This window comes from Juglans regia, chromosome 10 (assembly GCF_001411555.2).
Source record: "Juglans regia cultivar Chandler chromosome 10, Walnut 2.0, whole genome shotgun sequence".
Lineage (NCBI taxonomy): Eukaryota > Viridiplantae > Streptophyta > Magnoliopsida > Fagales > Juglandaceae > Juglans > Juglans regia.
Window position 1 is genome coordinate 14,804,010 of NC_049910.1, and position 144,179 is coordinate 14,948,188.

The 144,179-nt window shown below is 36.7% G+C and overlaps 4 protein-coding genes and 1 non-coding gene across 5 annotated transcripts; all 5 read left to right on the forward strand.

Moving 5' to 3' along the window:
- Positions 1-11,056: 11,056 nt before the first annotated feature.
- On the forward strand, positions 11,057-19,898 carry LOC109004236 (callose synthase 12-like). The gene is made up of 2 exons (XM_018982720.2): positions 11,057-16,480; positions 19,465-19,898. Exon 1 carries the CDS (start codon positions 11,180-11,182, stop codon positions 16,472-16,474), a length of 5,295 nt encoding a protein of 1,764 aa, XP_018838265.2. The 5' UTR covers positions 11,057-11,179; the 3' UTR covers positions 16,475-16,480; positions 19,465-19,898.
- On the forward strand, positions 14,115-14,194 carry LOC118349747. The gene has a single exon (XR_004802666.1). It is a non-coding gene; the product is annotated as a small nucleolar RNA J33 (small nucleolar RNA).
- A 14,602-nt stretch (positions 19,899-34,500) lies between the features above and the next one.
- On the forward strand, positions 34,501-36,586 carry LOC118349646. The gene is made up of 4 exons (XM_035695151.1): positions 34,501-34,797; positions 34,984-35,125; positions 35,823-35,995; positions 36,125-36,586. The coding sequence occupies exons 1-4, from the start codon at positions 34,501-34,503 to the stop codon at positions 36,584-36,586; spliced, it is 1,074 nt and encodes a 357-aa protein (XP_035551044.1).
- A 5,244-nt stretch (positions 36,587-41,830) lies between these two features.
- LOC109004223 (two pore calcium channel protein 1B-like) lies at positions 41,831-102,962 on the forward strand. Its single transcript, XM_018982709.2, has 23 exons — positions 41,831-42,165; positions 43,252-43,395; positions 43,504-43,611; positions 45,157-45,252; positions 58,436-58,566; positions 67,811-67,871; positions 68,583-68,749; positions 71,554-71,659; positions 72,044-72,121; positions 80,379-80,440; positions 90,473-90,545; positions 92,927-92,992; positions 93,091-93,234; positions 95,301-95,358; positions 96,767-96,874; positions 97,097-97,160; positions 98,286-98,454; positions 98,934-98,998; positions 99,218-99,308; positions 100,175-100,261; positions 101,378-101,452; positions 102,427-102,464; positions 102,556-102,962. Exons 1-23 carry the CDS (start codon positions 42,049-42,051, stop codon positions 102,641-102,643), a joined length of 2,196 nt encoding a protein of 731 aa, XP_018838254.2. The 5' UTR covers positions 41,831-42,048; the 3' UTR covers positions 102,644-102,962.
- A 33,183-nt stretch (positions 102,963-136,145) lies between these two features.
- LOC109021846 (MLP-like protein 423) lies at positions 136,146-137,225 on the forward strand. The gene is made up of 2 exons (XM_019004577.2): positions 136,146-136,341; positions 136,809-137,225. Exons 1-2 carry the CDS (start codon positions 136,170-136,172, stop codon positions 137,090-137,092), a joined length of 456 nt encoding a protein of 151 aa, XP_018860122.2. The 5' UTR covers positions 136,146-136,169; the 3' UTR covers positions 137,093-137,225.
- Positions 137,226-144,179: the final 6,954 nt, after the last annotated feature.

Genomic DNA, 144,179 nt, shown 5'->3' on the forward strand with positions numbered 1-144,179 from the left:
GTGCACTCAAATTGCGTGTGGGTACATCAGACTTAGAGGGAATAAATGTCTCTGATTCAATAAATATAAAAAAATTTAGAGGGCATAAATGTTTCTACGTATAAAAGTCTCTAGTTTAGTGGACAATTCAGACTTTGTTTAGATAATGAGTTAATATCAATTAGTCTCGTCTAATCATTATAATTTTTTTAAATAAAATATAATAAATAATTTAATTTTTTATAATTTTAAATTTTAAATTATATTAAAAAATTATATTTTATTATTAACATTTTTTTTTTCATCACATCTCACATGAACCAAATCTAATGGCATAAGACTTTTAAGAGCAAGTAATTTTCCATCTCAATCGTAATAGATTTCTCATTACGTCATGAAGCCCGACCCAGAGAAGAAAGATTTTAGTTTGCACGTATGTGGAGTGTATTTCAGGGGCACCGTCCAAGTTGGAAATTGTCATTTCCATTATAATTCAACTTGACCAAATTAATAAAACTTGATTAAATTGAATATTTTCTTTTTGCATTTTTTTAAATAAAATGACTTTGACTTCTCTTCTAAAAGTCATTTTATTTAAAAAAATGCAAAAAGAAAATATTCAATTTAATCAAGTTGGATTATAAAATGGTATGCACTATGTCAATTTCCTTATAATAACTCTATCCCTACATCATTTTGTGGACTTGTTGTACTTGTTCATAGTTCTTATATTATTAAGGACAAGCTTGAGATTGACAATGAGATGAAATGAAAATTTTATAAATAGTAGTAGTAAGATAATTTGTAAATAGTAGTGAGATAATTTTGAATTAAAATTACAACAAGAATACTGGCTTGTATGGAAAAAGTTTTCATTTCAAAATTCTCATCACATCTTATCACATCTCCTTCTTAAATATCACTCAAACACAAATAAATTCAAACTAATCAGTATAATTTTTTCAAACTTTCAAATAAAAAATAAAAAAGAATTCAACTTTTTCAAATGCCTAAATAAAAATAATATTAAAAAACTATATATTATAACAATATTTTTAATTTTATAATATTTTTTATTCAATTTTTTCGCTCTCATTTTTCAAAACCCCATAAATTTCCCATTTGGATAGTGAAAATGTTACATCTCATATTATCATTTCAACTTTCTTAAATTCTCACACAAAATATAATAAACAATTCAAAATTTTCAAATCATAAAAATAATAATAATATTAAAAAATAATATTCTAACAATATTTTATTCAACTTTTAACTTTCATCTCAACTCGTTTGGATGTGAAAATTTAGAAAAATTGTAATGACGAAATGAAATTAGATGAAACAATTCTTGTATCCAAACCGGGTCATCAATCTCTCCTCTTAATTGATAACCTTTGGAAATTTCCTTAAAAAAAACCTTTGGAAATTTGATCTACTACCTTACTATACTTTTCTTTTGTTTATATAAAAAGAAATGATATTTACAATCTCTAGGTATGCAAGTTTTGCACATTTAAACAAAAAATTAAATATAAAATCTATATAAAAAAAAATTGATTATTTAATGGTAGATCCTACTATTTTATAAAAAGAGTATGCAAAATTTATATATTATAAAATGAAAAATTCTACTCATCATCCTTACTCTATACACCACACATAATTTTTTTATTTTTTTCTCTTATCAAATATATGATGTATGGATGATGAATAAAATAATTTAATTAATTTTTAAAAAAATAAAACTAAAAGGGATTTAAAAATAGATAAAAATAAAAATAGTGTGATGTGTGGTGTATAAAAATAATGAATAAAAAAAGTTATTATAAAATTGTATCTAGTATTATTGGTATGATAAAATGGGGTCATTGGAAAGTTGGAGCAGAAGAAAATATTAGGGTCATATTCATATAAATTAATATCTAATAAAGACCGTCGGGCCGTTACAACAACTTACAACCCGGGACCGTTTCCGGTCTTAGTAGGAGACCCACCACGTTCTCGTCGTATGTGAAATTGTGAATGATTCATTTTTGACCTTATTAACGAGGGATTTGAATTTTGAAGCTTTTCAAATTTATTCAAAAAATATCTTTCAAAACAAAAAAAAATTCAAAAACAAAAAAGCGCGTGTAGATTACGCTCCGATTGAGATGGATTTTAATTTCTTTGGAAAATGCCAACTTTCCTTTATTATTTATATATTTTATTTAAGAGAAATTTTATTTACAGTCTTAAAATAGAGACTGCATGTGCAGGCACATGCTTAAATAAGAGAAAATATTATTTTATGAGGGATAATTTTGTAATTTTACAAAATTTTAAAATTAAAATAGTCTAAGCCTGCACATACAGTCTCCAAATAGGGACTGTACCTAATATTGCTCTTTATTTAATAAATAAGAAAGTGACTATTAATAAATTTAAATATTTTTTATAAGATATATTTAAAATTAAAAAAAAAACTTTGTACTAACGATAAGCCCATCGATAAACACTGAGTGGTTGAGTATCACTATCCAATTTCTTTTTATGTAAATATCTTTTATATTTTAAAAAAATAAACACATTCTATAACGTTAAGTATACGTAAATAATATCAACCTTTATATTAAATAAAATTAAGAAAAATAATATTTATAATTATGGATTTCGTAAGTATAGTACAATTCTTAAAAAAAATGAATAATTACAAGACATATATATGAACAAAAATTAATATTTTAATAATAAATTTTTTTTTTTTAAATAATTACGTGACGTTTATAAATTTTACGACTGTACGTAATAATACTCTAAAATTAATTCACATATTATATTTATATATATATATATATTTTATTAACAATTTAGAATCAGATAAATATGGTTTATAGGTTTCAGTGATTTCACAGCTGTCTATTCTTTTTTTAAAATAGATTTCACAACTTTTCAGCTTTCTATGATATCCATAATAGAGTCTGAATATTAAATACGACACAATCCATACATTTTTTTTTATTAATGATCTGTACAAATATATCCGTTGTAAAACAGTAGATTCCACCGTGAAAAAATATTAAAAAGATCACTTTTTGTTAATAAGATCTACATTTTTATAAAATGTCTATTTTTATCTTAAAATTTGTATCTAATATTACACTTTTTTTAATAGGATCTATATTTTTAGGGTTGAGCTCGGAGTCGAAGTTGTCGTTTCCGACCTCCGAGTCGGAGCTAAATTTTTTTGCCGACTTCGATTGGAGGTCGGAACTCCGACCAACTACGACCTCCGATCAGAGTCCGACTATTTGTTTCTCTACGTTTCTTACAGATCAAGAATATGACGTTTGCCGACCGTTGGCTTAGGACGTTTCTTTTGTGTATATAAGATGTTGTGGAGACAAATTAAAATGCTTTTGGGGCGCCAGTACTACCATATATATCAAAATATTCAAAACTTTACTAGTAGCAAAAGAATAAAGAATCTGATACTAATAAAAGTTTTAAGCAACATGACTCAATTAACCAAAATCCTAATTGCAAAGAAGATAATTAATATTAGAGAATATGAAAAAGAAAAAGACAAAAATCAATGCGGCCTAAATAAGAGTATCACGTAGTGGGTCCTTGTTTCAGTCTTTGCTCGGATCGAGCACAATATACTATAACTACATAAATATAACTACATAAATATGATACCAAAGCCTAAGTCTAAATTTGTAAAAAAAAATACTGTAAAGATTAAAAAAATAAACCTTAAATACAATAGTTTAAAAACTAAAGAACATGTATGATGTAGCCATAAGTTATAATAGTCTCATTTATAACGTAATAACAATACTGACTTAACATTGAAATATAACTACATAAATATTAAATACAGATTTCACTCAAATGCTTTTTGATCCATTGGTCATGCCTAAAATGAAGATATAAATTTACAATCAATAAATGAAAAAAATTGATAATAAAAAATTGAACACAGTAAAAATAGAATTTGATTCTTACCAAGAAATGAGATTCTCTCAACTCCATCCTAACTCTCAAGGGGCATTCATCTCAGACTCTCAGTCATCGGCAATTATGTTAGGGTTCATAATTAGATCTATAAAATCATAAAAAATAGAAGTTAGAAACATTAAAAATAATTAAATAATCATTTAAAAGCATATAAACTTACCCGATTCAAGCCTATAACTCTCGGCATCAATGTTGACGGTATCTAGTCCAATGAGCGTTTCACTTATCCAATTATGTATGCAAACGAGGGCCTCCACGATTGATGGTGATAATGAACTCTGATAAGCATCCAACACGCGACCTCCAGTGCTAAATGTCAACTCTGAAGTAACCGTAGTGACATGAATGACTAGCACATCTTGGACTACAAGGGAAATGACTAGATACTTGGTGAAATTAACTTTCCATCAAGTTAATAACTGAAATACATCATTAGGTGTCTCGACAGCTTCCATAAAATATCATTCAACCTCAGATGTACAATGCATAATATTCCTTGCTGGCATGAGTTGATGATACTGATGTATAATATGATGGTCTCTAACCCCTACAGATGGGTCAGTATCACCTGAGGAAGCTGTCGACCCCGTCAACCTCGAATGTGAAGAGCTACCAGCTGCGGATGAAGGCTGACAACTATTGCTGTAGTGATTATATAGGTCATCAATATCACTTTTTAGAACTCTAATAAACTCTGCAGCCTTCACTACCCCGAGGACGAAATTTACCCAAAATTCTAGAACGGCCAACTTATATCGGGGGTCAAGGATTACACTCACAAATAGCAATCTATTTATCTTCTCAATATTCTCCCAATATTTATCATATTTGGTCTTCATCCTCATAGCCATAACATATAACAATCCACCAGAGTCAGTACAACTATTTTCCAAGTGGAAGTGAAGCTCTGAGAGCTCGCTGAAGAATAAGTTCGTAATCATATATTTGGATCCAGATAGCCGCATAGTTATGTCATAAAAAATTCTTAAAAATTTAACAAAGTAGCTCACGCTGGTCCAATCATGTGCGTCCGGCGCATCGAGCCCTTGTCCTGCTTTTTGGTACTTCTGTGTCATATCCAACATCATGTATGTAGAGTTCCATCGAGTCGGAACATCCAAGCACAACTACTAGAGCATTCAGTCTTAAGATATTCTGCTATTGCCTTAAACTTGGCAAGCCTTTGAGGGGAACCCCTCACATATCGTACAATGCTACGGACTCAGGTAATGGAATCATCAACCTCTTTTAACCCCTCAACAACTATTAGGTTGATGATATGAGCACAATATCAAACGTGAAAAAACTCGTGGGCCCGAATGACATCATCTCTCACAGTGGTATTCCGCTTAAACCAATCAATTGCTGTTTCATTGGTACTGGCATTATCAACTGTAATACACAGCACTTTTCGAATTCTCCAGTCTTTTAAACAATCATTCATTTTCACCCTAATGGATGCACCTTTATGATCCACAATATCTTTAAAGCAAATATTTTTTTTTATGCAAAATCTACTCATTGTCAATTTAGTGTGCTGTGATACACATGTAGCAGACGTTCTGTATGGACGTCCATATGTCAGTTGTAAACGACACTTGCTGGCCAGTGGTAATAAACATCTTTCTAATCTCCGCCTTATTTTTCGCATGCCTCTTCATACAATCTCACATCACCGTATACCTTGATGGAATGGAAAATCGTGGCTCAATAAAGTTTAGAAACTTTCAAAAGCCTATTTTCTCGACTGTGGTAAATAACATCTCATTAGTAATTATCATCTCTGCAAGCATGTCTCTCAATATCTTCTCACTGTATTGAGGGATGGCCAATTTTTTAGTCTGTGTACCGTCAGTGGATGTAGAAGTTTGGTAACTGAGGTTGGTCTGATCAGTGGCCGCCAATCCCTTAGCTATCTTATATCGTTGGCAACTATTTAGATGTGCTATTAACACACTGGTGCCTTACTTATTCGAATGACATCTACAAAGTTGTCCACAGTAATGACATATTGCTATCGAGTTCGCAATATCACCAGAAATTTTGGTAAAATGCTCCCATGTCCACGACCTCTTTTTAGAAGGCCGTGGTGGTTGATCTTGCTCAATGAGCATCTTCTCCTATTTGTTGAACATATTTTCATCCTTTATATCTATTAAGAGTGGGAGTCGACTACTCGCACAAGATGTGGCTGTCCTAGATGTGGCTCTAGGGGTGGAAGTACCCACCGGTGTAGGAGTTGTAGCATTGACATCCATCACATTTCCTTGTGGACGATCATCTCGACTAGGTATAGGATCCATATTACGATCAAATAAGTTGAAAAAATAAATTAGAGGCAAAAAATTAGTTTAAAAAATAACCATATCTATATAAGAAACAAGCTGTAACCTCTCCTATATATGCCATCAATTTTCATTCAAACACTAGCTTGCAGAAGTTGACATGATGGGTTTCAATTCAGATGTATTACCATATATGGTTAAAACAAATGCTAATGACTAAAGACATGTCAAGTAGGAAAGAACATGAAGGTTAAACCAGATAGAAGGAAGAAACTCACATACAAAATGAGAAACTCGTAAACTCATGCATATAATACACACAATAAGATAACCATAAACTCCAGGAAGCATCTAAATGTAACTGATCACATCCTAAACTTATTTTACAATATTTTATCTAAACAAGATGTAATTGACCATAGAGATTTTGAAATGCAAGATGCAATATGCGCGCTGATCTCAACCATATGTATATAAGAAACAAAATGTAACCTAGGTAGCTAGCTCACTGATTATTTTTAGGTATGACTTACATGATAGAATTAGCAATCATCCAATTATATTGGAACTGACAGTATTGAATAGTTTTTGACATAACCATGCAAAATACTTTAATGTTATTCTATGATGCAAGTCCTTTATGCATGTTTTTAATCTACTTTTTTTTTTCCTGTTTGAATAACATTAAAGCTGGCTAAACTAATTAATTATCACCATATTCACAAGCACATGAATGGCACACCATACATGCTAGCTAGCTAGCTAGCTATCTAGTCGCGCAGCTAAGCGACTAATAATTTAGTTGCTGGATGGGCTTGCTTCCTCTTAATTGCTTATGTTTGGTCAATTGTTGCATCACTGTGAAGTTGAATCTTTATTTATAGTTGTAGTTTTCGTTGTCTTTATCAACGTAGGGTGGTGCATAGATACAGTACCGGAACGCATCCGTGCTCAGTTTCTAAATATAGTACTCTGAATAGCCCGGAATGCATGCAGAACCTCAGCTTTCCTCTTGAAGATTATCATGTATAATTCAATCACGAAATGCTTTCTGGGCTATTCATGTAATGGTAGCTTTCACTGGATAGGTGCACATATTGGTAATCTCAGAGGTTCAATTTCTAGGTGCACATACGTGAGAAAGAGAATTAATTCAATAATGTCTTATGGTAAATTTTTGCTAAACATTTTATCAAACACATTGCATGCATGCTGATTTGCACAGTCCGAATGGCATCAACCATATTCAATTTTCATTTCCTTACAACAACACAAATCCACAAGACATAATTTCCAAAACAACAAATTCGAGACAACCCAACAACATGAAAAAAAAAACATAAAATTAAAGCAACCTTCAAGGCTCGAAATCGAAAACATACCAGAGTCAGAGATTACAGAGGCTGGTTTGAGAAGTGAAGGGGAACGTAGTGTTACGCACTATGGAGGTGCAAAGAGGAACAACGGCAACAGAGAGGCAACGAGGCAGCGAGAGATTCACCGTTCAGTGTGGATGCTGGTAGGGTTCTGTGGTTCAGAGAAGGGAAGAAGGAAGAAGGAAGAAAGGAAGGGGGGTCCTGCGCAATGTTTTGAATATCGTACCGGACGCTGTACCGGTCAAGGTACTGGAACGAAATATTTCGATACCGGTACCGTTTCGGGATAGCGTTTCGGAATAGTCGATATATAAATAAATTATATATAAAAATTATATTCCAAAATAATAGTATATATATAAATAAATTATATACAAATACATATATATATATAAATTATAAATAGTCTAGTCTGAATTAGAGGTTAAAAAATAAGCTTGTAGTTTGAAAAAAAAAAAATACTGTCGAAATATTGACCGGTACAGGCCGAAATTGAGGCCGGTACGGCCGGTATTTTGGCCGGTACAAAATAGATAATAGTACCTGTACCGGCCGGGCGGTTGGTATGAAAAATTTCGGCCGTACTAGCCGGTACGGTACGAAATTCAAAACTATGGTCCTGCGTTTTGGACCCCCGTGTGATGAAACGACGCCGTTCCACTGGAACAGCGTCGCTTAATTTTTTTAAAAAAATATCCAGATGTAAAACGACGTTGTTTTACATCTTGGCTTTTTTTAAAAATTCAGAGTTAAGAGTTCGGAGCTTCTTGAAGCTCCGATTCTAATTCTGACTCTGACTCCAACTCCGACTCCCTAATCGAAGCTATTCTGAACTCCGATTCTGAATTCTGACCACTCTGACTCCGTCGCACACCACACGTCATACTTGATTTTTTTTTAATTTTTTTAATATTTATTTTTGTTTTATTCTTTCTAAATCAAATTCTTTTATTCATCTTCTATATATTATATGTTTGATAAGAAAAAAAATAATATATGGTATATGATGTGAGGAGGATAATAAAATTTTTGTAGGAATCTTGACCGCGACATTTTTTGAAGCAACATAAATTATAAAACCTTCCAAGTATGCTAATCTACGCGTTTGACGTCATATACTCAAAAGAAATGGAAAACCGTCCAAAGATGTTGAAACAAAGTATTAATAATCTTACGTACGTTTTAAGAAACATTCAAGCGTTAAGAATAAGAACGGAGCAAACTTCGAGGAAAAAATATTAGGAAATTTCCCTCTTCCTTTCGTGTTGACTTTATGCCCATCTACATGGAGACGCTCGATATTTTTCAACGATAGGGTAAGGCTACTTTTTCGCCCAGTATTTATCGTTAGGATAATGCTGGAGCTCCCCAGAGCTCTAGTGTATTTTATTATGTGTATTTTTTAATTTTTTTTTTATATAGATATTTTTAATAATTTTTAATATTTTTAAAAATAAAAAAATTTATAATATTATTAAATAAGGATAATGCTAGAGCTCCCGCTGGGGGCTCCCGTTGGGAGCTCCCGCTGGAGCTCTAGTGTATTTTATCATGTATATTTTTTAATTCTTTTTTTATATAGATGTTTTTAATAATTTTAAATATTTTTAAAAAATAAAAAAATTTATAATATTATTAAATAATACTTGCTTAATCACGAAGTAAAATATAAAATATTTTTTTATGATTTTTTATTTTACTTCGTGATTAAGCAAGTATTTTTTTAATAATTTTTTTTTACTTCTTGATTAAGAAAGTGTTTTTAATGATGTTCTAAATTTATTTTATTTTTTAAAAAATATTAAATAAAAAATAACTTAAAAAAAAACACATACAATTATGCCTACGGCCCCCAGCGGGAGCCCCCAGCGGGGGCTGTAGCACGATCCATTAAATAATACTTGCTTAATCACGAAGTAAAATATAAATATTTTTTTATGATCTTTTATTTTACTTCGTGATTAAGCAAGTATTTTTTAATAACTTTTTTTTTTACTTCTTGATTAAGAAAGTATTTTTAATGATGTTCTAAATTTATTTTATTTTTTAAAAAATATTAAAAAATATTATATAAAAAACAACTTAAAAAAAAAACATATACAATACGCCTACAGCCCCCAGCGGGAGCTCCCAGCAGGAGCCCCCAGCGGGGCTATAGCACGATCCTTATTGAGGGATGTTAGAGTCACTGCTGATGGCTCCCGCTGGAAGCCATCGTTAGTTTTAATATGTGTTTTTTTATATATATTTTTTATAATTAATTTTATATAGATATTTTTAACAATTTTAAATATTTAAAAAAATAAAATAAATCTATAATATTATTAAAAAATACTTCTTTAATCATGAAGTAAAAAAAATTATTAAAAAAATACTTTCTTAATCACGAAGTAAAATAAAAAAATAATTTTTTTTACTTCATAATTAAGGAAGTATTTTTTAATAATATTATAATTTTATTTATTTATTTTTTAATATTTAAAATTATTAAAAACATCTATATAAAATTAATTGTAAAAAAAATACATAAAAAAACACATGATAGAGCCAGCGGTGACTCCCAGCAGGAGCCGGTGGCTCTATCATTTTCCTTATTTATTTATTCATATTTATTTAATATATTTAAATATTTTTTAAAAATAAAAAAATATATTAATAAACTTAAAATCATTTATTTAATCATTAAATAAAAACCAATAATCAATTAGGACGGTCAAACTAAATAGACAAAGAAATTTTTTCTTTCTACGATAATGTTTTAAAATTCTTTATTATATAACTTTTGAATTGACATCTTCCTTGTCTAAATTTTATTAAAAATAATATATTTTTAAAGAAAGACTGAGCCCAATTTAGATTAAAAATTTATTAAAATTCATTTTATATTATCTTCTTTTATCGTTATAATTTTATCAAACCAACACCTTAATAGTCTTTATTTGTCAATGCGACTACTTATTCTTGATTCTAGCCTGCCACGAATGACATTCTAGTATTCTACCAATTATGAGTGTGCGAAATTTACATATTTCAAAATTATAAATATATTTTTTTTAAATAAAAAGTATGCTTTGGAAAGGAACATGCAGGAAATATAATATGCAACGAGCTTTTCAGTATTTATAATAGTTGAAGTAAATTTATTGAATCTATTTCATTTCCACTCTAAATAGAAATTCGATCAAGAAGTTTAGAGAATATTTATCATTCGAGTTTTGCGTTATACTATCTATAGTTGTGATGCTCGAAGAAGATTGGAAGAGCCTCTTTTCAAAGAAAAAATATAATACATACATAATTATTTTTTATTTTTTTTACACAAATTTATTAATAAAATTGTTGTATTTATACTATGTTTCAATGAAACCATCTTTTTATTATTTGCTTGGATTATTTTTGCACCATTTATTTTCACTTGGTTCCACAACTAAACGCGCTGACGCGCCCATTGGCCTTTTCCTTGCTGCGCGTTCTCCACTCCGACTCTCTCTCTCTCTCTCTTCCAGAACCCACCCTTTCCGGATCTGACCCCATGCCATGAGTCTCCGGCAACGCCCATCTCGGGCCCATTCTGAATTCGAGCCCTACAATATCATCCCCATCCACAACCTCCTCGCCGACCACCCCTCCCTCCGGTTCCCGGAGGTCCGCGCCGTCACCACCGCGCTCCGAGCCGTTGGGGATCTCCGCAAGCCCCCTTACTCCCGATGGGAACCGCAAATGGACCTCCTCGACTGGCTGGCCATCTTCTTTGGCTTCCAGACGGACAACGTTCGGAACCAGCGCGAGCACCTGGTCCTCCATCTCGCCAACGCCCAGATGCGCCTTTCCCCTCCCCCCGACAACATCGACGCCCTCGACGCCGCCGTTTTGCGAAAGTTCCGCCGGAAACTCCTCCGCAACTATACCACCTGGTGCTCCTACCTCGGCAAGAAATCCAACATCTGGATCTCCGATCGCACTCAGGCCGCCTCCGAACACCGCCGCGAGCTCCTCTACGTCTCTCTCTACCTCCTCGTCTGGGGTGAGTCCGCCAATCTCCGCTTCGTCCCCGAATGTATTTGCTTTATTTTCCATAACATGGCCATGGAACTGAACAAGATTCTGGAGGGTTACATAGACGAGAACACGGGTCAACCGGTGATGCCCTCGATTTCGGGCGAGAACGCGTTCTTGAACTACGTTGTGAAACCGATTTACGAGACGATTAGGGCCGAGGTTGAGAGTAGTAAGAACGGAACTGCGCCGCACAGTGTGTGGCGCAACTACGATGATATCAACGAGTATTTTTGGAGTAAACGGTGTTTTCAGAAGCTCCAGTGGCCGATCAAGTTAGACAGTACTTTCTTCGTGACTACTGGTAGAGTGGGGAGACATGTGGGGAAGACCGGCTTCGTGGAGCAGAGGTCGTTTTGGAACTTGTTTAGGAGTTTCGATAGGTTATGGGTGATGCTGGTGTTGTTTTTGCAGGCGGCTATTATTGTTGCATGGGAGGGGAAGGATTATCCATGGCAGGCATGGAAGAGCAGGTATGTGCAGGTGCGTGTTTTGACTGTGTTTTTCACGTGGAGTGGGTTGAGGTTCTTGAAGTCCTTGTTGGACGCCGGGATGCAGTATAATTTGGTCTCAAGGGAGACATTGGGGCTTGGGGTGAGGATGGTGATGAAGAGCGTGGTTGCTGCCATATGGATTGTGGTTTTCGGGGTGTTTTATGGCAGGATATGGTCGCAGAAGAACGCTGATGGGAGGTGGTCCCCTGAGGCAGATAGAAGGGTGGTGACTTTTCTTGAGGTGGCGCTGGTTTTTGTGTTGCCGGAGCTTCTGGCAGTGGCACTGTTTATAATTCCGTGGATCAGGAATTTTCTTGAGGAGACAAACTGGAGGATCTTTTATATGTTGTCATGGTGGTTTCAGAGCAGGACTTTTGTGGGTCGTGGGTTGAGGGAGGGTCTCGTGGATAACATTAAGTACACGTTGTTCTGGGTTTTAGTGCTTGCTACGAAATTTTGTTTTAGTTACTTTTTGCAGATCAAACCGATGATTGCCCCATCAAAAGTAATGTTGAAACAAACAGATGTGCATTATCAATGGTATCAGCTGTTCAAAAATAGCAATAGATTAGCAGTTGGGCTATTGTGGCTTCCTGTTATTTTGATTTACCTCATGGATATTCAGATTTGGTACTCAATCTACTCGTCTTTTGTTGGGGCAGCAGTGGGGTTGTTTCAGCACATAGGCGAGATTCGAAATATTGAACAATTGAGGCTGAGGTTCCAGTTCTTTGCAAGTGCCATTCAATTCAATCTCATGCCAGAGGAGCAGCTGTTAAATTCAAGGGGGATGAGGAATAAGTTTAAGGATGCCATCCATCGGTTGAAACTGAGATATGGGCTTGGTCGACATAAGAAGCTTGAATCCAACCAGGTTGAGGCAAATAAGTTTGCTTTGATATGGAATGAAATCATTTCGATATTCAGGGAAGAAGATATCATCTCTGACCATGAGCATGAGCTGTTGGAGCTGCCCCAGAATTCTTGGAATGTCAGGGTCATCCGCTGGCCTTGTTTCCTTCTCTGTAATGAACTGCTGCTTGCACTCAGTCAGGCGAAAGAGTTAGTAGATGCTCCTGATAAGTGGATCTGGTATAAGATAAGCAAGAATGAGTACAGGCGTTGTGCTGTGATTGAAGTTTATGACTGTATCAGGCACTTGTTGCTTGAGATTATCAAAAGAAACACTGAAGAGCATTCCATTATGACCATATTCTTTCAAGAGATCGATCACTCTATTCAGATTGAGAGGTTTACTAAGACATTTAATATGACCGTACTACCCCAGCTCCATGCCCAGTTGATCAAACTTGTTCAGCTATTGAACAAGCCTAAGAAAGATCCTAGCCAGGTGGTGAATACACTGCAGGCCCTATATGAGATTGCTAAACGGGATCTTTTCAAGGAGAAGAAGAGCATTGAACAGCTGAGGGAGGATGGTTTGGCTCCCCGTAGTCCAGCTTCCACTCAGGGGCTGCTTTTTGAGAATGCTGTCAACTTGCCTGATCCCAATAACGAGACTTTCTATCGGCAGGTTCGGCGGTTGCACACAATTCTTACCTCTCGGGACTCGATGCACAATATCCCAGTAAATCTTGAGGCAAGACGCCGAATTGCCTTCTTCAGTAACTCCCTTTTCATGAACATGCCCCATGCACCCCAAGTTGAGAAAATGATGGCCTTCAGTGTTCTGACCCCTTATTACAGTGAAGAAGTACTCTTTGGTAAAGAACAACTTAGAACGGAGAACGAAGATGGGGTTTCTATCACGTACTATTTGCAGACAATCTATGCTGATGAGTGGACAAATTTTATAGAGAGGATGCGCCGAGAAGGAATGGTGAAAGAGGAAGAATTATGGACAACGAGGCTAAGAGATCTTAGGCTTTGGGCATCATACAGGGGTCAGACACTTGCCCGCACTGTAAGGGGAATGATGTATTACTATCGGGCCCTTAAGATGCTGGCATTTCTAGATTCTGCATCAGAGATGGACATCCGGGAAGGATCACGAGAACTTGGTTCAATGAGGCGAGATGCGTTGGATGGTTACAGCTCGGAAAGGTCACTTTCCTCCAGGAGTTTGGGTAGAACAAGCAGTTCAGTCAATTTGTTATTTAAAGGACACGAGTATGGGACTGCTTTGATGAAGTTCACTTACGTGGTTGCCTGCCAGATATATGGGACTCAAAAGGCAAAAAAAGATCCTCATGCTGATGAAATCTTGTCTCTTATGAAAGACAACGAGGCCCTTCGAGTTGCCTATGTCGATGAGGTTTCCACTGGGAGGGACGGGAAGGAGTACTACTCTGTCCTTGTGAAGTACGATCACCAATTGCAGAAGGAAGTGGAAATCTACCGGATAAAGTTGCCTGGTCCCTTAAAGCTTGGAGAGGGAAAGCCGGAGAATCAAAATCATGCCATCATCTTCACCCGTGGTGATGCTGTTCAGACTATTGATATGAATCAAGACAACTATTTTGAGGAGGCACTCAAAATGCGTAATCTATTGGAAGAATTCAGGCACAATTATGGCATCCGGAAGCCTACTATATTGGGAGTTAGGGAGCACATTTTTACTGGTTCTGTTTCATCACTTGCTTGGTTTATGTCAGCTCAGGAAACGAGTTTTGTCACTTTGGGACAGCGTGTTTTGGCAAACCCTTTGAAAGTTAGAATGCATTATGGCCATCCAGATGTTTTTGACAGGTTTTGGTTCTTGACTCGTGGTGGCATCAGTAAAGCTTCCAGAGTGATTAACATCAGTGAGGACATTTTTGCTGGCTTTAATTGCACGTTGCGTGGAGGCAATGTTACCCACCATGAATATATCCAGGTTGGCAAGGGAAGGGATGTGGGGTTGAATCAAGTATCCATGTTTGAGGCCAAGGTTGCTAGCGGAAATGGCGAGCAAGTTCTCAGCAGAGATGTCTACAGGTTGGGTCATAGGTTGGACTTCTTCAGGATGCTGTCATTCTTTTACACTACTGTGGGATTCTTTTTCAACACAATGATGGTGGTTCTTACTGTATATGCATTTCTATGGGGACGACTCTATCTGGCTCTTAGTGGTTTTGAGGATTCTGTTTTGGCAGATGACACAAAGAGCAATGCAGCACTTGTTACAGTCTTGAACCAGCAGTTTATCATCCAACTTGGTCTGTTCACTGCCCTTCCAATGATAGTGGAGAACTCTCTTGAGCATGGGTTCCTGAACGCTATTTGGGATTTCTTGACAATGCAGCTACAGCTGTCATCTGTTTTTTACACATTCTCTATGGGAACGCGTGCCCATTACTTTGGCCGGACTATTCTTCATGGTGGTGCAAAATATCGGGCCACTGGGCGTGGTTTTGTTGTGCAGCATAAAAGTTTTGCTGAGAATTATAGACTCTATGCTCGTAGCCATTTTGTGAAGGCCATTGAACTTGGACTGATACTGATAGTTTATGCGTCACACAGTCCTGTAGCTGGAAATTCGTTTGTTTACATAGCCATGACCATCACAAGTTGGTTCCTGGTTGTCTCATGGATTATGACCCCATTTGTTTTTAATCCTTCTGGATTTGATTGGTTGAAGACTGTTTATGATTTTGATGACTTTATGAACTGGATTTGGTACTATGGCAGCGTGTTTGCAAAATCTGAACAGAGCTGGGAAAGATGGTGGTATGAGGAGCAGGATCATCTTAGGACGACTGGCTTTTGGGGAAAGATACTGGAAATTATCTTAGACCTTCGATTTTTCTTTTTCCAGTACGGGATAGTATACCAGTTACATATTGCTGCTGGGAGTACCAGTATTGCTGTTTACTTGTTGTCTTGGATCTATGTGTTCGTGGCTTTTGGGATTTACGTGGTAATAGTATACGCTCGGGATAAATATGCAGCAAAAGAACATATTTACTATCGTCTAGTCCAGTTCCTTGTGATTATACTTGTGATACTTGTGACAATTGCCCTGCTGGAATTCACTGATTTCACATTTATTGATATTTTCACTAGTTTGTTGGCATTCGTCCCCACGGGGTGGGGCATGATATTGATTGCCCAAGTATTCCGGCCCCTTTTGCAGCACACTATACTTTGGGACTCTGTTGTTTCTGTGGCTCGACTATATGATATAATTTTTGGAGTCATTATCATGGTTCCTGTGGCATTACTGTCATGGTTGCCTGGTTTTCAGTCAATGCAGACGAGAATTCTTTTCAATGAAGCATTTAGTAGGGGCCTCCGCATTTTTCAGATTGTAACAGGCAAAAAATCTAAAGTTGATTCATGATTTGAGGTAATTACCTTTGTCTATTTGCTGGACGACTTTTTGAGATTTCCAATATTTTTTTTTTTAAACTTCTGCTTATTCATAAGACTTCAATTAACAATAGAATCTTGACAAGCTGCTAAGGTTAAGCTTCTGCATCATGCAGTTGAAAAATGTTCCATTCTTTCTTTTTTTCAAATTTTGAAAATGGGAGGCAGGTAATTACTTATCTAAAGAGTTGATTAGGTAGGTGCTCTTCTTTTATTGGTACGATGTATGACCATAAGTGCATCGTACACTTTATAAATTACCTATGCTGTGCTGTATCCGACACAGGTACCTATTCTGGTTGTATTATACATTTCATGTTAGAGTTGTCATTTACCTATTTAAATTCTAACCATGTCATATGGTATTGAATGGTCAACTTCCTCTTGAAAGTTTTGAGAACCGTTATTGCACTACAAGAAAAGTTCAGAAGTGGTTAGTCTTCAATGAATTAAAGTTCAGAAACGTTCATTTTTTTTTATACCTAAAAAACAAGGATACAAAAAATATTCAAATCTCTAACTGCGGCTAGAAGTTTGCATGTTCAGGCGCCTGTTATGATGTTTATTACCCATTATTCTATTATCTTATTCTATTTGTTTCTTTCTTTGGTAAAATCAATTTTATTTGGCATAAGCTATGTATCTTTTCTAGTTTGTTCTTTTTGTTGACTGGTATTTCTTAATCAATAAATTTGGTGTTAGTATAATGTAATGGGTTATTTTGGTGATCTGAAAGGATGAAACTGCAATGTCATGAACCCCTCTGCCGCTTGGTTAACTTTTTCATTCCAAATCTATGTTACTAAATTTGTAAGAGTGTCTAAGTTCGTAGATTCTTACAATGAGGTCATCATCTTCAAGGATGGTCAAAATAATAGTATGGGAATTGAGTACAGTTCAGATTCAGTGAGGAAATTTTATTTTTTGTTAAAGTACTTCAGCTTCCTTTTTTGTTTTTAAATCTTTTATAATTGTATAAATACCAGATTGCATAGCTTATTGGGTCTGATTACAAGGTTCTATTCCATTTTTCCAAAATGGTCAAACTTTAACTTTGTGTCTTCCTGCTATGTAATATAGGTCAGTTGCCAAATGGCTCATTAAATATGTGGTTCTCTCGTAGAATCATATCAATGTATGGTTCACTAATAAGAACAAGAAAAGTATATTTTGCTCAATAAAAGAAAAAAAAAAAAAAACGAGAGATCAAGAACAACATACCTAACAAAATACATGAAAAAAACATACCTAACAAAATTCCCAGCATGTGTGGATATAATGTGATTATTTCTATATTCGCATTGATATTTTCCGGTCAGTAGTGGATGAACACTTAAGTTTTTGTTGCTTTTGGTGTTCAGATGATTTCTCAGTTATTGCATATAGAAGTTCTCATCGAGTCTTATTATGTCTTTGAATATAGAAGTTCTTGCATATAGAATGTCTCAGTTGTTATCACTATGATCAGTAAACTAGCACGTTTAAGCATTGCTCTTGTATATGCCCTGAATACTTGGGCTCTTGCCTATTCCTATGATCAATAAAATTTTGTTTACCGATTAAAAAAGTCTCGGTTATGGTATTTTTTTCTTTGCATGCTCACTTGTTTGTTTTTCTTTTTTTGCCAAGTAAAATATCGTTATCAAAGAGCTTACGTATATGTTCTTTATGGGGCGTCAAAAACCTCATGATTGAAATGTCATAGAATGTTTTAATAGTTTTGTATACGAATAGAATCAAATTCGACTAGATACTCAACATAAGATAAGTAAGTGGAGAATCTAGAAATGAATGGAACAAGGGATTCTAGTAGGGTATTTTATTCTTCTTACCAGCCTTCAACACAATAACATAAGAAATAATTTTCCATAGTCCTTTCTTATATTGAAATAATAATGTAATGTCTTGTGTCAAAGATCCTATTTTATATTTAGTTTCAAATTTTATCCCATTTTGCAATATGCCATGGAATATCAGCTCCCTTCATGCATCCACAAGTGCTCTCTGTTGCCGCCCATTTTGCCACCTCATGTGCCTGGGATTTTGTTGTTCTAGGTATCTAATTGATCTGCCAATCAGTCTTGCTCCCGAGGATAGATCTGATGTACTTCATGCCTTTGGTCAGCCTCCCATTTTCATGTGGATTGTTCTCAGTAATTGAGTTGATCACTTCTATTGCATAACTTTCTATTTGAGTTTGGGACCTTAGATATAATCCATGATGGGAAATGATAGGGTTACTATCCTACTACTACCCATTTACTACACTTTTTGTATTTAATTTGTATTTAATTTTTTTTATTTTACTTAATGGTTAAGGAAGTGACTATTAGTAAAATTACATATGTTTTTAATTTTTTTTAATGATTAAGGATGTTAAAAAAATACTTAAAAGAAAATGATAAAAAAATAAAAAAATTTCAAATACATGTAAGTAGTAAATGGGTAGTAATGGGGTAGTAAACCCTATCACTACCCTTTCCACCCAAACATTTTGAATTACGCCCTTATGGTCCTGGCAAACTTGCAACCACAGAGTGATTCGACCTCACAGCAGCAACAAAATTCATTTTCCATGTCCCTTTTGTGACTTTTTCTCATTCCAAGCCATTGCCAAAGCACCCAGCTTCTTCTCGTTGTGTGCCACCATCTTTCAGTTGTACCAGATTGCATCCATAATGATGAGCCTGTTTTTCTTGTATCTTCATAAAATCGTCCTTAACTCTCTTAGTTTATAAGTTCCTGTGGAGTTTGATTTACTTATCAGTTGTGTTCTATATGGTCCGCATGTAAACCCCAACCAGAAGTATACTTTCCATGTTAACCTTTTTTTCTTTGAAAGAATGGCTAGGCTAACTTCAATTATATATATGATGTGTATTGTATGATTTCACGTTTTTATTTTTGTAAGCATAGAAAGTTTTCACCCGTTTCTGAGATTGTTGCCCCATGCTTTTGCAGGTCTGGTTTGTGAGGTGGTGTAGAGGAACGATAGAAGTTGAGGGGCAGGATCTTCGTGGAGGTTCTTTTGTGTACGTCTCTGTAGATTCCATTATGTTCCATTCCTGCAGCGGGGAGGTAAAGGACGATATATACTTTCTTATTCTTCATCAATGCTTGTGAAAAATGTTCTCATCTTTTACTCATATTTGGTAGGGGAGCTCTTAGTTATTGTGCTTTTACTTCCCACTTCTTCTTCAAAAGTTGAGAGCTCTTCGCATAGTGCATGCACTCTGCATAGTATAGAGCCTAGTTTGGTAGTTTGCTCAGGTTAGAATATTTGTTATTCTTTTGTCAGAAATTGAGCTTGTATACGTTTGTTCATACTTTTAAGCCTTGCTTTCTTGTTCCGGCTACAACACCAATCATGTTTATTCAGATCAGATTTTCTACAATTTTTTACCCAAATTTTATAATTCAGGTAGAGATAGACACAATATAGATCCGTTTAGAGCAGTAATCAAACCGAGGTCAAGATGAATTTAGAGCTGTCAGAGCTCGACTCAGCTCATCATGGTAGAGCTCGAGCCGTTTTTAGACTTTGCTCGAGTTTAGATGGCTTGGTTTAGCTCGGCAAGCCATCGACCAAAGTGCTTTAGTTGAGTCTTGAAATTTTTAACTTTTTAAATTAACTCGAGACATATAGTAATTAAAAAATAAATTAGGAAAAATTCATTATAATTAAGCAAGATGTTTACACCCAATTTTGAATAAAGAAATTATATCAGATTTCTAAGTTTTTAACTTAAATAATTACAAGTGGGAAGGAAATTTTAAAAAATAAAATTAATTAGTAACTTTGCCTCGCAAAAGGCAAGAAGATAATACAAAATATAGAATAAAAATAAATTGAAATATAATTTGATCAGCATTTAAAGTAAGAAAAAGGCATTGGACTTGGCTCAAGTGGTAAATGCCTTGGACATCCTTCTCCATGTCTAGATTTCTTTTGTACAAACAATCTCTAGGGCTATTGGATTAGTGATTTTTGTTCTTAAATTATTTGAGGTGCATTTACGGGAAACTTTTTATCGATAACTTATGCACTCCGAATTAGTTGGGATGTTGTTCTCGGAGAGCCTATGCCAATAAAAAAAAAAAATTAAGAAAAAATCCTTTATGAATTGGCTCAAGTGGTATTGGTGTTGGTGACATGTTTCCTAGGTTGATCCTTGTTGCAAACAATTTCTAGGGCCATTAGATTGGGAGAATTCTTTATTGAATTATCTGAAGTACATTTGCAAGAAATTGGTTGTTTAGGTTTTGTTTAATGGTTTTCAATTCCATTCCGTTCGGAATTTTCCATTCCGGTATAGTACTCAATACATTATATCTCTTTGTTTCATTTTCCAAATTTTGGCATGTTCTTGCCATGGCAATTTTGTAATTTCTACTAGTTTGGATAACATTTTTATAAATTTTAAATCTAGACTGTATTTAATTAATTCCAAAATGTAAAAGGTATTTATATCATTTTAATTTTTTTTGTAACTTTAAATATGTCTTCCCATTCTCTCTCTCTCTCTCTTTTTTTAAATATAATTATTTTTAATCATTTCTCTTTTTTTTTTCTTTCTTTTTTTTTTTAGCGTCTTAACTCAAATTTATGATTTTTTAATATTATGTTTTGACACTAATGTCTACTTTTTTTTTTTTTAATATTTTCAACATATATTCATTTTGTAAATCGTCAATTCTTCTCTATATACACATATACATGATGCATAGGAGTATAACCAGTCCGGTTTTGTCCAGTTTTGGACAAATTTTAGGATCGAACCGGTATAGATCGGTTTTACATTTTCAAGTAGGGGTGATACCCGCCCCCTACGGGGCGGGGCCACCCCTCCCCCACCACCCACCCCCGCATATGCGGGGGGGGATTTTTTTCCCCGAGACCCCGCCCCCGCATGGGCGGGGGCGGGGTCCCCCGTTCGCTGCCCGGGGTGCGGGGGTGGACCCCCACCCGTCTGCACCCCTGCACATGGTACTGGGCTTCCGGCCCAATACTTTTTTCTGGGCCCTAAATGGCCCAGAATCAGTTTTTGGGCCCCTTTGGGCCCATAATTCGTTTTGGGCCACGTTGGGCCCATTATTTATATTAAAAAAAATATAAATTTAAAAACAGAAAAGAAATATATTTTTTTTTGATAAGTAGATATTAAGTTTTAACTATTAAATAATTAAGTAATATTCATCACTAAGGCAGTAAGACACTATGCTACAAGCCTACAATAAATAGTTTACAATTATACAAATTAAGAGAACTAATAAACTATTACACTATTACAAACTCTTCTAAAAAAAATAAATATTACAAATTGTATAATTAACTATTGTAGCAACATTACAATAATTGTAAATTAAGAAAATTAATTTTGGGGGTGGAGCCGTAGTTGTGAGTTCACTGAGTTGTATCGAATGTCGATTGCTGTGAGACTGAAAATCAATAAGTTAAAAATAAAAGTTAATAAGTCAAAAAACCTGAAATATTAATAAGTTAAAAATAAAACAAATTAGAATTAAAAAGTTATAAAAATGAAACAAAATTTTAAATGCAAAAAACAATTAGGGAAGAAATTATGTAAACCATGGCAATGGTGAGTCCAATACAAAAGTCATACTGCATCGGAGGTAGCCGTAGACACCGTCTTATGTATCACTATAAGTATTAAATTTGAAATGAAATTAATGAATACCAATTAAATGAAAATAAATAAATGAAAATAAGAAATTAAAATAAATACCAGATCCAGACTGATCATCACCCTTCTTCTCGACGTCGGCCTCCTCATACTCAAGAACATCCGGAACATGAATTGGAGTTCCCTTGATCCAATTCTGCGTGCAAATCAAAGCCTCCACAGTGGCAGGAGCTAATGAACTCCGAAATGAATCTAATACACGTCCTCCAGTGCTAAAGGCCGACTCTGAGGCTACTGTGCTAACAAGGATGGCCAAAAGTGTGCGGGTTATCTCTCCAAGGATGGGATACTTCACAGCATTCACCTTCCACCAACTTAATATATCGAAATCTCGTGAAAATGGTAGCATCTCTGCTGCTAAGTATCTGTCTATCTCTGACTGAGCCTCTACAGAAGTCCGGAGGAAGGGGGCCTGCTCATACCTCTCACCCCACTCCAATCTACGCCTTTTCCCACTCTCGACTTCAGGAAACTGTGAGCCTGAGGCTGAGGGGGTAGATGTAGGTGCCGCAATATTACCACCCCGCAGGGTGGAAAACTCATAAAATAATCTAGTAAGGGTTTCCTGAACCCTTGCTGCAATAAGCTCCGCCCATACTTGCCCGTACGCAAGGCCCAATCCAAATATCATGCCATCCAACTTATACCTCGGGTCAAAGACGACAGCTACATATAACAAAATATTAGCCCTAGTTAAATCTCCCCAATACTTGTCGTACTTTGACCTCATAATCAATGCCATCTCCCGCAGCCTAATGTGACCACCCGCGACCATGTCATCTAATTCTTCTTTTACCCTACATATTTGCTGGCATACAACATTGGATGTAGGGTACAAAGTTCCAGATAGCCTCGTGGTGATATCGTAAAAAAGCCTCAAAAAGTCTACAAAAATAGTTACAACTTCCCAATCATCAGCTACGGGTTTCCCCAATCCCCCGTGATCATCAAAATATTTTACATATTGGATGTCTTCATCACTCAATAATGCAAATGCCAGCCTATATTCTTGGGCCGCCTCTAACATCAGAAATGTTGAGTTCCATCGTGTAGGCATATCAGTACAAAGACCCTTCTTAGATGTTAGACCTGTAGATCTCGCAGCAACCTTGAATTTCTCCAACCTTGAAGGAGAAGATCTCACCCATCTCACAGCAGTCCTAACTCGAGCAATCGAGTCATGAAGATCTCTCAAACCATCACTGACAATCAAATTCAGAATATGTGCTGCACATCTCACATGCAGACACTCACCACCCATAAGTGTCTTATTTGCCTCTCTAAGATAAGTTCTCAAATGTCCTAATGCAACATCGTTAGACGAGGCATTATCGACTGTGACTGTAACAACTCGGCTCAAACCCCACTCTTTTATTGAAGCCTCCAAGGCCTTCCCAACTGTCTCACCCTTATGATCGGTGATTTTACAAAATTTTATAATTTTCTTGTGTAATGTCCAATGGCAATCAATAAAATGCACAGTCAAAGACAAATAATTAAAATTTTGGATCGATGTCCAAGTGTCAGTGGTGAGACAAACAAATTGATCCGCCAATTGACCCCTCAACTTCTCATTTTCAATGTAAAAATGTTTTTTTACATCCTTTGCCACCGTGTGGCGGGAGGGAATATTAAACTTTGGTTCCAAGTAGTGAGAATACGCCTGGAACCCTTTCCCGTCTACAATTTGAAAAGGTAGCTCGTCCATTATGACCATACGAGCTAGATGTCTTCTACACTCATCGGGATCATACTTAGTATACCCCCTCAAACTTGCACCCCCACTAGTCCCATCCGCCATTTTTTGAAGTCCAACTTCTAGCCTAGATTGGCTTTTATCTTGTAATGATCTTAATATTGGACTTTTTTTGCATTGCTCTTCTAAGTGCACCTTTAATTGAGAGGTGCCATGTTTCCTATAGTGGCATCCATAAATTTTGCCACAATGGTTACACTTGGCTTGGGGGTTACTTGAGTCACCACCCTCTAATTTGGTGAAATGAGTCCAAACTATTGAAGCAGGTTTCTTGCTGGGCTTGGGGGCGGGGCAAGGTGCCGTAGGGCTAGGGGTAGGGGTATGAGTAGGAGGGGTAGGTGTAGGTGTAGGGGTAGGGGTGCCCTCGGCCTGAAAAGGAGAGCTCGCACTCGAATCTGCTGGAATATCCATGAACTAAAACAAACAAGAAATCTGAAATAATAGAAAATATAACAACTATATAATGAACATAAAAAAAAGTAGAATAACAAAAAGTATCACACTATCACTTTACATTCATATATATATATATTGTGTACTTTGGTTATAAAATGTAATAAAGTATATTAACAACAAATACACTATATGTTGTTAATAAAGTATATTAACAAATACACTATATGAGGCAAGAAAATATGGATGTTTCTTTTATTTAAGTAAGGTGGAAAAGTCCACATCCAACAAATTAAAAAATATTAACAAAGAAATGAGAAATAAAAAAATAATATTGAATTTTTGGACTCTTATCTTCTTCTTTTTTTCTTTTTCTTTTTATAAACATATCTTTTGGGATATTGAGATGTATGCTTAATTATATATAGGCAATATCTATATGTATGCTTTTTATAAACATATCTTTTGAAACAAGCTAGAAAGTCCCCAATATTCTTTATCCGACCTAAAGTATAAATTAGTTAAATCATGTACAGCAAAAATAAGCTTTTTAATTTCCTTGTTGAGAAACTTTCATAAAATAACATCTAAAATCAAATATTACCTTTATTTTTAATATTTTATTTTTATGCATCATATATGGGTAAGGAATAAATAAAGAAAGATATATAGGAATCATCTCACATAATTCAATATCTAAAACACTTGTCCTAAAGAGTCTTGCTAGTTATCAAATCTGTCCAAATCCTAAGCTTTTTTTCTGAAGCATATATGATGTATATATCAAAATGAATGAAAAAAAGAAAAAAAAAAGAAAAAAAAAGGGTAACGTTACTCGTTATCAGTGATCACACCAATTGATATCACACGTTTTTACTTTTTAGTAGTTTCATAATTCAATAATTTAAATATATCAATACAACTGTATTACTGAGAATCATTAAAATTAAAGATGAAGAATAGTATATTTTAATAATCCTAATATATATAATATATTAGTTAATTAGTTAATTATTAGTCATATTAATAATCCTAATATATATAATATATTAATATTATTTTAGAGACAGACTGTAAAATAAAATGATTTCTCATTCTGTAATTTAGGGTTTCGGATTTGAGCCCTAAATTAATTTAGGGGTTTCAATCTTTGAATCCCCTAAATTAATTTAGGGGATTCAAAGATTGAAACCCCTAAATTAATTTAGGGTTTCGGATTTGAGCCCTAAATTAATTTAGGGGTTCCAACCCAAATTAATTACACAATTAATTTCAATCCAAACCGAAATAATTACAGAAATGAGAAAACAAACACAATTCACATGCATTTCACGGACTCATTCAAATTTCAAACCAAAACACATGCACAATCTAAGCTCCACAGCACACAATTCACAAAAATCCCATCCTCCATCTCCGACAAACCCCATCCTTCCTCCAATCTCCATTAAAAATATAAATCACAACAAAATAAAATAGGATAGGGTTTGAGTTTCTTACCTTCGAGTTCGGGATTCGGATCTTTGGTGAGATACAGAGAAAGGGACCGGATGGCGGATGCGCACGGCGACGTTGAAGCCACCGCTGGTAGCTGGGTGCGGCGCCGGAAACTCAGACTCAGAGAGAGGGAGGGTTGAGCGGAGAGACAGAGATGAGAGAAGTGAGGGTCTGAGAGTGAGCGAGGCCGAGGGAGGGAATCGGGGGGGGGGGCTAATTAACCCAGGCATGAAACGACGTCGTTTCATGCCTGGGTTTTAAAAAAAAAAAACCTACGCATGAAACGACGTCGTTTCATGCGTATATATATATATTTTTTTATATATATAAAAACACTATCGCGGGCTGGCGGGTATATGACCTTGAAAGCCCTCCGCCACACGGACAAGGAAGGTGACTCTGACTATGCAGCCCGTGCACGTATAGGGGGCGAGGGGGCGGGGCCCCGCTGCCCACCCCTATTTTCAAGAACCAATACCGCACCGATTATCCTTTTAAATTGATATTTCCAATTTTATTAGTTCTGGTTCGATTCGGTCTTGTTTTTCGATTTTTAATATATATTAAATCTCTAATCTCTTATACTTATATATATATATTAATATATATAAAAATATTAGTAATACACTAATACTATTAGTATATAGTAATACTATTGGTATAGTACTATTACTATATGTTAGTGATAATATAGTAATTAATATACTAATGTATATTAGTATTATTAATGTATTTATCAAAAGGAATATGTTGAGAAGTTATTAGGCCATAAAATGTAATTAATATATATTTTATATTTAAAACATATGATCAAATAAATGTTCATATTTAAGATTAAAATTTTATGTTATAAATTATAATATAACATTATTTCATATATAATTATGATTTATTAAAATTATATATAATATAAAAATATTATACATAATATTAAAAATTAATTAAAAAATATAAATATGCGAATTGGTCCGATCTGGTCTTAGAAAACATAAAATGGAGACCGGACCAGTTATGACCGGTTTTAAAAAATGGAGAAGTCGGTCCTGGGCCGAACCAACCAGTGTGGGCCGGTTTTCCGATTCTCTGGTTTATTTTTACAGCCCTAATGATGCATACTTACATATATGTATTTATTTTATTAGTTATTAGTTTATATATACATATAAATACTATATATATAAAACAGTACACCAAAACGTACTGATGCTCTTTTATTAGTTAGAACTCTGTTCCAGTTGTGCGATACCAATAAAGAAATGTCTCATATTTAAATTTGTCACTTTAGGTCTTAAGTGGTAAAGGTTTTGGGTTTAAGGGTATGCTTCCCTCAAGTTTAAGGTTTAAATCTCCTTGGGTGAGGCTATTGGACTCTGGAATTTTTTTTCTTGAATTATTCGAGGTGGATTTACAGAAAACTCTTTGTCAAGAGCTTGTGCACTTTTAGAATTAGTTATGACTCTGTTCTTGGACACCCGGCGTGTAACGCCCGTATTTGTGGTGAGACTTTTTACAAAATATTTTTATAAAGGACAACGAAAATTACTGTCCGATTTAAAACTTTTCACTTACATACTTAGGGTGCGAGACTTCATGTTTATAAAATAAAATGTGCTTAGGATAAAAGAGGTTTACAGCAGAAAATATTAATTTTTACAATAAAAGGTCTCTCGTACGTTTAAAACTCGTGCCTAGACTTCCGTGCTCTTCTCCATGCGCCATGTCTGTCCTGATCATGCAGTTCCTGTAGGGGGAGGGATATGTATAAAAACTAAAATGAGTCGAAGACTCGTAAGCATTACTTCATACAGTTAAAATATAACAATATAGGTTTTCATTCATGCATTCGTCATTCGTACATACTATTATGTGCATGCATACGTGTCATACGTGCGTTCATTTGAAAACGTCACTGGACGGGTTTTTCTCTTTTAAGCATGGGCATCATTTTTGTAAAACGTTTCTCCCGTCAATACCTTCATTTCTTCAAGAGTTCGTGCATATGTGCATTCTTTTGAAAACTTCACTGGACGAGTTTTTCCTTTCAAAAGGCTTTCCTTTATTTAAAATGTGTTCCCTGTCAGTGCCTTCATTTCTTAAAGGTTCGTGTGTCGTACATGCATGCATACATCCATTCGTTCTTATCACTTTCATAGGTCAGTACACACTGTTACGCCCCGTGTGTTGGAGTTAGCGGTCTTCATTTGGATCCGGATTCCGCCCGTGGCCACGGGTTGTGAATCCTTTTCATAGGGGGCAGCACTGGGTGCACTTTCAGTACTACTTACCCGGCATTGCAATCTGCCCATTTATTAGTACCATTTTCATTCATTCATGTGGCCGTTACGTATCTTCATACATTTCATTGCTTTCATTTCTTTCTTGCTTTTCATTCATTCGTTCATGTCAGCTCTAGAGAGCTGAAGTTTTCATTCAGTTCGTTATTTCATTTAACAGTCATTTCATGAGAAAAAATTTCTTTTCATGAGAAAACATCGTTTGGGACGTAAGCTTGAAAATCGTCTTTTCCTTTTTCAGTTCATTTCAGTCCTATATTTTTTTTAACAGTTCGTTCATGGAAAACGTCAGCTTTCATGGCATCCATAAGCGTCACCTTGAACGTCATCAATCATGGCATCCACGAGCATCACCTCGTGACGCACATGTGAGCGTCGGTTCGTAGGAGTCATAAAAGCATCCGTTGTCATGCATTTTCATCAGTTTATGGATTTTCTTAGAAAATAAATACAATAGATATAACGTATAGTCATCCATTCACATGCGTACAATTAATAATTTTGTTGCGTAAAAAGGGGCTGCCAAGGGGGGGTCGTACATACTTATACCTTTGAACAATTGGCATTTTCTTTCTTAAAGCGTCTTTCGTAAGCATCTTAAAGGAAAAACGTTTCTTGTATCTTGGAAAACTCTAGAAGAGTATGAACGTAACACTTACCTGGACTCCATGCTATTTGCATGTCATGCAGTTCATTTATGTGCTTGTCAGATGGCAACCTACATGCATACACATACCTTAGCGTAATTTTCTATCTAATGCATAAGCAACTTAAACTAGAAATAGAGCTACATATCACTTAGAACACACTCCTTCTATCTCGTGCACTTATGTGCCATTTACTATGTTAAACCCTTTGGGGACCACTTAAGGTCACCACATCTTCCAACTCAAAGTCTTGTCTCGAGTGCTCATCCGCTAAAGTGAACCCATGATTCACCTTAGGATTAAGACACTAAGACATTCATCTTACTCCATTCCGACGCATGATTCCGACCGATAGGATCACGCATCCCAATCCTAGATAATACGCCCGTCACTACCTTCATGCATCTTAGTCCACACTAAATCCTCATTCCCATCCATACAAGCCACACGGCTCTAAGCCAACTCTGAGGCTTTAGCACCATGTAACTGTGCTAAGGACAGATTACCCATTACATATGGTGAATCCGTCTGTCACATGTGTCTCACCATATTATACATGTACCTAAGATTAACATATGACACGTTGATCACCTGCTTGTATAAACAAGCACCATACTCCGATATCAACTTTATCTTAACCCGGCTAGTGACTCTTCACGCTACCCGTTCCTTTTGACAGTTCATTCCAACACTTAACACGACAAGACTCCATTCACTATGCCTTATGTCACGTCATATAGCTCGAGATTGCTCCAAAGCTAGTGTGACCTTGTCGCATCACCTAACATCCCACTACATCATTCTTATATCAGCCCTTAACTCATCACGAGTACGGTTCCTCATGTACTCCTGTCACACTGTGACATCTCATCACGATCCTGCTGCACCATTCTTACACTCTAACACTTCACCCATCATAAGCATGACTGGCAATAACTATGTCACTTCGTGACATTGCCCAGTCATGCTTCCGCTGTGCACTCTTATACTTGTACTGCTACTTCACGCATACTCTTAGCCATAAGTCCATCACGGTGACACTTGCCACCTCAGACTATAGGCTACGCCATAACTACTTCGGGACACTGTTTCACAATTCCCGACACTACCCATCACATTCCACGCCCATCAATCACATAACCATCATTATCTCTACGACACGCCACATGGGGTGTCGCTGCCACGTGGAGTACACTCCACGTATACTCCCTTCATACATACTACGCCACATCACCACTATGGCATACTCGCCATATGGTACATCACTTCATCATATGGAGTACACTCCACGTGTACTCACTTTACATATGCTACATCACCATTATGGTATATCCGGCACATGGTGTATCACTCTGCCATACCCGTACATTCCACATGTGCTCCCTTCATACATATCACGCCACATCACCATTATGGCATACCCGCCATATGGTGCATCATTATACCACATGGAGTACACTCCACGTGTACTCCATTCACATGCATTATGCCACATCACCATTATGGCATATCCGCCACATGGTGCATCATCCCATCATACTGAATACATTCCACATGTACTCCCTTCATATACCATACCCTACACAGAGTACACTCAGTGTGTACTCTTTCCGTTCCACACTACGCCATGCGGGTATATTTTACATATATTCTTTTTGTCTCACATTACGCCACACACAAAGTACACTCAGCGTGTACTATTCCCATTTCATCTGCCACGTCACCAATACAACACATACTCCACAACCACACTACACGGCACAGTCTACAACACTACACAACGCACTTCCCAATTACACCCAACACTTCACATCCCACTACACGGCACAATACATCTACATCCAACACATATATGCCCAACACCTCACATACGCATCATATCATATCACATCACCACACTACACAGATATGCCCAACACTTCATCACACAACACCACATCACAATACCACACTCCACAATGCCAACATCATAGTCCACAACCTAGTCAACTAATCAATATCTAACATAATTAACGAGGGATACAGGGTTATACCATCGACGGGATAACCCGTGTGTTGCTCGTTGATTGTCACAGCTGATGATGTCGGAAGTGTCATACGTGGCGGCTAACCCATGTACGTTAACTGTTTAGGCGTTTGGATAGCTAGGTGTGGTCTTGGAAGGGCTCGTGGTGGCCTTGTGATGGTGGCAAGGAGCATAACACGACGAATCTAGCCGTGTACAGTGGCGGTCAGCCACACGTAGTGTCTATCCATCACATGCAGTGACTACCCACCACTCAAAGTGGTGGTTTGGACCTAGGGTTGGGCTGAGAGGTTGCTGGTGGAGCTCTTGGTGGCACTGGGGTGGCACCACGGTGGCTCACGGCGGAGGAAGGAGGAATGGTCGTGTAAGGGGGAGGGAAACCTGTGAGAGAGTGAGGGAGGGTGTGTGTGCATGGGTGGTAGATCGGGGCCGTGGATGGTCAGGATGGCTTGGTGGTGGCTTGAGGAGGCTGAAGGTGGCAGTCAATCACTGTGGGTGGCGGTGCACGGTGGTGGAGGGTGTAAAACCCGCGCATGGAGAAGGGGAAGCCCGTGCGTGGAGGAGGGGCTTCTAGCCATGGGTCACGTGGAGGAGGAAGGGGGAGGAAAGGGGAGGTCCATGGCAGTGCTTGGTGGTCGTGGGTACCGCGTACGGCGGTGCTAGAGGCAGCGCATGGTGAAGCCGTGCGTGGGTCTCTTGTGCGTGCGACGGGGAAGGTGGCTGCATGGGAGGGCCTGAGCTCGCTGGAGGGTGATGGCCGATGGAAGAGGAAGCTGCCGTGGAGGTGGTGGCGCTAGAGGATGGCGCATGGCGGTGCAGTGAGCACCAAACCCATTCGGACTGTGCATGGCCAGCAGAGAGAGAGAGGGAGCGTGGGAGAGAGAGACTAGCATGGGAGGACTCACCGGCGTGAGGTAGAGTTGGTGGTGCCGGCGGTGAGGTCTGGTGACGCACGGCGGCGCCGGACTGGGGCATGGAGCTTCGGGCGAAGGGAGAGGCTGCGTACTGCGTATGCTGGGGAGAGGGAGGAGAGAGAGAGCGCTACGGGAAATGAGGGAGAAAGAGAGGGGGTCTGGGTATTTAACCCAGTCATTTCATCTGGGGATCCACGTAACGATCTAACGATGGATCTCAAACACTGATTTAAAATGCATAAATATTAACTTAATTAAAAGCGCTTAGAGGAATTAAGGTAGAATATTATTTTAAACTAACTTTAGTTTATAAAATAATATTCTTCATCATTAATAAAATGATGAAGTCTCACTTAGCATATTGAAAATAATAAAACCATTTGATTAATAAAAACTTTCAACATAATTTAAATTTTATAATAACTTAAATAATTTTTTGATAAGTATAACTTAAATAATTGAAATCATTTTAATAATAATATTAAAATGATTTTTGACAATTATAATATTTTTGGAGCTCTTCAAGAATATTATGATTGTCGTATTTAAGATCAAATTTTAATTCAATAATATTAGAATTACTCTTTATAAATATTTCCAGCATATTTAAAACACTGGGCGTGCCCTAAAAGTCACACGATATCTTCAAACACGCCATCATGGTTCGACATGCATAACGTAGCTCGCAGTCGCTAGTGAGAAGGGCAGATGATCACATAATCTCTGTTTTCGGGATTTGCCTACATTATAAAGACAGAACGTACGTCAGAAAGAGAGAAGCGTACGTAAGAATGAAGGAGTAGGATATTACATAGCGTCAATAAAAAATAGGTTTTAAGATTTAAGGTAAAATACTAAAATAGTACTTGTGTTTTGCCTCTAAGACAAATTAGTCTCAAAAGTTGTAATCTTGAACTTTTTCCTTTTTATGCTATCGATTTCATCAAATTAATCTTTCTGCCACTATTTGTTAATCAGATTTTGAAAGCATAAAGTAAATTCTAATAAATACTTGACACGAGTGCATCGTATTTTATAAATAAAAATCACACAAATAATATAAAAATAAAAATAAAAAGTTGTTAATTTTTTTTTAACAAACCTTAAAACAAATATCAATTTAAATGAATAACTATGTTTTTCTTATGAGTTGTATTTTGGTTAAAAGAAAGTCATTTTTTGACACCTACATAGTTTTTAGAAGTTTACATTGAAATCAATCTTAAAAATGATATTCATTTTAACTTGCAAGTTTTTTTTTTTTTTAGATTTGGTGAGTGTTGATTTGGTGCTTTTAACAGTCGAGCAAGAAACTTTTTATTTGCATTGACTATATGTCGGATAGACTGATTACTCTAATTTCATTGTTAATTATTTAATGACGGGTTCTCATAACCCACAGGTAGCATTTAATGCAGTAGGGTCTACACATGTCTATCTCTGTTCAACCTATGGAAAGGGTTTGAATAAAAAACAATTATAGGAAAATTACAATCCGTTTGATCATCCAAAGCGACACTATTTTCTTTCATCTTTCTTTATGTCTTCTTTCAAGGGAACATAAACCCTGAACAAGTGATCTGGCGCTCTATTCAAACATAACTACAAAGCTTAGGTTTAATTTGTAACCATGATATATATACTTGGGGGACTGTTGCACGGAAATGAAATACACGTGAACAGTGTAAAAATTTATGACAACTCTCGATTACAACACTATGTAAGATGGTTTGATTTTGTCATTGACCCACGGCGCTGTTGTGGTTGACGTTGATGTGGTTCAATGACATCCCACAACAGTGTTACGAGTCTCTAATTGAAGACCCTTGGAGCCGCCGTGGGAATGTGGTTTGGTTTTATCAACCCACAACGCTATCATTGTAGGTGGACAAAGTCACATGGTAATGTAACGAGTCTAGGACTCAAACTCGCATCACTGTCGTGGGTTTCACAGATCCAATGACGTGGATCCCTCATTCTCACTTTGTTGTGCATCTCGTTTGGTTTGTTTGATTTGTTCCATGGCTTGATTTATGGATGGTTGGTTTGATCGGTTTGATTGGCCGAACCATCTGATTTATGTTGGATCGTCTAGTTTGATTCAGAGGAGGACATTTTCCTTTAATCTAACCATTATTTATAATAGAGGCATTTTAGTCCGATCTGATTAGTAGCAATGGTACTTTGAGTTAAATCCGAAATCAGTAAAAGGGTCCTTCTCTCTCTCTCTAGAGACTGAGTGAGGTTTTTGTATCTTTACTTGGGCAAGGGTGTAAGTCTCTTTTTGTGAGAGTTTATAGTTTTTGTGAGTGCTGAGTTACGTAAGTAGGGTGATGGAGGAAGAGGAGTTAGCTTGACGATGGGAGAACCTTAAACTGTCCTCAGAGGAAAGCGAAGTTTTTTTGGTTCTCCCTGCTGACATGAAAGATAGTTGTTTAAGTGGGAATTTTTGTGTGGTTGGGGGGGGTGATGGCGGAAAAGGAGATTAACAGTGAAGCCTTTCGGGTAACAATCTCCCAAGTATGGAGGTTGGAGGGGTGGGTGAAATTTAAGGATCTTGGGGAACTTCGTTTTTTCATAGAATTCCAATTTTTGTCCGTTAAGGAGAGAGTCCTTGGAGGGCGTCCGTGGGTTTTTGACAGAAATCTAGTCTCTCTTCAAGAGATTGATGAATCCATACCACTGAATGCAGTGCAATTCCAGTTCGAACCTTTCTGGGTGCAGTTTCATGGTCTACCTCTGGCAGCCATGACAGAAGACATTGGATGAAGCCTTGCCTCATCAATTGGCCATGTATTCGTGTTGAAGCTGATTCGGATGGTATGGCATGGGGAAAGTGCATGAGGGTCAGAGTCGCGGTGGATTTGTATAAACCTTTGCTACGAGGTAAATGGGTGCATTTGGAGGATCAGAAGTATTGGATCTCTTTGAAGTACGAGCGTTTACAGCATTTCTGTTTTCACTGTGGGATCCTATCTCATAAACTAAAGGGATGTCAGGGGCAGAGAAGTGTACCCCTGGGTGGTCATTCAAAACCTGCACAATTTGGCCCTTGGCTAAAGGTACAACTGATGAACTCCAAGTTATTTGAGACCTGTAAGTATGGTGGTGAAAATGGTGCAAACCACTAACAGAGGAGGTAGAAAGATGAGGTTCCTGGGAGTTGTGGTGATGAGACCAAAGATGGTAAATTTCCTGAGACATTGACAACACCTTTTGTGGGAGAATTCCCTGCTAGTGATATGCAGGCTGATATTCCCTTGAGTGATTTTAAAGGTCAAGGAGGGGAAGGGTTCACATTCCTTTTGGGAACAGAGCCATTGAACTCTGGTTTTGTAAGCATCTCTCAACGTGATGCACCTATTTGTGAAAAGGCCCAGGTCAAAGCAGGTTTTTTCGCTTCTAAACTACCATCTGTCAAAGTGGAAGTGTCCAAGCAAAGAGGAACCACGTGGAAACGTAGGGCTAGGGAAGAACATCTTCATGGACCATTGGTGCTGGATACTAAACCAAAGGAAAGGAGGAAAAGGCGAGTGTGTTCTCTTGGGGATGACGCTGAACTTGCTAAAAAAAAAAAGATATGTTAAAGGTATGGATGTTATCAACCTTGACACTGAGTTGGTGGAGGCTGCTGGGTATCTCTACCAACAACAATGATAAGCCTTAGCTGGAACTGTCGGGAGCTTGGAAACCCCTGTACAGTTAGTGAACTTCACTTGTTAGTGAAGACTAAGTGGCCCATTTTTGTTTTCTTAATGGAAACAAAGTGTTGTAGGCCTTAGCTGGAGGTTACTAAGATTAATGAGACCTAAGGTAGACAAGCCTTGGGTATGTTTTGGAGATTTCAATGAAATTTTGCATAATCATGAGAAGTGTGGAGCTGTTGTTAGGCCTTATCATCAGATGGAATCTTTTAGATCTTGTGTGGAGCAATGTGGCTTGAGTGACTTAGGTTATGAGGGCCCAAAATTTACTTGGTGTAATAATAGAGAAGGTGACCAAATCACAAAGGAAAGGATTGATCGAGCTTTTGGCAACATGCAATGCACAAATTTGTTTGAAAATTTTAGAGTTTGTACTTTGGCAGCTCAATCCTCAGACCACAGTCCTCTTGTAATGTCCTTGAGAGGTGGAGTCAGGAGATTGGCACATGAGGAAAGGGCCAGACAGAGAATTTTCAGGTTTGAAGCTAGTTGGAACTTACATGAGGAATGCAACAATATTATCCAAACGACTTGGCAGAACCAGCCACCTCAGCAGGTTTTTCTAAACTTGGTTCATAACAGTCTTGGCAAGTGCACAGTAACTCTTGATCATTAGAACAAGAATTCTCTAAGACATCAAAGGAAGGAGACTCAGGCAAAGCTTAACCAATTGTTCTCTTTGTAGAATTCAAATACTGGTTCAGATACAGTAGCAGTCAAGATGCTTCAGAAGGATATTGACAGATTACTTGAAGATGAGGATGTCAAATGCAAGCAAAGAGCTAAACAATTATGGTTGAAGGATGGAGATAGAAATTCAAAGTTCTTTCATAAGTGTGCCAACCAAAGAAGAAAGACTAATGAGATTAAAAACCTGGTTTGTGAGGATGGTAGGATGATTAATGATGATATTGGGATTTCTGAAGCCTTCATCAATCAGCATTATCAGGCTATTTTCTCTACAATGCACCCTAGCATATTTGATGAATGCCTGCGTAACACACAACCAAAAGTGACCGAGGATATGAATAATAACCTTTCAAGAAGCTTTACTACAGAGGAAGTAAAGGGAGCCCTTTTTCAGATGAATCCATTGGGTTCTCCAGGTCCAGATGGATTCTCAGCTGTGTTCTATCAAACTCACTAGGAGATAGTGGGTTGTGAGGTTACAAAGGCTGTTCTTGAGGTGCTCAACCATGGTGGGGATCTGACCCTCATAAATGATACCTTTATTGTGTTAATTCTTAAGTTAAGAAGCCCCAAAACAGTGATGGATTTTAGACCTATTGCTTTATGCAATGTAATCTACAAAATTGTCTTTAAAGTGCTGTCCAACAAGCTCAAGAAGGTTCTTTCTCAAATTATTTCTCCAACACAGAGTGCTTTTGTCCCTGGGAGAATGATCCTTGATAATGTAATGGTTGCTTTTGAAGCCTTGCATTCCATGACCACTAAAGGAAGAGGACAACAAGGTTATATGGCAATTAAACTGGATATGAGTAAGGCATATGATAGAGTGAAATGAATCTTTTTAAGAAAGGTTATGGAAAAGATGGGATTCAACGAGAGATGGATAATATTGATCATGAATTGTATATCTTCTGTTTCTTATTCCATTTTAGTGAATGGGAAGCCACAAGCGAGTTTTATTCCCTTAAGAGGTATCAGACAGGGGGATCCTCTATCCCCCTATTTGTTTATTCTTGTTGCTGAGGTTCTTAGTGGTCTGTTGAATCATGCTGAATCTATTAAAGACATTCATGGTTTTCCTATTCGTAGAGGCATATTAAGCATTAACCACCTCCTCTTTGCATATGACAATTTACTTTTTTGTAGAGCAAATGCAAGAGAATGGGCAACCATTAATAGAATCCTTCTACTATATGAAGATGCTTCAGGCCAGAAAATTAACAAGTTAAAGACTTCTATCTTTTTCAGTGCCAGTACAAGGAAGGCTACTAAAGATTATATCCTGGGCATTGCAGGGACTCGTGCTTCCTCTTGTTATGAGAGCTATCTGGGTTTACCACCTCTAATAGGTAGATCAAAGTATGCTGCCTTCAAAGGAATTTTGGACAGAATTAGAGGCAAAGTCAGTAAGTGGAAAACAAAGTTTCTCTCCGAGGCAGGCAAATAAATTTTGCTGAAAGCTATGATTCAAGCTCTTCCAACTTATTGCATGGGGGTCTTTAGATTGCCAAAGTCCTTAATAAGTGAAATAAATAGAATCATGCAGCAATTTTGGTAGAGCTATTGGATAATGAAAAGAAGATGCATTGGGTTTCTTGGGGACAGATGGGAAAAGCTAAAGGGGCAGGTGGTTTGGGCTTTAGAGACTTCGAGAGCTTTAACTTAGCATTGTTGGCTAAACAAGGCTAGAGGCTTATTCAATTCCTTGATTCATTGGCTGCTCAGGTTCTAAAACTGAAATATCATCCTTTTACATATTTTTTTCAAGTTAAATTGAGCTCTTGACCTTCCTTTATTTGGAGAAGTCTATATGCAGCCAGAGGAGGCTTGCTTGAGAAAGGATCATTATGGAGAGTAGGAAATGGTCAGGATATCAAAATATGGAACTGCAGGTGGTTGCCTCGTCTTTCAAGTTTTAAAATCCAATCTCCTATACAGATACTGCATGAAGAAGCCCCAGTTGCTGATTTGATTAATGGGGAGACCAAGCAATGGGATCGAGGTTTGGTGATCTCTATCCTGGGAACTGAAGTGGCCGACATAATTTTTAAAATCCCCATTAGTGCATTAGGTGCTAGTGACAAAATGATCTAGCTTGGAACAAAGGATGGAATGTTCATAGTGAAAAGTGCTTACCATAAGCAAAAGGAGTTGTTGGATACGGAAAAGGGCCAAACTTCTCAGGTAGTACAGAAAACTAAAGATTGGACATGTTGCTGGAATTATAAGATCCCAAATGCCACTAAAGTCTTCTTGTGGAGAGCATGTCTTGAGTCATTACCAACAAAATTGAATTTGTTCAAGAAAAAGATTGTAGATTCTCCTTTGTGCCCTATCTGCTGTAGGGAAGAGGAAACAACTACTCATGCTTTGTGGAGCTGCACTTCTGCCATGGATGTTTGGAGTCAGGGGCCAATCTCAAAAGAGTTCTTGTAGACTAACTAACTTTAAGGATTTAGTTGAGCACCTGCATTGCATTTCAAATCAGATTTTGATGGAGGAGTTCTCTGTCATTGCTCGAGGCATTTGGATAAGAAGGAATAAACTCGTTTTTGAAGACTCATTCTTTCACCCCACTAAGGTAGCTAAGGAGGCTCTAAAATCCTTGGAGGAATTCAAGTCAGTATAGCTTATATCTAGAAATAGTGGTCTAGGGCATCAAGCAGATTCTCATATTTGGATCCATCCACCTGAAGGGTACATAAAAATCAATTGGGATGCAGCTCTAAGTTCAACAAAAGACAGAATTGGGATTGGTTTGGTGGCTCGTGATCATGAGGGCTCCATTATGGCTTCTAAGAAACTGTCAACATCTGGGTTTATGGACCTTCTGTTAGCTAAACCACAAGGAGGTTATCAAGCTGCTAGGTGGGCTAGAGAGTTGGGACTAAACTCTGTGATCTTAGAAGGTGATTCTAAACAAATTGTCAGTGGACTCAATCAACATAGTAAGCGTTGGGATAGTGTGGGTATGATATTGTATGACACTAAAGTCTTATTATAAGAAGTAGATCAGTGGAAAGTAAGTTTTGTAAAGAGAAGTGGCAATTGTCTTGCTTATTGTCTAGCTAAGAGTTCTCTTGAGCTGGCTAAGGATGTGATTGAGATGGTTGAAAGACCATATGTGTAATCGTGTTTCCTCCTACCTTTTTTTATAAAGTTATGGAATGTTTTCTTCAAAAAAAAAAAAAAAAAAATCCGAAATCAGTGGTAGGGTCATTTTGGTCTGATGTGTACCAGAAGCAATTTAGTCCAACCAAAAAGTCTATATGTTCAGTTTCATTTTTCAACCTCTTTTAATGCTCTCTCAATTATTCAGAACTCCCAAGGGCCCCCTACTTCATCACATAGGCCCATATTGAGCTGTACTGATGGGCCCTGCCTCTTTCCTCAATTATCTCCTCAATTTTCGGTCGCTCTTATTTGTTTTGCAAGGAAAAATAAATAAATAAATAAATATTTGTGAAAATCCACAACTACCATTGACAAGAGGGTCATTTCATAAAGTCCCTAAAGTTTGCACCTTTATCTCTAGCCACTCACTCTGTCTTGCTCAAGCATTCCGGCCACGAGTTCAGATTCTCAAGCGTAGCCTCTATGCACCGTCCTGCTCTCTACTGCTAATTCCGCAATTTCTCCTTTCCTTTCCTTTCCTTCCCTTCCCTTCCCTTCAGGCTAATCATTTATGGACCATCTCAAAAATCACTCTTGCCACCACCATCTCTTCTCTTGATTATATTTATATTTATTTTGCTTTTCAATAGGAGGAGTTTGTCGGGATTAGAAAATTATTCTATCAATCATTTTAATCTGTCATTTTCATGTCATCCTCTAATATGATATTAAATAAATGAAAATTATTTATTATCTTTTATTTATCTTTCAATCAACTAATATTGCAGAAAATATGAGCTAATGATAATTAAAATTTTTATTGTTGAGATCCTTATCTATTCTGTCATGAGCGGTTTTACTCCCACCGCTAGGAGCTCCTGCTGGAGCTCTTGTTAGTATTTTTGAAATATGTTTTTTTTTTGTATTTTTTTATATATATTTTTATAATATATTTAAATATATTTTAAAAAATAAAAAAATAAAAAATATTTATTTAATTATTAAGTAAAAAAAATATTAATAAAAAAATAAAAAACTTACAGCAATAAAAATTAACGATAAAAACTAACGATAAGAGTGTATTTATTTTCTGTCATTTATGTGGACCTTCCTTGCAAATGATAATAAGTGCAAAAGAGGCCTTGGATGTGCCTTTTGCAAAGGGACCAGTTGAGCTGGGCTATCTTCATCCTGAATTATTACTGACAGTTTTCTTATACTTTACGTTGACGGAAAGAAAGATCAAAGAAAAAATTATAAATAAAATTATATTTAAAAAAAACAATGCTAATATGTTTCTTTATTTTATTTCTTTATTTTGATAGTTTATATATTTATATTTATTTTAAATTTCTTTTTTAATAATTAAAGAAATGATTATTAATGTATTGATATTCTTTTTATTTTTTAAAAATATTTATAAAAAAATATATAATTTATACTAGATTATACATAAAATAGACACATGCACGCGATAGATACTAACAAATCTTAAAAAAATTGAGATGATAGTAAAAGAGTTTATTTTTTCATATGAATGATAAATATTTTCTATTTTTTTTTAAAAAATTCACTGAAATTACAAATTTTAAAATTATATTAATAATTTCTCTTTGGATAAATGTCTTAAAAAATACTCTTTGAACTTCTTGCAATTCTCTACTAATATTGTAATAAAAAAATTAAACGAACTTGATAAGGACAAAAAAAAGAAGAAAAAAGGATATTTCTCTCAATGATAAACAGTTTAACTAACTCCGATGAAGTACCTACTCGTATTCTCTGGCCCATCTCATTATTATTATAATTATTATATTTATTTCTTCTGACTTTTCCGTAAAGAGCCAACAGTACAGACAGATCCATCAAAATCTCAGACGTTATATTTTATTGAAAATGATTTATACGATATTTATAAAAATATCTTGTAAAAATAATATTATTTTATAAAAATATCTTTATTTATAATAATATTATTTTTTTAATTTTCCAAAAACCATTACAACAAATATTAACTTGTTATTTTTTCCCTATTAGGATCCGTTGATTAAAAAAAAAAGCAATAACACTTTCATTAATAACTAATTAATATTTCTAAATTTTTTATTCTAACGTCTAATTTAAAATTAAAACATCTTGTTATTATTATTACTATTATCAAGTTCACTAGCTTTATGTCAAATTCCAATTTGTTTTTTGGTAAAAGACCGTTATTTTATATAATTAAAAGTTCTACATATTACACTTTTGTCATATTTTCTTATATGATGAGATGATATTGCCTATCAAATTTTAAATATTTATTTTATAAAAAATATATTAGATATGAAATTACTGTTTATACAAAAAATTTAAGTTGATAGAAATAGATAAATTTAATTATTTATATATTTATTCTAATATTATTATATTAGATGATCAAATAGTGATAAAAAGTGTCAAATTTATATAATAAGATAAAAATAAAGATAAAATGTGATATCTAAGATTATTTTTTATATAATGCATGAGTCTGACACTTGTATGCATGTGAAAATTGATAGTAATTTTTGATTTTGGCGTTCAATATCTGAAAATTTAAAGGAGAGTGCATGGAGTTGGCTTGAGGGCTACCTCATGGTAGTAGTCCGATTCGAAGTAATAACCGGTAGGCTCGGCTCTGAATACAATTCATTTCGTCAAAACTGTATGCGCCTGGCCACCACCTTCTTCCATCAACTCTCTCTCTCTGTATATGATTTTTCATTGAAAGCGTGAGTTGGTTTTAGTTTCTCTTCTTCCTGGTTTTCTCTTCCTCTCTCACAAATGGAGATGCCTTTTCTGGGCGGAGAAAGCGGTGGAACTGGGGTTCGTCGGCATAATCGGTCCAATGCTATAGCTTTTGGATCGCCTTATGAAAAGGCTGCGGCGCTGGTTGATCTGGTTGGTTACATTCATTGTTTCGTCTGCAATATTTTCATATAAGACATACTTCCTAAAAATGCTGATCCCTTCAAGTTTTATTTTTGTTCTTCTGGATGAGCTATATGTGTGTCAATGAAGAAGAGTTATATGTGTGTGTGTGTGTGTGTGTGTGTGAGAACTCATCATAAATGTGATTTTGAAATTTTAATTTGTAATAGAAGGTACAAATGGTGGCATATGTGATATGTTTGACATTTACTGCAGATAGATATATATATATATATATTTTTTTTCTTTTACAAATAATGCTAAGTGGTGGCATGTGTAACCTATTTGACATTTACTGCTGAGTGATACTTGTGTAATTTTTATTTCAAGTATGGGGTCTTTGAAGTCAGATCTTTCTACGAAGCCCTTCATCCCCATTCTAACATTTCTTTTTCTTGGAAGAGTATTTGGAGGAATAAGACTCTACAGAGAGTAGTTTTTTTTCGATGGCTGCTCTAGGAAATAATTTTAACGGATAATCTAATTAAGAGCCAGGTATTGGTGGTGGATCGGTATTGTATTTACAAAAGTAGAGGAGAATCTGTTGATCATCTGTTACTGCATTATGAATTAGCTAGTGCTCTGTGGAATTATATGTTGTATCTTTCTGGAGTAGATTGCTTGAAGAGTGGTACTGGACCTCCTTGTGTCTTCGAAAGGGAAATTTGGTAGTCACCCTTGCGAATTTTTGTGGAAATTGACCCTGTCTTGCTTAATGTGGTGTATTTGAAGAGAAACAAATAATTGGAACTTCTAAGATTGTGAGAAACCAGTGGAACTTTTGTTTCAGTACATAGTTTTCAGGATTTTCTTCTTCTTTTTCCTTTTATTGCTTAGGGGTATATCTTCTATGCTCACTGTGTACATGGGTTGGACCTTCTTGAATTTTGGTAAAATCTTACTTACAAAAAAAAAAAAAAAGAAAGAACAAGAAAAAGAACCCATCAACAAACTGACAGTTTGTGAGTTTTTCGTATTACTTCAATAGGAATTTTTATTCTCAATTTTCTTTCAAACAAATAATTAGTTTTTGTTGTTTAAAAATGTGTTGTGCAGGCTGAGGATGGTATTGGTTTACCCGAGCAAATTCTTGAACAATCAAACTTCCAGAATGCTGCAAAATTCTACTTCATGCTTATTCGACTTGATTTCATTTGGTTCCTCAATTATTTTGCATTGATAATCCTAAATTTCATAGAAGTTAGTACACTTTCTCTTCAATTTTGGTTGCTTGGTTAAGGCCTTAAGCAATGCACTTTCATAAACAGAAATTGTTTGTTTATTCTTAACTTGCCAATGTGTGTGCAGAAACCTTTGTGGTGTACCAACTATTCTACATATTCTTGCAACAACAGGGACTACTTTTATCTTGGGGAGCTGCCCTACTTAACTGGGGTGGAGTCTCTTGTATACGAGGTAAGAGTTAGATATTCAGAAAAAGTATATTCTGCCTACTTCTGTATGCATGCATGCATTTGTGCTTATCAAGAAGTGTTATGAATATATTCACTTCAAGTTTGAGTGCTGATGCACTCACACAAGATTTAAGATATCATGAAAGGTTGGGAGTGATGGTAAATTCTTCTGACCAAGTAAAACCTCACCAAGGGATAACCATTTTGAACCACCCTAGAAGAGTAAACCTGGGATGACAACCTCATCCACCATAACCGTGTATTTGATAATCTTGGAGAACTCCTAGTGTGAAGCTGAACCTAGAATGTCTGGGTCTACAGCTCATCTACCCTCTGACCACTTGGCTGCACTATGACGGGTGATGTGATGATAAAATGATTCTAACATTTATCCAACAAAGCCTTTTATGTCAGCATTTGTTCCTTCAAGTTGCTATCTTTATGTGCCAAGTGGGTAGGTTATAAGTCAACTTGATTGGGGTTTATTGTCTTTCGGATGTGTGATTTAGACCTAAAATTATCATCATGATTCAAGTATATTGTATAATTTAAGCAAAGTATGCTAGGCATAATATGAAAATATTAAATAGGTACTCCATGGTGAGTAAAATATTTCAACAATCCATTTTAATTAGCATTTCCAGAAAGAAAAAAAATTAATGATATATGGATTATTTTTGTTTTCCTGGATTGGAATGACATTTTAATATTTACTTAACATACTACTGAAGTAATGCCGAATGCTTCTCAAGAGTGGGCAGTAAGTTATGCAAATTTTAGAATTCGGCTGACAAAGCTATTATTTGGAGAAGCTTCTTCAATATTCACTGCATGATTGGATTCCACCACCGAATTAGTTAAATCGGCCGATCAGACTACTTCTAGCCGGCTCTAGCCAATTCAGGACTCTATTCCTCGTTTTTTGGATTGTGTTTCAAAGGCTATATTCATGAATTGCATTCATAGTGACGCTATTTAGATTCATATTATACTTTTGTTGAAGTTGGCCAATGAAGGCACATATTAAACTCGTTCATACATGTTTTCAAATGCTTAAATTGCATTTTTGTATTTTTAAAATATTTTTATAAGAATAAAATACCTGATTCAAAATATGTCTTGGATCATTCGATTCAATAAATCCGATTCCTGTTTCTTTAAGTTAGTCTTATTGGAAGAAGCCCTCAGTTTGTCTACTTTGCTCAGAACTCTTAAGTATGACCATGATGGAGGATTGGGTGTTGGGGGGGGGGGGTTCTGTGGTTACTTAAACTCACACGATAATAAGTTCTCCGTGGAAATGGGTATTGAATTGTGGTTTAGGTGATCATTTCTTAACTCTATGCTCTCCTGTTAGTGATAATTCAAGGGCGCCCTTATTGTCAAGTTTTATTTATTTATTGTAGTTGCTATGGTCAGAAATTTAATGATGCTAAGGTGGTACCCAAGTCTTGTGGGGATGCCTCAAAGTGCAGAGCTGTTTGCTTTTAGGGATTTTTAGATAGTTAGTCATTTCCAAGTTGCATAAGTTTCTGTTTTTATGCAGGGCATAGCTCTCATCATACTTGTGGCACATACTTTCTTTCCAATCTCATATGAAGGGCATCACCTTTATTGGAAAGATCCTCTAAATCGATTGAAGGTACTTCCCTCCAGATTCTTTCTTAAAGTTATTTTTTGACTAGCCAAAAAACAAAGTTATTTTCTGATTTTTATCTTATATAATTGCCAAGAAGCTATTCTTTTTTTTGTTAGGTAGCTAGAAACTCCTATCGATAGTTTGTGCTAGGGTTTCAAATTATTGACTCATTTAGCTAAGAAGTTTACCAAAGAAACTAAATCTTTTGATGGGCTTGACCTGTTTTGTTTTGAGGTCATATTCTCAATTATATTATCGCCACTTTTAATTCCATCTACTGTAGCCGATTTTTTTCTGTGCTTGATATTGCGTTCTTGTAATACCTTTAGTTTGAATCTGTAGAATTATAGAGAGATTTATGTTTAAGGATCTGTTAGCAATATTAGGGGCTAATATCTAGGAGATCTACAGCTAACAGATCAGTTTTTCTTATCCCATGATTTTAGGAGATTTGGTAGTCTGTTACCAAATCTGTAGATATAAGTTTCCTGTTTTATAGCTTTCAGTTTTAGGTAGTTTTGATTTCCTTTCTAGATTAACTGTAAATATCCCTAAAATAGATGAGCATTATCATCTATATAAAGAGGGGCCTGTAACCTTATTTTTGGAATAATGGAATCTTACTCTTTCCTTCCACAAACAAGATGGTATCAGAGCAATCTCTGAACCCTAATTCCCTCATATGACCAAATACGGGAAACATGATTCAAGAGCTACCGTTTTCCAAATCACCTCCAATTAGGAAGCCATGGCTTCTAACAATGATAGTAACCTCATGCCCATTACATGACACAAACTGAATGGGAACAACTATCTCCAATGGTCCCATTCCGTAATGATGTTCATATGCGGAAAGGGCAAAGATGATTATCTCACCGGAGATGCTGCCAAACCAAACAAGACGGATGAAAAGTTCAAAGTCTGGAATGCCGAGAATAATATGGTCATGTCATGGCTCATTAATTCCATGACAAATGACATTGGAGAAAACTTTCTTCTCTATGGAACAGCAAAGGAGATTTGGGATGCTGCCAAGGAAATATATTCTAACAATGAGAATACATCGGAATTATTCGAGGTGGAAAGTGTTCTTCATGACTTCCGCCAAGGAGAATTAACAGTGACTCAATACTTCAACACTCTCAATCGGTATTGGCAGCAGCTAGACTTATTTGAGGAGCACAATTGGAGCTGTCCGAATGATGGAATCAGGTATAGACAAATAATTGAACGGAAAAGAATATACAAATTTTTGATTGGATTAAATAAGAACCTTGATGAAGTACGAGGAAGAATTTTAGGATCCAAACCACTACCAAATATCCGAGAAGCTTTTTCAGAAGTTCGGAGAGAGGAAAGTCGAAAGAAGATCATGATGGGATCTCAAGATTCTGTGACAAATCCTGAGAGATCAGCACTTGTGGTGAGAGGGAATCCATCCAACAACAACAGCGATCACAGACCAAAGAAAGGGCGACCATGGTGTGATCATTGTCGACGTCCTGGTCACACCAAGGACAACTGCTGGAAGATTCATGGCAAACCAGCAGATTGGAGGCCTTCCCGGTTTGCCAATGACAAAGAAGGACGAGGCAACCTTGCTTCCATGGATGAACAACCTCCACCCGAACCAACTCCCTTCAGCAAGGAACAGATAGAGATCTTGCAGAAAATGTTCAGCCAATCCTTGCCTGCACCAGCTCCCATTGTAGTTGGTACCGGATCCTTGGCACAAAAAGGTAATTTTTTAAGTGCTCTAAATGCTAACAAGGAGAGGCTCAGTCCATGGATTATAGACTCAGGAGCTTCTGATCATATGACTGGAGATGAGAAGCTATTTTCAACTTACACCCCATGCTATAAAAATTTAACTGTGCGAATAGCTGATGGTTCACTCTCAAAGGTGGCTGGTACAGGCTCGGTTCAAATTTCAGAGAACATCACTCTTGATTCCGTTCTACTTGTACCAAAATTAAATTGCAATTTACTGTCCATTAGTAAACTCACTCGGGATCTCAACTGTGTTACTAAATTTGGCTCAAATCTGTGTGTATTTCAGGTCTTGGACTCGGGGAAGACGATTGGCAGTGCTAAGATGTGTTCGGGGCTCTATCTTCTAGAGGTTAATGATCCTCCTCAAGGAGCAATTCATCAATCAGATTGTTCAGTGTCCAGTAGTCCTGTTTCTTTGTCTGTGAGTCAGTCTAATAATGATAGTGCAATTATGTTATGGCACTATAGGTTAGGTCATCCAAATTTCTTGTATCTTGAGAAGTTGTTTCCTTCATTATTCCATAGTAAAAATCCAAATGAATTTCAATGTGAGATCTGTCAATTCTCTAAACATATTCGCAATTCTTATCCTAACAGATCCTACAAAGCATCTCAACCTTTTTCCATGATTCATAGTGATATATGGGGCCCTTCTAGGATAAAAAATGTTACTGGTTCTCGCTGGTTCATTTCATTTATTGATGATCACAGAAAAATCTGAGGCAAACCAGATCTTCAAAACCTTCAATACCATGATCCAAACACAATTCCAAGCAAAAATTCAAATTCTGAAAACTGACAATGCCAAAGAGTATTTCAATTCCAGCCTTAATGATTATCTCATGAGTCATGGTATTGTTCACCAAAGTTCCTGTGTTAACACTCCTCAGCAAAATGGTATTGCCGAAAGAAAAAACCGGCATCTTCTTGATGTGGCTCGGTCTCTTATGTTCTCTACCCATGTACCAAAATATTTCTGGGGTGAAGCCATCCTTACTGCTGCATACCTCATGAATAGGATGCCATCTCGGATTCTTAACTTCCAGACTCCCTGTCAAATTCTCCTTCAGTCCTTTCCCACTACTCGTCTCATCTCCACCATCCCATTCAAAGTTTTCGGGTGTTCAGCTTTTGTTCATGTCCATCAACAACACCGGGACAAACTTGATCCTAGAGCTCATAAATGTATTTTCCTTGGGTACTCTCCAACTCAAAAAGGATATAAATGCTACTCACCGGTCACTAAACAATTCTATCACTCCATGGATGTCACATTCTTTGAGCAACAACCTTATTTCCCCAAATCTGATATTCAGGGGGAGACTAATTTACCCTAGAATATCAGCTTTGGGATATTGAAGAATCACCTCATGTCTCTCATAATTCTGACCAAACTTGCCCATCACTAAATCATGAATCACTTCCTCCTCAAAATCTCTCCCTTGAGTCTTCTTACTTCCTAGAACCTCCTACTCAAGATCAAGCCAACAATCCACCTCAAAATCTGGACACACCTCAAAATCTGGACACTATTCAATCAACAAAGAGTGATGAATTGATTACCTACTCAAGGAGGAGAAAGAACCAAAAGGAGATGGAACAACAAGCATCTCTTGAGCAAACCCAAGAGTCTGACTCAAGTCCTAGACCAAGTGAAGATCCACCAGGTAACACTAATCCTGAAACTAATGATGACAGTGGCCTTCCTATTGCTGTGAGAAAAGGGGTAAGATCATGCACAAAACATCCGATATACACATTTGTGTCATATGAAGGATTGTCACCGAAGTTCAAAGCTTTTGTTGCCAACCTCGACAACATCCAAGTTCCTAATAATATACAAGAAGCTCTCGGCTCACCAGAATGGAAATCAGCAGTGTATGAAGAAATTCATGCACTAGAGAAAAATGGAACTTGGGAAATCTCTGACTTACCAACCGGGAAACGCCCAGTAGGCTGCAAATGGATCTTCACAGTAAAATATAATGAAGATGGGAGTGTTAATCGGTTCAAGGCACGGCTGGTTGCAAAGGGATTCACCCAATCATATGGAATCGATTATGAGGAGACATTTGCTCCTGTAGCCAAGTTAAACACAGTTCGGGTTTTATTATCTTTGGCTGCAAACCTTGACTGGCCTCTCCACCAACTAGATGTCAAGAATGCCTTTCTAAATGGGGACCTAACTGAAGAAGTGTACATGGAAATTCCCCCCGGATTTGAGACACAAACTACATGCAACAAGGTTTGTAAACTTAGGAGATCTCTATATGGGCTCAAGCAATCTCCAAGAGCTTGGTTTGAAAGATTCACAAAGGTAGTGAAGAAGCATGGCTACTCTCAATGTCAGATGGACCATACACTATTTGTTAAACACTCTTCTGCAGGAAAACTTGCTGTCCTCATAGTGTATGTGGATGACATAATCCTAACAGGAGACTATGAAGAGGAAATCTGCACCATCAAAAGTTTACTAGCTGCAGAATTTGAAATCAAGGACCTTGGGAATCTTAAATATTTCCTAGGTATGGAGATTGCAAGGTCAAGAAAGGGAATCTCTGTCTCACAGAGAAAATATGTCCTAGATCTCTTAAAAGAGACTGGAATGCTCGGGTGTAAGCCGGTAGATACTCCTATGGATCCAACTATCAAACTAGGAGCTAAGGAAAATTGTGCACCCGTGGACAAAGGAAGATACCAAAGATTAGTAGGTAAACTAATATACCTATCTCACACACGACCAGACATTGGATTTGCTGTTAGCATGGTAAGTCAGTTCATGAACAATCCAAATGAAGAACACATGGAAGCTGTGTATAGAATCCTGAGATACCTGAAACTAACACCAGGTAGAGGATTATTTTTTGAGAAGAACCAAAGAAGAGATATTGAAGTGTTCAGCGATGCAGATTGGGCAGGATCAGTACAAGACCGAAGATCAACTTCAGGATATTGCACCTTTGTGTGGGGAAATTTGGTCACTTGGAGAAGTAAGAAGCAGTCAGTGGTGTCAAGAAGCAGTGCAGAAGCTGAATTCCGGGCAATGGCACACGGTATTTGTGAGGGAATTTGGTTAAAAAGGGTGCTAAAGGAATTAAAAATTTCAGATGAAGAACCTATGAAAATGTTCTGTGATAATCAATCAGCAATCAGCATTGCCAAAAATCCAGTTCATCATGATAGAACAAAACATGTGGAAATTGATCGACATTTTATAAAGGAGAAGATAGAGGAAGGAATAATCAAGATGTTGTACGTGCCTACATGTCTTCAGACAGCAGACATTCTTACCAAGGCTCTATCGAGAAAGGTGTTTGATGATCTGAGTTCCAAGCTGGGGTTAATTAATATTTACCGCCCAGCTTGAGGGGGAGTGTAGAATTATAGAGAGATTTATGTTTAAGGATCTGTTAGCAATATTAGGGGCTAATATCTAGGAGATCTACAGCTAACAGATCAGTTTTTCTTATCCCATGATTTTAGGAGATTTGGTAGTCTGTTACCAAATCTGTAGATATAAGTTTCCTGTTTTATAGCTTTCAGTTTTAGGTAGTTCTGATTTCCTTTCTAGATTAGCTGTAAATATCCCTAAAATAGATGAGCATTATCATCTATATAAAGAGGGGCCTGTAACCTTATTTTTGGAATAATGGAATCTTACTCTTTCCTTCCACAAACAAGAGAATCAAAATAGTCTGAGCTTTTGGTGCATTTTTTGGCTAATTAAACATATTAGTATTATCTTGAATAAACTAACCTCATCCATACTTGCATTGTCATTTGTCCATCTTCATATATATATATATATGTATATATTTTTTTTTTTATAAGTAAAAATTTTATTCATCAAAATAGTAATAGGTGAAGCCTATGTACACAGGAAGTATACAAAAGAAACACCTAGTTACATTCTAAAACTAAAAAAGCAATGACAAAAACTCATTGACAGCCCCTCCATTGAGTACAATAGCAGAAAACCAACTAAGTAAAGAACTTATAAAAAATTTCCAGAGTTCATCTACATTGCGTTTCCTATTATTAAAACACCTCTCATTTCTTTCCAACCAAATGCACTGCATAATACACAAAGGAATCATCTTCCATGCAGCTGCCACTTGGGAGCAAGTATGAAGACTGGTCCAACTTGCTAGTAAATAGACCACTGCTTTTGGCATAACCCAGATCGGTCCAGCTCTTCTAAACACGCCATCCCACCACACTTTAGCCACATCACAGTGTATAAATAAATGATTCACTGATTCCGTGTCTTTTCTACACATAAAGCACCAATCCAAAACAATCATTCCATGCTTTCTCGAGTTATCTATTGTTTGAATATTCCCTATTGCAGCTGTCCATATAAAGAAAGCCACCTTTGATGGAACATGAGCCTTCCATATACTCTTCCAAGGAAAACAAATGTGTTGCTGATTGATCAACAACTTATAAAATGATCTAACTGTAAACTTGTTAGAAGCTGTATGTCTCCAACACAATTGATCCTTGCCATGTCTTCTAGTATCCACTGTGTACAACAATCTGAAAAAACCAGTAACCTCCTCAATTTCCCAATTCTGAACGGGTCTGGAAAAACTAACATCCCAAAGCACCTCTCCATTAGAATAGCTCATCATCTCTGAAATTGAAGCCTGCTGATTAACAGCCAATCTGAAAACAACCGGGTAGGCTCTAAACAATTCAATTTCTCTGCACCAAACATCAAAGCAGAATCTAACTTTTGAATCATCACCAACCACAAAGTTGACTTGTTTCAAGAAATAATCCCATCCTTTCCTAATAAACTTCCATAAAATCACTTCATAAGGACCCCTACACTCCTTGGTGGACCAATCCCCCCAATCACTTCCATATTTTTGAGCGATCACCCCCCTCCACAATGCTTCCTCTTCCCTGTGATATCTTCATAATCACTTCCCCAACAATGCCTTATTAAAACTACAAAAGCTCTGAACCCCCAATCCTCCATCAACAATTGGGCAACAAACTTTTTTCCAGCTCACTAAGGGAGTCTTAGACTCCTCTCCCAAACCACCCCACAAAAAAGTTCTATACAACTTTTCAATATGGTCAACCACTCCCACTGGTAAAGGGAATAGAGAAAGGAAATAAGTTGGGATATTAGAAAGGGTACTCTTTATCAGGGGGATTCTACGCCCTTTAGATAAATAAACTCTTTTCCATGCCGCCAACCTCTTCTCTATCTTCTCAACCACCCCATCCCAAATATGCTTAGCCTTGAATGACGCCCCCAATGGTAGTCCCAAATATTTCATGGGCAGATTAGCAACTTTACACCCCACTAATTCTGCCAAGTTATGAATATTATGCACAATTCCCACCGAGACTAGCTCCGATTTACTTAAGTTCACTTTTAGTCTGGAGATGGCTTGAAAACATAACAGGACAGCCCTCAACGCTTGAATCTGTTCCCCAACAGCATCACAAAAAATAAGAGTATCATTAGCGAAAAGCAAGTGTGATATGGAAATGAAGCATTAGAATTAGATCCCATCGAAAAACCTGAAATAAAACCTCCTCCTACCACTGCTTCCACCATACAGCTCAAAGCCTCCATAATAAGAACAAGTAAAAAAGGAGATAATGGATCCCCCTGCCTCAAGCCTCTTGAACTCTGAAAATAACCACAACGCTGCCCATTAACTAAAACAGAAAACCGAACATTTGAGATACAATGTCTTATCCAGCCACACCACTTATCACCAAAACCGCATCTTCTAAGCATGTATAAAAGAAAATTCCAGTTTACATGATTTTACGCCTTTTCCATGTCCAGCTCACAAAGAAACCCCGGAACACCTTCTTGCATACGACTATCTAAACACTCATTTGCAATCAGCACAGGATCTAAAATTTGTTGACCTCTAACAAAAGTATTTTGAGATTTAGAAATAATCTTTTCCATCACTTTGTTCATTCGATTTGCCAACACCTTCAAAATAATCTTATAAACACCACTCACCAAACTAATAGGATGGAAATCCTTCAACTCCGAAGCACCCACTCTCTTTGGGATTAAGGTAAAAAAGTGGCATTCAACGACTTCTCAAACTTTTGAAACTCATAAAATTCATGAAGTACCTTCATCACCTCCTCCTGCACAATCTTTCGACAATCTTGGAAAAATGCCATAGAAAACCCATCCGGACTAGGAGCTTTGTCTCTCCTCATCCCACTAACCACCCCATACACCTAAAGCTCTTCAAAAGGCCTCTCTAGCCAGTTTGCTGAAAAAGCATCCACAACTTCGAAGTTCAAGCCATCAATTTTAGGTCTCCAAGCTTCCGTCTCACTTAGGAGAGAACTATAAAACTGCAAAACATGCTCTTGAATCTCATCAGGTGTGAATAGCAAGTCGTTCTCAGTTCTTAACAATTCAATGATATTGTTACACCTGTGAGAATTAGCCATTTTATGGAAAAAGCTAGTACACTTATCCCCCTCTTTAAGCCACAGAACTCTTGATTTTTGCCTCCATGATATTTCTTCCCTCAAAAGAACCCTCTCGATTTCTGCCATCACTTCCTTTTTCCTAGACGAAGTCACCTCACTTTCCCCTTCAGCCTCCAAGGATTGAAGCTCATCCCAAAAGGATTTTTTCTGCTGCTCTACATTCCCAAAAACTTCCTTATTCCATTTCTTCAAATCAGCTTTCAAAGTTTTAAGTTTACTTGCCAAAACAAAACTAGGGGTCCCCTCAAAATCATAAGAAAGCCACCAGCTTCTTACCTTATCAATGCAACCCTCCACTTCAAGCCACATATTCTCGAACTTAAAATACTGTTTACCTTCATGAATACCCCCACAATCAAGTACAATGGGAAAGACATAGGTTGGACTTGGTCCAACGGTTAGCATGCTTCCTTATCCCCTTAGGGCCACTGGAGGTTTTACCTGGTCGTTAACTTCAGGGCCCCATGGGATTAGTTGAGGTATGCTCAAGCTGGCCCGGACACCCACGGTTATTAAAAAAAAAAAAAGTACAATGGGAAAGTGGTCAGAACATACCCTTGACAATCTTTTTTGGCATAACATCGGATAGTGAGCCTCCCATGAAGAGGAGACTAAGAATCTGCCCAGTCTTGAACTACCTCTAGAATTAGACCACGTATATTCACCACCAATCAGTGGCAAATCCAACAGTTCCAAGTCAAAAATAAGCTGAGAAAAATCCTCCATAGCTGTAGTCATAGAAGATAAACCCTCTCTTTCACTTGGAAAATGAATTATATTAAAATCTCCATAAATACACCAAGGGAGATCCCACACAATAAAATCCTGACACTTCATCCAATAGCAAGTATCTATCCTGATCCCTATTGGGTCCATATACACTTGCCAATGCCCATGTCCACCCATCTTCCAAATTTCTTAAAACACAGGCCATCGAGAAAACACCAATACAATCTTCTACCATCTCGACAACTCTACTATCCCACATTACTAAAACTCCACCAGAAGCACCTGAAGAAGCTAAATATGTCCAACCTACAAATGAAACTCTCCACAAACTACAAATTATACTCTTGTCAACAAAATTTAGTTTGGTTTCTTGGAGGCAAACGACATCAATCTTCCAACTATGAATGAGAGATCTAATGCGAAGACTTTTATTGACGTCATTGATCCCCCTTACATTCCAAGACAGTATTTTAGGCTTTATCAACAGAAGTAAAATCCCTCCCTTTTAATGTCCATCCCCAAAGTTCCCTCCTTATTGTCATAATTGATAGAGCATTGCAATCGTTTCAACTCTTTCTCCTTTCTAACAGCTGACTTAATGGCCGTGGAACGACTGGCTTCAATGGCTACTAGGAGAGCCATGAATTGTTCTTCATAACCATCACAAGATGGTCCCACCCAATCTTGAATCTCCTCCACTTTTTTTAACACCTAGTCTGAAATTTCTTTAGATGCAATTTGAAGGGAAAGCATCTGTAAAGGTGACAGACTATCCATCTTCTCCTCATCACTATCTACAGAAACTACATCCATCTGCAGGTCAGAGTCTACCCTCTCTTTCTCTTCCATGTCAAACAACTCATTCTCAGATTCTACATGAAGATCTGCATCCACCTCCCACTGTCTACTTCCCTCAAAATTCAAAAAATGCTTCAACAACCTAGTACCCTCATCCCCTTCCCGATGGGCAGTGTAATACCCCTTGCTCCCAATCTTCAGACATTCCTCCAGCGCTCTTGAAACCCATCGGGTAGTGTCTAACCCCAACCTCAATTTTTTCACAACTTTCCAACCTTTTTCAGTAATAAGCACATCATGCCCATCTCTTCTCATCTCAAACACCTTTGATTCAATAGCTAGACATCTCGCGGGAGGCATTTTCCTTCCAGAGATAATCCAGAAAACCCACCGTCAAGTGCCCACAACCACCATTGGTGATGTGAGTTTACGAAACGGGTTGAAGTGTACGGAGAGAAAAAAAAAAAGGTTCTTCCTCTATATTTAATCTATTACAACTAGTAATGGCAACTAGGAACATCTTCATATTTTTACGTTGATTGTATTTTTTAGATCTACGTATTGTTTTTTGACTGGCTATTTTGCACCTTAATAAACTGTTGTCATTAGGGGTGATTAACGGTCCGGTCGGACCGAACGGACCGACTGTTTCGGTCCGGACTGGACCAGACCGAGACTTAGACCGGTCCGGTCCAGTCCAGTCCATATTTTAGAGGACCGAAATCATTCGGTCCGGTCCACAGTCCACAGTTTTTTCGGACCGGACCGGACCGAATGAAAAATTAAAAAAAAAAATATTTTTTTTATATATTTTATATATAATAATTGTACAATTAACAATATAAATTTTTAAATATATTATTAATACTTGTTAATATTCTATAAATTAACAATATTTTATATATATCTTCATTTAACCTATCACTATTAACAATATAAAATTTTAAATATACTATTAACACTTGTTAATATTCTATGAATTAATAAATATATAATATCAATTAGTTAATTATATAGTAATTATATAAATTAATAATATAATTTTCATCTAATTTATTATCATTGACCATATAAAATATTTTTTTATTGAGTTTGTTACATAATCCACATTAATAAGTCACTTAATTTAATTTAGTATTTTAAATAAATTTTTTTATTAATTATTAAAAAAAAAAAAGAAGAGGGGGACCGACTGGACCGGACCGATAGCTATCGGTCCGGTCCGGTCCGGAAAAATAATGGACCGAAAATTTTCGGTCCATCGCCGGACCGGACCGGACCGGCCCGTTTGCAGCCCTAGTTGTCATGACTTTAGCACTTCTCTTGTAGAATTCCCATATATTAGGGTACACCTACTTTAAGAAAATCATCACTTGTAAAAAAAAAGTCTTTCTTCATTTGATGGGGGCTTAAATATCTGTCATGTAAGACAACCTGAATGTTCTTTCATTTGGAGTTTTTATGGATGAATTGGCAGTGTTGGTGGAACCTACAATGGTGTATTAGCTGGGACTTAATGTTATTCTTCCCTAGAAGGAGATCATGTGAAGCACATTTCTGTCAAGCTATGTTTAAATTCTTGAATTTTATTATTAAATGAAATCTCATTGATCTTTGTTTAGTTGCTGGAAGTTTCGCTTGAGCCAATAATCAAGTTTCACCCTCATGGTATTAAAATGATAGTTTTCTCATTTCCTTAGATTGGGAAAGCGCAGCTTCTAGAGCTTCACAAAGAAGGCTACCATGGCTTTACTTGAATCATTTCCCTATTCTTCTTGATTGTGGGATTTTTTTCTGGTGGTAAAAGGAGATCGAAATTATGTGGTTGAAGTTTGACAGATGTGTAGAACGAGTAAAGTAGTGGCGGGCTTCTTATTGTTTCTTTGGTTCTCCAAGCTTTATTTTGGAGAGCAAACTCAAAGTGCTAATGGTTGATTTAAGATTGTGGAGTGAGAGATGTTTGGCAATGAAGATAATCAGAAAAAAGCTTCTCCTAAATTAGGTTAAAGGCTTGGATGCCTTAGAATAAGTGAGAATATTATGTGAGGAGGAAAAGATAACAAAGAATAATGTTATCAGCCAATTGGAAAGGGTCGCACTCATGGTGGAGGTATGTTGGAAGAAGTCTAGGGCATTTTGGTTGAGAGAGGATGACAGATGTACAAAGTTCTTTAACTGTGTAGCCATCTAACGGTATAAATAATTCTATTGAATCCTTGTTTGTTAATGGTGTTGTTTATTCCACTCAAGCTGAGATTGGTGACTATATTGTGCAATTTTATACAAATATGTATACCAAGTAGTTTAACCAGAAGCCCAAATTGGAAAACCTTTCTTTTTAGTCCCTTGATGAGGATGATGTAACGTGGCTGGAGAGAGAATTCGAGGGAAGCGAGGTCTTTGAGGTAATGAGAGCTTTGAATAATGGGGCTTTCTTTGGTATTTTTCCAAGTTTGTTGGGATGTGTTGAAGTAGTATATTATGGAAGTGTTTCAGGACTTTCATGCAAAGTGCAAGTTTGTCAGAAGCTTTAATGAAACATTTAATTGTACCTATCCTAATGAAGCAAAAGGCAATTTCTATTATGGACCTACGACCAATCAGCTTTGTGAGTGGTGTATACAAAATTCTTGCAAACGTTCTAGTGAATATGCTAAAGATAGTTCCATAGGAGATAATTTTTTTTTTATCACTAAATAAGGATTTTATTGATAATAGGCGAAGCCAATTACATGGGACATATACAAGAGCCACACCTAGGCATGACTGTTTAAAGGCTTGGATGCGTACTCATTTTGTTTTTTCTGTTCTTTTATGGGCTTGTTTACACTTCTTTCATTTTCTTGATTGGTTTTACTCGTTTATGCACTGCATACTCAGGCAACACATTTTGTTTTTACCGTGAGCAGCAGCTTATTTCATCAATAATAAAGTGTAAACTAAGAAACAATAAATTGGAAATTCTTATGCTGTTGAATTTTCTATGATTTAGAAGGCCTACAGAAATGGTCTAGGATTCTAAACTGTACAGATATAAATTAATAATCTTGATGAAAACAATGTCTCATGAAGTCCAAGTAACAAAACATCCTTTATAGGATAAAAAATGGACCTTCCTAAAGTGTGTTGCAACTGATGTTTGGAATCATTTAGAGCATTGGCAGCTGTAGCATCATGAAGAATAAGTATTTCTGCATCTTACAAATCATTTGATCTTCCACTTTTTGGTTCAATTCATAAGTTCCGTCTTTGTATGAAATCCGTAGAAAAAATTGTCTGTTATACTAATCAGAGGTAAAGGCAAGCCGACATATCTGATTTATCCTCTGAAAGTATAATGTTATGATGTCTTCCTTGAGTCTGATTTGAACAGTTCCCTTTTATGGTTTTTCAGGTGGCTTGCTTGTTAATTTTGGTTGCTGACATATTGGTTTATGCCATCTATTTGTCTCCAGTGGCCTTTGACTATCTTCCTTTCAGAATCGCACCGTATATCAGGATCGTCTTTTTCATGCTTAACTTTAGGTAATATGTGATAAATGGGTAGTTTTTTTTTTTCTTTTTCATGTGAACTATCCACTTGCATGCTTAAATTCAGGAAATATAGGCTTGCACACTGATTTTGAAGATGTTTGTCTTATGAACTTGGGCTTTGAAAAAATTATGCTTTGATATATGATATCGCATAGATGGTAAATGGAATCCTGTATTACTTGAGAGGGAGAAGTTCATTCTCTTTATGATGATTGCAAGGGACTCCAATTGTACCATGGACTAGTTCTTTTGGATTATGGCTCAAATATGATTTGGACCTTCCTTTGGGGCGTTATAAAAGGTATCAGAGCCTATCCCAACTAGAAATGTGGGATTTGAGCTGTGCCACCTATGATGGAAATTGGAATGGTCCAACGAGGATGTTGGGAGTCTTAAGGGGCCGTGGAGATTATGATACCCCCATATTGAGTGAGTATAGGTTGTGAATGGGATCCCCACATTGCTTGGGGGGAATGTTCATGCTCTTTATAATGATTCTAAGAGACTCCAATTGTAATATTAACTAGTCCTTTTGGAGTATGGCTTAGATATGGCTTGGGCTTTCCCTTGGGGCATTACAGAAAGAGAATGAGAGAATAAGAAAGAGATAATACTATGAAGATGAGAGGATGGCACAATTCAACTTCGGTTTCTATTCTATGCTGGTCACATGAAGAGAGGGAAGAGGAGGGAGAGAAACGAGAGAAGAAAAAAAAAAGCTTTTTCAATATTCTTCAGCTTTTATTTATAACTAAGCCTGTTTGTGTATTACACCTGACCATTAATCGTCTATATAAGATCTTAGAAAAAGTGGGAAACATCTACAACTTTTCCTAGCCAATATATATAAATATATATATCCTAGCTAGTACTTAAATTTACTTAAGCGGGAATAACTTCATAAAAAAATATAGCAATCTTTAGTACCATACTTAAGTACTGTACTTATAAAAAAAAATTATACTTAAGTACTGTGAAGCAGCCTTCCATGTTCTTACTGAATTCTACTTCGTTCTGCCAGTAATCCCTTAAACTAGTAGCACTGTCACAGAAATTGAATCACTTCATTAAGAATTATAGGTGCATGCAATTTAGTTATAGGATTTCCCTTCACTGTCGCCCAAAGTTTGGGTGTTGACATAAAGTATTCAAAGGATTTGCTGCTTATGGTGCTTTAAAGTGAATCCTAGGTAAATGGATCAGTTATATTTTGTCCAAAGGAACCTCTTGTTTCTTCAGTCATTAATGTTGACACATGCAAAAGAACTAAAGGCATTATTGAGGTAGACATGGAGTATACATTGTCAAATATGGAATGACAATCGACTTCGATATGTTTCGTACGCTCATGGAAAACAGGATTAGCAGTAATCTGAATAGCACTTGTATTATCAGCACTAAGAGGAGTGGAATGAAGCTGAGGAAAACCAATTTCACCCAATAACCCATGAAACCATTGATCTCAGAGCATGCAGAAGACATAGCATGATACTTAGACTCAGTGGAGGACTTAGAAACTCTGTCTTGCTTCTTACTCTTCCAAGAAATGAGTGCATTGCCTAAGAACATGCAATGCACTCATTTCTTGGAAAAAGTGGGAAACATCTACAACTTTTCCTAGCCAATATATATAAATATATATATCCTAGCTAGTACTTAAATTTACTTAAGCGGGAATAACTTCATAAAAAAATATAGCAATCTTTAGTACCATACTTAAGTACTGTACTTATAAAAAAAAATTATACTTAAGTACTGTGAAGCAGCCTTCCATGTTCTTACTGAATTCTACTTCGTTCTGCCAGTAATCCCTTAAACTAGTAGCACTGTCACAGAAATTGAATCACTTCATTAAGAATTATAGGTGCATGCAATTTAGTTATAGGATTTCCCTTCACTGTCGCCCAAAGTTTGGGTGTTGACATAAAGTATTCAAAGGATTTGCTGCTTATGGTGCTTTAAAGTGAATCCTAGGTAAATGGATCAGTTATATTTTGTCCAAAGGAACCTCTTGTTTCTTCAGTCATTAATGTTGACACATGCAAAAGAACTAAAGGCATTATTGAGGTAGACATGGAGTATACATTGTCAAATATGGAATGACAATCGACTTCGATATGTTTCGTACGCTCATGGAAAACAGGATTAGCAGTAATCTGAATAGCACTTGTATTATCAGCACTAAGAGGAGTGGAATGAAGCTGAGGAAAACCAATTTCACCCAATAACCCATGAAACCATTGATCTCAGAGCATGCAGAAGACATAGCATGATACTTAGACTCAGTGGAGGACTTAGAAACTCTGTCTTGCTTCTTACTCTTCCAAGAAATGAGTGCATTGCCTAAGAACATGCACGAGCCAGTAACAGAGCGACGAGTATCTGCACATTCGGCCTAATCAACATCACTATACCCCACAAACTGTAAGGAAGATTCCTTAAGAAAGAACAACCCGCGTGTAGAGGTGCCCTTCAGATATCAGATAATGTGGCGGACAGCGGCTAAGTGAAGATGTCGGGGGGCCTGCATAAATTGACTGACCTGCTGCACAACAAAAGAAATGTCAGGACGAGTGATCATCAAGTAGTTCAAACTCCCAACGAGCTACCGATACAAGGATGGATTTGATAGAAGTTTGCCTTCCTCCTGACAAAGCTTAAGATTGACCTCCAAGGGAGTAAGAATAGAGTTACCCGATTGGAGACCAGCCAATGCAATCACTTCCTGCATGTATTTGTGCTGGTGTAACAACGTACTAGTCGGAGTAATCTGCACCTCAAGGCCAAGAAAGTACTGCAGATGACCAATATCTTTCATGTGAAAAGAGGCATTGAGATGCTGTTGTAATTGCTTAATTAACTCAGTATCAGAGTCAGTAAGCACAATGTCATCAACATATACCAGAAGCAATACAATTCCTGCAGAAGTCTTGCGAAGAAAAAGAGAGGAATCAAACTGGCTCAGAGTAAAATGAAAAAAAAGCAGGATAGAGCGAAATTTATCAAACCATGCACGCGGAGCCTATTTCAATCCATACAAGGATTGGCGTAGCTGACAAACCTCTGAGGAAGGTGTAGTAAACATGCCTGGAGGTGGATACATATAGATTTCTTCCTTTAGATCCCAATGTAGAAAAGCATTCTTCACATCCATCTGTCGGAGAGACCACTCCTGCAACCCATCAAGTGCCAAGATCGTCCGTACAATAGTCATTTTGGCAACAGGTGCAAATGTCTCTTCATAATCAATACCATACTCCTGTAGGTTCCCAAGAGCCACGAGACGGGCCTTATATCTGTCCAGTGAGCCATCAGACCGAAACTTGACTGAGTACACCCATTTACAACCAATAGGTTTGACACCAGAGAGACAAGTCACAAGATCCCAAGTGTGATTGTCTTGAAGAGTTTTGGATTTCTTTTTGCATGGCCTGCTGCTAACATGCTTGGGTTGCTGCCTGAGTAAAAGAGTGAGGAATAGAAACAGTGTCGAGAGTGGCAGTAAGCGAGGTATGAGAAAAACCATACCTATCCGGTGGATGTGTAACCCTAGTGGAGCGCTGAGGTATAGGAACTACAAAATCAGATGACGGATCAGTGTCTGGAAGGGGCATTGAAGGAGGACGTCGATGATACACCACACTTGGTTTAAATCGCTCAATAGAAGAAGACACATCATCAAAAGCAGGTAGAAGAGTAATAGAAGGATCATAAATAACCTGAGACTGAAATAAATATTGATTTTCCAAGAAAAATCACATTCCGGGAGATCCGGAATCTGTTTGCATGAGCATTATAACAAACAAATCCTTTTTGAGTAGGACTATATCTCATAAAGGCACAAGTAACAGACTGGGCAACAAGCTTGTGACGCTCAACATGTGGCAAATGAACAAAACAAACACACCCAAAAGTATGAAAGGATTGATACTCAGGAGATATGCCAAATAATCGAAAATAGAGAGAATCATTATTTAAAGTGACAGTAGGCAAACGATTGATCAAATAGATAACAGTAGGTAATGTCAATATTGGTCTCAATACCTCTTTCCATTCTTCTCCTTCATTTATATAGAAAAGGGTTACAACCGAGCACTGATTCCAGCGCGTAATTGCTGCTAGTCTTACTATACATGTTAGCTGCTATTTACATGTTAAGTCTATTTATTGTACATGAAGAGTCTATTTACTATACACATTATCTATTTATCTGCTATACTATCTAGATATAGAAAGCATCTCTATAACAGATACAACTTCTACCCAGAATTTAGAAAGAACAGAAGAATCAATCAACAAAGTATGAACGACATCTAAGAGATGACGATTTTTACGCTCAGCGACTTCATTTTGTTGAGGGGTATAAGGACAAGAACGTTGGGAAATGATCCCCTTTTGCTGAAGAAAAGTCTGAAAAGAATGAGACATATACTCCCCCCTGAGTCGGAGCGTATAGTTTTGATACAAGTACTGAACTGTGTCTTGACAAACGTAACAAATTTTTGAAAGACAGAAAACAAGTCAGCTTTAGAATGGAGAAAATATATCCAAGTGAATCGACTATAATCATTGATAAACGTCACAAAATAACGATGCTGACCATGAGAAATAACAGGACTTACATCCCAAACATTAGTATGCACAATCTCAAAGCAATTAGAAGCACGACTACCATGCGCAGGAAAATGTAAAGTTTTACTTTTACCAAGACGACAAGTAGCACAATCAAAAGATACAGGAGGAGAAGAAAAAGAATCTTTATTACCCAAAAAACCATGTTTCATAAGATGAGCTAAGACAACAGAATTAGGATGACCCAATTTCTTATGCCAGACTTCATTATTATTGGCAGTAGCCGTACAAACAAGAGAAATAATATTAGGAATAGAAAACTGCAAAGGAAATAAACGTCCCACTTTAGGCCCTTTCGTGATCACCATCCTCGACACCTGATCCTGCATAAGACAACCAACACGAGAAAAATGAACATCACAGTTATTATCTACCAATTGTCCAACAGAAATCAAATTGGTAGACAAGCCATGAGAGACAAAAACATCGCGAAATGAAGAACCCAAATTACCAATAGCAGTAATAGGAAGAGTATTGCCATAAGCAATCTGAATATTTTGCGTGCCTCTATACTTACGAACACTATGGAGGCCTGTCGTATTGCCAGTCATATGATTAGAAGCACTCGAATCAACAATCCAAGAAGTTGAGTTAGTACCTGTATCTTGCAGGCCTAAGGTCTTAAAAGCAGACACAATCATCTGTTGGACCATTGTTGGTGTGAGAACAGATGAATTAGAGCTTACAGTGGGAGGCGCAGAAGAAGACAAGGACTAAACAACAGCTTGAAAGGCTTGGGATTGGCGATTCTGAGGCCGCACTCAACAGTCTTTGATGATATGGCCTCTTTCTTACAGTAGTTACGAACTTTCTTAGGACAATTGCGAGCAATATGACCAAACTCCTTGCAACTGAAACATTGCAATTTGTTCCTCCCTCTCCCTTATGCTGCATAGGCTACATTCACAGCCTCAGAAAATACCTTCTCAGAAGTTATACCCATCTGAGTGGATAATCGTTGTTCTTCACGCAATAAATCTCCCAAGCAAATATCTAGCTCCAAAGATTAATAAAACCATAATAAAATTGTTCAATAGATAAATTACCTTGACTGTAATTTCCAACTCCAATTGGAACTTTTGAGCACTGTGATCTTGGTGGTTAATACGGTGGAGATAATCCCACATAGCCTGAGCCGTAGTAAAATAGTGAAGATTGGTCACAAGGTGAGAATCAATCATCCCCAACATCCAAGAGATCACCTTAGCATTCTTGACCTCCCATTGAGCAAATTCCTTTTCATCAGTGGGAACCTTAGTAGAACTATCAATATGATTTGATAATTCTTTCCCTTTCAAAAACATCTTAAACTGAAATTCTCACGTAGGAAATTTCTTTCTAGTAAAGCGAACAATAGTATTTCCTCCTGTTGCACACAAATGATTTAGACCACAGAGATGAATATCAGAGTAGGGGCTCTGGTACCATGTCAAATTGATCTGAATGCCCTTTCCATAGGATTTCCTTTCATTATATAGAATAAATTTTACATCAATGTTGCCATATTTCCAGCGCCTATGTGCTATACAAGGTAAGTATCTGCAACGTATTTACAGCCTAATTATCTGCTATATATACAAGCTAGTTATAAAGGAAAGCGTCCTAAAATATTACAAATAAAATATTATAGTATCAATTAGGTATCCTAAATTATCTCTGTTGACATACATCAGATATACCAAATGAGAGAAAAGAGAGAAACAAAATCCTGGAAGCTAAAGCTAGAAAGACACAAGTGGGCTGCCATCCAATGATAAAGAGAACTGAAAAAGAAAGCCTTGTGGCCTTCCATGGCACTTGTTCTATCCATGAAACTTCGGCCATTACTTTCCCCTTAGTCCCACATCAAACAAATTGAGATCGTTTTCCACGAGGAAACATTGTGATGATTATCAATCCATCCTTTCTAGGATTCTTGCAGATCAACCACTCATCTAGGCATCACCCAATTAGACCAAAAAGACTGAGAACAACTTGACATAATGAGCTAGCCACTTCACAATGGAGTAAAAGAAGATCAACGGATTCTCCATTTTGCTTGCACATACAACAAATCTATCACCATAATGTGTCTTTTCCATAGGTTATTCAATAGAAGGATATTTGCTAATGCAGCCATCTACAAAAAGAAAGGTGCTTTCAAAGGAGCATTATTCCAAATGGTCTTCCATGCGGATCTTTGCTAGTGCACCCATTTTATGCTCACTCGAATTCTTTTAAATGGAAACAAGGTGGCAGCATATCTTTGCCACCTTGTTTCCATTTTAAAAGAATTCAAGGGAGCATAAAATGGGTAAGACAACCCACCTCCCAATCTTTTGCTACATGGATAAACTCCACTTTAGATTGAGGAGAGCTGATATCTGTAAATTGTTTCTCACCGATTTGTCCTCGGCCCCAACGATTGAGGAGAGCCTTCATGTGTTACCACCTCCCAACAAGTTTTGAAAACTGCCATAGGATATCCATTTGGTTCTGGGGCCTTGTCTCCATTCATTTCTTAACTACCTCATAAATGCCATTTTCCTCAAATGGCATTTCCACTCACAGAGGCTCAAAAGCCAAACATCCATCTTAGGTCTCCATCTGAACTTTTCTATATACAACCTCTTGTAGAACTACATAATGTTCTCGCTAATCTCTTGATGGTGGGATACTTATATGCCATTCACGTTCAAGGAGTCAAAAGAGTTGCTATGCAGGTAAGAATTAGCCACCTTGTCGAAAAACTTGGTATACCTTTCAGCATCCTTTAACCACAAATCCCTTATCTTTGTCTCCATCAAATATCTTCCAAAAGGCAAGTCTCTACACCTCTCTTCATTACTAGTTTTTTCTTCAACATCTAATGCCTTTTCCTCAGCATAGTTTCAAAAGTGCACACTTAATCTAGAAGAAGCTTTTCATAACTAATAAAAATCTTGTTTCAAAGAGTTAAGAGTTATTATTATAAAGAGTTTGATAGGCACTATATGGTAACCATTTATCCTTTTCAGTTAGAATTACTGTGTGAGATGATTTCTAAACAAATTGGCGTAGGTGTGCTAACCTAGCCTTCTTTGTGGTTTGTTTGATTATTTTTTTATTGGCACTGGGTGTACGGATCAAAGTTCAGACTGATCTTGTCGGTGCACAAGCCTTCAACAAAGATTTTTCTGCAAGTGCACCTCGGGTAATTTAAGGAGAAATGCCCTCAATTTGATGGCCTCTAGAAATCGTTTGCACCCAAGGGTTCGAACCATAGACCTAGAGAGTGCATACTGCAAAGACCAAGATTCCTTACCACCATTTTGTGTCAACCCCGAGGTGTCCAGTTTGATTATTATTGTGGCATGTTAGTTGTGCTCATTATTTTGTCTTTATTTGAGGTGGAATGGTTGATGTCCTGTTTTGTGGTGATGTATGCAAGTTGGAAATATTGCAACGTTAGTAATGTGGTTTTAAAGGGCACTCCACTTTGTATTGTGAGGACACTTTTATAGGAGAAAAACATCTGATGTACGAAGGGTTAATGGAAACTCACTACATCCACTTTTATAAAATCCTTGCATGATTGGATGCGGATTGTAGGCAGTACTCATTGTGATTCTTTCCTCCATATTTGTGCTCTTTAAAAATTTGTTTGTAATTTCTTAGGGCAACCTCTTTTTTTTTATTTTTTTATTTTTTTTTTATCATGGTCTTCAAGTAATTTTTTGAAGGTAAGATAAACTTTATTAATGATAAAAAAATTGATGCTACCTAAGTACCAGAGGGTATATATGAGAAATACCTAAGAAATTGAAAAAAGAGTAAAGTAGTTCTGATAACTAGAAAGCATAATGAGCAATCATCCTATGATAGAGGGGTTTAAAAAAGAAATGCTTAAGGTCTGTTGGATAAAGCATCCATGCATGTAAGGTGTTATAAGACTGTTAGGTCAAACATGAAGGCTGGTACAACTATCAGATTACTTGTTCAAATGTGCACTACTATGCCCTAGGAGATTGTTTTAGGCCCATATAGGGCTTTCTTTAGTTTATGTACTTTACCATTGGCTGATGATAATTGAGGGCCAAAAGGAAGTTCCTATACACTTTAGATCTCCATAAAGGAATGAATTCATCACTCCAAACTGCTAAATGGGCAATCTGAGTTTCCTGTCAAAGAAAGCAGTACATAAAGAATTCATTTTAGCTATTGGAAAAAGAAGTGTCTTGCTAGGGTGGAAAATTGGGATTTTTCCTGTATCATTATCAGAACCCAGACTAAAACTTTGGAAATAAATTGGAATTTTTTATTGGGTACAAGGGCAATTCAGGTTGAGTTATGCACAGAGTGTTAACAGTGTTTGGACAAAAAAACTTCTCATTTCCTAACGACTACCTGATTAAAAGAATTGGGCCAGTGATATGTTATCAGAGGCTATAAATCAAGTCTCAATGGTCTGAGGGCTTAGACAATGATTAAATGGATGGTGCAAAAACATTTTGGAACTAGAACTTGCTTAATTGCTGTAGGTACCTATAAATGATGACGTACATGCTTGGCTTACACAGTTTTTTATTGCTAAACAATTTATAGTACATTAGCTTGATGTTTTCTCATTCTATCTTGGTATCAGGGAACTACGAGCAACCATCCTCATCCTGGCTGGAATGCTTGGCACGTTCTTGAATGTCTTGGTATGTTCACTATCTTATAAGTGTACCTATATCCGCCCAGCTTGCAAATCTTTTTAGTTTCTAAATGATAATGGTATCACTCTTTATAGAGAAAGAATTGTCGCACACTTTTTTTTAAGTTGTGTACAGTTGAGAAAATATTTTTAGTTGTGTGACTTACTGCACGAGTGGTCTATTGCTGTTTGCCAGAGTTCTCCTTCTTCTTGGTGGTGTCTTCATTAGTGTAAGATTCATTAGGGCAAACCCCTAGGGGTTGGCTCAAGTGGTAAATGATTTGGTCTTGGTGGTATGCTCCCTCGAAGGTCTTGGTTTGAATCCTTTTGGGTGCAAACAATCTGTAGGGGCCATAGGACTAGGGGATTTTTCCCTTGAATTATCTGTGGTGCACTCGTGGGAAACTCTTTGCCGAGGGTCTGTGCACCCCCGAGATTGGTCGGGATGCTGTTCTTGGGCACCCCGGTGGCAATAAAAAAAAAGATTCATTAGGGCACTCTTTTTTATACTTACTCTATTTGAGGGTCTCTTTGCAATAAACTTTATTGCATATTAAAACGAAAAATGTCTCTTTTTCAGTATGTAACTCTAGGAAATTAGGAATGGTGCACTTTCATTTGTATCTTTTTCATTTTAATCCATTGTCTTGTTTTTTAAAATACTGTGTAATTCTTTTACTTTTCATACAAATATCTTACTGATTTTGTTTAATTGCAGGCTTTAGGGCTGTTGTTTCTTCTGTTTTCCACTTGGTTAGCCTATGTTATTTTTGAAGATACCCAACAGGGAAAAGCCGAATTTACTTCATACGGTACCACTCTCTATCAGATGTTTGTTCTGTTCACCACATCCAACAATCCAGATGTCTGGATTCCTGCATACAAGTAAGCGGGAGCTTCAAAATTCATTAAGATGTTTTAAAAATAGTTATTCTCTTTCCAGCAGTGTTCAACTTCCAGCTCGCTATGGGTAAACAATCTTGTTTTCAGGTTCAAATTGTACATGTGTCTGCCATGTGACAGTTTCTGTTCGTGATTGTATAACTAGTTGGTCTATTAGGATTTATTGGTTGTGATTTAATACAAAACAGGTTGAGAAATGGTTGGCTTTAAAATACGAACCATTAATTTGGATGGGTTTAAATAATTCAGGCCTGGCCTGCTGCAGGCAGCAATTCAGAGCTCTGTGGAAGGGAAGCTTTAGTAACATCAGTGCCAAAATCTTAAGCTATTAGAGAGTAGGCCAGTAATGTTTAAAGATTTAATAACCTGAAGATTTTCCTTAGGATTGGTCCACCCTATAATACTGAGCAAATTGCATGCCTAACTGACTAACAGTGCAGAACAAGCAGAAGAAACTAACCAATGGAGGCTACGAGTGAACCATGGATCTCTTGAAGGCTCTGATACCCTTTTAAGAACTACCAGTTTCCAAAGCTTATTAGGGAGTAGGCCAACAATGTATATCAAACTTGCAGATATATTACCACTAACAGAGACAAGAGGATGGACAAATTTATCTGAGGTCATTACTCCTAGGAACTAAATCATGCCCTCAAAAGAAGCTTCAATAGCTGCTGCATCATTAATTTCTAAAAGGACATCATTCCTAAATAAGAAAGATTATGAAAATAGTAAACTAAGTTAGACGCATCTCAAACAAAGGAATGACATAGTGACACAGAATAAGGGGATGCTTGGGGAATGAGATGAGATGAGAAGTTTGTGAATAGTAGTGAAATGGTTTGAGTTATGATGTTTTATGTGGTTTTGGGAAAGGAGAGAGAAAAATTTGAATAAAAATATTATCAAGTTAAAATATTGTTAGAATATAATTTTTTAATATTGTTTTTGTTTTGGGATTTGAAAAATTAAAATTTTTTTATGCTTTGTTTGGAAGTTTGAGAAAGTTGTAATGATTAGGTAATTATTAGATGAAAAAGTTGAAGATTTAAAATTGAAAAGTGTATGTTTGAGTGTTGTTTGGATGTTGAGATGGGATGGGATGGGATGGGATGGGATGGGATGAGATGAAACCATCTCAACATCCAAACAACCCCTAAGAATCATGTCCACTGCTACAGAGCATTCCAGCAACTATATAACCAGCTACTTATGACCCCAAAGGAAACATAAGATAAAAGATACAACTACAAGATTAGAAAACCCTACAGAGGTGTTGTATCAATTGTAAACCAACTTTCTAAATTTTTTTGTTCTTCGGACTTGCTATCCCGAGCTTCTGGCAGCTTGCATCGTGTATTCTCTCTATCTTTGATAAGACTTTAGTTTAAGAACTTTTGAGGTAGTTATTAACTTATTTATGCTCGAGTAAACATTTAGAGTTTTCTTTGGTAAGAAACTCAGACAGCCCATGTACTTCATGATTGCTTATGTTTTGACTTGTGTTATTCATGTGACTAATGTTCGAGCATTAAATGATGTGATATCAACATGTGAGATAAGCTCGTTAAGTTGGCAAAGATTAGATTTTAGAATACCACGGGCATTTTTTCCTTCAATGAAAAGGTATTGTAAAAAAATATAATCCGGATATAAGCTTAAAATTTCCCTTGGAAAAATATTTGGAGATGCAAGGTGCCTCTTAAGGTGGCTTTCTTCGGGTGGTTGGCTTCTCGTGGGAAAACTCTTATCATTGATAAGTTGAGAAAGCGTGGTATCGTTGCAATGGATTGGTGCTTTATGTGCAAAAGATGTGGTGAATCGGTGGATCATCTTCTTCTTCATTGTGATGTGTCGAAGGCTTTGTGGGATGAGAGGTCTTTGCTAAGGTGGGGGAATTGCTTGGGTGATGCCCAAGAGGGTGGTGAACCTTTTGGCGTGTTGGAGAGGGATTCTAGGAAATCGTCAAATAGCAACCGTTTGGAAGATGGTACCTCTGTCTTATGTGGTGTATTTGGAATAACAGGAATGGGCACTGTTTTGAGAATAGAGAACGATTGGTAGAAGGGATTAGAGCTTTCTTTATTCATACTTTGCTATTTTGGGCTTCAGTTATTGTATTGGACGGGAATAGTCTTAATGAATTTTGTACTGTTTTTCAGGGTTAGCCTGTAATTAGGTGTCTTTTTCTTGTACACTTCTTGTGTATTTGGGCTATGCCTAATTTTGTTTTTTAATAATAGATTTTTTTTTTTTTGTATCTGAGATCATTGTTTAATTTGTTGTCTATTTGTGTATTATCCTTTTTATACTTTTTTGGAATTTTAGGATTTTTATTTTAGGATTGTTATTTTCGAAGGGGATATTTCATATGCTTGACTTGTACCTTAATTGTTTTAATAACTTTTTTCCATTTGTCCCTAGTCCATTAAAGTTATCAGGCAAATATGGTTCTAAAGACGCTAGTAATGAATGCCCTGGAAAAGTTACATCCTAGTGATATAACTCATTAAATATGGCCAGGAGTAGAATGAGTTATAAATACCTAAGATGAGACAGGTCAGAAGGAGTGGTAGTTATCATGGTAACCTCAGGGTATGCAATTACTATTCAGTTATTCATTAAGTAGAGTTGTTCTTTTCTCACATTTCTGTAATTTCCTCAGGGATTTTCATTAGAACCATATCACATCTTCGTTGACGTTCTTTTTTTGGAGTCTTGAAATTTCTATTGATGACATATTAACCAGGATCTAATATTTCAACAAATTTATATTTTCTTGTAAGGGATTCGCGTTGGTATTGTCTGTTTTTTGTTCTCTATGTGCTATTGGGGGTTTACTTTGTCACCAACTTGATTCTTGCCGTTGTATATGACAGCTTCAAAGGTCAGGTATGGTTTGATTCATCGTTTAAACTGCTCTTATAAGCAGGAACTTTGAGATATAACTATTGTGTTTGTTCATCTATTAATGTCAGCTACTAGTATGTTGCTTTCTAAGGCCTCATTTGATTAGACAGATGAGATGAGATGAGATGAGATGAAAGTTGAATAAAATGTTGTTAGAATATAATTTTTTAATATTATTTTTGTTTTGAGATTTGAAAAAGTTGAATTACCTATTGTATTTTGTGTGGGAATTTGGAAAAGTTGTAATAATTAGATGAGATGGTTTGTGTAACCAAACGAGGCCTAAATGTTTCATATAAAACTAGGTTTACTGCTACTTGTGTTCTCCATAACATAAATGGACATGTTTACATCTATTTTTTGTAGCTTGCGAAACAAGTTTCTGAGATGGATGGTAATAGGAGACGTATCTTGGATAAAGCTTTTAATCTCATAGATAAATATGTAAGTGCGGCGTTCACTGACCCCTAAATCTACTCTTGGCATGCTTTTGTGACAAGTTTTGCAGTTTTCTTGATCTACTCGTCATGGAGAATAAATGTTTCCATTATAGCTGCATTTCATTTGCTAGTGGATAATATTATTATGAATGGTAGAAATGGCCCAAGTATATAGTTTGTATACATTAAAAACACCTAGTTGGAATTAGAAACCAATACAAGGAATCATGGAGATTAATCCATAAATCTATAATCCAATACAAGGAAATCGTGGAGATTTAGTCCATTAAATCTATAGCTATCCTATGGATTTTTCTCTTTGTACACTAGTATTCTTTTCTTTGTACACTTTTATGATGGGAGAATTGTTCTAGTGATCTTTGTTGGAACCAGTTTTCTTTTAGCCATTTTCTGATATTCAGCCATTACTTGGCGAGGATGGGTTTTCTGAAACACCTACTAATAGAAACAAAGGTGTTGTTTTATCGCTAGAGGGGGGAAGCTACTTTCGTATCACCAAGAGTAGTAGGAAGCTTATCAAGGAGATGGTGCTCAGCCATGCCAGTGCTTGTTGGCTGGCGAATACAGTGGAAGAGTGCTCACTATTGGAGGGAAGGAAAGATTTTTACAAGACGTATCGCAATGGGACTACGACATTGTTCGCTTCTAATGCTTTAGGACATTACTTGGAAGTAACAGACTATGGTGGCAGTGGGCATCAAGGACTTCTAGTGATCTCGGAACGAATGAAAGGAAGGGGTTGGAAAGCCTTTCTATGGAGATGAAGCATGCTTTGTCCATGCATATTCTAGAAAATAGGGCTCCAATGTTGGCTCAACGTTTGGATAGAGCGATAGACCATAGGAAGGAGATGGGGAGGTTGATCAAATTGTATGTGAGGCAGCGATGGGTGGCGCACGGAAAAGGGTGGCAGTGCTCGGTGGTATGGGCCACTCCTTGGCATTACAAAATAGAGAACAGGACAAAAAAGGAGGTGTAGCAAGGGAGTACCACTGGAGAGAGGTATGGTTGACGTGATGTACCAGAAATAGGGGGTGGAGGTTTGTCCTATGTTTGCTCAGTTGAAATTGAAAAGTAGGGGGTCCTGTTTGGGCTGAAAGAGGAACTTGCTGGTGCGAAAGAGGAACTTGGATTATTGAAGAAGGTGGTAGAAACTCTTTCATATAAAGTGGACATGGGCTTGAGCCATGGCCTGGGCCAAGGCCAATGTTATTCTAATAAAGGGAAAACCAAGGTTGGAAATGGGCCGAATCCCTTCTGGCCTGACAAAGGAAAAGCCAAGATTGGCTTGGGCCGGACAAGCCCAACTCGCTCACCCAGAATGAAATGGCACCTAAAATGGATTGGGCCTACATCCACTTAGGCCCAACATTATTCCTCTTTTGAAAAGGGTTCTACTTCTAGGCTTGTCACGGTACACTGGCCAGAGGTGCCATAGTCCTCTGGGCCGGCACCATCTGGTGTTGTTTACGGCAAAACTGGCGCCGAAAACCTAGTGTCGGTACCGACTGAGAAGGATGTGTAGACGAGGTTGCCAACTCTGAGCTATGAAACACCTTCCACCTCTAGGCATGTTGCGGTACACCGGCCAGGGGTGCCACAGATTTTTGTGCTGGCACCATTTGGGTTTGTTTCCGACAACACCTGTGCTGGTACCTACTAAGAAGGCTGTGTAGATGAGGTTGCCAACGCTGAACTGTGAAACATCGGGAGGGCCACTATATTGTGGGGTGACACAGACTGGTGCGCTGGTATTCTCTAGGTTGCCTCCCATCATCACTGTTACGAGGGTGATGTCCATGATGCCCGAACACTGAGACTATGCTTCATTCTGTAGATGAGAGGGTGGCAGCATCACCGGGAGGTCAGGAGCACTTGGGGTTGCCACAAAAATGTTGGCTGGAGACTTCTGTGCCGATGGTTGACCTTCGTGCCGTGTAGTTGACTATTCTAATACCGAAAAATGATTTTGTAGCTGAGAAACACTGTTTGGAGAGTGCGACATCAGTGTGTGAAACCTTGCATGGGGGGGGGGGGGTTGAAATGGAAGGAGCATTGATTTTATGAGTCTAACAAGGAGAGGAGATATAACAGTTGCCAAGATGGTGGTTGAAGGGAGGGAGGATGCAAGGAGGGCCGGTCATCTGTGGAGGTGGAAGAACCTATTTGAAACGCCCCGGTCCCAGAGGTCCAAGGAGTTAGCTCCTATCCTCTAAAATCATGTCTCCCAATACAAATATAATTTCCAAAGTCTCCAAAACAAAACATAAATTCATCTATTTCAACCAATTGCATAAATTTCTCTACAAGGTCATCAATGAAATAATCCAATAAAATAAATCAACGATTTCACAATCTCCCAATAACCTTGACATAATGAACTAGCAATTACACAAGTCTCAACAAACCAAATAAACATAAGGAAATCCAGTCTACCAAATCAAAATCCTCTAATAGCAATAGTACCCTTGGGTACTCAACTCCCTATCCTCAGCTATTCTTGCCCAGGCTTCCTATTCCTGATCCCCAACTGAACCATCAAAATCTTTTGAAACCGTCGGGGAAGAGAAACCGTCGGGGAAGAGAAAATTGAAAGGGGAAGAGAGACAGAATGAAACGATGTTGTGTTGGCCTCCATGGCTGGCTCTTTGTGGGCCTGGCCTGGGTTTGGGTCTGGGCTTGGGTATTACAGCATTCCTCTAAACTCCTTTCATCCCCGTGTCTCGGATTGGGTAATTCAAAAAGCTATGGAGATTACGCACTGTGTATGGATTACTTGCGAGGGTTTTGAAGATGAATTCATGGCATTACTCACAGCTATAGAGGTCGGATATGCACAATCCAAATCTAATCTATCCCTTAATTCGGCTAAAAAAAAGAGAAAGAGAACTCAAGATGCTTACTTAGGCAATGAATGATGATGGTGGGGAGAAGAGCTCTAACTGGGGGTGTCCCAAGGGGAGGGCAAAAATGGTTGATATATGAAGCCAAAAATAATATCATGGAATGTGAGGGGGATGAATCATAACAAACGACTCCAAGTTAGAAACTCACTTCATCAATGGAAGGGTGATATTATTTGCCTATAGGAGACATTACAAGAAAACTACTTTGAAGTTTATGGAGAGGGCAAAATGTTGGGTGGTCATATTTGCCATTTAAAGGAGCATCCAATGGTGTTCTAATTATGTTCAATAAAAGGGTGGTGGAAAGGGTGGAGGAATGTGTGGGCAATTTCACTGTGGGTTGCTCTTTTAAGGATTTAGAAGATGGTTTCCAATGGGCATTCGTTGGAGTTTACGACCCTAATATTGATTTGGAGAGAATGCCATTGTGGGAAGAATTGGCGGGACTTCTTAGTTGGTGGGAGTTACCAAGATGCATAGGGGGGTGATTTCAATGTAACTCGCTTCCCGAGTGAAAAGCCGGGTGTGTCCCACATCACTCCCACCATGAGGGAGTTTTTTGACTTCATTTTAGAATAAGAGCTTATGAATATTCCTTTAACTGGAGGTACGTTTATTTGGTCCAACAACCGTGAACTCCCATCTTGGTTGAGAATTGATAGGTTCTTGATAACTTCAGATTGAGAGTTACATTTTTCGGATGTAACCCAAAGAAGATTACCCAGGTTATGCTCTGATCATTTCCCCATCATCTTAGATTGTGGAGGCATCCAAGGGGAAAGAATGTACTTTAAATTTGAGAATGTGGCTTAAATCTAATGGTTTTGTAGACAGGGTCAGACAATGGTGGTCTTCTTGCTGTTTCCAAGGTTCTCCAAGCTTCATAATGACAAGAAAATTAAAAGTGCTGAAACATGATCTAAAGCATGGAATGAACAAGTTTTTGGCAAAGTGATTCAACAAAGGCGCTCTCTCTTAGAGGAGCTCGAAGGTTTGGAGGACGATGAGGAGGCAATAACTCTCTCTGAATCCGAGAGAAATCACAAGAATTAGGTAATCACAAAACTTGAAAGAGTAACATTGGAGGAGATCTCTTGGAGACAAAACTTAAGGGCACTATGGCTCAAGTGGCTCATAGGAGGAACAATGCTATTGACATGTTGATGGTAGATGGAGCAGTTTCCTCGTATCAACTTGTCATCAAGAATCACATGGCACTAGTGACAAGGCTACAAGCCTAGATGGTTTTACCATGGGCTTTTTCCAAGCTTGTTGGGACGTGATCAAGAGTGACCTTATGCACTTTTTTTAAGATTTTCATACTAATGCCAAATTTGAGATACCTTTTTAGCATTCGTTCCTAAAAAGTTGGGGTCCATGGATGTGAGAGACTACCACCACATTAGCCTCTTGAATGGGGTTTACAAGATTCTTTCTAAAGTGCTAGCGAATAAAAAAGTTAATTTCGAAGCCTCAAAATGCATGTCAAAGGTGGACAAATCCTAGATTTGGTCTTACTTGCAAATAAAGTTTGGGATGGACGGCTCAAATCTAGAGAATTTGGGTTACTTTGCAAATTAGACATGGAGAAAGCCTATGATCACGTCAATTGAAAGTTCTTACTTTGTTTACTTGCAAGATGTGGCTTTGGGGTGAAATGGCAGAATTGGGTAGAGTTTTGCATCTCTATAGTTCACCGATGGGTTTCTTGGACTCCTCCCATGGTTTGAAATAGGGGGCCCACTCTCTCCTTTAATTTTTTTATTCGTCATGGAAGCCCTCAGTAAGATGATTGTGGGTCTTGTGGAAAGTGGTTTTCTCAGTAGGGAATGGTGATTATGGTTCCATTGATATTTCTCACCTGCTCTTTTTTGGCAATACTATCATCTTTTGTGGTGTAAATCTCGGGTATATGCAATCTTTAAGGGCTCTATTGCTTTGTTGTGAAGCTGTCTCGGGTTTGACAATTAATCTCTCAAAGTCTAAATTGGTGCCCGTGGGGACTGTCCCCGAAGCGGAGAATTTTGTCTCTCTCTTGGGATATAAGTTATCATTTATACCCTTGAAATATCTTGGCTTACCACTGGGTGCTTCCTTCTTTAAATTAGAGAGGATTTTGAGTGTTGGGGTTGAAAAGGTGGAGCGCAGATTGACTTCTTGGAAGTTGTAGTATTTTTCTAAAGGTTGTAGGCTTACTTTGATTAAAATTACTCTTTCTAACTTACCCACCTATTTTCTATCCTTGCCTTTGCTTCCCGCAAAGGTTGCCGACCCTTATTGAGAAGCTACAATGAGACTTATTGTGGAGTGGATTGGGGGAAGAGTTCGTAAGTTGGTCAACTATTTGTACTCCAATTTTTGGGGGTGGATTGGGGATTTGTAACTTGATGAAGTTCAACCAAGCTCTGTTGGGTAAATGGTTGTGAACTTATAGCGGTACCAACATCAGCCCGGAGGCTATGGAAGTCTGTTATAGATTCACAGTTTAGGGAGGCTTGGGGAGGATGGTGCTTGAATGAGGTACGCGGCCCATATACGGTGGGTTTGTGGAAATACGTGGGGATTAGGAGACATTGGAAGATCTTTCGAAGACATGAACATATTGTGGTAGGCGGTGACTCTCGTGTTAGATTTTGGTATGACTAATGGTGCGGTCAATGAAGCCTCCAAGACACCTTCCCTGCCATTTTTGAGCTTGCATGAGCAAAGGATGCAACGATGGTTGATCTCTTGGTCTTTTCTAGTGGCTCCCCTCAATGAAATGTAGATTTCGTTAGGGTAGCCCAAGATTGGGAGTTGGAGACTATCTCAGAGTTCTATGTGGCACTGTATTCCGTAAGCATGACCGAGGGTACCATAGATAATATGAACTAGAGCCCCTCCAAGAAAGGTAGATTCACTGTCAGATCATTTTACCAAGTTCTAACGAGCCCCAGAAAGACCATGTTCCCATGGAAGAGTATATGGCATACGAAAGCTCTTTCAAAAGCAGCGTTTTTCTTCTGGATAGCATAATTGGACAAGATCCTCACCACAGATAATTTAAGAAAATGTCGGGTAATGTTGTTGGACTAGTGTTGCATGTAGAAGAATGGGGAATCAATAGATCATCTGCTTTTACATTGTGAGGTGGTTAGGACCATGAGGGATGCTTTCTTTGTGGGTCATGCCTCTTTGACTGGTGGTAATTCACAAGTGGTAGCAATTTGGAGAATGGTTCCTATATGTAATTGTTGGCGTATTTGGCGAGAGAGAAATGATAGAAGCTTCGAAGATCGCGAGAGAACAATGGAGGAGTTTAAAATTTTCTTTTTAAATCATTGTTCTTATGGGCAGGGGCCGTTGTTTGTAATGGGCTAAATATCCATGAGTTTCTACTTTCAGTTGTAAACTCTAGTTAGGTACTTCTAATGTATACTTCCTGTGTCTGTGTACTTGGGTTTTGCCTACTTTTAATGAATAAAACTTCTTGATTACCTACAAAAAAAATCTATAGCTATCACACCCAAAGGACCAATGTTTTGTAGAAGAAAGTTTTAAGTTCATCCAGTGACTGTTCGCAGTCTTTGAAGTTTTAATTGTTCCTTTCCCTTGAGATGCACCACAGTAAACAAATGGTGACCATCTTCCACACTACTGCAATTTGACTGTTTCCACTTAATCCTCTCCAGGTAGCAAGGAGATCTACTACCTTTTTTCTAGGCATAACCCATGCTAAACCGACGACTTTGCCAGAAAAGTCATAACACAGGGTGCTAGCAAACTGACAATGAAGTGGTACTTGGTCTACAATTTCTCCACCTGTTCTGGACATACAGAACTAACCCACTACGATAATATGACATTTCCTTAGGTTATCTGTGGTGAGAATCATCCCTAAAGAAGCTGTCTAAACAAAGAAAGCTGCTTCTAGAGGTGCCTTAGTCTTCCATGGGAAGGAGTTCATATCCTGGGTAGTTAAGGCTTGATAGAATGAGGGAACGGTGTACTTTCCTTTCTTAGAAGGACTCCATAGAGGTTTGTCTACCCCACCGACTGTTATTCTCATAGAGTACAATAGATTGAAAAAGAATGTGAAAGTGTCGACTTTCCAGTCTTGCGCCTCTTTAGGGAAACTGACTTTCCACTGAGGGGACCATTGGGAAGTGCCAATAAGTCAGCAACTGAAGCCTCCCACATTCTTGTGGTCTTAAATATTTCAGGAAAATTTCCATGAGGGTTCCCTCACCACACAAGTGTCATGCCAAAATCTGACCCTAGAGCTTTCGCCGATCTCAAATATGGTATATCTAGTAAGACCACCCTACTCTTCTGACGTTTTTCCATAGCTCTACGCCCAAGCACCACCATAATTGGAGTCCACTGTAGCCTGTCATAAAACTTCCCTCTCAAGTTGATATTGCCACAACTATTTCCCCAGTAAAGCCTCACTAAATACAAGAAGATTTTGGATACCCAATCCTTCCCCTGAAATCAGTGAGAATACCTTTGTCCAATTTACTAGATGAAATTTAAATTCTTCACCTATCGCACTCCATAGAAAGTCCTATTGTAGCTTGTCCATGTGTTTTGCCATTCTAGCAGGAAGGAAAAAAAGGGACAAGTGGCAAGTTGGATAATGTACTCTTGATTAAATTGATCCCGCTGCCTTTAGACATAACATCGTCTTCCAACTAGCCAATCTGCATTCGATCTTCTTAGTCATGCCATCCTATATGGACTTTGCCTTGAATGAGGCTCCCAGAGGTATACCAAGATACTTCATAGGCAGATGTGATATGTTGCAACCCAACAGATTAGCCAGGCTCGCCACATTGGGCACATGTTTCAGTGGAACCAACCATGACCTTCCTAAATTTTCCTCTCCAAAAAATAAACGTGAAATATATGCAAATTGATTTTCAATTACTCCTTTGTTCTCCAAATTGATGGAAGTTTCTGAAAACGAAACCCTTTATCCATTTAACTTCCTGTATTACTCTTAAAACCTGATTGATGCTACCATTTGAGTCTATTGGCACATCAATTTAAATCAACATAAAGGTGCTTTGAATTTATAGGCATGGTTTTTATGTGCATATATGGAATGAGTTATGCAGCATGCTTTTGTCAGAATATTGCCCTTGTGTTATCATTCATGTTCTCAGCATTTTTTCTCTGCTAACATTTCTTGTTATTGGTAAGTGAGTAGTTATTCTCTCCCTGGCATCATGATTAATCTTTTATATGTTGATATAGGTTGGATACTTTTGTGTTTATATATGGTCACGCTTATTATTTTCTAAAGTAAATTTTATTTGTTTTTGAGCCCCTTGTTTTGTACTTTTATAACAGAATCGTGGATTTATTGACAAAGAGCAATGCATTCAACTGTTTGAGGAACTGAACAAATACAGGTATTAAATGAACACAATCTTTAACTTGCTTAACATAATTTAAATAAGTATACCCCAAGAGGATACAATAGTCAATTGTATGCTGTAGTATGTCTAGTGGAACAGTTAAAAATGGACACAAGTTTGAACAAATCAATTTTCCTCTTCTTTGTGTTCTCTCAAAATCTAAACTTTGCAACATGGTATTAGAGAGTTTACTAGATTGTTAATACCTGATTTTCCTGTGATTTTTGCTTCTTTTGTGAGTATATATTAACAAAAAAATAGAAAAAGAGTAGCCTTCCAGATAGTGATGTTGTTTGACTGCACTAATGCCATTGGTTGTTAGTTGGTAGGGGTTGGTTGTCGTTGTCGGCACTTTCTGCAGAGGTTGGTGGTGCGGTGGTGCCAACCATGGGTGAGGCCGGAACTGATATTTCCCGCATTACAATGGGTTTAATGTCGTTTCCTGTTTTTTCCGGCGTTGTGTCCGGTATCAACTGCTGAAGTTGAGCTCATCATTGTCTTTTGTGCCGTCTGGTGACTTTCCCGTTGTGGAAGGCTGCCAGTCAGGCCATTTGTTGCTGGCGACGTTTAAGCTAAGGGAGCAAGCGTTGTTTGGCAACGAGAATAAGGTAACCCACTTATTCTTGTTTAAGACCTATCAAATCCGGTTTCCAAGCCGGATTTGGTACAAGGCTGATTTGTACTAGTACATACTCGACATGTACCGGTTTAGATCTTATACTAGCTGGTTCATACTGGTTTGGAGCTGATAACTACCGATATTCAGCTATTTTCGTCGATAGTTACCAATAATCAACCGGAATAGGCTGAAACCTGGTTATTTAGGTCTGTTTCATGTGTTTTTCACATAACTTCAACTCGGATTTATACTTTTCAGATCGGGCTCAAGTTGGTTTCTTCGATTTTCATCCATATTGGATATTGTGTAATGGTTTGCTACCTTTGGGTTAGATTGTGTGGTATTTTCAGCTCTCATGTCTATTAAATTTGAGTCGTTGTCTTTTACATCAAGCTTTAATGTGCTGATGATCTCGGTAAAGTTGAATGGAAAGAACTATGTGCTTTGGGCGAAATCTGTTGAAGTGTTTTTACAGGGCAAAGAGTTCATAGCCATTTCGTTGATACAAAACTTGATTCAAGTAGTCCTACATATGCTCAATGGTAACTATCTTGATGAGTTGTTAGACTTTGACTTGTATTTGTTTTTCAAAAAATTTTTCAATGGAAGGACCAACTTGAACCCAGTTACTTTCATTGTGACCTCCCTACTTCCGTTGTGAATCAATTTCTTTCTTAGTCACTTGGTGGAGCATACCTTTGGTGCCTAAATGTGACTTCATTTATTGTATTAGTTTTCTCTCACTGATAGGAAGTATATGAGTAAATTTCAGTGCTTGACGCTTTGATTTGGTTTAAACCTACTCCTTTCTATCTGCTCAACCTATCCACCTCATGGGCTTGACTTAGTGTATGGATTTCTGGGTTCTTGAATCATTCCAAACATAAGCGATGGGTCAACCGTGGATAACGAAGTCGAAAATGTGAAGGTATTAATAATTAGGATCCGGGTATTGTAGGATATGTCTTTATGGAATTGGAGATATTGGACTGCATGGGCACCTTAGAACTTTAGATGTGATTTGCTATTTATGGAACTAGTTATGGTCATAAAGGAAGAACCTATGGAAGTAGAATAGAGATTATTGATTCCACAAATCCTTGGAGATTACCGATAGTCATGTTGAGCAAATTTTAAGGATGAATTTTTATAAGGGGGTAGGAATGTAATAACCCAGCCCGCTAGAAGCTCGGACCCAAGATCCTAAGCTAGCCAGCACGACTTTTTAAAAGATAAAGGAAACCCAAAACGGTGTGTTCGATGGCCTAAGCCCTTAACCCCTTGTTTTTCTTCTTCCCCCCAGACCCTGACACTCCCTCTTTGCCCAAATTCCTGCAAGTCTCCATCCACGTCTCCGTTTGTTTACTTTGTCTTTGTCCGCCTCTATCTCTCTCTCTCTCTCTCTCTCTCTCTCTCTAACCCCCTTTATTTTCTTCTCTCTGCCACACTAATGTTGCTCCATCGCTTGCTGCCATCAGCTGGGCCAACCGTTGAGTTTAGTGGAAACCGCCACACCACGTCCAACCGCTCCACCTCACTCTACCGTGGTAAGCATTTTTCTGATATCTCTCTCTATCGGGTATATGACAGTCCATCTATGCTAACTTGGGTTGTTAAGTTCTCCAAATAGTTTTAGAAATTTTGTGGATTAAGATTGTGTTTGTGAAATTTGGTTTAATCGGGTTGGTTTGAGTGGAGGTCGGTTTTGAGATACCATGGACATAGGAGGAAGTGATTTGCGACCTTGAATTGGTAGTCAAATATGTCTGGGTGTGAATGTGAATTGTGATGGTGGGTTTGTATGGAGTTTAGACAAAATTCAAGGAGGTTTGGTTGACTATTTGGTGGAGTTGTATTTTTGGGACACATTGTACTTAGGCAACTATAAACCTGAGGCGCTGAGCGGACTAGATGTTGAATGGGTCGTCTATGGGCTTAAGAGTTGGTTCTCTTTGAGCAGTAGTCCAAATTATAGAATTATGCTATTTATGTTGGTTTAATGATGTTATGAGTTATTAATATACTAGTGATGATTTTTGGTCTTGGTTGTGACACTGCTACTGTTCGGTTTTGAAGCCTTAGATAGTACACAACAAAAGTTAGGTAAAAGGTGCTCCTAAACTAGATTTTGCAAAAACCTGATTGAGGTTTATTTTGTGAGAAACTTGCATATTTTATTATGAAAAACAACCTCGGACATTTTCTACACTATTCGTTGTATCTAAACAAAAAAATGAAATATTTCTATCCTGATTGGTGTAGACATGAGCATTTTTGGTACTCTGTTCTCAACTGCATAAAAAGCGAATATGATGTCTCAAATCTTTATATGATTATATGATATTTATTTGTCTAGTACTTTGTTATGAGATGTATTGCATCTGAAAATTCTCTGATATGACATTTTGTTTCTGCTTTTGTTATGACTTGACCATGGGTGTAAAATTGTGGCCTTCATTATTATGTTAGTAGTAAAATAGTTTGGGTTATGATGTTTTATTGGGTTTTGGAAAATGAGAGAAAAAGTTAAGTAAAAATATTTTAAAGTTAAAAAAATGTTTGAATATAATTTTTTACAAGTCTTTTTGTTTTAAAAATTGAAAAAGTTGTATTATTTTTTGTGTTTTGTTTGGGAGTTTGGGAAAATTTTAATGATTAGATGAAAAAGTTGAAAATTTGAAATTGAAAAGTGTTTTGTGTTTGAGTGATGTTTGGGAAGGAAATATCTGAGAATATCTGAAAACTTGAGAATAGTTGTGTTGCCAAATGAACCCTAATGTGGTTTTTTGCATGGGTCTTTCTGGTTTGCAAACTTGGCGTGCCGAGTTTAAAAGGGGAAGATTTCACTTTTGTTTATGCCCGAATTAGCATTCGAGGATAGCACAATCTTGCCACGGGGGTAAACATGACCTCTATTCTATTATGATCACGTTTCAGTTATACTTATGCCAAAGGTCTTTTGTCTATAATATTATTGTAAATAAATGTTTTTGAAATACCGCTTTGCTATTTTTGAGACTGTTTTGTTTTGCATTCTGTAATTGGCTCATGTTTACAAACTAGTATAGGCTTGCTCCTTATTGAGTCGGTGGACTCACCCATTGATCTCCACTATTTTTTTTTTTAAATGACTTTGATAGTTGTAACAGTTGGAATAGATGGTATGTGATAGAATTATAAGAGAAATGTGAGATAAGTGCTAGGTGGCATTAGTGGATTTGTGACATTTTAGAGAATATGTAGTAGTGTCAAATTTACTTTCTTTGGAAGGATTTTGGAGGTATTTTATTTTGGAGGATTATTGTATCTAAGTTTTATATTTTGTGGATTTCAGGTTAAAAGGTTTCACCCTAGGAACGGGGTGTGACACTAGTAGCCTATATTATCTCGATTTCAAGCCTTCACCCACTTGAGCTCTCACCTCCTCATCATCATCAGATTTTGAATGACATTGTCGCTTTGGCCATCCTTCCCTTTTTGTTTTGAAATGTCAGATTAGGAATCTTGGAAATTCATCTTCTTTTCATTGTGAAGCATATCAACTTGGCAAACACCGTAATGTGTCTTTTGTATCTCGGCATGATAATTGTGCCTCAAGTACTTTTAAATTGATTCACTTTGATGTATGGGGACCAGCCAATATTGAGTCAAACAAATTTCATTATTTTCACATTTGTGAATGATTATTCTTGTATGACATAGTTGTCTTTTATTTTTATTTTATTTTTTTTTATTTTTATTTTTATTTTTTTTTACGAAGGCACGATATGAACTTCTTTTCAAATTGAAAATCTTTCGAGAATAAATTAAACTCAATTTGGACACAAAATTTGAGTTTTGTGTTTTGTGAATGCCAAAGTATATCCATCTAGTGCCCTTGCTACTTAGGAAATAAAGGAATTTTTCATCAAACCTCAAGTTTTCATACCCCAATAGAGTGGTGTGTTGAACACAAAAATCGTCATTTGTTAGATGTAACAACACTTTTAGTTCACATATATTTTTCCTAAACTTTTTTGGAGTGATGGAGTCCTTACTACTTATCACCTTATTAACCACATGCCTTCATTAGTCCTCGATGGCGCCTCTACTTATTCTATTTTGTTCCCTACATCTCATGCATTTCCTCTTCCTCCTCAAATCTTTGGGTGTGTTTTTTAAGTTCATAACCTTGGCCTGGGTTCTGAAAAACTTTATCAATGTGCTACCAAATGCGTTTTTGTTGGTTATTCCAGGACTCAAAAGGATATTGCTGCTATTGTCATATTCTTCGATGCTATTTCACTAGTGTCGATGTCACATTATTTTAGTCCATACTTTATTTGTTGGACACATCTTTGATTGGTGAGTGTGATCTTGTATCGTCATCCTCCCCATGTCTTTTGTTACCCACTCTTACGCTTCCATCATTACCCTCACCCACCCTTACCCACTCATCATTGATACCTTAGATAGTTCCTTACAGGTTTGTTCTTATCGGTTTAGACTACTGGCTCCCGTGCCGCCACCAACCTTGTCTCATCTTCAAATCCTTAGGGGATGCCTGGAGAATGAGATAAGATGAGAATTTTGTGAATAGTAGTAAAATGGTTTGAGTTAAGATTTTATTGGGTTTTGGGAAAGGAGAGAGAAAAAGTTGAATAAAAAATATTATAAATTTAAAATATTGTTAGAATATTATTTTTGTTTTGGGGTTTGTAAAAGTTGAATTGGTTTTTGTATTTTGTTTGAAAGTTTGGAAAATGTGTAATGATTAGATAATGATTAGATGAAAAAGTTGAAGATTTAAAATTAAAGTGTTTGTATTTGAATGATATTTGTGAAGAAAATTATGAGTAATTTTGAGATGAGTTGAGATGAGTTATGTTTTCCAAACAACCCCTTAGTTACCTAGTATCAGATTCTCACCTTGTTGCTCTTATAAAAGGTACTTGTTCTTTTGTTACTCATTACCCAATTACCAGTTTGTTTATTGTCAAATTCCTAAAGTTTTACTTCTCAAATTTCAAAGCTATTTATTCCTATAGCAGTCTAGGATGCTTTATCTCTAGGGTTACAGAGTCAAGTTCCATCCTGGTGGTTCTATAGAATGTTTGAAAGCACGCTTGGTCGCTAAAGGTTATATTTAAACTTACGACATTTATTATGAGGAGACCTTCTCTCCGGTTGCCAAAATACCTGTTGTTTGAGTATTGATATTTCTTGCTGCTAATCTAGACTGACCCTTATTCCACTTGGATGTTAAAAATGCATTTTTACATGGAGACTTGCATGAGGAAGTACGGGAGTGAGTACAAGACCAGACAAGTTATTCCCTTGCCTCGCAGCGGCGGCATCTATCTTTTAAGTTAAGTAATTTCCTAAGACGGCTCCTCTTATTCTACGATAATCCAAGCAGCAATTCCAAAAGGAACTGCAACTTTATTTTGTAGAGGAACAGAGACAATGACTTCATTAATGAATCAAATAAAAGGAAAATGAGGAAAGCGATTGATGAAAACGTGGTGCCAGCTAGTGAGAGTGAGCGGATGATCACTACATGGCTTTCCCACTTCTTTTTGTCACTAAGGCAATCTGCTAACACTCTAAATGATTCATGACACCACTATTCTCTGGCCATAGAGAACAGCCTACATCCAAACTCAAAGGCATTTGAGCTGCGTCTAAATTAAATTAAGGGTAAGGGCCCGTACTCTCTCTTCTGTAGATATGCTATCCCTTACGGTTATGGTATGGGGGAAGGGAAGTGAGATCTACTGATTGATTTGATATTAGATGAGCGGCCATACTATGATCGTTTGGGAGACATGGCTCCATGTGCTACACACAAGAATGAATTGTTATGTGGTCGGTAAACTATTTATGCAGGCAACCTATAAAATCAAATCACGTATTTTTTAATGTCTTTCCGTCGTATTTAGTCTTAAATTTTTATGTTTCTGCTTGTGCCCGGAGAGAGAATAGGCACAACTTCCCCTCTCCCTGTTCTATCGTCCAAAACATGCTGGCCGTTCTAAGTTCCGGGGTTTGGGTCGAATAGGACCAGACCAAATCGGCTGGATCTATGGAATCTGAACTGATCTGATCGTAGCTTCGAGTTCACGTGTCGTCCCACTGCTGGACCGGAAAGGAAGGGGGCAGCGAACCTCCTGCCAAGAGGCCAAGGTTGCTTGCTAACTCTCATCCACTTGTTAGAAGGAAGTGCAGCTTGATTGTTGGGGGAATCAACGGGATGGAAAAAATTAGGTAAATAAAAATATTAGATTTCCCTTACATTGAGCAACCAACTGGGCTAAAATCGAGGTGCTGTATGCAAGTTAATAAAGATAATATATGGTTTGAAGCAATCCTCTCGAGCATGGTTTGCAAAGTTTTTTGATGCTATATTGGCATTTGGTCTTCATAGATGTCAGACATACAGCTAATGTAGGTTTTATTTTGTTGGTAGTAGATGTGGACAACATTGTAATTATTGGGAGTGACTCAGCTGAGATTAGTAGGATGAAGCAGTTTTTGCATGATTAGTTTCACACAAAAGATTTGGAAAACTTAGATATTTTCTTGGGATTGAAGTTGACAAGTCTAAAAAGGGTAATTGTCTATCTCAGAGAAAATATGTACTCAACCTAGTGGAAGAAATTGGTTTGTTGGGTGCACGACCTATTGACACTCTTTTATGGATATGAATCGTAAACTCTTGAACGATGAGAGAGAGTTGTTTGAAGATCTAGGTAGGTATCGACAACATGTTGCGAAATTGAATTATCTTACCGTCACCTAGACTTGTCATCTCTTATGCAATGAGTGTAGTGAGTTAGTTTCTAGAAACACCAAGGGTCTCACATTGGGATGCTATAATCCATATTCTTTGTAATCTTAAGTGAGCTCCTGGCCTTGGATTGTTATATAGGTCACTTGGACACCTTAAAGTTGAAACTTTTTCAAATGCTGATTGGGCAGGGTCACCTTCAAATAGAAGATCTACTACTGAATGCTGTACCTTTGTGGGAGGTAACTTGGTTACACGGAAGGTTAAGAAAAAAACAAAAGTAACTCGTTCTAGTGCTGAAGCTGAATACATGGTAATGGCTTACACCTCTAGTGAGTTGACATGGTTGCAACATTTCCTTCAAGAGATTGGTGCTGAAGCTTCTGTTTCTCTTTAGTTATTCTGTGATGATGAAGCTGCAGTGCATATTGTTTCTAATTCTATGTTTCGTGAGAGGACCAAGCAAATAGAGATTAATTGACGCTTCATTTGAGATAAGATATTGAGTGGTGATATTTCTACTCCTATTGTTAAGTCTATTGATCAACTTGTATAATCTGTTAATACTTATCTGTTCCAGGCTGGGTTTATATGACAAGTATGCCCCAACTTGTGAGGGAGTGTTAGAGGGCATAATTGTCAATTATATGTTTTAGTATATATAAACAGCAAGAAATGGGGGCATAATTGTCAATTATATGTTTTAGTATATATAAACAGCAAGAAATGGACACGTTCGAAAAAATCAGTTTCCATCTTCTTTGTGTTCTCTCAAAATCTAACCTTTGAAACACTTGTCAAATTACTTTTCCCTTATTGTGCATGGTGACATTTATTTTTTTATTTTTATATTTTGTTGGAAAATACACATAACTAGCTAAACTATAATTTTGACAATCTCCCTCCAAAATACTAATTCTGACAATTACTCCCCTAAACTATCAATTTTGACAATCACCCTCCAAATTGCCAAAAAATTTTAATTGTACTCCCTTTTCCTTCAGAAAGTCAAAATACAACTTTTATTTTTAAAAAAGACATAGATTCCTATAAAATTAAAAAGAAAATTAAAAAAGTGACCCACAAGAGAAAAAAAATAAAATTTTCAATTTTTTATTTATTAGGGTATTTTCATCAACTTTTTTACGTAGGTTAAATTGCAATTTTTTGTAGGTTTGATAGTTTAGAGGGGGTAATTATGAATTATGTGGTAGTTTGAGGGGGTTATGAACTTATGCGTCTTTTCGCCCCTTTTCCCATTTAAAAAAATCCTGGTGGTGAATAGAACGATGAGAATGGGAGGCTCCTGTGAGAATGAAGGCTTTTTTTCCTCTTTATGAATTTATTTCTGGGACCAAGCAAGATTTCCTTCTCTCTTAACTCCAAAGGGGTTTCAGGAAGCAATGGCAACCTCAAAGAATAGCTTTCTCTGTGGCAACGTAATGTAATAAAGTTGTTTGGTTTTAGCTTTCGTAAGTATTGTCACATCCCTGTTTCCAATAAGTAAATAATGCAATACAGTAGTAGATTATACTTCTTAAAACGGGAGACCTTGTTATGAAGTGTTTTTCAGTGTTTTTATTTTTAAAAAGAAAATAACTACTTGAATTCATACACCTATAGTTCTTAGTAACTTGCTTATTCAAGAAGTCAGAAAGTGCTGAGTAGTTGTTATTGGAGGTTTTAGTTTTTCTTTTTCTGAACTTTCAAAACGATTCATGCAGAGTCGCCTGTGGCGACTGAAATTCTTGCACAATTTTGCTTTCCTAACTACGCCTAGTCATCTACTTCTGATTTCTCTGAAATATGAAATTTCAATTTAAAAATCCTTTCGTCTTGTCAATGATCACTGTCATCATTACCCTGTGTTACTTTCATATTGCTGCTTTTTGAATTAAATATGCCCAAGGAAACTTTCAGGCAGCATCTTAGTTGCTTTCTTACTTCTTGTTGTTGCTGGAAGCCTTCTTTTTAAACCATTTAGATTGTAAAGGAGATTTATATTTTCGCCATTTATGGGCAGGTTTGGGGGGTGGGATGAGACATAAAATTCTCATCTTATCTCATCTCATCATTACACATTTTTCAAATTCCTATACAAAATATAATAAACAATTCAACTTTTTCAAATCCCAATTCAACTTTTTCAAATCTCAAAATAATAATAATACTAAAATATAATATTTTAAACGCTAAAACAAAACACAAAATTCTCATCTCACCCCCCAAACCTGCCCTAAATCTTCTTCTCTTTTTTTTTTTTTTCTGCTATATGAAGTTTGGACATAAAGATGACCCTGACTGGGGGAGAGGCCACCCTAGATTGAGAAATGGTTTAGGAGGCAGCCTAAAGGCAGAAATGTCACAACCATGTGCTTTTTGTATTTGGTGATGACATCCTGATTTTTAGAATGGAGTCTACAGAAACTTCAGTGAACCACCCATCATTTTAATTGTCTTGTCAATACTGGATGTAGGTCTAGGAAAGAAACAATTAATGTGTTTTCTTTATGTTGATTTGGCTCTTTCCACAAGATATCAGCATTTCTAACGAACAAAATGTATGTTCTTATATTAATTATAGCTTGTGATATATATTTGCCAAGGTTGAAGGATTTCTTATGCATATTTCACATAGGACTTTGCCAAAAATATCGAAGGAAGAATTTGAGTTGATATTTGATGAGCTTGATGATAGTCGCGACTTCAAGGTATACTGATTTGCTTAAGCTCTTGGTTAGAATAAATTCTGGTAATCTACGACATATATACATGCATGCATGCATGAATATTTGCTTTTTAATTATGAACTTAAAACTAATCTTTGCCATCAATCTGAAACATCAGTCAGTGGTTTATAAATTGTTATCCTATCATTATGATTCTAAATTATGATGATTTTAACCCTTAGGGAGAGCACAATTGCCCTGGGACCGTTTCCTACAAAACAAATGTCACCACTACGAATCTGTTACCCTCTTCCTCTTGCAGCCACAACACCATTTAATTTGAAAAAAAAAAACACCAACAAGGAGAAGTTGTCATATGTATTTTTTGTCCTAGATATGCCTACTTACAATTACATACAGCACTCGCTGAGGCACAAGCATTCAATATTAGTTTCTGGGTTTGGTGCAAAAACAATTCCTGGATTTTGCATGATTTTCTTGTTTCTCAGTTCCAATTTTATCATTTCACTTCTTGTGTTTGTGATCTTTTCAACAAAAACTCTTTGCCAAATTTCCGTTTAATAATCTAATAGAAAGTTGGCGTGACATCACGTACAAGATTTTCTATTTATTGGTTGCTTCTAGTATTTCAAAATAATCATCTTTTACTCCATTTTTAGCATGATAATTTATGTGCCTCCATTTGTAGGAAGTCACATGAATTTCCTCTAATGAACACCCAATAACCTTGTTCCTCTTAATTAGTTTTTTTTTTTCTTAGTTTTTTTAATCCTCACCTATAGTCATTTTATTAAATTTTATTGTTTCCTTAATTGCAATAACATAACTCCCTTACCTTTTACTAATACAAAAGACCATTCGGTTCTTATTTTAAAAAGACCATTTAGTTTCTACTTCTCAAAAAAACTGACTATAAATTTAAATAATTTAGGGCTCGTTTGATTTGTGAGTTGAGACACGGTTAAGTTGAGACAAACTCAAGGAAACTGTACGGACATATATGTTCCTAAAAACAAACAGTCAGGCCGGTTTGGTTACACAAAATCAAACTATCTCATCTCATATAATTATTACAACTTTTCCAAACTTCCACACAAAATATAATAAACAATTCAACTTTTTCGAATTCCAAAACAAAAATAATATTATAACAATATTTTATTCAACTTTCAACAAAACATCTCATCTCATCTCATCTCATCTCATCTGAACTGCGTAACCTAACGAGGCCCTAAAGGTCAGAAACACTTCTCCTTCTTTCATTGAGCCACCTCAGCAATTTTCTAAATATCTTAGTTTTTTTACTATTTCACTAGTTCCTTAATTTTATTACTTTCTAAATTACAACACTAACCTTTCCACTTCACCCATTGTGATCATTCAGTTATAAATCTCTTATACTCTCCCTACTATTTAAATTATCATTTACTGCATAAAAAACCTTTTGACTTTCACTTTCTAAGGAACAGTTCGATTTCAATTCCCAAAAGACCCTTCGGGTTCCACTTCAATTGTAATTACTACACAAAAATATGAATTTTTTAATGTTTCTTTCTCTTTTTGCATCAGCCTTGCTCTAATGAAGCCACCTCATCCACTATCTCATTTTATTATGATTAATTATTCTTTTAAAGTCACATCATCCTTCCAAGTGCGTTATTATTAAAAATAAATAAATAATACATGCAGTTAAGTTAAATTTAATGAAAAATAATACATCTAATTAAATCAATAATTTTGATTTAAAACTAAATTTCTAAATGGAAAATAATAGATTTATCCAGTTACTAATTTTTATTGAAAATTATGAATCTTTTAGTTTTCAAAATGCGTCTGTTAAATTGAAAAATGAATATGAGAAAGAGTATAGAGATGTGACTAACTTCATCAGCTAATGATATTGCAGGAAAAAGGGGTTCACAAAGATGGGTTCCTCAACTTCCTTTTTTAATTGTTTTTGCAGTGGAGGGTATAAAATGAATCTAAAACATTTATACATCTTTAAAACATTTTAAACATGTATAAATATTTTGAAATAAATATATTTTAATTTTTTATTTTTATTTTTGATATCTTTTATTATTACTGCGCGTCGCGTGGAATATAGCTAGTAAAAAGACAAGTTGCATTTGCACGGTCTCCGTGGTTCCTTCTCATATAGAAAGCTTATATGGTAAACATGATTATTTGTGATGCAACTTGATGGTGAGAGAGAAAGGTGACAATCTTGATTTTTCTTTTCATGTTTTTTGTTTTTGCTTTTTTGTTTTATTTTTTCACTTGGAATGGATATTGCAGATGAATTTTTTGTGTGGTTACTACCATTCATTATATATATATATATATATATATGTATATATTTCTCTGATTTTTCTGCCGGACGTCCTCTTTTTCACCTCTAGATCAACTTGGACGAGTTTGCTGACCTTTGCAATGCCATTCCCCTAAAATTCCAGAAGGAGTCGTCTGTAAGTCCACATTGTCAGGATCTGAATTATTAGGAAGCTCCTTTTTTCTAGTGATGAAGAGCTTCTGCAGTTTTGATACTCTTGAGTTTTGGTTGCAGCCATCCTGCTTCGAAATATGTCCATCATTCTACCATTCACGCTTCTCTGAAAAGTTTAAAGGCTTTGTACTGAGTCCCATATTTGGATATGTTATATCCTTCATTCTGGTACTGAATCTGTTTGCCGTCATTGTTGAAACAATGGTACGACTTCTATTAAATGAACTTCGTGTTTTACATTTGTTATTTTGATCACCTTATAAAGTTGATTAAGTAAGGTTTGTTTTTATTTTTTTTAATAACAGTTCAGCTTTAATATTCTCGTCTATTAACACTATTTGTATGGTATGGTGCCATAAATCTACTTGCATTTGCTCAATGAGGATGCAATTTCTGGATGCTATTCATTGTTAAAGCTCAGCTATTATGGCATAACTTTTTTCCATCATAACAAAATAAAGTTCAAATGGTAATAATTATGTGTCAGGTTTGTCATTTGTAGGGCAGTACAAATTCCTTCCCAACCCAAGCTGACTGGACAAATCAGAATCCGAAACCACTGATTAGGATGGCAGAAGATATTGGTCATTTATGACTTCTGTCAGATTGAAAGGCTGAAGCACACAAACACAGCCTCGACCCGACCTGAACATATAAAGAATAAAAATAAAATATACAAAATGCGGAGAAATTTTAAAATAATATGCAAAACAGTGCACATTTGGGGCACAATGCCCTTTGTTTGCGCCTAGAAAAAAGTCAGACAGTGGTTTTGGCCTGTTCTGCATTCTGACCCGAATTCCCGGTCGGAAGTCAGTTCAGCTTGGTAGTTCCTACTCTGCAGGCCAGCTTCAGCTTGGGATTTTTTCTCCCAACTTCCATCAATTGGGTTGTAGAAACACCCCTAGCCATTGTTTCTTGATTGGAGTTTTCCCTGTTCCCTGCCTCCAATCCATGACTGGTGGGCCTCATTTAAGTGTTATAAAATCAGAGAATGAAATAGTATAGTTCAGTTCAGAACATTTATCAACAGCAGCAGCTTACAGGATCTATAGCAGCACAATTTGACAGTGAAAAATTATTAATTTGTGGAGACAGATGCAACCATTGATCTCATTATGGATAGGGGAAGTTGGACATGTCAACTTACAAAATCTAGTCCTGGGGACGTGTATATTAATTGTAATTGTGAATTGATTAATATGAACATGAATATATAATTTACGGATTTATATATTTGCAGGATAACCATGGGTGATAAGAAATATCATCATAAAAATAATGTGTAATTTTCTTTGCTTAAATGCATTGCATCCTAAAGGTTCTTCAATTTATAGGATAGTTGGTGAATCTTTGTGTCCAAACAAGTGTTAAACATGACTTGGAATGAACATCGCATCTTCAAGCAATGAAATCGCCACTTTTCCACATAACTGTCTGATAAATTGTATTGTGCCATCATTTTTGGCTAGGCTGTGACAATTTCACGGCTTGAGTCACCCACAATTACAGTGCTAGCTCACTCTCTTTCCCCTTTTTTTTAACAAAGGATGCAGTAGGGTTTGATATTCCAAAAGACATGCCACATGATTAAACCACAGACCACACCCCAATCAAGCCTTGGGAAAAGTTTTCTTTTTCCATGTTAACCTACAAAGAGACCTGTTGAATACTAATTGCACATCCAATGTCAGATCTAGTTACCTACCATAAGGGCACCTGTCTGCACCCTCTTTACATGTCATTGTCTTTACTTAGGTTTTAGATTGAGAAAACTAGAGATACATCTACCTCTGACCATCTACCTCTGACCTCCAATCTATTTGATTTCAGACTTTAATACCTTTGACCATTCTTTCTCATGATGCAAAAGGGAGGAGAGGCCATGAATGGGAACCTTTAACTTGACAAGAGCTTCTCTTGTCATGAAAATAGATGTGGTGCTTCCCTCTTGCAGTCTTGAAAAGGGATGGGTAGTAATTCTAGTCAATGCTCCACAAGTGGAGATAGTGGTCATGGTACTTTCTAGACAAAAAAGAAAATCCAAAAGAACAAAGAATGACATATTTAAGTTCCTTTCTTAAAGATTTTGGTACTAAATCAATGTACACACAAAACATGTATCGGCCCTATAATTGTTGTACTAAAAGTTTGTGCTTGTGTTTTTTCGGCTGGTGGTTCCTGTACATTTGATATCCAGGCGGCTCATGTAAATTGTATCCTGACTGGATGATGAGTAAAGCTAATGTGGGATATTTATTTTATTGCAGCTTGATATAGAAAACAATTCTGCTCAACAGGTGTGGCAAGAGGTAGAGTTTGTCTTTGGTAAGTGCCTGTTGAGGATTAACCTCTTCTTATTTATACACATGTGAATTAACTAAGTTATGGTCAAGAGATGTTTATGGTGAGTGTCTGAGTTTCTTCAAGCCTAACATTCTCATATCTGGAGATCTTCAAACAATTTAGTTTTCCAATATAGATTTTTCTGCCACTAGTTATGGTTGGCTTCTAAAATGGTCCTGTTCCACATGTCAAATAAATGCTTAAGGTTAATGGTTTAATTAGGTTTTATTGAATGAATGTCTTAAGTCAGTGATTAGATATGGGAATGATCTGCCCAAGGATTTTGAGTTGAAGCTCTCATACCATGAATACATACATGATGAGATGGTCCATTGCTGTTCTAACCATCAGGAATGATGCTTGGAATTGTATCTGTTCCCTCCTGAACATTGGTATGTTTACGGGCACTAAAATGTAGCTTAGGGTTAATTCATTGCGTGGGAGGAAGAGCAGAACACATGAATGCTAGTGTAAATAATTACACATAGATAATCTGAGGAAACGTCGGGTAATAGTGTTGGACTGGTGTTGCATGTGTAAGAAGAATGGTGAATTAGTAGATCACCCACATTTACATTGCAAGGTGGCTGGGAACATGTGGGATGATTTTTTCGTGGAAATTGAATTATCATGGATCATGCCTCTTAGGCTGGTAGATTTCATAGCAAGCTGGAGAGGCCTCCAAGGTAATCCACAAGTGCATTTGGCAGGAGAGAAATGATAGAAGCTTCAAGGATCACGAGAGGACAATGGATGAGCTTAAAGTTACTTTTTTTTAAACCTTGATCTTATGGGTGAGGGCCATTGATTTTAATGGACTAAATGCCCATGATTTTCTACTTTCAGTTGTAAACCCTAGTTAGGTACTTCTCATGTATACTTCTTGTGTACTTGAGCTATGCCTTCTTTTATGAATAAAACTTCTTGTTACCTAAGCAAAACTTTTGATGGCACTGTTGGCTGTTAGTTGTGTTGCTAGATTGACTTGTAGACATATTGGTGCATAATGGCAGAAAGGGCATTAACTGAAAATCTTGGGTCCCTTTTTCTTTGTCAATATCTGTTCTTTCGTGTTTAGCAATGTCTCATCAGTCTTCTTCAGTGATGCCTGTTGTATGATTTGAAGTTTCAGGTAGTGTTGTAGCTAGCAGTGATTGAAACTCTTAAAATTTTGGTTACAGAGGCTAAGTTGAGGTCATAATTCTCAATATATCTGAATCAGCTTGTTGTTCCACTCTTTACACTCATGTATATGAGACTTCTTCAGAGCTGTTTTACTTATTAACTCCTTGATCTGCATGCATTTGGTCTAGTTACTCAAACTTTTATATGGTATGTTGACATTGGTTTCTATTTCTGAAATAAATAAGTTTTTTTGTTGGTCTCACAGGGTGGATATATGTACTGGAAATGGCTCTAAAAGTATATTCATTTGGATTTGAGAATTATTGGATGGATGGCCAAAATCGCTTTGATTTTGTGGTGACATGGGTAATAGGTAATTGTATCAGTAGATCATGGCCCTTTTCTAGTGCTACTTATTACAACTATTTTCCATAGAAATTAACAATTACTGAGTCAGTCTTCTAGGCAGTAACTTCACTAGTTTTGTTTGATTTATGGAAATATTTATAGAAACTATGTTTGCTATTGTAATCAAGCATTGTTTGATTATTACATTCTAAAATCATTTTTTTTTTCATTTTTTGTTCTTATGCAGTTATTGGAGAAACCTTAACTTTTGTGTCCCCTGAAGGTCTAACATTTCTTTCCAATGGAGAATGGTAGGGAAATTTTTGTTTTAAGTTTTCTGTACTTGAAAATTCTTTATTGTCCCTTGCTGTATTTGTCCTATTGTTTTACTACTAAGCTTTTTATCTGATGCTAAAATCTTTTGAAGAATAGGAGTTTCTTGGTCTAGAATGATGAAAATTCTTTGGGATAATCATAAATTACCTCCCATTATCATTGTAAAATTGCTTTGAGCGTAAGATACTTCTCAAGGATATTTAGAATTTTCTGATGGAAGTATTAAAGTGGCGTGGGATATGTTGATGTTTTGGGGTCAAAGTAGCTTCTAATTCTAAAATCAAAGGATAGCTTTTACAAAGAAGCAGACTTCTTGAATACAGGAACGCTAGTGCTCTGTATACTGGTAAACCTTTTCCACCTGGATCGAAGTTTTTATTTAGGGTTAAATACAAATATTGTTCCTGTGGCTTTTCTTGAAATCATATTATTTTCTGTGTTTTTATTTGACCTTTTCACTCCGTGGTTTTAAGAAAGATCAACTTGGTGCTTCCGTTGGAGTTACATTACTAAACCATTGGTAACATGACATCAACACCTATCATAGTTTGACATATATAATTTTAACTTTCGTATATGTTTTTTTTTTTTAAATATTAGGTCTTTTTAGTTTACTATTTTAAAGTTTGATGTTTATATATATATATATATTTAATTTTTAATTAATTTTTAAGTTTTTTGTATTTTATTTTTTTTTATTTTTGGATTTTTATAATTTTTTTACTTGTTAAACTTTAATGTTTTATGCTTTTTAATTTTTCTAATGTTTTATTACACGTGGCGCAAACAATGGCAGAAAAGATACACGTGGCTAACTCTAATTAGTTGGAAATGGATTTACGAACCCTTATTCATGGGGATTAAGCTTAGTTGAGTTCGTTCAAATTACTTGACTTGGCTTAAGCTTTTGACAGCACAATTAGAATTAGAATTATACCAGTATCTTCATTCCATTAATCTTTATGCTGGTTTCTTCTGATGTGCACTAAGTGTGAAGTTACAAGTTTAGAGTTTACTCTTATGGTTATCATGGCTTTTTAAGTACTTGCTCACTTATGAATTCATCTCTTCAATTAATTATTCTGCTTTAATGTCAACAGGATCCGCTACCTTCTTCTTGCAAGAATGTTAAGGTTGATAAGGCTGCTGATGTATGTTCAGCGTTACCGTGCCTTCATTGCCACTTTCCTAACCCTTATACCAAGTTTGATGCCATACCTTGGGACCATATTTTGTGTCCTATGTATATATTGCTCTCTTGGCATACAGGTAAATGTTTCTCACCTGTTTGGCTAAAGATATATTTTTGGCCATCTTTCTTTCTTCGTTAATTTGAGCTTCCCTTTGGAAAATATAAAAGAAATTGTTGAATGATGATTTTTTTTACTATTTTTCTTTTTTTGTTAATTTGTGCTTCCCTATGGGAGTATAAGAAACTTGTCTAACCTGTACTATTTGAAAATACTTAAGTTTTACTGTCCCAAATCTGCATTTAGTTATTTATTTTGCAGATTAAAGTTAAATACCCAATTTGGTGGCCGTCTATATAGATAATTGATTGTCCTTGTGTTAAAGGTTCCATGTCATATACATCTTGCATGTTGACAGTTGTAATTAATGGATCTTTGTTACTCAGCACGACATATCTTTCAGACAGCTGATTGTTATATCCATGTGTAAAATTGAAACGTTTCCTGTTTTATGTTATTGTTACAACATTCATCACATTTTTCTCCATCTGATTTTAGATATTTGGTGGGATTGTCAATGCTGGAAATACTAGTTTGGAAGCAACAGATCTTTATGATAATGAGTATCCTTGATTTACTGAAGACTTTCCTTGGCTTTGATTTAGTCCATTCAGCGTACAAACTGTGATATCTCTGTATGATATTGACAAAAAAGCTAAATTTAGGAAATTTCTTTTAGATATCAATTTCCAATCATCTTCTGACATGTTTAATGCTCCTGCAAAGTTTCTACTGCGAGAGTGAATGCCAATTTCCTCAATCAATATTCTTGACAAAATCAGCTATTTACTTTTCAATTTCAACGACTATCCGAATGGGATGGTGACACTTTTCAATCTACTAGTCATGGGAAATTGGCAAGTATGGATGCAGGTATGACTGTTATGCCATTAATTATAAATTTTGAATATTATGCTGTGCATCCTCTTTTTCTACATGATAAATGGCATTCGAAGTGTAGATGTCCTCTTATGATGTATGTTCCCACGAAATGCCATCGGGGCACTTTTTAACTACTACCTTTTTGTCTTATATATTTTAACACGTGATTATGAGCATTTGGGTTTTTTTATTCTACACTGATAGTGATGGAAGTGTTGGGTGGCTTCTTGTGAGCGAGCTGGTAATAGGTTGGCAACTCTAAACAACCTCGCCCAAATATTAGTAGGCAGTCTGAAAACTATGACCATATCTTCTGCCATGCATGCATGCATGCTGATCCCAATCAGGACCAGGGGAATCATGTAGGCCCCACCTAATGTATAATCTAGTTCTGTGTGTCAGGAGTTAGTAGTATATGGGACCTGATCATGTGGGAACCTACTCAATGCATAGTCACTCAGACAACTGGTTCATACAAGTTGCGGTTTTGTGTTTGATACAAAGTCAACCTTTTATTGTCACATCTACAACATGTACACCAAGCATAATAGGAAAGCGTTGAGCCTGACTCGAATTCCCTATCGTTTAGACATATTCTATTCTTTTGGCAGGATTTAGATCATTTTGCCAGGCCCAATACCAAGCTAGAATCCCTTTTGATTCATTGAAGTTACTTTCTTAGCAAAACGGAATTGTCTTAATTCAGAATATATAAGAAGCTCAAGCATTCTTAAGTTGTTTTCAGTAGTTCATCAATGCTAGTGTACTGTTAATTTTATGGCTTGATTAGTAAAGTTGATATGTAATTGTAGCCTACACTTTCGAGTCATTAATTGATTTTAGCTTCACTATTACAGAGCTACAAGGATTTAACGGGAACTTCATGGACCCTTACTTATTTTGTCAGCTTCTACTTAATAACTGTGTTACTGCTCTTGAATTTGGTGAGTTTTATTCGTTATCACTATGATGTTTCATTTTCTTGTCTTAATTTTGTTATTTGTATGTTTTCTTATATTTGCAAGTCATAATGTGATCACATTTGGGCTTATACTCCAAAAAGACTAATCAATGCTACAATTAGCATTCGTTGTAATCATTATAAAGTCCAGTTCACCTAGTAAGATAATCAATATGTGTGATTTGGAACTTAATGCACCTTTATCGCTTGCCATACTTCTCCCATCCAATATGGGACTTAGTGGGGCTTTACAAACTCACCCACTAAAATCTCTGATATCCTCATCATAACCCATGCCACACTAAGTGCCTTAGCAGTACATAGTGTTTCTAGGTCAGTGCTGCTACCATTTGTAACGAGACGAAATGTCAAGCTATGTTTGGGCTTATACTCCAGTGGGACTAGGTCAATGTTACAATTCAAACTCTTATAATCATTATATAGCTCAATTATACCTAGTAAGGAACCAATGTGGTACTTGGCAGACAATGCATCATTATTCTTTCACTTCTACCATACTTCTGTGATGCAATTGTGGGATTTAGCTGGCTGTTACACATAAATGCAACCAATTTGAAGTCATATAGGGGGCAAAGATGTCATTTAAGCTAAAACTTAATGGCTGGTTATCTATTTGTTGCAACATAAGGCCTGCCGTTTTGGAATTTTGGGGGATAGAGAAACTTGCATCTTGAAATATACACTGCAGAAACACATTTTCTGCACTAAAAACCAGAAAGTTGAAATGTCGGCATTTTTATTTGCCTGATTTCACATAACCGAGAACCCATACAACTAGTTGAAATTAACTTGACATGGGTGTCAACCCATAACCCATAACCGATAACCCATACAACTAGTTTCTGTTTGATTAATTAGGCCAGGATCCTTGCTTCTGTTCTCCAGATTTTACACGCGATTGTCTTCTGGGTCATTGAGAATAACTTTTAATATTTTAAGGGTCTCTGTATTAGGAGTCTAGATTATGAACTCTATAGCCTTCACTGCTGTGGTTGTCTTGTCTTTATTGGAAATGTGAAGCTTATTGCGCTCTATGGGTAAAATTTAACTTGAATATTTGTTTTCCATGTAATTTCAGATTGTAGCTTTTGTCTTAGAGGCATTCTTTGCTGAAATGGATATCGAGAATTCAGGAAGAAGTGAAGAGGACGAGGTTGGTAGCTTTTCTGATGTTTTGTTGCAATGGAAAATTATACTGCCAGGTCCATATGTGAAAAAGTGATCATGATGGGTCTCCCTCATACATAATTATGATATAAAAAGATTCTTTGAGGAGCATGCTGCTGGGTTTTGAACGGCGTTGGTAGGAGTGTGCTTAAGCACAAAGTGCCAAGACTTGAGCGCTTTGCTTACCAAAAGTGAACGCATTTACAATGTGCGCTTTTTTGGGAGCTCAAAGACAGAGAATAAATAAGATTGTAAATTTTTTTAAACAAAATAAATAATCTATTCAAGACCCAGAAAATGATTCAAACCCTCTTGAGTATTTATTTCATGCTTATGTTGGCATATAGAAGTCATGACCAACAATGTTTGGTCATGCCCTTTTCGGCATAATTTGGTTCAACATCATATTTTAATTTGATTATTGCTACCAAATGTCATAGATGCGTATATTTAGTAAAGCAGAAGAGAGTTACATAAAATGCTGTATAAATTTATCATAATTAGACGATTACTTGATTTTCATGCTACATAATACTCTAATAAATTACATTAATAAGCTAAACATATTACCATCTTGCTTTTTTAAATTTTTTTATTGTATTTTATGGACTTTTTTTGTTGATATACATTGTTTTTCAAAATATGCACTTTACTTCAATCAAGCTCTTGCTTGGGCTTTGCACTTTGTGCCTAGGCACTAGACGGCAGTTCGTTTTGATAGAGTATTTGATGTCAGACACTTTCTGTTACTAGTGGCCTGGATCTTGAACCACTATTCAAATAGAGCAGGTTCTTTTTGAGATATAATGAGAGCTTTTCTTGCTTCTACCCATGTTTGTTGTGTGGTAGTTTTTCTTTCCATTCGAGTCATGTCTAATATACACGTGCACACGCATATAAATTGATGTTCTACCAAAATTCTTGTTTAAATCTTAATAATTTTTTACTTCCTCAATCTAGGATGAGGATGGAGAAAAGGACCGTCGACGAACCGTTGGGTATGTATGCTAACTATTTACTCAAAGCTCACGTTTAGTTTCATTTTGTATGTTAACAGTAGCCTGGCCTCATTCTTTTGGATTGGTGCAGCACAAAATCACGAAGCCAGAGGATTGATGCTCTTCTTCATCATATGTTGAGTGCAGAGCTCGAGCAGTCGCAATCCTCCAATCCATAGCTTCACTTCATTCCAATTTTAGAAGTGAATTTGCCTATTAATATCTTTGATTCAGAAGATTTAATTACTTTACGAGACTTTACAAACCTACATCCTGTTGTCCCATGGATTTGGTATTGTAAATTTAAAGTCAGATCTTTATAAATTTCTCGTATTTGCTTTTGAAAACCTAGATTTTGGCTACTGGCTCCTTCACAAAACTGCATGGTTTCTGTATGTGCTAGCCCTTGCAATTGCTATCCTGGCCATTATTATCTTTGTTAAACTATAGAGAAAAAAATGAAGGCATTTGCAGCTAGGGCTGTCAGTGATTTGTGAAGCAAAAAATATCGATGGAACTAACTGGTCGTGGGAAGGAGCCATGTAACTGCTTCAATTAGGGTGCCGTGGACCCACCATAATTGACCTTGTTTGTTCCCAGTTTTTGGCAGGGTGCTTAAAATCAGTGAGCATGCACATTCTATGTTATCCCAATTTCCAGAGCCTTTTCTTTTTAGTTGGGTTGTAAGTTTTTGTTCTACCACTACAGGTTATATTAGAGGGTTGCAAAGGTCTGTCTCTTGACTCTTGTCTGAAGAGGTGATTGTTGATTCTCAATATGGAGGAAGAATTATCTCAGTTGTGGAAAGGCCTAAAACTCATAGAAGAAGAGTGGATATTTCTTTACCGGAAGAAGCTGTTAAAAATTCCATTTTAAGGGGAAAGCAATGCCTAAAACTCTAGGAGTGTCACGTGTTTTTCATAAAATAAACCCAGTAAGAGATCTCATATTTCATAAATGAAATTATAATTTATTTTGTAGAAAAAAATGTCTAATAAAATGTCATCCAAAAATATTAAATGAATCAATTGAATATATTTATCCCATAAAAGCAAATTTTATTCTAGAAAGTCTGAAACTAAATCAATTGCTCTTTCTAATCCTTGCATGCCTGCTCGTATTCATCATCTCACCTAGGTGGTTAAAAACATAAAAACAAATTAAAATGAGTCGAAGACTCAGTAAGAAATCCATCACAACGTAAACATAATAAACATAAGGTTTTCATAAAAGTTTTTATGCTGAGAGCTTAAAGTCATGACTGTTCAAACTGATGCTTATGCTATGCACGATTTGATTTATTTAAATTAACTGACTGATATGGCTGATTCATCTAAATTAACTGGTTGATCTCACTGACCAATACACTTAACCCTGTGTACGAGGTTGTGCACTGGCCCCATGTCTCGTGGCCGCAAGGGGAGCCGCTGATAGTATTCTGGCATACTATGGTGGACCACACATGAGTCTGTGGCTTGCACATCCACCTTAAAACTACATTGGTACCATGCATCTGAATAACCATCTGATTAACTGATCTGATCTTATCTTACACTTGAAGTTAAGATAGCTTACGTGTCTTATACACATGAGATGCATGACATAATACATACATAATTATAATTTCTAAATTTGAACATGATGTGGAATGACATGATCGTATGCTATGCTGGATGACATGTTTGCATATGACAAGAGTGATGCATAAATAATAGCTGTCAATGAACTGTCTTGAATAATACTTATATATGGCTGAACTGTGATGATTCTAATTTGCGATCAAATTACTTATCTCGTTGTGCTTCTTCTTAAATATCACTTTGTAACTCGTCACTTATACGCAATATTAACTATCATTAAATCTGTGTAAGAACGATATGTACTTATATTCTACTTAATTAAATACACAATCTAAAAGATAGTCAAATAAATATTTTGTTTAATACCATAATCAATAAATCTTGGTATTTAAATTACTTAAATATTAATAACATATTATAATTTAGTAGGATACTTGGGTTATTTTAAAATAAGTCATAAAAATCCCAATTCTTAAATGAGGTTTCCTATCTTAACTTAATCATTCAATCTGATAAGAAATCTAATAAATAGTAATATTGTTTAAATATTCTTAATACAATAATTTTATTAAAATTCTGCTAAATAGACAAAGGAATATTAACAAAATATTAAGCTCAATAGTTTACTTTAAAATATATTTCAAATTCTTTTAACACTTTCTTATAAAAATGAGCATTTGACTAATATATTTATTTAAGTAAAAACTCACATTTAAAATATTAAACCCAACCCATCAACAAATAGAACACTCAAAGCCCACAAGAATCCAAGCCCAATTAAAATTACAAGACCTTTTAACAGTAAGCCCCGCATTTTGCCTTAGGAAAAATATTGGCCGTATGGGCTTGGGGCCAAGGCCCGTTATGAATCAAAGACTCTTGGAAATTTAAAGCACACGGAAACAAAACAAATAAGGAATTGGCTGTGCGTAAGATAGAAACAGAGGGCTCACCGAGAGGGGCACACGACGGAGATGGGCTGGATGGTAGCTCTGGGTGGCTGGGGGTGAAGGCGGCACAACTGGGAGTTTAGAGAGAGAGAATATATGTTTACCGAAATCGAGAGAGAGAGAGAGAGAGAGAGAGAGAATGACAGACAACCGTGGCTTACTAGGATGGGGTGGGTGCGATGGGGTTGTGCTGGTCGGCGTGTTCTGTGGTAGAGGGTGGTTCCATTTTCCTTGAGGTGGTGCCGACGTGTCCTTGGTAGTGGTGGTTGGCGATGGTGGACAACTTGGAACAAAGGGAAGTGCTACAGTGATGCTGGCCGTGGGTGATGGTTGGTGCTGGGGTAGTTCATGGCAAAGGGAGGAGCTCTCAGTGGGGTTATGGTTTCTCTATTTTTTTGGTGGCTGCTCAACCGTGGTTGGCAAGGGCTGTGAAGGAGGCTGGCTGCGTGGTTCCGAAGAACAAAACTTACGGGTTGGCAGCTTGCAGGGGATTGATACGAGGGCTTAAAAGGTTTTCTTGTGTTTATTTCAGAGGGCTTCGTGGGATTTTATAGAAGGAGAATGAATGACTGGTGATAGGATCTCAAAGTTGGTTTCCCATTAGGATGATCAACTAGGAGGTAAGAACGAAGAGGAGATTAGGATTATCAATCAAGAGATAAGAATGAGGCTTATGGGTGGAGATAGGGAGAAATAAAGTTTTAAATTCAAACCAAAACTCTGTGGCACGTAAAATCTAATAAAATCTAGTAATAATTATTAGAATTAATAATAATTCAAAACTCTAGTAAAATTAAATAAAATTATAATAGGAATTATTAATAAATGTAAAATCTGATAAAATAATAATAATAATAATAATAATAATAATAATAATAATAATAATAATAATAATAATAATAATAGAATATTTATAGTTATATGAGAAACAAAATACATAAAACTTATCTTATGACCTAATCTTAGGATTGAGTTGTTACAAACTCTCTTCCTTATAAAAATTCCATCATCGGAATTTGCTAATACCTCAAGCAACCTACATATTTGTCCATCGCATTCTTTTCATGTTTCTATTTTAGATCTTCCATCATTTTGTCAAGCCTAACATTTCAAAATTTCAAATCTCAATTATTCATTCCTAAATCTCGCATATTTTCCTAATCCTTTTACATGTGCACTTACTATCAATGATCACATGCTTTACAACACAAGCCTAAAGTGTGTACCTTGACAACAAGATTGATAAAAAACCTATTGATAATATCACTCAAACTATTATCTTTCTTCAACTAATAGTAAGTGACTATCGCCAAATAATAATTAAACTATTCGCATAAAATGATAAATAAATCTCCTCATATATTAATAACATCAGATAAATAGCAACTTTCCAAGTTTGGAGTCTCTAAAATATCTCGATTCTAAAATTCTTAACAATGAAATACCACAATAATCATGTGCCTCTGGTTATGGGCCTACATCTCCAATTATAAGCATAGCAACATCAATTAAACTTCCAAATCACCTCGACATCTCGTGACATTGTTTAATAATGCCGACCTAATTATTAAAACTTTAATGTGCATGTCTAAGGCATACGTGTACTTAAATCATCTTCTACTCGTAACCTTAAATTCTCGCGCCTCAAAATCTATTGACTCCACAATTTCTTTCTATAACTCTATTGTTACCTAACTCCGCGACATATGAGATTTCTACTAAAATCTTTTGTCCACTATTCATGCTAGGCGAGAGAATCATATCACCTATAATATACCTTCCATCAGATATTGCGAAATACCAAACACCATATGTAAATCTATGTCATAACAATTTAAAGCTATTAGGATCATATGATTTATTCATCGTACTATATACATATCTAAATTTAGGATAAGGGAATGTACCTGTGACTACATCGTTCGATGCCTCAGCATCAACAGGGGTGAGGGAATATACTCTTGTTGTAGCTTTCATCTTCTATCTTTCACTCCTTCATGGTTCCCCGGATCTCTTTATTGGGCAGTCCCGAGCTAGATGGTTTGACTTTCTGTACTTCAAACACATGTTCTGGCCATACATACACTTCCTATATGTCTTCTCCCACATGTTGCGCACGTGGGATAAGTTTGTCCTGCTGATGGTTGCCTTTGATGATTCTCGATATGAGGCCTCGTGTCCTTATGCGATGCTGATTGGAGTTGTTGTTGCTATTGTTGGCACTTCCTTTGGTTGTTGTACTCAATGTTATCTTGGAGGTCTTCCTTAGCAATGGTAGCTCAGGTGACTAGCTTCGTGAAACTCTGAATCCTGAGAGTGCGTACACGTTCTTGAATCCTACCATCCAGTCCACGTTCAAAATTTTCAGCTTTCTTTTCCTCATCTGGAATTAAGTAACTGGCGAAATGGGAAATCTCCATGAATCTCGTAGCATACTGTGCTACTGTCATTGTTCCTTGAGCGAGGTCCATAAATTGGCGAGCTCTTGACTCACGAAGGGTCTGTGGGAAAAAGTGATCTAGAAAGGTTCTCTTGAAATGTTCCTAAGAAATGGGGACTGCTTCCCTTAATTCCAATTGAACCAATGTCTGTGTTGACTTCCACCACTTGTTTGCCATGTCAATCAAATGGTAAGTGGCATATTTCACCTTTTGATCATCTGTGTAGTAAAGCGCTTCAAAAATCTGCTCCATACATTCAATCCAGCTTTCCGCATCTAAGGAATTCAATCTGCCATCGAAAGTAGGGGGATGCTGGCGGGAAAATTGTTCCAAGGTACAACTGGCCTATGGAGCTCTAGACGCCGTAAATTGGCCACTAACCATTGATTGGAAAAATTGGGTAGCAGCTGTGACAAGAGGGTCTGGGTTATCATTCTGATTAAATCCAAAAGATCCCTATCGATTTGGGTGATTTCTAGTTCTGGGGTCCATAATCTACGTTAAGATATTATAGTAACAATTAACTAGTATTTGATAAGAATGTAAAATAATAAAACAACTATAATGATGGTCCTAACTAGTAAGAGTTATAAAGTATTCAACCCTTAAAAAAAAACAAACCTTGATTATTCACAAGCAGAGGTAACTTAACTTTAGAATTTATAAAAGTTTTTTATTTCAAAACAAAAGTATATAGAATCTATCAACTGACTCTGATATCAAATTGTAACACCCTTTTCCTGTAGGCTAGGAGTGTCACGTGCTTTTTATAAAATAAACCCAGCAAATGATCTCATATTTCATAAATGAAATTAGAATTTATTTTGTAGAAAACAATGTCTAATAAAATGTCTTCAAAAATCATTAAATGAATAAACTGAATAAATTTATCTCATAAAAGCAAATTTTATTCTAGAAAGTCTAAAACTAAATCAACTGCTCCTTCTAATCTTGGCCTGCCTGCTCGTATTCATCATCCTCACCTAGGTGGTTAAAACCATGAAAGCAAACTAAAACGAGTCGAATACTCAGCAAGAAATCCATCACAACATAAACATAAAATTTTCATGCTAAGAGCTTAAAGTCATGACTGTTCATACTGATGCTTATGCTATGCATGATTTGATTTATTTAATTTATCTGAATTAACTGACTGATTTGGCTGATTTATTTGAATTAACTGACTGATTTGATTGGCCAACACACTTAACCCTATGTGCGAGGTTGTGCACCGGCCCCACGTCTCGTGGCCGCGAGGGGAGCCGCTGATAGTATTCTGGCATACTATGGTGGACCACGCATGAGTCTGTGGCTTGCACATCCACCCTGAAATTACATTGATACCATGCATCTGAATGACCATCTGATTAACTGATCTGATCTTACCTTACACTTGAAGTTAAGATAGCTTACGTGTTTTATACACATGAGATACATGACATAATACATACATAATTATAATTTCTGAATTTGAACATGATGCGTAATGACATGATCGTATGCTATGCTGGATGACATGTTTGCATATGACATGAGTGGTGCATAAATAATGGCTGTCAATGAACTAGCTTAAATAATACTTATATATAAGTTGAACTGTGATGATCCTAATTACTAACCTTACTGCACTTTTTCTTGAATATCACTTCATAACTCGTCACCTATACGCAGTATTAACTATCACTAAATCTGTCTAGTAACAATATATACTAATATCCTACGTAATTAAATTCACAATCTAAAAGATAGTCAAATAAATATTTTGTTTAACACCATAATCAATAAATTCTGGTATTTAAATTACTTAAATACTAATAACATATTATAATTTAGTAGGATACTTGGGCTATTTTAAAATAAGTCATAAAAATCCTAATTCTTAAAATAGGTTTCATTTCTTAACTTAATTATTCAATCTTATAAGAAATCTAATAAATATTAATATTGTTTAAATATTCTTAACATAATAATTTTATTAAAATTATGCTAAATAGACAAAGGAATATTAACAAAATATTAGGCTCAATAGTTTACTTTAAAATATTTTTCAAATTCATTCAACACTTTCTTATAAAAATGAGCATTCGACTAATATATTTACTTAAGTAAAAACTCACATTTAAAATATTAAGCCCAACCCATCAACAAATAAAACATTCAAGCCCACAAGAGTCCAAGCCCAATTAAAATTACAGGACCTTTTAAAAGTAAGCCCGGCATTCTTTGTCTTATGAAAAATATTGGCTGTATGGGCATGGGGCCAAGGCCTATTGTGAATCAAAGACTCTTGGAAATTTAAAACACACGGAAATGGAACAAAGAAGGAATTGGCTATGCGTAAGAGAGAAACAGAGGGCTCATTGAGAGGGGCACACGACGGAGATGGACTGGATGGCGGCTTTGGGTGGCTGGGAGTGAAGGCGACGCAACTGGAGGCTTCTCTGTGGTGGTGTGACGCTGAGAGAGGGAGATAGGGTTTAGAGAGAGAGAAGATATGTTTACCGAAACACATAGAGAGAGAGAGAGAGAGAGAGAGAGAGAGAGAGAGAGAGAGAGAGAGAGAGAATGGCGAATGGCGTGGGTGTGACGGGGTTGTGCTGGTTAGCGTGTTCTGTGGCGGAGGGTGGTTCCGTTTTCCTTAAGGTGGCACCGGCGTGTCCTGGGTAGTGGTGGTTGTGATGGTGGACAACTTGGAATGAAGGGAAGTATTACAGTGATGCTGGCTGAGGGTGATGGTTGGTGCTGGGGTGGTTCACAGCAGAGGGAGGAGTTCTCAGTGGGGCTATGGTTTCTCTATTTTTTTGGTGGCTGCTCTACGGTGGTTGACAAGGGTTGTGAAGGAGGCTGGCTACATGGTTCCCAAGAACAAAGCTTACGGGTTGGCAGATTGCAGGGGATTGATACGAGGGCTTAAAAGGTTTTCTTGTGTTTATTTCAGAGGGCTTCGTGGGATTTTATAGAAGGAAAATGAATGATTGGTGATAGGATTTCAAAGTTGGTTTCCCATTAGGATGATCAACTAGGAGGTAAGAATGGAGATGAGATTAGGATTATCAATCAAGAGATAAGAATGAGGCTTATGGGTGGAGATAGAGAGAAATAAAGTTTAAATTCAAACCAAAACTCTAGTGGGACGTAAAATCTGATAAAATCTAGTAATAATTATTAGAATTAATAATAATTCAAAACACTTGTAAAATTAAATTAAATTATAATAGTAATTATTTATAAATGTAAAATCCAATAAAATAATAATAATAATAGAATATATATAGTTATATGAGAAAAAAAAATACATAAAACTTATCTTATGGCCTAATCTTAGGATCGGGTTGTTGCACATTATTGTGGACAAAAGTGTAAGTAAAGAAGCCTTCAGGTGTACCCTATCAAAAATCTAGAGGAGGGTTAGCCTTCAATGAAGTGGGGGAGAATCGTTTTTTGTTGGCGTTTTAGAAAGGGGCTAATAAAGAAAGAGTACTACTTCGTAGACCATGGTCCTTTGCTAGACATGTGTTCTGTATCCAGGAGTTTGAAAATAGTACTCCTCCTAATGATATTTTGTTTATCACGCAACCTTTTTGGGTCCAACTCCACAATATGCCCTCGGTTGCTATGACAAAAGAAGGGGGAGAAAGGATAGGCTCTGCTGTTGGTGAAGTTATAGCAGCAAATGTTGATAGGGAAGAAATTGGACGTGGGAAATTCTTAAGGATCAAAGTTCATATTGAAATTACAAAACCACTACACGAGGGAGACTATTAAACATTGGTGGGAAATAACTATGGATTGACTTCAAGTACGAAAAGTTGCCAATTTTCTATTTTCACTATGGTGTCCTTAAGCATAAGGAGAGGGCGTGAACAATAGAAAAAATAAGGAACGATCCAATTGAGGTAGGCCGATCACAAATGGAAGCAATTGCGGTAGATTTTGAAGATTACCCCGAGACGCATCAGGAGGCTAATAATTTAAATACAAAGAAGGGATCATTTCTAGGTCATGATCGTATCAATTCCCCAAATGGTATTGATCCTGATATGGTAAGTCACCCTGATTTAGCTACCAGAGTGAAAGGGCAGTCAAAAGAAATGGAGGATAAGGAGCCATCTGATAGCATGGAGCTTGGTGTGATTAAAGACAAGCTCTCTTAAAGCCTCGTTGAGAGTCCCAGCTTGTGCACCAATCCAGTAAGTATTATTGAAAATTCTATTATGGATTTTAACTTTACTGCTGCTAAATTTACAAAGAAAATTGGGTGGAAGATGAGAGCAAGGGGGGTTCACATGTTAGAATAAAATATCTTTGACTAGTACGAAGCCAAATGGTGGTGATAGATTAGTGAAGAAGAGAGGGAGGGTTGACTGTGCAGCAGTTATTTTGGACAATTCTCCAAAAAAGTCCAAAACCAAACTCAATCCTAAAAGGAGCATAACTTAGGATGAAATGTTGGAGGCTGCTATTATTTACTTAAGATGGAACTGTTGATGGCTTGGGAACCCTTGAACAGATAGAGAACTTCATCTCTTGGTGAAGACAAGTGTCCCAACATAGTTTTTGTTACAGAAACAAAAAGTAGTAGGGAAAAAGTGGAAAAATTAGAATTCAAATTGGATTTTGTCAAAGTTTTGTGGTAGATAGTAGAGGATGGAGTGGTGGCTTAGCAAATTTTGGAAGTCTACCATGGAGATAAAATTGGACGCTTTCACTAGAAGGCATATCTCTATTAAAGTCACTGAAAATGAAAGTGGGGAGGAATGACTAATTACTGGTTTTTATGGGTAATGCCCCAAAATAAATTTGATGGAAAGAATTTCTTTTATCTAGACATTGGGCATGTCATGCAAAGTTAGGAAAAACTCATGGATTAAAAACAAGTTAGGTTTTCAGTTTAATAGGAAAGTCGAGTTATGATTCGCTAAGGGAACGTAATGCCATTTAGATTTTTTAGGCATTTAGGATCATAATTAGAAAAAATTGATTGCATTGTTGGATTCGTGAGAACTTTTAGGATTTTATGTTGCAATAAAATTTTTCATGATTTTCGACTGCCAAATGGGCCAATTGGAGAGCGCCACGTGGCGTCTAGTGCGCCATGTGGCATCTAGAGCACCACGTCATCAACTAGCTGTCATAATGCCATGTAGGACACCCAAGTCAGCCAAGAAACACTAGGGAACGTCGTTGACACATGGCACCATTACCACCCTCCATTTGGACCTCATTTACACATGCCAACCTTGGTACACTTGTGTAAGGAACTTGAGTGTAGAACAATACAAGGCCATGCTATTCTTACAAAACATTACACACTTTTTGAGCACCATGTCTTGCCCTTTCAACCTTGTACCATGTCTACACACTCCTCTTCACATTTGAATTTCACTTCCCAACCACCCAACACAACACACAGGTGGCTTGCTTTCACACACACACGTTTATTTTTGTAAGCAACGTATCTCATGCCTCTTACAACCCCATAACCTACCCTTGTACCAAGATTTTCAAACCAACAACTCACCTTTACACTCAATCAATCTGCCCCTCACATGCCTCTTGGTTACTTCATCAATTTCTTTTAAGCACTAGTCTCATTTCACAAGCAACAATGCCCATTGTCTTTCACTGTACCAAGCCATCAATCCCCATCTCTAGTCCTTTTTTGTTTCCCACATCCACCCCTCACTCATCCTCATATGGTTATCCTCACTTACACAAGATTAAGCACTTCAAACTTTTCACAAAGGGGAAAATTGAGTGAGTGATAAAGAGCAAATTCGGAAGCCCCTTTCCTCATACCTTCCTCTCCTATTTTGAGTACTCAAGTTAGGAGCATGATAGCTTGTGTGTTTGAATATTTTATTTTAGTGAAAGGGTTGATATTTGGTAATGTTGGGATATGCAGATTTTGGCTAGCATGGTTGTTTGGAGTTGTGAATTGGAGTGCCAAATAGTTTTAGGCTTTACATGATGATTTTGGTTTTGAAGAAGTTGGTGACTTGTATTGTGTATCTGTCTTGGTTTGAGCTTGTAAAACAAGTTCTCTCACTCAAAAGTTGCATGAATCACTTAGGGTTAGTAAAACCGAAAGTTAGTGTGAGCTTTTTTGGTGAGATTCTTTTGGACTCTAAAGTTTTGGTTTGGTGAGTAGATCCTTTAAACCGTTTTTAATTGAAGTTAGATCTATGTGTTAAGGTTTGATTTTTAAACATGAGACTTGTGATTGAGTTGAATTGGTGATACATGTTTATGAATACATGATTTTGGTTCAAGTTTTGAAGTCTTAGCTATTGACTTGATTTAATCTTAGCTATATGTTGATGACATGGTTAAAATGGTGCTAAACCTAGCTAAGCCTTGACTATGATGATCATAGGTGAGTTACTTCAAGAAAATCAACATGTTATATAAAGATTTAGTCAATTATTCAAGAGTAAAGGACATGAATATTTTGGTTTTCGGGTTTCTGGTATGAGTTGTATTCTATCTCTTTAACATCATGAACTAGTTGCTTAGTGTTATGTAATACCATATACAAATGACTACTTAGCATCTTAGAGATAAGGATACGTGGTTTATTGAAGTTCTTATTGTTCATTTGCAAAAGAAAAGTTAAGAACACTATGTTAATTCTCAGGTTGTGTTTTGTGACTATGTTGTCTTTATTGTTTGATGGAGATTCAGTTTGATGAGGATGTGTATTGACGATAAGGAGTTGAATAAGGTGACAATAAAGAAAAAGTATCTGTTACCTAGAATTGACGATCTTCTAGATCAACTACAAGGAGCTTCAGTGTTCCCAAAGATAGATCTGCGATTAGGATATCATCAACTGATGGTCAGAGAGCAAGATGTTTTGAAGACTGCTTTCAAGACAAGATATGGCCACTACGAGTTCTTGGTGATGCTCTTTGGGTTAACCAATGCTCCTGCAACATTCATGGATATGATGAATAGGGTATTTAGGCCATACTTGGATAGTTTTGTTGTCATGCTCATCGATGAAATTCTTATCTATTCGAAGAGTGAGGAAGAGCATCAAAGGCACCTCAATTTGGCTCTAACCAGAATTAAAGAATAGGAACGTAAAAGCATGTATGCACCAGAAACTAAACTTCATAAAAATAGGGGCTTCTTGCCCTTCATAACCTCAAAACATTACATCATTCAAGATACATAGAGTTAGTCGCCTTAGGCGACCGACTAAGTTACAAATGAAAACTTGGCTCAATTATGAATATCCTACAAAAGGCATAAGGTAACTATGGCGAACACTAGTACTAAAGTGGGTTCTAGCCTCCTTAGTTAGGACTCAGGCGGGACTGACTCTTCTTTCTCAAGCAAGGGTCTAAACTTGCATCAAAGTCTATGGTCTCGAGAACAAAAGCATAGGTAGATTAAGCAGCTATGACAAGTCCTTTAATGGAAGATAATGTTATCGGGATGCAATGAAAGCATTTCATGTAAATACTAGTCATCCTCTTAGTCAAAACATATATATATATATATATATATATATATATATATATAAGCATGGCGATGAATCAACCTTTCGAGACGTAGCCCTCTCTTTATGCAAAATAGATGAAAACTCAATAGTACTATTATAGTGAGGAGTTGCCCATCTCCATATAATAGAAAATCTGTAAAAACCAGTATTGGGTCAAATATCATTCTTTGCTTATAGGCATTCATTCCTTTAGTTGCTTAAAGGCACACATTGAAACTTGTTTCCCTAGGTATGCTACTCTACTAGCACGTGATACGTCGGGGGATCCTACATCCAGACTATTAGGTGAGGCCATATACGACCTCGTTCCACCTCACTCTCCACAAGGCATTCTCCTTCTCGTGTGATGTACATGGTAACGTTACATGGAATGGTCCATTGAAGTTCTCCGTCCCATACCATGATTATAGGCTCTCACTGACTCAATAGATACTCACGCACACACTAGCATCTAGAGTTCCCATTCAAGATATCGCATCAAAAGTAGAAAACAGTTAAAGCATAAAAAACATTGAAACCATCAGAAATCAATGGGTAAATACAACTAGAAATATAGTGCTGGAAATATTTATTTATGCTTATAGAAAGAGGAGAGAAGATTATAGAAGTGATGCAATGTCTCTCATACACAACATTCACCATATTACCCAGCACTGTTTTAGAAGCTAACCTACCATCCTACGTTGGAAGTCCTCTCGTTGCTTTTTTGCTTTCCGTAGCAATTGCCTTCTCGAGCTTTTTAGTGAATAAGGTTTCAAAAGTGAGATATTGTCCCACATTTAGGTCCTTTAAATAGAGTGGGAATGTTTGATGTCCTTTTTGACGTATCACTAACTACATATATGCTTGGATAAGAGTCTTTCTTCCTTGTCTTGTCATACTGTAGGATGACAAAGACAGGTGACCAGGGCATGGTTCACACACCCTGGTCATTGGGCCATACTACTGGGTCCTGACGACACGACTTGTCGAGGTTTCACCTTTAATTGCAGAGTCACTCCGGATGTGACCTCTAAGATGGAGTGTGGGCTTCTGCACTTGTTGTTGACACTTCACCGAACTCTTCCGTGTAATCCCAAAAAATTCCCATGATTGGTTGTGTCAGTCATTGTCCATAGTTCCTTTTTGGTGAGTGGTCCTTTCTCGCCTTGGGCAGGTACCTTGTAACTCGATTGAGCTCATCAACGCCTTCAGCTCCTCGTTCTCATTATTACGGGAGACGAATTTTCTAGCTCGTCTATCGTGGCCGAGTTCCTCCTTTCTACCTTGCTCTTGGACATATCAACTAGATTCTCATGTGGCACTTGTTTGCCTAGATGTTTGACTAGCTACATTTGGTGTCTCTTGCTGCTGGTTCCTAAGACAATTGGAGTGCTCCTCGTCTTTGCCTTCCTTCAACTCCACGAATGGTCTATCCCCTTTCACGTTAGTAGGACCTTCACATTCTCCAGTCGTGTACCACCTGCCCAGCCCCCTCTCTTTGGGTTTGAAAATCGAACCCCAAAACTGAGCAACACAACTCCATTGGATGCATACCCCTACACTCACTCAATTTTCTCTTTCTTTCACAACACAAGCTTGCTCCTTTTGCAAGCAAGCTATCCCATGACATGCCCAACCCTATGCCCTGCCGTGTACCAACTTTTTAACCACCAAACCCACCTCCTCACTCAAGCCAACTGTCGCCTTCCCTTATGTCACTCTATTCACTTCAAATCTTGCATCAAATCACTTGGTTAGCTTCACAAGCAAGAGCATTTCAACCCATGCCCTGCCATTAACAGAAATCCTTTCCCTCATATCCTCTCATCTCAATTTATTTTGTTTACATGTCCCCCATCATTCCCTCTCACTTGTACACAAACTTGCACATCAAATCTTGCACAAAAGAGAGAAGCCGAGCGTGAGAGAGGAGAAAGAAAGGAGCTAGCCTTTCTCTTAGTGGCTAATTTCAATAAGCCCTTCATCTTCAACTCTTCCTCTTCTATTTTTATGATACTCAAGTTAGGAACATGTTAGTATGTGTGTTAGAATGTTTTTCTTAACTGAAATGGTTGATCTTTGATAATTTTGGGATATACTCAATTCGGCTAGCATGAGTGTATGTTATTTTGAAGTTTTAACTTGAAGTGCCACATAGTCTTAGGATTTGCTTAATAAATTCGGTTTTGATAAAGTTTGGTGACTTGTATGGGGAGTCTAATCTCAGTATGAGCTTGTAAGAAAAGTTATCTCATTCAAAACTTTACATGAATTGATTAGGGTTAGTGAAACTGGAAGTTAGTGTGAGCTTCCTTTGTGAGTTGATTCCTTTGAACTCTAAAGTCTCGGTTTGGTGAGTAGATCCTCAAAATCCTTTTCAATTGAAGCTAGATCAGTGTGTTAAGCTTTAATTTAAATTATGAAACTTGTGTTTAAGTTGAGTTGTGATGTACTTTTATGGATTCAAGATCTCGGTGCAAGCCTTGAGGTTCGTAGCTATTTGCTTCTGTTAATCTTGAAACTTGGTAATGATATAGTTAAAATGATGCTAAAAACTAACTAAAGCTTGATTATGATGATCATGAGTAAGCTATTTCAAGAAAATTAGCAAGCTACATAAGGATTTAGTCAAAGACTCAAGAGTGAAGGAAATGCATGTTTCAGGTTGTAGGTAGTGGTATGATTTGAATTCTATTTCTTTGATATCATGAACTAGTTGCTTAATGTTATGTAATACCATCTAGAAATGGGTATGCAACATGTTAGAAATTAGGATATGTGATTCATTGAAGTTCTTAGTATCAATTTGCAAAAGAAAAGATAGGAACATCATGCTAAGTCTTGGGTTGTGATATGTGACAATGTTGACTATATTATGTGATAGATATTCAGTTATGACATGAACCTAGGGTGCCAAAATATTGATAATCTTTGATTTAGTTCATTATAAGTGTTAAACTTGCGGATCAAGAGATTTCAATATGATCTTAGGACTAAATCACACTTAGTGAGACAAGGTGTAAATTGCATGATTCATTAAATTATAAGTTCAAGAATAGATTTAGAATAGAAAATACATAGGGTTTGTAAAGTCTTGTGAATTTTGGTGCTAGATTGCAAATAGTTAAAGTTTAGGGGCATATTTGCAAAGAGTGCTCAAAGAGTGTTAGATTCTGTAATTGCCTTTGATAACGTGATTCCTAACCTTAGATATATCTTTTATTTCAGCCCACGACGATTTATAAAACTCAAGAATTTTGTAAGTTCCCTTCTAACTTACTCTCGGTATATGCTAGTATGTTAAATAATATATATCATGCTAGTGATTCATGTATTACTTTTAGTTCAGATTAGTATCTGAAATATTTATGTCATATCATATTACCATCTGTGATGAAGCATGGCTAACTATCATGAAGCATGAATATCTATCATGAAACATGGATGTATGTAATGAATTTCGAGTTAAGCATGAAATAATTTTTTTTTTCACGAACCCAAAGTTAGGATGAGGGATTATCCTAGTGGAACTCTCTTGTCCACTCTAAAGTGTATAAAATGAAATGGAATCCTTTGGGTTGATAAAAAATTATCAAGAGGTTTCGAATGGGGTCAAAATCACCTAACACTGGTGGGTTTCATGAAGACTCTTGGTAATGGTTAATTCGAACTATCATGAGGAAAAACTCTAATGACATACTCTCAACTGGTCTAAAGACTTGTAATGTGGTGCGGTAACTAGTAGGAGCACACGGTCCATGAGGAATCGTGAGGCTTCCACCCTCTGTTAGAACAAGACCTATAATGAACTAGATCTTTTTACGAAAGCAAACATGTAGTGAGGTATGAAACTCTTATGACAATGATGTTACTTTTCTAGTAAAATCAAGCTCATGTCAATCATGCATAGATGTCATATTTATTATCATGCATGCTTTATAAACTGATAGTAGATTAGTGATATAACTTGCTGAGATGAGTAAAATTCTCACCGTGGTAGTCTCAACTACCATTCCCACCTGGAATGGCAGAAACTGTACCAGGTTACCATGAAGAAAGACAAACCAGCCTCGACGAGATAATTAGCTAGAGGCTAAGTCTGGTGGATCTAATGGAGACTATCCTTCAAATTTTTAATGTCATTTTACTGTTGATAGCTGAGATGCGCGAACAACTCAATTTGTAGGTTAGGAACTATGTAGTCAACTATAACGAATGAGTTCCTACTCCAATACTATGTTTCTTTTTATTTAAGGTTATGTTTTGATGGAAGTTGAACCAACTTATATATTAATGTTATGAATAGTATTTTGGGATTTAGTATATTCTGGTGCAACTTATGATTGAAATAAAATAAAATAAAATAAAAATATTTTTGTTGCGATTATTGCATAGTGCTAGAAACATGCTAGGTGCATTGCGTATTATCTGTTATGAATAGGGGTATAACCGGTCCGATTTTTGAGAAGTTTTGAAACCGAACCGTATGTACCGGTTTTGGAAATTTAAAAATCGATACAGATCGATTCATCACCAAAATTGAAACTTCAGATTTTTTCGGTTTTGACTTGGTCCGGTCCAGTTTTCTGGTTTACCATTTATACGTGTGACAATATATATGTTTAATATTATAATTTTTTAATACTAAACTTAATTGTGAGAATTTAACATTTATTATTAACAATTATTAATTCTTTAATGCTCAATTATAGTAGTATAATATAAGTAGTGTCTAACTTCATAGTAAGATTAATAAACTTGAATAATAAGATTAAAATAGTATAATTATTGTCTAATTATACTAATATATTAATTTTATGTTATAAGATTAATAGACTTGAATAATAAGATTATAATTTCATATTATATTAATTAGAAATATAGCATATAATAATAATATAAAAATTATATATAATATAAAAAATTAAAAATATAAATGTACCGGTCCAGTTCGGTTTAAACTGGTTTTCAAAATATGAAAATCAGTACCGCACCGAACCGGCTACAAATTGGACCAAACCCACCAGTTTGATTTGGTCTGGTCCAGTTCAACCGGTTTTTCCGTTTTTTCTGACACCCCTAGTCATGAACGATATGTAACCTTGTGTGACATGTCTTGACACTTCAATCTCTATCAAATCCCCAAGTGGAATTTTGGGCATTAAGGTGGTATTAGAGCAATTACGTCTTTGGGTAAAATATAAATCCTTAGGAATTTGTGCCAGAATATAGGTTTTATTACTAGTGTCTTTTATAGGCTTGAATTACAGAAGTATTGAGCTAGACTTTTAATGTGCTACACATGAACCTATGTGGATCAAGAAAAGACACATGACCTATGGTTCACCGCCTAGAAATCCAATCAGAGACAATGATCAAAGGGAGCAGAATCCTCTCATGGATGGAGGACAAGCCATGGCGGAGGCAATTCGCCAAATGATGGAGATGCTGAGGCAATAGTTGCAGTTGTTTTAGAGACAAATGCAGCAACAACAAGCATAAAAGCACTGATTGGAACCATCACAAGTGTAGCCTAGAGGTTGCCCCTATGAAAAGTTTCTAGTGTATAGATACCTAAACTTCATGGGCACTAAAAGACCCATAAGAACGGACAAATGGCTGATTGATTTAGATCGGACATTTGAAATCTATGGGTGTACGAAGGATCAGAAGGTGTTATTTGCCGAATACTTATTGCAAGGTGAAGTTGGTATTTGGTGGGACACCATAAGGTAGCTGTTGGTGAGATAGTTGGGAAACATTGCTGTGTTAACCTAGGGAAGGTTCAAGGAAGAATTTGATAATCGATTCTTTCCAGAATCAGTTAAGCAATAGAAGGTGCATGAATTTGCATCATTAATAAGGGGGGACATGTCAGTTAAGCAGTATGCTGTCAAATCTACGAAATTGGGGAGATTCACACCTCACTTGATTTCTACGTTGAATATGCAAGCAAAAAAGGGGGCCTGCAGTCAAGAATCTACAGCCAAGTTGACTGCTTCTGAATTGATAATTATCAAGAGCTAGTTAATGTGGCAACAATTGCAAATATGCCATGAGGGCCTATTTTAGGTGTGGCCGACTAGGTGATATCCAATAATGCTCACGGAAGTGGAGCTGCCCTCATCACAGACAACAAACCAAAGTTGCAGTCCTAAATACCAGCTCGATTGTATGCTATCACTCTAGGAGATATGCATGCCAACGCTATAGAGACTAAAGAAGCTAGAGTTATCACTGATATTTTTCTAGAACTCTTAGCCATTGACCTTAGTTAAGATTAGTTGAACTATGGTTAATAGTAGTATTACATTATTGTTGATGTTAGGTAATGTCAAGCTGTTGAGGTTTACAACTTATGCACTGTTTGATTTGGGAGTGTCGTAGTCTTTTGTGTCTACAACGTTTGTACAAATATGTAGTTTACTAATTGAGATGTTGCCCCAAGAAGTAGAAGTAAAGATTCTTGATTGGAGTACTGTTTCTTGTACCTGAGTAGTTAAGGAGTGCCCTAAAGGAGTGAAATGAAAAAATATTAAAGGCTGATTTGATGGTATTCTGTCTAATGGAGTTTCGTTTGATTTTGGGGATGGACTGGTTCTTCAGACACTATGCTAAGATAGACTGTCGAAAAAGGGAAGTCGTGTTTGAGCCAGCTAACGATATTATGGTTAGTTATGCAGGAAGGTTAGTTAGAGCTACCCCTCTCGTAATTTTAGCCTTACAAGTCAGAAGATGCATTGCGAAGGGTGCATCGGCGTATTTCGTGATGGTAGTTGAGAAGTCTGTTGGGAATGGAGAAGTTCAGGGAATACCTCTGGTAGAGGGCTGTCCCGAAGTCTTTATGGACAAATTTTCCCAATTATTGCTGAATAAAGAGATAGAGTTTGGAATAGAATTGGAGCCTGTGATGGCTCTGACTCACAAGGCACCATACCACATGGCTCCAGGGAAGTTGAAGGAGCTGAAGGCACAAATAGAAGAGTTGCTGGAGAAAGGGTTTATCGACTCGAGTTCTTTGCCCTCGGGTGCATTTGAATTGTTCGTAAAGAAGGATGATGATTCAATGAGGATGTGTATTGACTATAGGGAGTTGAACAAGGTGACAATAAAGAACAAGTACCCGTTGCCTCGAATCGATGACCTCTTAGATTAACTACAAGGAGTTTCAGTTATCTCAAAGATAGATTTGTGATTGGGATATCATCAACTGAAGGTCAGAGAGTAGACGTTTCAAAGACTTTTTTTAGGATGAAATACAGCCACTACGAGTGTTTGGTGATGCCTTTTGGGTTAACCAATGCTCCCGCGACATTCGTGGATATATGATGAATAGAGTATTAAGGCCATACCTATATAGCTTTGTTGTCGTGTTCATCGATGGCATTATGATCTATTTGAAGAGCAAGTAAGAGCATCAAAGGCACCTTGGTTTGGCTCTGACCAAACTTAAGGAATGGGAGTTGTATGCCAAACTCAATAAATGCGATATCTAGCTCAGAGTTGGCAGAGGCCGACCAATGTATATGAGATTTGGAGTCTCTAAGGACTACCCAGATACTACATGAGATTCGTAAAGGGCTTCTCCAAACTAACGGATTGCTTACTGCACTAACCAAGAAGAATGCTAAGTTTGTATGGAGTGAGAGATGCGAGCAAAGTTTTCTTAAATTAAAGAGGAGGTTAACAACGACACCAGTTTTTACTTTGCTAGAGCCACATATGCCTGATGTAGTATATAATTATGCACATCTAAGGTCAGCCTTGGATGTGTGTTGATGCAAGAAGGATGAGTAGTCACTTACACTTCCCATCAATTGAAGAACCATAAGCATAATTAGCCTACTCATGATTTGGAGTTAGTTGCAATGGTATTTGCCTGAAAATTTGGAGACACTACTTGTATGGTGAAAAGTGTGAAGTATTAACGGATCATAGGAGCCTCAAATATCTTTTCAGTCAGAAAAATTTGAATATGAGGCAGAGAATATGGCTTAAAAATATTAGTGACTAACAATGTGACATCAAGTACCACCTGGGTAAGGCAAATGTCCTGGCGGATGCTTTGAGTTGAAAGACCCAAACTAAAAATTCTTCAGTTTCATCAGCAGAGATGGAGTCTCTTTTAAGTAGTATGAGGAGTCAAATGATTGGAAACCGTCAATAGGATCATGTTCTGGCCTCAGTACAGGAGACTATAGCTTTGGACTAGGAGGAATTGAAGAATCGTCAAAGGGAGGACAATAAACTTTTGGAGATTATACGTAAGATAGAAAACTTAGAAGGTCCAAAAGAATTTGGGATCAGAGGAGATGGTACTTTGTACCATAAGGTTTGTAGAGTGATCCTAGTTGGCCTGAAGTTAAGGGATAGAGTTTTGAGGGAAGCTCATCATACTCCCTACATAGCCCATCCCGATCGCACAAAGATGTATCAGGATTTAAAACGGTACTTTTGGTGGGAAGGAATAAAAAGAGGTGTGGCGGATTTTGTAAATAAAGTATTTAGTGTGTAGAGTTGTCAAAGCAGAACATTAGAAGGTAGCAAGAGTGTTACAACCACTACCGATCATAGAATAAAAGTGGGAAGATATTTCTATAGATTTTGTAATAGGATTACGGAGAACCGCTGTTGGAAATAATTCTATTTGAGTGATATTTACTAAGAATGCTCACTTTATGCCCATCAAGAACATCGACTCTATGGAAAGATTGTCCAGGTTGTATGTGTTAGAAGTAGTACAATTGCACGGAATGCCAAGGACGATTGTGTCAGACAGAGAAACTCATTTTAAATCTTGGTTTTGAAAAAATTTGCAGAGCTTGATGGGCACAAGTTTGAAATTTAGTAATGCCTACCATCCTCAAATAGATGGACAGACCAAGCGAACTGTACATACTCTGAAGGATATGCTTAGAGCATGTGTCCTAGAGCATGGGGGTAATTGGGAGAAGCAACTAGCTCTGGCTGAATTCACTTATAACAATAGCTTGTAGGCCACCATTCAAATGGCACCTTACAAAGCCTTGTATGGAAGGAAGTGCAGATCCCTGCTATATTGAACCAAAGGTTCAACAAGAAATAAAAGACCAAGTCATATTGATCAGAGAAAGGATGAAGGTAACTCAAAGCTAGTAGAAGAGCTATGCCGATAACAGGAGGAATTTGAATTTTGAAGTTAATGATTTAGTTGCACTGTTAGATTCATGAGAATGTTTAGGATTTTATGCTGCAATAAAAGTTTTCGTGATTTTTAGACCCAAAAAGTCCAATCAAAGGGCGCCATGTGGCGTCTAGCATGCCACACCATCAACTGGCTGTCACCATGCCTTGTAGGATGTCCAAGTCAGCCAAGAGACACTAGAAAACCTCATTGACACATGGCACCATCACCACCCTCTATCTGGACCTCATTTACATATATTAAGATTGGTACATTTGTGTAACGAGCTTGAGTGTAAAACAAGACAAGGCCATGCTTTTCTTATAAAGCCTTACACACTTTTTGAGCACTATGCCCTGCCTTTGCAGCCTTGTACCAGGTCCGCACAACATTCTCCAGATTTCAATTTCACTTCCCAACCACCCAACAGAACACACACTCAGGTGGCTTTCTTTCACACACACACACACACATGCAAGTATATTTTTGCAAGCAACCTATCCCATGCCTCTTACAACACCATACCATACCCTTGTACCAAGTTTTTCCAGCTAGCAACTCACCTTGCCACTCAATCAATCCGCCCCTCACATGCCTCTGGTTACTTCATCAATTTATTTTTAGCACAAGTCTCATTTCACAAGCAACAAAGCCCATTGTCCTACACTATACTGAGCCATCAATCCCCATCTCTAGTCCTTTTTTTTCCCACATCCACCCCGCACTCATCCTCATTTGGTCATCCTAACTTACATAAGATTAAGCACTTCAAACTTTCCAAAAAAGGAATATTGAGTGAGTGAGAGAGAGGGTGATAGAGAACAAGTCTCATTCTCCAAGTACAAATTCTGTAAGCCCATTTCCCGATCCCTTCCTCTTCTATTTTGAGTACTCAAGTTAGGCTAGCATGGTTGTATGTTGTTTGGAGTTGTGAACTGGAGTGCCATATAGGCTTAGGCTTGACTTGATGATTTCGGTTTTGATGAAGTTGGTGACTTGTATTTTGTATCAAATCTTGGTTTGAGCTTCTAACACAAGTTCTCTCACTCAAAAGTTTGCATGAATCACTTACGATTAGTGAAATTGAAAGTTAGTGTGAGCTTTCTTGGTTAGTTGATTTTTCTTAACTCTAAAGTTTTGGTTTGGTGAGTGGATCCTCTAAACCCTTTTTAATTGAAGTTAGATCTATGTGTTAAGCTTTGATTTGAAACATGAAACTTGTGATTGAGTTGAATTGGTGATGTATGTTTATGGATACATGATTTTGGTTCCAACTTTGAAGTTTTAGCTATTGACTTGATTTAATCTTGAAGCTTGGTTATGACATGGTTAAAATGGTGCTAAAACCTAGCTAAGGCTTGACGATGATGATCATGGGTGAGTTACTTCAAGAAAATCAACATGCTATATAAAGATTTAATCAATTATTCAAGAGTAAAGGACATGCATGTTTCAGTTTTACGGTTTGTGCTATGAGTTGTATTCCATCTCTTTGATATCACAAAGTAGATGCTTAGTGTTGTGTAATACCATCTAGAAATGAGTACTTAGCATTTTAGAGATTAGGATGTATGGTTTATTGAAGTTCTTAGTGTTCAACATGCTTCAAATGCGTTAAAACGATGCCCAAAGTGAAGTCAAAGGCACATAATGTTGGAGGGTGTTGCTAAGACTCATGGTAATGGTTAATTCCAACTACCATGAGGTAAGACTTTGATGACGTATTCACAGCTGGTGGATGAACCTGTGATGTGATACGGTAAACTCCAGGAGCTCATGATTTATGGGGAATCTTGAGGCCTCCACCATCTATGAGAACAAAAATAAGAATGAACGAAATCTTTTTATGAAAGCAAGCATGTTATGAAGTATGAAGCTCTTATGTCGATGATGTTATTTTTCTTGTAAAAGCAAACTCATGTTAGTCATGCATATACACCATGTTTATTATCATGCATACTTTGTAAACTGACGGAAGATTAGTTACATAACTTGCTGAGATTGTAAAATCTCACTATGGTAGTCCCAACTACTATTCTCACCTTGAATGGTAGAAGTTGTACGAAGTTACCATGAAGACGGATGAACCAGCCTCGACAAGATCAATTAGTGAGAGGCTAAGTCTGGAGGACCTAATGGAGATTATCCTCCTATTTTTGTAACGTTATTTTACTTTTGAGAGCCGAGATGCTTGAGGGGCTCAACTTGTAGTTAACTCCGGTACTCTGTCTCCTTTGAGTTGAGGTTATGTTTGGATGGTAGTTAACTTGTAGTTAACTCCAGTACTATGTCTCCTTTTATTTTATTTTGTTTTGTTTTTTTCATGCTAAACTAATTGAGTTCTTCTACTCATCATCCCTACATCACATACTTGCCAAGAGAAAAAAATAAAAAATAAAAATCATATGTAATGTATGGTGTAGGGATGATGAGTAGAATTTTTCTTTAGGATTAGTCTATTTTGGTGCAACTATTGACTGAACAAAAAATAAATTCATTGCAATTATTGCATATTGGTAGAAGCATACTAGGTGCATTGCATATTATATGTCATGAACGAGAGTATGTAACCTTGTGTTGTATGTACTGATGCTTCAGTCTCCGTCAAATCCCAAGAGGAGGTTATGGGCGTCACATTATCGCAACCTTGTTACTACTAAAAGACTAGGATGTTGGCAATTGCTTATAGAGTTAAAACCCTGGGATAATGAGAAATATGGACAAGCTGTTAGACCTTATGCTAAGATGAGATTCTTCAGCAACATGAGAAATATGGACAAGCTGTTAGACCTTATGCTAAGATGGAATCCTTTAGAAAAGCCATGGAGGATTGTGGTTTAAGTGACTTGGATTACAAAGGGCATATAGTTACTTGGAGTAATAATAGATAGGGGAATGATTTCATCAAAGAAAGACTTTACATAGCATTGGGAAATTCTAAGTGGCTTAACCTCTTTATTGAAATAAGTGTAATATAGCTCAGACCATAGTCCATTTCTTATCTCAATGAGTAATGGGCTAGAATCTATCAGAAGGAATAGAAGAATTTTCAGGTATGAAGTAAGCTAGGGTAGGAGAGGGGAATGTAGTGATTTAATCAAAGCAGCATGGGTTTGCCCTCCAAGGTCAAATAATTATCTAAAAGCAGCTACAAAGGTCTGAATAGGTGCAAAACTAGGTTGGTTAAATAGAGCAATGAGGTACAAAGAAATTATAAGGGAGCACTAAGGCTAAATTAGCACATATTAAATCTCTCAAAGAATCTAAGCTTGGTTGTCATACTGTGGAAACAAAATAGTTATAGAAAGAAATGGCTCTTCTGCTTGAAGAAGATGATCTGAAATAGAAACAAAGAGCTAAACAAAGATGGCTAAAGGAGAGAGACAGAAGTACAAAATGTTTTCACAAATATGCTTCTCAAAGAAGACATACAAACACTATCAATAGTATCACTGATGGGGATGACAATAAAACTACCCCTTCACAGGAGATAAGTCAACTTTTCCAGAATTTTTACCAAGAGTTGTTCACTACATCCGAGCCTAAAGGAATTGTAGAATGTTTGCAGCTTATGCATTCATTAGTTATTGAGGAGATGTATGACATGTTGCTTCAAGAATTTTCTACCACAGAGATCAAAGAAGCTATTTTCAAAATGAATCCTTTAAGTTCTCTTGGCCCAAGAAAATTGGAACATAGTTGGCCAAGATATTTGTGATGCATAACTGGCATCCCTAAACTCTAATAGATGGACATATGACATAAATGAGACTTTTATATTTATGATTCCAAAGACAAAAGATCCCACAAAAGTCTCTGAGTTCAGGCCAATAAGTCTATGCAATGTCGTATACAAGATTATTGCAAAAGTGCTGGCCAATAGAATGAAAACTATAATGCCAATGATCATTTCCCCCACCCAAAGTGCCTTTGTCCTTGGGAGATTAATATCTAATAATGTGATTGTTTCCTATGAATCTATGCACCCATTGCAAAGTAGAATGAAAGGGAAAGTTGGATACATGGCCTTGAAATTGGACATGAGTAAAGCATATGACATGATAGAGTAGAACTTTCTTAAAGCTATTATGGAAAGGATGGTTTTGCCAATAAATGGATTGGTCTCATTATGAAGTGGGTATCCACTGTTTCTTATCCACTATTACTAAATGGAGTTTCACAAATAGCTTTCAAACCTTCAAGGGGCATTAGGTAGGGTGATCCTGTATCATCCTACCTACTTATCTTACCCTCAAAAGCTCTTAGCACACTACTGAATAGAGTTGAAGAAACTGGTCTAATTAATGGCATTACCACGGTAAGAGGATAGCTCCACATTAATAACTTGTTTTTGTGCAGATGATAGTTTGTTGTTTTGCCAAGCTAGCTCTTTGGAATTGAGTAGGCTACTCAGTCTATTGAAAGTTTATGAATAAGCATCTGGCCAAAGATTGAATAAAGACAAAACATCTATCTTCTTCAGCTTCAATACCAAGAAAGCAACAAAAGGCATAATCACTAGCATTATAGGCATTCGATCCATACGTTCCTATGAAAAGTATCTTGGTTTACTAGCTCTGATAGGAAGATCTCGATCTAAATCTTCCAAATGTATTTTGGATAGGTTGAGGAGTAGATTAAGCAATTGGAAGCTGATGTTTCTCTTTTAAGCTGGAAATGAGATACTAATCAAATTAGTAACACATGCCATCCCTACCTATAGTACGTGAGTTTCTAAACTTCCCAAAGGCCTATTGGAAGAAATTAACAAACTTATGCAAAGTTAGTGGGGGAACCAAATAGGCCAGGAAAGAAGAATTCATTGGACTAAATGAGACCAAATAAGGAAGGCAAAGTCAATAGGTCAGTTGGGATCGTGAGATTTTGAAAATTTTAACCTTGCAATGTTGGTAAAGTAAGGTTGGAGGTTGCTACAAACCCCAGATTCACTTGGTTCTCGAGTTCTCAAACTTAAATATTTCCCTAAAGTTGATTTTCTTCAAGCAAAGATAGCAATCCATATTTTGTTTGGAGGAGCATATTATCAGCACAATCCTTCTTTCAGAATATGTAAGAATCTAGTCAGAAAAATGGTTTCCTCAACCAAGTTCTTTCAGAACTCGGTGTGCAGTGAAAATTCTAGATGCAGATACTAAAGTTGTTGAACTTATCGATGCAAACAAAAAGAGTTGGAATCTCAATTTGGTCAAAGAAGTTTTCGCAAATGCTGAAGTAGAGATCATTTGTCGAATTCCCAGAAGTCACAGCACTAGACCAAATAATGTGGAGGTGAACAAACAATGGATTCTTCACAATCAGGAGTGCATATCATCTTCAAGGTGGAGTATAGGGAAATTACAAGGCCAAACTTCTCAAAGCAACACAAAAAGTGAAAGATGGAGTAAGATTTGGAAGTTGGCAATCCCAAATGCAAGAAAGGTTTTCTTATGGAGAGCTTGCCTAAATGTGTTGTCTATTAAGCTAAATTTTTTTAAAAAGAAAATAGTGGAAGATCAATACCGCCCTTCTGTTTACAAGACCCATAATCTATTGAACATGCACTATGGAAATGTGTTGCTGGTGTGTGAGGGCAATGTTCAACGAAGATTCAAAAGATGAGAGCTCTCAACAACAAACTTAAGGAAACTATGGAATAAATGTTGAGAAGTTAAACAAGGAGGAGAAGGAAGAAATAACAGTAGTGCTTTGGAAACTCTGGAGAAGAAGAAATGATTCTGTTTTTAACGAAGTTCTCACCCACCCAAATTCTTTGTTGCATCATATACACTAGTTACTGCAAGACTTTAAAGACTCTCAATGTAAGGCTACTAGTCAAGCAACAATTGCTAATAGTTAGATAGGTGGATGGGAAGCTCCCCCAAGGGATAATTTCAAGATCAATTGGGATGCTGCAATAGATAGGGTGCACTAGCACTGAAAGATTGGAATTGGGATTATAGTTCGTGATTGGGAGGGCAATGTTATGGCAACAATGAGAAAGAAGAAAGATTTGTTTCCAGATCCACTGTTAGGAGAGAATTGTGCAGCCCTCCAAGCAACAGTCTTTAGCATTGATTTGGGATTGAGGATAATAGTACTAGAGGGAGATGCAATTAAAGTGGTAAAGGTTATTCAAGGATCAGTGGCAGATTTGAAGTGCACATGAATGCTCATATCCGATGTCAAATATAATCTTCAAAGTTATGCCCAATGGTCGGTTAGACATATCAATAGGGAATCAAATGTAGTTGCTCACACTTTGGGAATGAATGTGTTAGACATTCCTGATTTTGTTGTTGACACAGAGGAAACTCCATAGTGTATTCATTCTCTTTTATAGTGGTCTTTATCAATGAAAGTTGATTGGTTTAAAAAATAAATAAATCCATCTCCAATCAAAAGATAATAACCAGGACGACCAAAAATCTCAAATAATTAGAATAATCAGGAAGGGCATAAGACCATACCTCAGCTAGACGGCTCGGTCCAATGACAATTGAGGGAGACAGATAAACCAAATAGCAAGTATATTGATTTTCTTTTCTGTAGGAAGTTTAAACAACCCAACATTTAAAGCATATATACAACGCACTCTATTGTGAATTTCAAGGAATGACGCAGTAGTTATAGGTTGAGTCATATATAAATATATACATATATATATATATATATATAAATTGGACATTTTGGGTTGAAATTCTCCATCCAAACTCTTGAAACTATTGAACTGGACAATTGTTTCTTAAATTATTTGTGGTACACTTGCATTGTGAAGGACCTATGCCTTTTCTGAGATTAGCTAGAACTTATTTTTCCAAACACTTGTTGGTTTGGTCCACATCCATGTGGGCAGCCACCAACCAAGCATTGTGGGTTACCAACTTTCCCACCAAAAGTCGCCAACCACCCAGTTGAAAGTATGCCAAAATATTGAACAAATTGGCTTGTGTTTAGGCCATCCAAAGGTGAAGCTCCGACCTATAAATGGAGGAAGTTGCAACGGTGTAAGATATCCTCACATAGGTTAGTGATCAAGGCAGGAGGTGTTGGGACAAATGTAAGGCATGGGGAAATAAGAAGGAGCCTTGTGCTCATCTGGAGGCCATTTGAGAGATAGAGAGACTGTTTTGTTGAGTGCTTGTAATTTTGTACAAACAGATTGAAATCAGTTATTTCCGCTTCAGTGGATGTAGGCAAATTGCCAAACCACTTAAATATTGTCTCCATCTTGCATGTGAATGTGTTTCTGGCACAACAAATTGGTATCAGAGCTTCAGTTCGCGCTACCTAGAAAATTCAAGTTGATCGAAATCAACTTTTGACCACACTAGGAGGTCCATCTTGACAAGACGAACACGTTGCCGCAAACGGCATCGAAAACCGACGCTGGAGGAGTCCACACGTGCCTCGAGAAGATTGGAGCGTGCGATCCATGCGCCAACGGTCGTCCAGAGGTTGAAGATGCATGCGGAACAGGCTCCCACATGCCCCCACACACTCCAAAGGAAGAAGACGTGTGACCACACGTCCCCACTCGCCCTAGCATTAACTAGCGTGTGGCCACCATGCTCCACAGTTCCCTCACGCGCACACAGTGCTGTCCACCGCGAGACCACCACACGCCCCACTCACCCTAGCCCCCACACATGCATCACACACGCCAAATAGCCTGCTGCACACGTGCCAGATAGCCTGCTGCTCCTATTGATCTGGACCATCCAAAATTTTGGATCTGTTTCGTGCTAGATCTTAGTCATATGGAGTCCAATTTCGACAATTATATAGTGCTTCCTGACTATTTAGATCATTCTAGACTCATCCGTACTATTGGAATATATGGCTTAAATCATAGTTAAGGATTTCAGAAACTATTACAAATTTTGAGCTAGCCTAGTTTGTAAGAAAGCAGTAAGCAAAATTCGAAAGAAGAAAAATTCAAGTTTGAGAAGAATTTTGAATATTCTTTTTGAATGATTGAATGAATGAATTGTTTACAAAAGAATGGATATAATGAGTACTCTATACAACCTACCTCTCGAGCAAAAGGAATATTCACATCTCTGTACATAACAAACTCTACCACTAAAACTATACACCTCATCAAACAGCTTAGCAAAGGACAAACAAACTAACTAATAGAACACAAATACATAAAAGCCTATGGTTAGTCTTCATCTTGTAAGCTAAGTTGAGGGCCATCTTGTAAAATGAGTTCATCACCAATTGAATCAGTAGACATTAGCTTATGATCATGGAGATCATGATCATCACCATCATTTTCCAATATATAAGTGCTCGACAAAGACATATATCTCATGTACTCTAACACGTTGTTTTTCTTGGTTGGGACATCTTTCATGTGTCTAATGAAACACCCCGTAGAGCTTCAAATGATTTTTTATCACGCGTCGAGCAAACAACAATATATAGCTTTTACTTGATCAAACATCTCACAAGTTGTCTAGTGAAATCTTTGCGGAAGCCTTGATCAATTCTACATCTGATCATGGATGTCTAACTTACTTATTGTGACATGAAATTTCGGTCAATTTTCAACTTCAACTCAATTCAAACCTGTAACACCCGGGCTAAGCCCGAGTCTGCTTTTTAAATATTTTTGGGTTTATGTGTATGAAAAACCCATTTGAAACTAACGAGAAACTTTTTTTTGAAAAGATTATGGGCCCAAATTGCTTTTTTTTTTTTACGGGTATCGAGTTTTTTTTTTTATTAGGCTTGATAATTAGATTAAAATTTTTTAATGGGCCAGGGAGAATTGGCCCTAAAATTTTTTATGAGACAAGTTGCATTAATTTTAGAGGTTGAGTCGAGGCCTATAACTCACTAAAAAAGCCCAAACCAGGTATGCCCAAAACCCAAGCCTGGTGAACCAAGGTTCAGTCTCCACACCATGCATGTCTCCTCTTTCTCTAGAGTTTTCAATCACCTGATACACACACACACACACACACACACACACACACACACGCTATACATTTCACTCACACACCCTATGTAAATCATCTTCAACCTAAGCTAGGGTTGCCACCACCTGGGTTTTTGGTGAAACAACTCTTCCAAGTAGGTGTTGACAAAAGCCACTAGCCTCACTGCCCAGCCCATGTGAAAACCGGCTACCACCTTAACTTTTCCTCCATAAACCTAGAACCCACGCACCCACATCACCACCACCACCCTTGCTCCTCCATAGCACACTACATGTCGAAAACAACCAAAAAGCCCTTATTTTTCCACATTCAAAACAAAGTATGGCTCTCTCATAATTCACCCTAGTCGTTGCCCCCCACCAGAGCACCACCATAGCCAATTCCACTATCGTAAACCTACGGAGTGAGGACCTTGGCTAGCAACCAGGAACCACCACCAAAAGCCTCTGTTTCTTGCACCAAAACATAATGGACCCACTCTCCATCATGAGCCACTGTAAACCACTATCATTGAGAGCCCAACCACGTCGAAAACCCCACAGAAATTGTCGACCGTTTCCACCTCAGGTCCATCGTCCTCCTCATGGTAAGCCATTGTCATCTTCTCTATTTCTCCCCCTCACGCCTTTTTCTCTCATCATGTTCTCTCCCTCTCTCGCTCATCTCTCTCTCTCTCTCTCTCTCATCACTTTATCTCTCTCTCAGTCTCATGCCGCCACATCAACCAACTTTGACCTCCGCCCACCTCACTACCCGTTGCGACTCTCCTTCCCTCTTGGTGAGTATGGACACTTTTTTGGTACACGGTTTGGGTTGAGTGTGTATTGAGTTATGGCTTATCTTAGTTTTTCCAAACAACCCAGGCTTACTTATCTCTATTCCCAAAATATCCTTGTAAGCAGGCTGATGATACGTTGGGCTTGGTTTTCATTTACTCTGTGAAGGATTTGTTTTAGGTATAAATATTATTATAGAAGATATTTAGGATTTTAAATTATATTACTTAGTATTAGAATTTTTATAAATAAATTTTCAGAAGTAAATGTTTAATTTTATTTTTTTTACGCTGTAAATATGATTAAGTCTATTTTTTATATTAAATGAAGCATTGATGTTTACTGTAATAGACTTCGTTATAATCATGAAAAGTAAATATTAAGTTGGATGTGTCTTTGCACGTGGCCAACTTAGTTTTAATCGAATGAATATGTTAGCCATACAATCTATTTCTACAGAAAATCATTTAGAGTTTAGGGTGTTAGATGGAGAAATCAAGTGTATGTTGATTAATTTGGGAAGTAATAATATTTTAGGGTTAAGTGAATTTTAGACATTTAGGAAAAATAGGTTTTTTAGCGTTTCAGGTTTAAGTATCGAAATACGTGTTCGATCAAAAATTTACGGAAGCTATGTGACTATTTTATAGGTGACGATTAATATTTGCTCAGCACTGTTGTGGAAAAATTCTTATAAACCTAAGAAGTCTAGGTAAGTAGGGTTCTTATGCTAAACTTTGAATCAAAGAAATGAATTGAGGTAAATTTTAGAAAATATGCATGTTTTGTTACGAAAATAAATTTGAAACAACCACAGTTATTTGTTCGGCATTACTCATGAAGTTCTGTATAAGAATAAAGTATTTTCTGGCATTACTGATATAGACATGAGCTATTTGGCATTTTGTTTCTGAACTGTGCAAAAGAGAGCGAATATGGAAATTTGTGCATAAATTATATTTTTGTGATTTGGTTCTGTTATGTTCCAAAGATGTTCTGCACTCTAATATGATATGATGTGATTTATATAACTTCTGGCATGACATTCTGTTTATGTTTCGTTTTAACCTTACCACGAGTGTAAAAATGTAGCCTCTGTTCGTGTTGGTACCAACTTTTCTATTTCCGGTGCATTCACTTTGGAAGCAAAGTGGTTTTATGCGTGGTCTTTCCTATGTGCACACTCGGGGCTCCTAGAATAATAAGGGGAAGATTTCACATTCTGTTTCTGCTCGATTGGTCGCCTAGGTTTGGACAATCCTATCAAGGGGGTTAAACATGAAATTATGTTCTGATGTGATATTTCAGTTACGCTGTGCCAAAGGAATTTTAAATAAGAATATTTTTAAACTTTCGCTCTGTTATTTTTGATATCATGTTCTGATTCTGCATTATAAAAATAATTATATTTTATTTTGCATTTTGAACTCTGTAAATGCTCATGTTTAAACACTAGTATATGTTATTTGTTTACTAAGTTGTTGATAAGTCACCCATTATCTCCACAGTATTTTTTAGATAATTTTGATGCATCAGCTGGAAGTCAAGAATAGGGAATACTAGTAAGTTTTGATGATCGTAGAAGATTAAGTGCCATAGGGTATAAGGATTTTTTTTTTTTTTTTTTTGTAGTCTTAATTGGTAGTGTTATTATTTTATGTTGCTTTGGTATTTTGAGTCATGGATATTTCCAAGTCTTTGTTTAGATTTTAATGTATTTTATTGAGGTACTTTTTTTGTGTTCTTATGGAAGAATATGGATATTTGTGTTGAACAAATAAGTTAAAATTTTATGGACTCTCTGGGTTATTTTTAATGTGTTATTAGAGATGATTTTAGGAAGCATGAGCTAACTCTCTAGACCCATGGGAATGAGGCGTTATAGTTGATATCAGAGCCTTAAGTTTGAGGTTTTGCAAACTATAGTATATGAGGTTTTGGGTTACCGGTGGACTTTAGGGTATAATTTTTTTTTTCAGATTTGATGTCTAGAACTGTATGGACTGCAAGGATTAATCTTAGCGCTTGATTGTGTTCTTTGAATGCAAGTTCATATTCAATTTATGCGTGGATGACTTTGTTTTCCATGTGGGAGTTTGTTGTATTTTTAAGCATGCTATGATAATAGACAGACATGATCTTATTTAAATATTTCATCAACCAACTCAGAGACCTCTTCTAAAATAAAGAAAGAAAAAACCAAATAAAAGCAGAGAGATGAGATAGAGATAGTACGTGGCTTGATTGCATTTTCCGTCGATGAAAGAAATGTCCACCTGGAGAGAGCATCTCTTTCCCCGTGTCCTTGTATATAAAGTCCCCATTCTCATTCTGAAACATACCACAGAGAGGGAGATGAGGAGCATGAAAGGGGAAGTGGTGCTCAATGTTCCTGCCGAGAAGGCCTGGGAAATGTACACAGACAACGAAATTATTAGCAAAATAAATCCGGAAATGCTTGCCCAAGCTGAATACATCAAAGGAGATGGCAGCCCCGGGAGTCTTGGGCGTTTCAAGCTCGGCCCTGGTAGTGTCTTTCACTGATCTCAAAGCTCGAGTATCTGCGAGTCTCCCTTTATTCTCTATATATATATATACATGCACTTCCGTTTGGCATGATTGATATCTTACCCTATCTCGTTCCAGCTCAATTGAAGTGGTAGAGATAATAAATCTTAAGAGTCTTTCAGCAAACAAGAACACTTCTCTACATATAGGTAAAAATAAAAATAAAAATAAAAAAATACTTGACCAAGTTGAGGATGGATGTCCAAACTCTCAGTCATCAAAAGCTCCCTAGAATGACAATTTCTAACTTGAGTTCAAGTCCTAGATTCCATCGACCTTATTTCTTAAACCGATCTAGCCAAAAAAGAAAACGAAAAAAGAACAAAACCCATTGCATTCATGGCAATATTAGTAGCATAATTTTGGGTATTGAGATTCCTAATGGAAATTAATAACTAACCACGCAAAATGTTCTGTACTTTTCAGGCGTCAGCAAATACGTGAAAGAATCAACTCAGAAGATAGAGAAGGTGGAGAAAGGGAAGTCGGTAACATATAGTGTAATTGGAGGTGATCTAACTAGGATGTATGAACCATATAAGGTTACCTTCTCATTTATACCAGTGCAAGGAAAAGAGAAGGAGATGTGCGTGGCTGAATGGAGGGCAGAGTTTGAGGCATTGACGCCGGCAACGCCTCCACCAGAACAGGCGAGGGATGCAGCTCTGGGTTTCCTCAAGTGGTTTGACAAGTTTGAGCCATGCTTCTAGCTAGCCACCTTAAATAAATGAGCCATGTTGAACTATAACATGTACTGTGCTACTTTGTGTTTTATACTTTTATATTACAACTCTGATCATAAAAATTTCTTAATGATCAAAAGCTATATATGTTAAAAGTACAGTCCATGCATGTGGGGAATTAAGTACTCGATGATGTGGGATGTCATGATTGGTTATGTTTGCCTACTGATAAACAATTTCATCATACGTGTGATCATTTTTGGAGAACCTGATATCCCAAAATAAACAGAGTTGTATGTGTGGGCTTTCTGGAAAGGGAAAAAAAAAAGGAAAAAAAAAATGGGAATTATTATTGTAGCCGATTAGTGGTAGTGAAAGGATTAGCTATTGAGTACTCCAACTCTCTCTATAGATGAGTTCTCCTTAGTATCCAGTAAATCCCTTTACATTACTCAATCTTTTGGATACAAATATATAGATTACCTCTAGAGATGCTGAAAAAAATGAATGCAGAAATGTTGATATTTCTTGAGTGATTCTTTCCAAGCTGGTGTACCTCTGTTAATGCTCAAAGGTTATTTCCTTTCTTCATTTCTTTCCTTTGTTGTTAGTTGTATAAAATAGACTAGAATCTCTGTAATTATCTAGGTAGTTACTGCTTTCTTAGATTAGTCTATCACGATCCTTAACTTCAAGATCTTACCATGTACAGTGGCTATTTATGCCAACATTGAGAAGAGTAATACAAGTTTTTCAAGGAAACCTTATTTCTGACTTGGTAACAAAGCAGTTTCGATCACCGCTGAACTCTCATATATATATATATATATATATATATATATATATATATATATATTTTTCTCTTTTGCGCCATGCCGAATGACAAAACTGAATCAACACCAATTATTCATGTTCAATCTGAAAACTCTAGTTTCACAACCAGCGTCATTCTTATTGAAGTTAACTACGATGTATGGTCCCAAATCATGGAGATGCAAATTGCAGGACGTGAGAAGCTTGAATATATTATGGGCAAAACACCACTTCCATAGGATACTGATGCTTCCTATGCAAAGTGGTATGATGAAAATCAAAAGGTCAAGGGGTGGTTGCTAAACTCTATGTCGCCGGATATTATGAAGTGCTATATTCAACTACTGCCGCACATGAAATCTGGAGTGCTCTTGCCAAAGCTTTCTATGATGGATCATATGAATCACAACTTTTTGCACTGAATCAGAGAGCTTCTCTACCAAACAGACTGGTCACCCTCTATCAATCTATTATGGTGATCTTGTGGAAATTTTTCAAGAATTGGATCATCGTGATAAGATTGTAATGAAAGGTCCTGATGATGTTATTGCCTATAGAAAATCAATTGAAAGATTGCGTGTACACATTTTCTTGAATGGCTTGGATGCATAATTTGAACAAGTTTGGGGTGAGATTCTCAGGAAGGACCCGATACTGGATCTTGAAGAAGCCTATGCTTACATACGTCGTGACTCTGTTCGCAGAACCACACTAAATGGTGAAGTTGATCGTGTTAAGTCATCTGTAATGGTGGCACGCCGAGCTAAGCCTAAACCAGATTGATCAACTGGTCCTACCACTGATCAAAATTGGTCATCGGGATCTCAGAATCGCAGCTATGAGATGGGAACAACAAAATCAGAATGCATTTGTACTCATTGTGGTGGAACTGGGAATACTAAGTCACGATGTTATGAACTGATTGGGTATCCAGAATGGTGGGATCCTGCAAAGGCACCCCGCAAACAAAACTCTAAACCAAATCATCGTGCCTCGGTTGTAGTCGCAAAACCTTCCACCACCAACACTCCTGAGGATGCCTCAGCTTTAATTGCTACATCTAGTAAGGTTCTTCATACTTCCGCTCCTAGTAGTAGTAGTGAATGGATAATTGATTCTGGGGCTACTGATCACATGACCTTTGACAATCATCATATTCAATCTATGAAACCATCTGAACAGCATTAGACAAGAACAAAGAGGTCCAGAGTCTGTTTTCTATAGATAAAGAGGGAGCTATTGACTTTAAAGGAGAAGAACCCAAACTCATGGAGCCAAGAGCTTAATTTTGCAAACCAAGAGTGTGAGGCTTGCTTGAGGCCATAAATGGCATTGTTGAGCTGATGAACATGATTAAGATATTGTGGGTGGATGAAGCCAAGTAGTTGAGCCATGAAAACTGACTCTATAAGATCCGTGTGTAAGAAGGCGTTTTTAATATTGAGTTGTTGAACTTGCCAATGCCAAGTGATTGATAAAGACAAGATGAGCCGGTTAGTTTGTTGTTTTGAGACTGGATTGAAAGTTTCACCATAATGAAGCCCAAGTTGTTGATGGTAACCTTGGGCCACCAACCGAGCTTTGTGCATTAAATGCTACCATTGGCGTTGCGTTTGAGATGATAAACCCATTTACATTCTATCATATTCATCATTGGAGGGGTCAGGCCAAGCTTCCAGGTACCATTACACAGGAGGGCGTCAAATTCTTCATTCATGGCCTGTCTCCACTTCGGGTGTTTGGAAGCTATAGTAAAAGAATGTAATAGCCCATCAAAATTTAAGGGATGAATTTCTTTAGACTTTAAAAACCTCGTGAAAATTTGAAAGTTTTCACGAATTGACCAATTGCATAGATTTTAGTATGTTAGCATAGTTAGCGTTGCCATTCACTATGGTACCATAAGTGCGATGTTATTTATTTGAGGTACCTAAAAGTGTCAGAATGGGATATGGTTTGAGCCATTAGTTTCATTTGAATATTTAGGATTTTATGGAGTAATAAACTCATTTTTAGTTTTTGGACGAAACACTTGTTCAAAAATGCATTTTAATTATTTCGAGGCTATTCGAAGTTAAAGTTTGATAAAAGATTTGCACTCTAAGGTTAATATGGTTATTTAGGATTTTACAATGCGGAGTTAGTTTTCACTATTTCAGAGTGAATAGTAACCTCGATAGTAGCACAAAGTGTAGTGTTTTCAAAATTAGTGTGGAATGTCCAAATTAGGTTAGAGAAGTTTTATTTAGACAATTGGTAAGATCTTAGCCACACTTGATAAATAGTATTGGACACTTGGCACCAAGAGAAACCATGAGATGAAAATGTGAAGGAAATCAAGCATTGAGATCATGCCACCTAACCAAAGCACTTTTCCATCCAACCATCCAATTTGTGTCAGACCAAAGAGGATTTCAACCTTAGTGAAACTCCTAAAATTTTGGAATCCAACTGAAACCTTAAAAACTTGGTTGAAACTGAAACCCCAAATGGTTTCCCCAAACCCCAAACTTGTTTCCAAACCCTAAGGCCTCGTTTGTTTTCAGAAAACATCTTATCTCATCTCATCATTACAACTTTCTCAACTTTTAATACAAAATAAAATAAACAATTCAACTTTTTCAAATCCCAAAACAAAAATAATATTAAAAGAATATTCTAACAATATTTTATTCAACTTTTTTAACTTTAATCTCAATTCATTTAATCTCATCTGCGAAAACAAACGAGCCTGGATCCGATTTCTAGCTTAGTGCTTAATTACTTGATTAAATCACTTTCACATGCTATTAACCTCTCAAATTCATGTTATGACATCATTACTCAATCCTTTAAATCTTGAAAATTTTATTGAGCAAAAAAAAAAATAGATTTGGGATTGATAGCAACACAAACCCTAGCCAAACCCTCTTTAAACTCCAAATGGAAGTTCATTCGATTACGGCCCATCAAGGCCCACAAAATTGGGCCACACTTGCAAGGCTTGTGGAGGAAGTTTCCTCCCCATCATAGCTGACCAAACGCTGCCCAAACCAGCCCCAAGTTTTACTTGATGTGAAGGCAGAAGTCCACCTCACCACCACCCTCCACAAGGAAGCTTCTTTGGCTAAAACCATGCATTGTTGCCCACTGGTTTTGCCCCTTGTTTTGGCTAACACAACCATCCCTCAAGTGTCATTCATAGACCTCTCATAACCCTTTAGTTTTGTAAGAAAGCATCCAAGTCCATTCCCTTTCATTTCATCCATTTCCAACACTTTTCTTGGAGAGAAACCTAAAGGTTCTCTCGGATAGTTTTCCTAAGTCACTTTTCTCTCCATTTTTGAAACTTTTGTAAGTATTTTATCAAGAGGTTTTCTTCACAAGAGTTGTTCCCCCTTTGAGTCTAGCTTCTGTGAATATCTTTATGGTTGATTTTAATGATTATTTTATCAGTCAAAAGTTGTTTTAAGCATGGAAAGATCAATCTGGGTGATAAATTGGATAATGTATGATATTTTGATGATTATGACCAAGTTATTGACAAGCTCTTGGCCTATTTTTTTATGGAGTATAGTTTAGTATGCTTATATGAAATTTTGATGAGGATTAGTTGCATTTTATAAGCTTTTGATGAAAGTTTTACTTCAATAAAAAAGGTTGGAAACTGGAAGGAGTAAAACAGTTTCTGTTTTGTGAAAGAATGGATCTTTTATGGTAAAATTATGCTCCAATAGCTTTGATATTTTTATATGATGATCCTAAGACTTTGATCTACATTTTAGGATGTTAGTTAAAGGAAATTTGATGTTGATTTTGAGATATGATTTTTTATGCATGAAGAGTTTTAGATAGGTCACAGTTTAAGGTTTTTTGATAGATCTATGTTTTAGTTAAATTTGGCCATGTGAGTTTGAGTTCAATGCTTGAATCTACTCTAGGAAATGATTTTAAACCAAATGATTTTGTTAGTTTATGATTATTTGCATGAAATTTTTTATATCAAGAGGTTTGATCAAAACCAAATCTTGAGGAAATCGGTTTGTGAGAAAGTGTTGAGCCTAAAGTTTAGAAGTGGATTTTTGTAGCTTTTGTGATTTTTACTTGATGATTCAAAGAATTTTAGTTCTTAGAATTGTGTGCTGATCATATTGGAAGAAATTTTTTAAACATTTGGAGCTCTTGGATATATTTTAAAAGAGACAAAAGCTTGAGAATCAAGGGTTGTGTTTTAGTGAAAAAACTTGATTCTTTTTATTGAAAAGATTTGTGATTTTGTGAAGTGGATTTTCTTGGTTTTTTTAGTATATTACTTGCACATAGGATATGATTTTCTATGTTGCAATATTTTGGTTTAAGCCTGAGAAATGAGGTTTGATAGAATTGCAACAAAAATCAAGAGTTTTTGCCCTTGAAGGTTTCGGCCTTAGTGTGTTTGTGATAGTTATGATATGTCTTAAATTTTTTTAATTAGATATTTGGATTTAGAAAAATATTTATATGAGAAATGTAAATTTTGGTGAGTTTTAAAGTTATGATGCAAAATCTTTAAGTTAGGGATAAAACGGTAATTTTCTCACATGTAGAGGGTAAAATAATAATTTTACTCTAAGATAGTATTTTTATGTTTCTAAGTTATTAGTGATGAAGTTTCTAACGTTTAAAAATCCATACTTACAATTTCTCGTGTTTCGTGCATTTTTCTTCGTAACACGACGATCATTGTAAGTTAACTTCTAACTTACTGTTAGATTACTGTGTATATATATTGGTAAAAGAACTATTGATTATGTACTTATGTTATCGTAAATGTCATGCTATGACATGTCCCTACATGTATGTCTTTTACATATTATATTCTGTCACATAATGTTTATCTGTTACACAATATATTATATCATGTAATATTTATCTATTATATGTTATGCCATATCACGCAATGTTTAACTGTTACACGTTATGCCATGTCACGTAATGTCTATCTGTTTCATTTTATGTCATGCCAAGAAATATTTATCTATTACATGTTATGCCATGTTACGAAATTTTTATCTGATAATCATTATGTCATCTCACAAAATATTTGTCTGTTTTATGTTATGCCATGTCACAAAACGTTTATTTGATGTTACGCCATGTCACAGAATGTTTTTATGTTTCATGTTGTGTGATGTCATTCATTTCACGTACATGTCACGTTACGTTAGGTCATTTGTTCTTACACTTCATATCACATCATATCTCAAGTATAGAGTGTGTCTTGAAAATAAAATTTTCACGTTAGTCAAGTTTCAGCTTCTTATTCAATTTCATGTCTTATTAATTCACATTCAATACAAGTTCTTGTTATCAGTTAATTTATACTACGGTCAATGAGTATATGATCTGTCTGGTATTGCGGACAAGGCATAAGCGCTTCCTAGTACTACGATGAAGGAATATAATCTGCCATAATACAAAAAGGATACTCATGATGAAAGTGTAGGAGCTACTTGAGTACTCTCATTTTCTTAATCAAAATGCATAATTTCAGTTACAGGAGCTAGCATTTCCGGTTCATATATTTCACATTCAAGTTCATGTTATTTTAACATTTAGTCTCAATTTAGTTCAAGTTCAGCTTTATGTCATATTCATTTCACGTCAGTTCAGTTCATTTCATTTCATGTCAGTTGAAGTCATGTTAGCACATGTCATGATATCCGTCATGTCACGTCAAGTGTACTCATGCTCACATTTTACATTTATGCTTTTATTATCATGCATGCATCTTTAAACTGTTGGTTTAAGTTATTTGTTAACTTATTGAGATTTGTAATCAAACCTCACTTGGTAGTCCTAACTACTATTCCCCTAAGAATGGTAGATGATGTGCCAAGATGTGGAACATAGACAAAGAGTGGATGGAGCCTATCCCCCATTTCTAGGATGTCAGTTTTGATATCATAGTTGAGCTATGTGAACAACTCAACGAATTAGTACAATAGATTTTATTTACAGACTGTAGTCATGGACAAGTATTACAACCTTTTGGATACTAATTATCATGTAAATTTTATGAAACATGTTTATGTTTTAGGATATTTTGCTTCTGATACATAGTATTGCTCAAAGAAAAATATCATTTACTGCGAATATTGCATAATGTTAATTGCATGATAAATGCATTACATCTTTATCTATTATGAATGGAGATAGATAATTTTGTATTACATGTCTTGATGTTTCAAATTTCGTCAAGTCTCAAGTAGAATTTTGGGGTATCACACGTAGATTCAGGGTCTTCCTCTAGATTGATTCAGAATGGAATTAAAGTCTCCTA

What these genes read in the sequence shown, in the direction of transcription:
- LOC118349646 (XM_035695151.1), top strand. Translation starts at nt 34,501, where the DNA reads ATGAAGCCTTGCCTCATCAATTGGCCATGTATTCGTGTTGAAGCTGAT. An exon ending in AAAGGCCCAGGTCAAAGCAG is followed by an intron (nt 35,126 to 35,822) that starts GTTTTTTCGCTT and finishes GTACTTTGGCAG; the next exon opens with CTCAATCCTCAGACCACAGT. An exon ending in AGAACCAGCCACCTCAGCAG is followed by an intron (nt 35,996 to 36,124) that starts GTTTTTCTAAAC and finishes TTCTCTTTGTAG; the next exon opens with AATTCAAATACTGGTTCAGA.
- LOC109004236 (XM_018982720.2), top strand. Translation starts at nt 11,180, where the DNA reads ATGAGTCTCCGGCAACGCCCATCTCGGGCCCATTCTGAATTCGAGCCC.
- LOC109004223 (XM_018982709.2), top strand. Translation starts at nt 42,049, where the DNA reads ATGGAGATGCCTTTTCTGGGCGGAGAAAGCGGTGGAACTGGGGTTCGT. An exon ending in ATCCTCTAAATCGATTGAAG is followed by an intron (nt 45,253 to 58,435) that starts GTACTTCCCTCC and finishes ATGGTTTTTCAG; the next exon opens with GTGGCTTGCTTGTTAATTTT. An exon ending in AGAGGTAGAGTTTGTCTTTG is followed by an intron (nt 95,359 to 96,766) that starts GTAAGTGCCTGT and finishes TTGGTCTCACAG; the next exon opens with GGTGGATATATGTACTGGAA.
- LOC109021846 (XM_019004577.2), top strand. Translation starts at nt 136,170, where the DNA reads ATGAGGAGCATGAAAGGGGAAGTGGTGCTCAATGTTCCTGCCGAGAAG. An exon ending in GCGTTTCAAGCTCGGCCCTG is followed by an intron (nt 136,342 to 136,808) that starts GTAGTGTCTTTC and finishes TGTACTTTTCAG; the next exon opens with GCGTCAGCAAATACGTGAAA.